Genomic DNA, 121,896 nt, shown 5'->3' on the forward strand with positions numbered 1-121,896 from the left:
GTCAATAGACAGAAAAAGCATCGACAGTGATCTTTTTTCCTTTTTTATCCTTACTTGAACTTAATTTCCCCATTAAACTCATCCTGGTTTGGATCTCAGTTTCATGGTTGAACATCACTTGAGGCAAGTCATATGTAATTTATTGAAAGCAGGAATTGAAAGATAAGAAGTAACAGCAAGCTAGACTTCTATTTGTAAATATTCTTTTTTTGTTTTCCCAGAAGTTACCAACATTCTACTAATTCTGTTCGTGCTGAAGTCAACAGCACTTTGGAACTAACTACAGCACTAGCAGAATTAGTGAAAGTGCTGAATGTGCTTCAGAAGCCTACACTACCATTTCAATGAAAGCATGAACACTGAGTGAATTCTTTGCCCTTTTTTTCCCCCCTAAAAATTTCAAACTTGCCATCCAGCACACATAATTAATCTGAAACAAATTAATTAGGCAACAGAAAATACTTTCAGGGTATTTAAAGATCTGAATCAAAGACATTTAAAGGATGACTTACAGCTTTAGGATTGCTTAGAGCTCTGGCATACCCAAGTTCATCAAAGTTGTTTGGCATATTAGAACAATGCATCTTTAACTATGAAGACTCCTCTGGGAGATATTCCATGATTGTAGAACAAACTCCCATATGAAATAAAAATGCGCCACAACTTTTTCATCTTATGTTCAAAGATAGTTTTGACCTTGCCTCCAATAATATAGAGACATGACACAGAAAAACAGGTATTTCAGACTAACAATAGAAAAAAAACCCCAAACAACAGTGCACTAACCACACTAACTAACCACACTGTTTCCTTTCTTCTAAAGAAGATGCAGGAGATAAAGAAGAAATGCAATGAGATGTGTTTGTCATGGAGATAAATACACCACTGGAAAATTTTCAGATTCTTGAAGTGATGTAAATAACAGGTTCCCAGTCTTCTGGGAAAAGCAAATGAGCTCCAGAAAATTGCTTTGACAATTATTTTAGGTTTTGCAGTGCATCATGGTCTAACTTCCATAGGACATATGGTAACAGTGTCCATGATTCTCGTAATAATGTTATTGAGCCTGTTAAAAAAAAATTAATAAAAAATGGACCTGGTTCTGCACTGATGCTAGAAGTCTGAGTGGAAACTACCAGACAGGATTCTCTCTTGCACAACTAAAATCAATTAACAAAATATACTGTTACTGGGTGTCATGTTCTTGTGCAGAGCAATTTCCCATGCAGAAAAAAAAAAAAAAAGTATCACAATCATCAAACCACTTTCTGTGTCAAGCAAAAGGTAAATAGCACCAGCAAACGATGAGCCACAATACAGCTATTAATCAACAAGAAAGTATGAATGGTAATACTGATTTGTGAAGAAGTCTCTTCCCTTCTCCTCCTTGTTAGCAGAAGAGTTAGTTTAGGAACTTGCCATCCTCCAAAAGAAACCACTAGTGTGCTTAGTTGGAAGCTTTTTATTAGTACAAAACGTTACAAAATTTTCTTTCCAATTAAGTTAGAGGAACTACTAGTGAAGATAAGAAAATAGGAAATTTCAACAAAAAAGAGGTGTATATGGATAAAATTACCTGACAATTTATTACAGTGCTTAGATCCTCAAGACTGCTTGGTGTGGGCCTGCCCACCTGCACAAAAGATAGCTGAACATGATAATCATCCACTTCTCCATATGTGGTTGTACCTATTCCAGACTGTAGCCTGTACACAAACGTTCATCATCTCCTTCCTGAGGGACTACACTTGCTCCCACTTCTCAGTGTGATGCTTTCTTCCTCTTGAAATCATTCCTCTTAGTATGAACAGCAAAATATTACTTGGAGCAGAGATTCTGCCTGACTTTCTCTCATCTGAGTGCCTGGCCTTGACCAATAAAAAATGCCATTGACTTATTCATCTTTAGTAATTCCCCTGAAGAGTATTTGTACATGGCAAGTTACTATACTTTATCTGAAATATTGTTCTGTGTAGTCGAAATTAATGAGAACTGCACACTCCTTGGAAATCAACAGCCCTAGAAATGCCATGGTCTCTACATACTTTTTATTCGAGTAAAATTGTTTGTTGAATCTGATGTCTTTAATGGGAAAGTGGTAATTTTGGTGAGAATTTTACCAGAAACTAGCTCTCTTTAATGTATCCTAAGCCTGTTCTCATATAACTCAGGAGGCTGTTGCACAGCCCAGAAAAACCAGAGCTTGTGTGTTAAAGGTAACTCGGTCTTTATTTGGTGTAGGACAGAGGAGGATTAGAATTTTTTTCCCTTTACATTTGTAAATACCTATTTTTAGCTGTGTATTTTGAAACTGCACTTACACTATCAGTGGAGGAAACAATTAAAAATTTATTAAGAAATTAATTCACTATGATTGCTACTGTCTTAAGACATAAAGTATTAAAATATTTCCAACACGTTATTTAAAATACAGATGAAAGAATAATAATACTCTGTCTAGTTGATTATTTTTAAAACAGTAACATAGTAATCATATTAAGAAAAGGTGTGTTAAAAATAAATGGCCTGAAATTTGGCAAACTGTCATTGGTTGCAAACAAGGAAGACGGGCTGTTCTATATACAAATCAGTGTCAAAGGAGGATGACTTTGCTTCTAGCTAATTGTCCAACTAATGATCTGTTTAAGACAGCAAGGTACATTGTATGTAAGTTATCATTTGCTCTTGAAAACTGAATATTTTGTTACACAATCACTTTTTCTCAGTCATCAGAAAACTTTCAAAATTATGGAATATATTTAATTTCAGCTAGCAGACAATGGACAATCTGCCTGGCTAGCACTGTGTAATTGAAGGATATTAGAATGTTATACAGTTACTAGAAATTACTTTGAACATCAAGTGAGTCTATGTAGAATCTTGTAAATTTTTTTAAAGGAAGGATGAGTATGAAGGATGGAGACTTTCTGTTTCTGAAAGCCAGTATTTTTTAATGCAGTAATCTTAAAATTAGGACAATATGATCTTGTTCAGTATGAAATTTAGGACATTAAAATGGCAAATTACCGCTCAGAAATTAAAAGACATTCTTTGGTCATAAATATATTGCCTTAAAACAAATTGTGACAAACTGGAAAAAAATTAAAATATATTTCTTTCATTGGTATGTAATAGTTCTCAGATACCTGACTTAATCTCTTGAGTTAATAAAATAAAATTACTTTTATCAAATTCAGCCACAACCTTTGACAAAAAAATCAACTTTTAAAGATATTTTCAATATTGAATCTAGACCAAGGGCTGAATATGAATTGTTCTTAAGTATTACACACTGAGTTCTATTAAAATGTCAGTGCATACTTGAAGAACTTTATATTAGTGGCATAATACTGATTTTAACATGGTTTTCTTAAATTACTTAAAACATCTGGAATATATTATGTCCAATACTACTTCAAATGCAGTATCAGAATATTTTGTTTAAACAGTGGTAGACAGTTTTCTAAATATTGATTCTGCTAAAGCCAAGCTTCAGATGAAGATTGTTTTCTTTTATATTGTATGTGTGTTTACTTTTTTAAAAATGAGGATATTACAACTAATCATAAATATTGCATTTCATAACTGAATTCAGCATTTAAAGGCAAATCTATACTTCATAGAAAACTAAATTATATGCTAAGCACTTATCTAAACGTGATTCAGAGAGAACACATTGCAAATTCTTTTCTTGCTGCTTTCCCTTTATCCAGCAGCCAAAAAAAAAAAAAAAAAGCCATTTATTTCTCAAAGAAATATTACTGGCCTTAAATTTCAGAGTTGAAAATGGGAAAATGGCATTGGTGTCAAAATGGAAGACTTTTGGGAATGAACAGATAAATTTTTAGATATCAAAGTAAAACCTGTGGAGGTAAAAGGTACGGAAAGGCACATCTAGCATTTGGTGGCAGGTGCCTGAGGTTTCACGATTGTAACTTTGTGTGAACATACAAAGATTAAATCTAAGTTCTGTATTAAGCACCTAATATCTGTGGATGTAACTACTGCAATAAGCATAACTACAGGCTCCTGCCTGGCAAGAAGAATCTTTGTTTGTTTCAGAAAAGGACTCTTACCTTACAGATTAAAAAAAAATAGAAAAGAAAAAAGAAACCCTTTTTTTCCACTACAGAACTCTGAATGATATGTTCATTAATTCAATTAAAGTTAAATAGGTTCATGGTATCCTGGGGTAAGGTCACAAAGAATTCACATGAAATTAAATGTCTTAGCAATCGTATCACATCAAACACACTAAGGAAAATAATCCAAAAACATTATGACTCCAAAGGAACTGCAGATTCTCTCAGGATTACAGAAATTCAGAGGAAGATCCTCTAACCAATTTAACAGGAAAACAGAAGTCTGGATGAACAGTATGAGCCTAATTCTAATGTTAGTTGCCTAAATCTTCCTCTAATTTAATTCCATGAAAAGCAATTCTTGCTTGCCTCAGTCTGAACAAGATCAGAATCAAATTCTCCAAGTTCAGGAAGACCCTGATTGCATCAAGTAAATGAAAGTTTGGAGGGAAATAGGGATAAGAATGTACAGACACAGAAAACACTTTCCTGTGTTATTGCATTTGCTGATCCAGAGCTTACCAAACGCCATGCTCCCTCCATCTTTACCCACTCTGCCTTTCCCAAGCTGGAAGAAGAAAAGAATTAGATGAATAAAAGAGTGGCAAAGAAAGAAGGAGATAGAAGGAAGGAGGCATGTTTGAAACCAGCTTCTTCAGTAGTCTGCAGATAGCAAAAACTGTGCCTTTCCTTTGCTGGAACCTTCCTAGATCACTATAATAAACTAACTAATCTCACATCAGTAAGCAAAAGCTTCTAACCGACTTGGAGCCTGGTAATAATAAGTTGCTGATTGCACTTGTCACAGATTTTCCCCATCTGAAAGGTTCTTCCATCTCCTCAATTGCACCTGAGAGTATTATTATCTATTAGTAGGGATTGATGGGAATTTGGCATTACTCATTGCAGGGTCTTTCTTTTCCTAGATGAGAAACTCAAGAAGAACTCCTTGTGAGGAACGGTAAATGTGTGGAGACAGGGAGCAAAACCTGCTGCAGATCCTGGTGGAGGAAGCATTTATGTCTAGCCTACTGGGGAGTGAAAGGAAACAAAAAAAGAATAGTGGGAGACACTGGAAGAAGGAAGGTGATGAGAGAGCTGTGGAAAGAGAAAATTAAGAAGTCAGGATAAATTAGTTCAGTGAGAAAGAGAAGCAGCCTTTGAAGCTCATGAAGAGGACAGCCTGGGTACAGAGAGAAGGCAAAGCACAGGGCCTGCCTCCTTTAATCTGGTTTTACCAGAAAGCAAGCGTAATTAGTACTAGTTTACTAATGGAAAGTAGGGACTCTTATCTTTAGATCTTTAGGTATAAAATAAATTGGACTAGCAGGATGGAAGAGCACTTGTATTTGACAGGGGTGGGATGGCTCTTACCAAGCTAGTGGCATCATTACCTTAGCACCTACGAGAGCTTTTGCTGCCAGGATCAACCAAGAGGTGAAAGAGAGAGAGGAAGAAAGGCATGGCTCAGACCATTACGTCAGTGGTGGGAGAGGAAAGCCTGAGAAGTCCTGAAAGCACAAAATCTTCAAAACAATTCTTTTTCCTGCTGTGAACACTTCATGTTCTTTACAAATTAAGCTTATCGTTCAGTGTACCAACTAAAATGTTAGTGCTACACAGCACTGTGAAAGCACATCAGGTGATTAGGAAAGGTGTACCTGACAGCTGTTGAGAAATATTCCTTAAAAGTGAGGCAGAAAAGCACAACCCAAAGGTTCTCTACAGGGATAAATACCATGTTTGAAGTACATTCAGCACTTCACTGAATTAACTGAACGACTATTATATATAAACCGTGCAGGTAAAACAAAAGGTGGTAGCACTGTAAGTAGTGGTAGGGACAGTACAAAAGACAGGGCTATATTTCTATCGTGATAAATAGTGGTCAATCACACCGAATGCAGGTTTTTTTCAACCACAGACAAAACTAGACATATGCAATATGAGGGCCTGAATATGTACTGAAGAAAATGTCAAAAGCACATTTAAAAAACATTTTTAGATGCTTTTGAAAGAAAAAAATATGACTGGGATTACAGAGTAACAACAGGGAAGTGATTTTCACTTCTCCTTATGGCATGATAAGACCAACATAAGCATAATGAGTAGCAATGGGGTTTCATGCTACACAAAAACATTACTGAGAAATCACAAAGGGTACAGAAAAGTATTCAAAGGCTAGAGAAAATGCCTTCCTGTGGGAGATATAAAGAATTCAATCACTACAGTTTATGCAAAAGAAAGTTAATGACAGTGGCTTCACACTGTCCTAGAGAAAAAAAAATAAATCTGTTATTAAGGCACTTAATAGCTGTAAAAGAAAAGAAAGGCAAAACCCAATGTCTGGAAGTTAAAACCAGACAAATCCAATATGAAAATGCACACAGTTTTAATGCTGATTAATGAGTGGCGAAACAATTATCAGAGGAAATGATAGATTTTCTTTCTCTCTTGATTTCTTTCCATTAAGACTGGCTCTCTAGAAGTTAAACTGTAGCCAAACTAGTTAATGGGCATAGGAAAGGGATAGCTGGGGATCAGCTGCATAACTGCTTACTGATCCTTCTAGACTGAGGCATTCTAAATCCCTGAATGCATCTCAAATTTGGAAGATTAGCAGAGCACTCTTAAAGGGCATTCACTAGCCCTTGCTTCACTGGTCTTTGGGGGAAGGTGATGGGAGGGGGGATTAATTTGTCCCAACAATGGGTAAGGAACTTTTGTTGGTGAACATTGCTGATCATTTGTATTTCAAATGGCAGCAAGTTGTAATGTTATTGTGCTTTACAAGAAGATAAGATCCACTTTGAAAATGACAGTTTGGAGAAAGTTATTCTACTTAGGCAGGTGACCACTGCCTTAGATTGCAGAGGTCACCACGTGACTTGAAGTGGAGAGAGAAGCCCATTTCTTATTGGCCTGTACCTGACATCACTGCAACAGAAGCAAAAGTTGTTCCTACGTATCTTTCTTCTAGAGTTAGCCCAGACTGGAATGTCCTTTTGGTTATACAAAGGTATACACATGAATTGTAGAAAGTATGTATTGAGTAATGTGCCCATTAAACATGACCCATCTGCATTGTTGCTGTCCCTTGGGAAAACTAGTGCACAGGCAGCTAGAGGATAATTAAGGACAATAGTTCCTTTATTTATGAATGCCTTTGTTTTTTTTCCTTAGAAAAGCAGCTTTAATATGCTGTTAACTGTTTGTTAAGAAGTGTCCCTCAGTGTCAACTGTCCACAAGATACTTGTTCTTGCAGCCTCTTATCCCATAGCTGTAGCTTTTTCATACAGAATGTAGATAACAAGTTTTGTCTCTCTTGTTCTATATATGGTTTACTAAAGTGATAATTGTCATCCAGCTTGGGCTTACTTGGGATATACGACATACTGGGCCTGTTTCTCAGCATAAGCTTATTTTGAGAAGAAGAGAGATGTGAATGGTGGTTTTGCCACCATTTTCCTTTGTATTATATGTAAATGTAGCTGCAGCTATTTATGCTGTCATAAGGAGCAGAATACATAAAGGTTTCGAAAAAAGGTTTACTAATTGTGCTACTGATTGTGCACTATAGAATTGTATGGATGGACATATTTAAAGGAGGAAAAAAGAAACTTTCATTGCAGAATTAGTTATAGAAGGCATCTGCTCTTGTAATGGACTTAACTGGTTTGAAATGTTGATTTTTAACAATGTACTTAACCCAAAATGGTAAAAATAAAGCATTTCGACAGCTGCTGCATATTTTATAGCTGATTTAATTGACTATGCCATTTGAGACATGAATGACATTTTAGCTGACAAAGTTCACGATAAATTCAGCTGCTGGCAGTGTAATTATCCCTAGTCATTTATTTATCTGTCTGTTTCCAAGTGGCAAGGTTTCTGGTTTTGCATATGTGATAGTTAACTGTGTCTCTTTCTTACAGGATGATACCTGTGTTTCATTTCATCTGTTTATTTGTCTTATTTCAGTCAAAATAATGATTGAACTGTCTATAGTAGAAGAGTATACTCTTCCCAGAATAAGAGATACAGTACTGACAAGTGGAAACTGGAACTACCTTTTACAAATAATTCAGTGATATCCAAGAAGTAAAGGAGAAAGTTGAGTATTATCTGTCAGAGTTTCTCAACAAAATAAAGTATGAAATCTCTGGCATAATCAGTGAAAAACAGGTCAATTGATTTCATCAGGTGGTTTTAAATATGAATTTGCATTTTTGGATGAGAATAAAGCATAGGCTTGTAAATGCTTGTCTGCATGGAATTGTGCAGCACAATTACACCATAGTGATTTCCTCATGCTAACTCCAAGACTAGAAAAACCTTGTTCTGTGCTGAGGGATCCTGTGCCGAGTCCCGCTCTAGATAGTTACCTCCTGTTTGTAAGTGTGAAGAGGCCTCAGGAAATTAACCTTACTAGGCTAAAGCCAACCTTTGTGAGTTTAATCTGCAAGTGTTTGTGTGCTCTGATGTAGTAGCTTCCCAGGAAGAAAGTGGTGTCATAAATTATTTCCCTCATTTGTTGTGGATTAACTGGTCTGTAAAGATAAACTGTAGAGTCACCGGGGTATCTCTGAAATTTAAACTCACATTTTTAGCTTCACAGAACAACTACTTTCTTGTCACACTCAGACACAACAGTCAAAGTCTTGACCTTGATCTGAGTCTAAGAAGCAGGAGTTACTCAAAATCAATCTTTAGAAATACTCAAAGGCAGAAAATCTGATTTTTGGAGCAGTTTTCTTTCTAAGAATTCCCTGTAGGTTCCTTGCTGATTTCTGGTGCTAGTTACAGAGGCAGTAATTACAAAAAGACACACAGTAGTTCATGGCACATATTTACAATGCTAGAAAATACTGCGTTTTGTAAGGCATTTTTACTGGTCAACTAAATTTAATGTGAATTAAGACAGCAGAGATCCTGGGTTTAAATACATATTTTTCCTGTTCTGATGCATATGAGCAGAGGACTTTCTGAGAATAGGGAAAGCAGGCATCTAATTCACACCTGAAGCAGCTGATGTTGATTTCCAATACATCCTTCAACCAGAAAAAAATAAAGTAATGCTATTGTTTTGTAAATTTTTGGTTTGTGCTGTTCCCCTATATAGCTAAATAGCAGTACTGCCAGCTGAAGATGTGACCTTCAATTTTTTTTCTCTGAAAGTGTACAGAATGGTTGACAAATTCCATCAGAACTCTTTAAACAGTTTGTGCAATGAGTTTTGCTTCTTAGCCTAGAGATCTATGTATCCTACTTGAATTGTTACTTATATTTACAACTATTTATTAGCAAGAAATTATAGTGCAATCAGATGGGTTAGCAAAATTATAACTTCCAACATTTAATTTTTAACACTGTTTTAACATTGATTTCCAGGCTAAGGAAATTGAATGTAATTCTAATACATTATATATAAGGCTTCTGTTCTAAACACAGAATATTCTTTGAGGAGGGCAGGGATACTTTGCATTGTACAGCTGATTCGTTATGTGATGGAATTGAGTGTACTAGCCTTATAAAAACTTTCCATGAAATCTGTAAAGGGATGAAGGAGAAAGAAAGCAGAAGAAAATAATCTGTCACACTCTTCATGGTTATTATGTGGCAGGTGGTTTGATTCTGTCAGTCTTTTAGTTCCAAGTCTGACGTTTAGAAAACTTCACAAACCTAGAGATATCCCTGCTGCCTTCTGAAATAGCATGTATAAGACGAAAGCAAATGCAATTCTCAAACCATTACCATAGCAACATTATTAATGTTGTGTTAGGATTGCAGCAATGTTTCTATTTAAAAGAACCACAACAGTGCTTCCTCCTCTTTAGTAGTTCATCTAAAATGAACTGCTACAGAAATATTTACTTCATTCCTGCCTCACAATGAGAGATTATCATCTCAAGTAATGTTCAATTATATAAAATCTTTGGTGACTGATGTATTGTATTAAAATATTAACATCATAAAATAATGGATTTAAATATTTTAGTTACAACTGATCCACAAGCAATACTGAAAATGCCAATAAATCTTCTCATTTAGAGTGTAAAGCCAATTTACTTTCCACCCATTTCAGCGTCTGCTACATAAGAATATCTTTAGGTACATATGCACACTGAATTTGCTAGGCAAAATTTGCAGTATTATTTGCTACAAATTACTTCAGCTCATAATTTAGAGACCTCAACATTTGCTGCCTCCACAGCAACAGGATTCACAGGACAGCATCTCTAGTTATTGTTCACAGTTACTCAAAAGTAACGAATGTGATCCTATTTCTGTATACACTATATGTACCAATACACAACAGTTATATTTTCTTTTTATTCCAGATTATCAGAACTTTTTCCAGGAGATTGTTGCAGGAAAACAAGATTTATATGGCCTCTGAATTATCATCCTTTCAATATTACATCAACATTTTAATGGGTGAAAAATTAATTTACATTAGAATAATATGCTAAAGGGTAGTTAGGCAGCTACTTGGGAGTAGAAATGCAGACAAAACTCACAGTGAACTACAAACACAGGTCTCCTCGATGCTCTCATTTGCACAGTGCTTCGATAACTTTCCTTTGCATTTCCATATACCTGTAATGGAAACTGCTGGGGGAGAAGCAAGTTTCCATAAAGCTGCTGTGTCAGCCAGAATGATTGGCACATTGTGCACTCTGTTTTTCTCCTTGTATGTACCTGGTTCATCCTGGAAGGCATTCTGGGCTGCAAGAGGCTGGGAAACAAGGCATTACTTGTAACCAGCCAAGAATCCTTGGGAAAAAAAAAAGAACAGTGAGTTTTTTGCATTCATCCAGTTTAAATTTTTGTTGTTGTTGTTGTTTCTTTTGCTACTGTGTGTCTTCAGGAAGGGACAAGCATTTTTTCAGACCTCACACAAAAATACAAAGTACTTTCTATTCCCAAAAGTAATAAATGCCCATTCTGAACCAATTTATTGTAGTCAGCCTGAAATTAATAGCTTCCTCTTAGTGCCAAAATCTTCATTTCTGAAATCAACACCACCTTCTCAAGAAGAGATCTTTTTGCTGTAGTGAGATATTGATCTGCACGCTTTCATTTGAAATGACATTGCTTCTAATTCTAAATGTGTCCAAATTTTCAGAATTTTGAAAAAAAATCCAGAAGTGAATTTTTCACTCGTTGCTTTGAGATAACTAGATGTGAAACTGATAGAAAGGTGCTAATCCAGAATAATTGGGTTTCTATAAGTGCAAGGTATCATCTAGGATGAATTGTAGCAGGAAGAGTAAAACTCCTAATTAGATAGCAAGGGACTGTCTAATTGAAATTTGGAAAGTGAAAAATAAATCTTGCTTTATATCCCAGAATGCTGTGAAGCTTTCAAAGGAAAGCCACCCCACTTCTTTCAGTGTTTTATCCAGGCTGCTATGTGACCTAGCAGGCCATCTCTGAGTCAGAGAGCATTCAGTACGCACCGACCTTCTGAAAAGGAAATTTGTCTTTTAGACTCTCAGTGACTGCATGTGGAAGAGGAGGGAAAAAAGTACTAGGTTGTTACATGAAATGGAAGTTCTGTTTTTTCAACAATAATGAAAACACAACTTCCTTCACCAATGCTTTTTTCCAGTGATGTTCCTAAACTGATATATCACAGAAAGCAATGCTATATTTTGAGCCTTATACATTTGATTTAAACATGCTCCTCATTACTAATAAGTGACAAGAATTGTGGGACACTGCTTCAGTTCACACTCTTATAATTTAACTGAAGTACTAAATTATTAATAATTGCTCCTCAATTGTAATTAGGAGCTTATGAGAGCGTTGGATTAGCATTTCTAGTCTGATGGCCTATTTTCTCCTTCCTTTCAGAGGTGTAATTGTCTCTATAGGTAGGTAATGAAGCATATAGTATCTTGGCAACCTTATAGGGATACTGAGGCAATGTTCCTGGGGCTTATGGTATCCTATTATTTTTTATGGTTTTCTTATCCAAAAAAAAAGCCTTGCAACAGGATTAACCTCTTTACATAGGAATGACTGTCCTGGGTCCAAAGGTCCCTCTGCTTAACATGTGGTATTGGGTCTGGCTGAGCCCCACAGCAGCACTCACAGTGTTGTGCTTGTATAGCTGGAAAGGTGCTGACAACACACCAGTGGTTTGGCTACTACTGACAATGTTCACACAGCATCGGGGCTGCATCTCCAACCCCCCTTCACACACCTCTCTCACCAGTAGGCCCAGGGTGGGCAAGATCCTTGGAGGGGACATAGCCAGCACCACTGATCCAAAGTGCCCAAAGGGATATTCCATACTTATGACACCTGCTCAGATATAAAAGCTAAGAGAACGGAGAAGGAAAGGTGGGGGCATTTGTTATTTACATTTGTCTTTCAGAGCAACCGCTACACGTACTGAAGCCCTGCTTCCTGGGAAGTGGCCAAACATCTTCTGCTGGTGGAAAGTAGACAATAACGTCTTCTGTCTTCCTCCACTTCTGCATGCACAACTTTTGCTATTGCTTCATTAAACTGCCTTTATCTTGACGCACAAGGTTTTGTTTTTCCATCTTATTTTGTCCCCTCCTGTTCGGCTGAGGAGAGGATTGACAGAGCAGCTTGGTGGGCACCCAGTGTCCAGCCAAGGCCAACCCACCACACATGTCTTATCCCCAGTGGTGGTCAGGAGCAGATGTTGAGGGAAGAATACAAGAACAGAGCAATCAGGCAGCAATGCTTTCCCTGAACACAGTCCCAGCCTCCAATATTTTACAGCTCAAGGACTTACTCTGTGAAAAGGGATATGTTTGTATTAATAGTCCTTGTGAATTCCACTGATTTGCCTAATGGCTTTTTGAACTTGTGTAAGCTTTAAAAAAATCACAGCATGTCATGCCATGGAGCTCCATAGCTCTGCTATCATGGGCAGATACACTTCCTTTAGTTTCTTTTGCACAAACGTATAGATACTTTCATCTGGCCCCCTGCTTTTGTACTGGAAAAAAATAGTGAAATGCATCTTTCCCAAGATCTTTATGTTTTTATAGATTATTATCATGTTTTTTCCAATTTCTTTTCTAAGCAAGGAGTCCAATTTTTCCCACCTATTCCTTGTAGAAAATTACTCCATATCTTTGATCACCCCTGTTACATCTCTTTGAACTTCTTCTGGGTTTATCATAGTCTTTTTGAGAAGGGAGGAGTGTGGGAAAGGCAGATGTTCAGAACAATGTACATCATCCAGGATATATGAGTACCTCAGATTTGCACAGTAGGATAAAATATTTTAATTAAAAGCCCAAGATTTCACTTCAGAGTACTAGTAGCCAGCTTATAGCCTAGTAGGTTTTAAATTTCCAGCTAATTCCCTTGCCAGCAATGAAATCTAAATTCTGTTTGCTTACTCCACTAGAGTGCTATGCTTCTGGAGACATGTGTGGAGAGTATACAATTAATACTGCTTGGTGTCCTTACTAATACCTGCCTGAGGTCTGTGCTATGCACTGCTCAGTCAAGAAGAAGGAATAATTGTTCCAGATGTTCACAAATCAAAGTTATCAGTAGTGTAACTGCACTGAAACTAACAGCGACCTGGTAAGTTGTGTTTGAAGTAAACGCTGGCTTCTCATAGGGAAAATAAAGCTTCTGCTCAGAAGTGAAAGGTTTTCAGATACTTTCAGCTTTATTTCATTTTGTAAAGTGTACATGGCCCCTGATTATCAGCAGCATTTTCTGCTTAATTTAACTTGTTTTTATCACACTATACTATTGGTTTAAAAATTCCAAGTTCTGAACTGGCATGCTCCTAACAATGAATTGTTTGCTTACATTTATTTTATGTAAAAAATAAAAACAAAAGAGTAATGATGATAAATTATGTTTTCTGGGAGGTGTTACATTTCTGCCTCAAATCTTAACTGGCCAAAAGCGGGAGCTTACACACTGAGTCACTGTCATTCCTAATGATATTCCATATCTACAAATTATGTCCCTTGGGTCAGCCAGCAGTCACACATGAGCTCAATGAGAGCTGCCAAGCTCAACAAAATAACCTTTCCTTTCTCTCCAGAATATGTTCAAAATCAAGCTGGATGAGACTGTAGCCCGAAACTACTTCTAGTTTTAAGCACGGAAATGGGGCAGAGCTGTTCCAGCATCCTATTGACCTGACTGCTTGCAATTGTTCCCCACGGTGGCCAGTGATAGTCTCCACCACCTGTCCTGTTTAGATGAGGACAGCTCCAGGTGGTTTTGGGGTGTTTGGGGGTGAGGTGTGGGGTGTTGATTTGTTTTTTAATGTGAATGCAACAAAGTTCAGAATGGCTTTCAAAATTAAATTCTGCTGTTCCATTTTCATTATATCACAATGTTTTCTAGCTCAGTTTCCCCAGTTGCAATGTAATAATAATTTCCCCTGACTGGAAGCCCGATAAACACATGCGAGGGTATGTGGGTCACTGCACAGCCATGTACTTGAAAACCCACTCATGGTAGCACTGAGTGGGACAAGCGGCAACCCTTTTAACTGCCTTGATACCTTTCAGGAACCCAGTCTTTATGATGATTTATCCCTGTATTAAATATAATTCGTTAGGTTTGAATATTAATGTTATTTATAATAGTGTGTCACACTGAAGGAAGACATTTGAATAAAAATACCTCTTCTCTTAGTTTGAATTCTCATTTAAAATGCCATTGTAGAGAACCTTAAAGCTAAACAGTGGTACCTTCCCGCATAATTTATGTCTTTCAGCCAAAGATTTGTGTTGTGGACAGAAACAATTAAAAATCTATGGAAGAAAAGGTGTTTTAAGAAGAAATAATGTAACTCAGGGCAATAAGTTTCCATTAGGCTCAGTAAGTAAAAGAATCCTCTTTTCACCTTGCAGACTATTATAAGTCATTGTTACTCAAGCCTGAGGCAGAGTCTGCTGTATAATTGAAAAAGAGAAGTCACTGGCCCAAAGCATTTCCATGGGGAGAGCTGTTGTGTGTTTTTCAACCAAAATATTTTTTTCAAACAAAAGATAATTCTATTCAATAAATTTGAGTGGCAGTAGGAAAATTCTATTTTACATGACTTCTAATGCAATATAGATCTTATGTTTTTGTTAAAATTGAAAAAACAGAAAGTTATGTTATTACAGTTCTTGTCTAAAAATAATCTGATTTGTTCATTACCCAATGTATAAATACCACCAAAAGCTCAGCTAAACTAATGTGCAATTTACCAACTTTAGTTTGCACAAATAAAAGATTCAGACCTTTATTACTCAAATTTTGAAGTGAAATTGTAGATGACACAGGTCTGGATATTTCTCACCAGGATGCACAAATTAATTGGAATAATTTCATTCTTCAAAGCCTATGAAGAGTGTGCTCGGCGCATAAGCAATTCTGACACCACCACCTGGGAACAGCCCTCTGTTCAAAATGGCACTCTTCTGACACCCCAAAGTTTTGTTTCAGGGTAGTTATTGACACTAACATTTTAGCTGATGGTATCTGCTAAAAGCATCACAATGCCACATATTTCTATGCGACATTGCTTTCCGGTATGCTAATCCCTAGTCATGCCTTGGTGCTATTGGGTAGGAAGTCCTGAAATCCTAAAGGGTATTTCACCAACATTCTTCCTTCCCCAGGAAACACTGTCCAGTTTTGCATAGGAGCCCCAACACTTAATCTAGTAATAACAATCTCAATGACAATCTCCATTCCAGGTTTCTTCTACAGTTTTGCCTTACCAAATGTAAAACCACCTCTGAGGTCTGTTTCACACTGAATGCTCACAAAGAGCAATCGATTCTTGGGGCAAGATAATCACAACCCTGAGGTATTGGTTTTGGCTGGGACAGAATTAATTTTCATCGTAGTAGCTGGTATAGTGATATGTTTCAGATCTGTGATCAAAACAGCGTTGATATCCCAGTGATGGTTTAGGTGTTGCTGAGCAGGGCTTGCACAGCATCAAAGCTTTTCTGTTCCTTATGCTGCCCCACCACATGGGCAGGCTGGAGCGCGCAAGTCAGGAGGCACCACAGCCAGAACAGCTGAGCCCAACTGAACAACGGGCTATCCCATACTGTATGACGTTGTGCTCGGCAATAAAACCTAGGGAAAAGAAGGAGGAAGAAGGGAAGGTCAAGGGCACACACAGCTTTTGCTGTATGTATTAAACTGCCTTTCTCTCACCCCACAGTTTTTCTTGCTGTTACCCTTCTCATTCTCTTCTTCATTGCAGTTGGCAGGGGTGGGAGGGAGGGAGCAAGTGACTGTGTGGGACTGAGCTGCCCACTGGGGCTAACCCCCATCATTGACTGTGGAGAATGATCACCTCTTTTCCTCAAGAATATAAACCTCTCTGAACAGCCAGTTTTCCTATCCAACTCTGACTTCATGTGGAGTTGCAGTCACCAATGTCTCAACTCAAAGTCTCAAGTCACTTTGAAACTGAGTTTCAAAGTCACCAATGAAGTCTTACATAGTCTACTTGGAAGAAGACCTTTCTGGCAATCATCTCCCTATTCACAAACAGGTGAAAGAAGGCAGCTTTTGCAGTATTTTCCCCCGGGTCCCTACAGCTCTCTTTGGAGCATAAGCCCCAAAGATTATCATTGCTATAAACTTTTGGAATTGTAGACAGGTAGTTAAATGTGACCTATCCTTAAAATCACTATTAGAGAAAAGAGACTGTAGGAGACAAAAGAGCTCAAGTGTTTTAAATTATCTCTATAGTTTTTAAATGACAGCAGAATACAGCATCTGCTTTTTCCTAAATGTGAACTTTAAAATTGAGACATTTTTGTTCAGTTCTTTCAGATAACACATTAAGCTCAAGTTTAGTTAAGATCTATCAGGAAAAGAAAGTGAAAGACAGAAAGGTAACTTGGGTAGAAGAACAGTAGATCTACCACATCACCCCAGAATAAAGCAAACAGAGGATAAGTGATAAACGCACCTCATTTGGTCCAGAAGAGCCATGATGGGAGAGGAGACTGGCTGGCTGAACATTTCAGAGATGTGCATGCTGATAGTTTACACCTCCTACCTTTTCACCCTTTCAGATTCAGAGAAAGATGTAGAGAAATGGAATAATGATCATGAGTAGGACAAAGAAAATCAGCAGTGTTAATGCACTATAAAAGTGTTCATTAGCACCTTTAATATCCATTAAAGATTTACTAATGCCAGAGATTACACAATAAGATTATCATCTTTCTCAACTCATTCGATGGGCAACACATTAATAAATGAACATTCAGGTCTAATGATTTTCCCATCAAAGAGTAATATTATGCAATATTTCATGAATTGTACAAAAATACAGATGCATTATGAGAAAAAGCCTATTAAGTGACCTTCCTAAAATGCTTTAGCTGCCCAAATGATTACTGCGTAACTTGCTGCAAGTTACATTTGCTGGGTCATCCTTCAGCTGTCTAATAGAAGAGATAACACACTGCACCAGGGGTTAATCTGGCTAACATCATCTTTCTGTGGCATCTTTAAGCCTTGAGAAGAAATTATGAAGGTCAAAGTTTAAACAGTTATCTGTTAAAAGATTTTTTCCCTAAGAAAGCAAACTAAAAAAAAAAAAACTAAATTGAAAAAAGTAAAGAATAAAATAATTAAAAGATTAGAATATTGATAATACAGATTTAAAATAAAAACCACCTTTGTACATTCTTTGAGAATTAGACAAAATATTCATCAGCAAAAGATAACCAGAAAATCTTCTGTTACAGTGTGAGATACAAACCTTGTAGCTGAACCAGAGCTGGCAAGTCCTAATAGCTCTAATAGTGGCTTTATCCTGATGAATCTTGCCGTTTAGGCTGGAAATAATCTTACTCGTCCCTTTAGTGCTGCATGTATTGTCAGTGTCCTGGCAAAGTACCAGCTGTCAAGCCAGAGGGCAGTGAGGAAGGGACACTGGGGAAAGGGGGTATTTTTTGCATTGTATATGACTGAGGCATGTTAAAGCTAAGGCTTATTCCGTGACATCAGCAAAAATTTTAAGCCTTATATTCTGCAAACTAGCAAAGCTGAAAACCTGCCTGAAAACTATTTGATTCTAATTAAATAGTGGATAGGATTAGGAATCTCTTTCTGTGGATCAGATATAGTAAATGAGGTTAAATTTGGACGTGCCAGTTACAAGAAGATGGTAAAAGAATAGCCATACTTTTGCTGTTTTACCACAGGTTAGTTATTATTCAATGCTTGCTCTTTCTTTTACTAGAGTGTTGGACTTAGACATTATTAATTAGTCCTCTGTTATTAAAAGTATCAGATCCCATCTAGATTTCAATTATTCTTTCAGTAACTAACTTTCCCCCCCTAAATTAACCTCCTCAATCTTTTAATCTGTCATAACAACAAAAACGATCACTGAGATAGTCAGGAAAAGGTGTAAGTTTCATAAAATTATTAAAATGACCCACATCAAGATCTTTTCAGATTTTTATGAAAGGTTTTTTATGATATACATTATGAGTTCATCTCTACATGTATTGAATGAATGAGAAGGAAACCAAAATAGAGCCTGAAGTCACTGACAGAAACTTTGGCAGTTATTCTGCAAGAGCAAAGTAGGCTGCCCTAAGAAAGGAAGTAATCTTTGCTCTTGAAAGAAGAAAAGTCATTAAGAACTAGCCTTCATTTTCCTTGGAGCCATTTCCAAGTGTTGTTAACCATCAAATACAATTTTTTTTTTTTTTTTTTAAATACTGGGTAGCTGTACAATTATTGGAGTAAAAGTAATTTACTATTTTTTTTTAAGATCTTATTATATTATACATAGAGAGTGAACAGTGCAGTGGCTATCCCCGTACATCACATCCTGATGAATGAGCAAGATATTTAGCTGCCAGTGATTAATTTTCTGCTGCAGCATTCAGTATCAGTCAGGACCAAACAAGGTTAGTATGTCAGACAGCACACTGGAGGAGACTGTATCACCTCTTCCTTATCTTTCAGTGGAACAGAAGTTTAATCATTCATTGCTAGCACTGATAACCACTCCCAGCTCTCCACATCTCCACCCACCTCTGCCCAACAATTATGGAGTCATCATAGGATTCAGTTCTTCACATAGAAAGATGCAAGAAGCCGTTATGCCTGTTGTATGCTTCTGACAGACATATGTTGCACTGAAGTCTATTCACAGCTGAGGAAGTTTCAAAACAGACATTTTTGCATATCTAAGTAAAGGTATCTTATGAAAAAAATAATAATAAAAAAAAGCAAAACAACCAAACAACCAAAGAACCTACGATAATAATGATTAAAAAACCCTAAAAAAAATTATGAGCTTTTGCAGAATGCTGAGTGCGTAATTGTCATGACACTAATAATGGGGCTGCAGTAGATTGGAAAGATGGATAGGAACAATGCTGTGTATGTGCAGAAATTGCTTTTATCTGGTGAATGTGAGTGTGGGAAAAGAAACTTTGAAAGCAAAGAAATGCAAATCTTTTAAGATCTTTACCATTGGTAGCAAGGGAACACCTAAAGCAGGTAAGGTCATGGGCAGAGATTGGGAGAAGGAGGTATCACTCCACAGATGTTCAGCAACAAGTTTTAATTATTTAGTTGTTCCCCCTGCTCCTTTTCAAATACAAAAGTCAAGTTCCATGTGCGGAGAAATCACAGAACGCACTAAGCCTGTTAAAAGAGACCTAAAACTGAAGTGCAAATAGAAGGAAAAGAAAGCAACAGCTCCCACAGATTAGATGATGCATGAAGCAAGTACCGGGCACCCTGTGATAGTGATGCTTGTAACAGGGAGAGTGGAGCTGTCTGCACAGGCACCAGACAGGGCTTCTTTCTTCCATGTATATTTGTGATAGTACCATAAAGATTTCTGACATGGAAATATGCTAGAAACACTTCAGTTCAATGCTATGTTTTAGCGCAATTCAACATGTAACAGTTTAGGATGTTGTAAGAAAAAACTATATTCTCAAAACAACAATGCCTTAGAGTGAACAGTTAGCTATGCACCATTTCAACATCAGGATCAGATTTCAGACATAGCTCTCTACATTGTTGTGGCCACTACAGAGCAATGGCAGTAACACATTTCCCACTGCTGGAAAAGTAGGACCATTAAATACTTTATCTTCCTTGACAGTTTCTGGCAAAAGGGAGGAATTGTAAAAAGAGGAAATGTAAAAGGAGAAATCTAACTTTAATGAGATACCAAGACACTTGGCAGGAATCTAGGAGTTGCTGGAAGAGACGTGAATGACTATGAGTGAGGAGGTTAGCGTGGGCAGGGGGAAGGCATGCAAAGCAGTCTTTCTCCAGCTACAGAAGTCTCAACAGATCTAGCATAAATGTGAAACACCACAGTGTGAGCTTCCTCGTTTAATTTCTCCCTGGCAGTGAGAAATAAAAAAATTTGCTTTATACTGATCTTCAACAGTATATGTTTAAAGTTTTGCATACATGGTCTTCATTGAGTACCAAAATGTTTATGGAGGAGAAAATTCATCTTAACATTATCGAATGTTTTAAAATTAAAGGGAAGCAAATGTGAATATAATTGCAGAATAGTATCTATTCTACACTAATTTATTTATCAGGAACTTAAATAACCTAGCAATCAACCTGAACTACCACATTCCCAAGCATTACAGAAAGAAAAAAAAAACAAAAACAAACAAACAAACAAAAAAAACCTGGAATAGCATCTTTCCCAGAAATGTGAGAAGACCTTTAGTGTTAAAATGAGATTTTTAATCAAGAATCCTTTTGTTTGTCTGGCATGCATTTTTCTTTTCACAAGAGTTGGAATTTGAGAGCTCATACAAGTCTTTTAAATGATGCATATGATTCAATGATGCTTAAAGGGCCAAAGAAAACAGAGCAATTAAAAAAAAAAACCACAGATTTTTTTTTAGATACATTGAAAGGTAATCTTTTAACATTTTGACAGGTCCTGGTAATAGAATGGAAGCAATATCAAACATCGTTTTGCTCCAAATCACAGAGCATTCATAGCTCCACTGGACCTCTATCTGCCACAAAAAAAAATGTAGTCCTGCTACAGTGAGGAAAACCTACAGATAACAAGCTTCTCTTACAGGAGTTCTTCATTACTTCTTAAGGGAAATATACATTCTCTTGGCAAGATGCTTATGGTGAAAAACCTGATGAAGGAACTCTCCAAAGAAGAAACTTGTATTTCTTTAAAAAACAGATGTTCAATTTTATCAGCAAGCCATACTGTACATATCATGTAAGAACTGAGAACTGCCGATGCACATGTTAAATGTACAGCAAGTTCAAGAGCTCGGACAGCAGCAAAGCTCCCAGCTGGTATTTCTGAATTTTCATGTGCAATGTTGTTCACACAATGCTAACTCTACTGCGCTGAATATATGCCAGACTGCAGTCCTTGGCCATATTTCTGTGCAACAGGAGCATCTTCTTTATTGCCTGGAACTGATTGCTTTCTCAACTCCAGACTGTGTATGTGCAGCCCTGGATTCTGAAGAGGGAATTACTCAAAAGATATTTAACAGCTAAAATCCCAGCCATGAAGAAGAGGAACACTGAAGTCTCACTTCACATCAGACTCCCTGCACTGAAAGGCTTCCTCCTCCTCATGAACGTCTTGAGTTAATAGGAGGCACTCTGCATTATCAAAAGCCCCCTTAAAGTTACACAAATAGCAAAGTGTCATTTCGCAGACTGTAGACTACTCTTGAAATTCCCAAGGTACTATCAGAGTATTTCTAAATTGGAATTGGTTAGACTATAAAACCACTACATCAAACACTCCACAGTGCTCTGAGCTTCACTGTGGAGCCTTATTTTTTTCATTGGATTCAAAGAAAGAAAATGGATTTTTTTGCAGGAAAAGTCTTACTTTGACAGAGGCAATGAAGTGTGAATTATTCAAACTTACCTGGAAAAAATTCAGCTGCATGTATCTGAGGGAATTACTGACTCCTCCACACAAGTCTAGGTGAAAGCAAAACCTCTAATGTAGACACAAATTTCCTGTTATCTGTCTCTATTTCACCACAAACACTGAGTTTAGTAGGTTTCTCTATTCCAATTTCATTCTGCACACAACTAGAATGAAAATTGTAACAGAAGCCCCAATATATGAACTTCAAGAATAATATCTATGTTTATTTTTTACCCAGACATTTAGAATTTCAAATTAACACTTAGTCTCTTAACAAGGGATTTGAATGGCAATTTCATATAGGTAAGCTGAAAAGCAGGACCACGAGAATTTTGTATTTCTTCTGTGGCTTTATTTCAAGCCTTTATCTATTTGTGCTTATAAATATATTGTAACACAGCTTCAGACAATATGGACAAATGCATCTTCACTGAAGTTAGTGGACTGTGTCCATTTACCACCAGCTGCAGATCTAGCCCATAATTCATTGTTTTGCTGAAATGTTCTAAATAATGAAGTGAGTAAATAAAATTTATACCCTTGTGCTTTGGACAAGCTTTGGACAACCAGCAAGAATAGAACTCATGCCAAACCATCTGCAAATCACAGGAATGCAGTTCAGCCCTGAACATCCCAAAATATAAACTGGAATATTTTCCACTTTGTCTCTTAAGTTTCTCCATAGCTAATATAGGACACAGAAGAAGAAAGCTTGCCTCAGACACAGAAGTAACATACCCAGTAGATAGTAACAGGTGCATGCTATCGTAATGTTAGAACAATAAATCGAAGCATAAAAATAATTGTCAGCTTTTCCCCCAAGACACCTGTTACTTGCTTTTCTCCATTTTGACAGGTGGCAGTGGGAAAATTTGTCCAGGCATCAATTAGTAGAAGGAGACTTAAATGTGTTAATAGTAAAAAAAAATCTTTTTTTTATCATTTCTAGTTTTTCTAGTTCTCAAAAGAAAAAGTAAAAATAGAAGCATTTATTTCCCCATAGCTTCCTCTGCACTGCAGTTAAAACACAGCTTGGTTGGCATTTACACCAGCAATGGGAGCATATTACTTTTAAACATAAAGACATTAGAAAAACACAAGCACCTGATATGAGTGTTACATACAATGAACTTTTAAAGCAGTGAGAAACACACCAGTAAGCTCAGTCCCTGTGTCCTGCTTAGATGACCATGAATAGCTGGTTCTTTGCACTGAATGTTGTAGAAGGGCAAGTTTCCAAGATGGCAACAGAGTAGGCTTACTCTTCCTGGCTTAGGTAGGTTTCTGCCTTCTCCTTGGTCTTTCTGTTCTCACTTATGTCAGTGGAATCCATCCACATTATCTGCCTTCTGGGAAACACCAGAAAACGTCTCTAGGAGGATCCATCCAACACAGCTCGGTTGCAAGCTCTGGAGAGTTGGTTCATTTTGGTTAGTGTATTTCATTAAGATGCAGCTGTCATTCAGCTCTTCACAACTCAAAACATAACTCTGATCATCTAAACTGATGTCCACCAGGGCACTATCCCTGATTTGAGTTTAGCATTAGCATGCCACGCATTGTTGCCATGATCCACTTTCAGTGAGATGCCAGTCAAGTTCTGTTTTTTTTTCTGAGACATCTTTGGGTACGTCATAAGTGAAAACAAATGGAAATAAGTTAATGAAGTCTAAAGTCTTAATAAAGAGCAGGTTGGTCTCAGTATTCTGATATTCATGAATAAGGAGAAGAGCATTTACTTGTACTAATGAAATGCAACATTAATTCTGAAAACATAGTCATGTTTCCAGTTCTAATCAAAAGGAAGTACTAGCATCCATTCCTATAGGGGTGGACAACTGCCTGATAACTACTGGTAACAGTAGTTATATTCCCCACCAAAATCAATTTCACCTGAAAGATGTCAGATTGATCACTACATACTGTAATTAATACTGTGCCATCACTTCAAAATCCATTCCACAACTGGATTTCTTCATATTTGGTTTTGCACATACAAAAAGCATAAAGACCAGAAAGACCTCTTGCAGGCTCTGCCGTTCTCAGCTTACTATTTAGATAGTGTGTACCAGGTAAACAAACAGAACAACTTCATGACCTATTCCCACTTCTATTTTGCCAAGTTATTTTCCTCTTCTTTATCTGCACAGCTCTGTGCCAGAAAAGCAACACATAAAAGTCAGATTACTTTGCAAACTTGCCACCTACAGTTGCAGATTTATATTATCCTGTTCATTTTCATAATGTACTCAGCAGTTTTAAATGGACCAGAAACAGTATTTCTATTATTTAAGGGACTTACATTAGCACTAATGGTTCTAAGAGTTAAAAGATTCAACTTCATCGTTGCCTTTTACAATGCCTTGTTATTATAGGAAACATAAGTATCTACAAATGATAACTATTCACAGTTTACATACTGCAGGACTTTGAGGTAAAAGTTTTGTTTTGTGCATGGAGTGCAACTACCATCTCTGGAACCCAGAATCAGATAGTGGCTTCTTGCGATGAGCGATGTTCTATGTTAGTACATCTTAAATCAATAGATAGATGCTATAAAGAAAATTAAATACAAATACAAATGTGCAGTTATATTAAATAAACAGAAGCTGTTTTTGCAGGTTTCCCAATATATAGCCTATTACTTTCTCCTTCTGGTAAGTGAGAATTAGGTTTATTGACTGTAACGTTGGTTGTAATACTAGCTAGCTTTGTAACAAATATTTTCTGCTTGGATTTCCTCATTCTATTTGTTATGAGTTAAATGCTCTGGCATCATTGAATCAAAAACAGTCTGTCATGTCCTTCTCTAGTACTCAACGTTACTAAGGCTTTAAATAACTATTAGATCCCATTGGACAGGCTAATTTGTTTCATATTATAAATACGATGAAGAAACTGTACAACATTTTTGAAATTTTCTGGAACTCTCCCAAGATTAGTTTTTCCCCTGATACTGAGTTTCAGTAGCCAAAGTACACTGCTGAGAGAGAATAAACCTAGAAGCAATAAGTGTTCTGCATATGTATCTATGTATGTGCATATATGTGTGTGTGTTTGTACATATTTACAGATGTACATTCTTTTCCTGATCTGGAACTCTAAGCAAGGAGGAACCAGATCAAAAGATGATATAAAATGACCTATGAAGCCAGACAGATGAAGTCCAACTAACTTTATATGACAAAGAGATGCAGACCTCATTTTAATTTTTCAATAAATGTAATACACTTGTTTCTAACAGTTGTACCGCTGACAATAGAAATTTGGACAAAAAAATGTTGACAATACAAACATCACCAAACATTTTTTTTTTTTCACCCAGAAACTATTAACATACAGAGAACAACTGAAAAAATGAAATAAAATTAAGCAAAATGCACCACACTTATGGAAGGATGATTAGAAGGAGCAGATAAACACGTGTTTTGTAAAAACTAAAAAAAAGAAAAAAAAGAGGTAAATTTTAGAGCTGAGTTGAACAGAATAGATTAACCTGTTATCTCAAAACACCTGTTCTGTGATGTATGTATACACATGATATACATGTTTATGTATATGTACATATACACATAAAACAATATAACATGAGATTAGCATAGAGTATTTTTATCCATTATAAATGTTTTACCTTTAAATAAACAAACTGACTCTACCTTGTCAGGCTTGCCTCCATATTCAGAGACACAGAAATACCCGCTTTAAATCAAAATTTCACCGTTCTGATTAAATTCCGCAATGCAAAGGCAAGCTCTAAACTTCTCCTGATTGCTATAGGACTAAGTAGCAGCTCACAGACAAAACAATATTGTCTTGTTTTCAAAATTATTTCCTTTCTGAATGTCACCAAAGGTAGAAATACTGATAGGGAAATAATAATTTCTATAAATGTATGCAGAATTTTCCAGTCAACACCGTATCAAATGCCTGCAGGATACCTCAGACCTCCTATTTCGTTTAGAGTCATAAAATTTCCAAAAATATTTTACACCACTAACATAAAAAAGAGCAAAAACCCCAAAACAACAAAAAGCAACAAAAAAGGACTTGTAAGTGGAAGCAATTCATGTTGCCCTTATGTTTATTCTTTTTTTACCATCCTCTGACACAGGCTCAAAAAACATAAAACATCTTTTACATAACTTAGAACTAACTAATGTCCTTCAAGATGTATATCTGAAATCTTCCAATTCCCTTTCTTCTCAGAGCTGGTGAACTATTGCAAAGGCTTGATCTATAATGAATATATTGCATTTTTAAGTACTTCTAGAACTCAGCTCATAATTGTTACAAACAACTTACATTAAGTAATATTCTTAATTTCCATTGCTTCAGTAGAGCTAACCCTTTTTCTGACCAAACAAGATAAATTGAAAAAAAGTTAAATCTCACTTTTAATTGACTATGGAACCACAACAACAAAACAAAAATTGATAAAGATGATAATAACAACAACAATAATAATATTCTGGTACCCACCACACTGTAATCAGGAGCAATCTCCTTGACCAACTTGGCTAGTAAACCTGCTTTATCAAGTTCAATGTCTATTTCAGCTGCATTTTGTTTGGTGATTACATTATAGATGTAATATTCAGTCACCATCCCTGCTTTACTGAACTTGGTGACTGTCTTCGTTTTACCAGGAGTAAGTCTGATGCTGAAAAGCAGGATGCAGAACACAACAATGAAGCTAAAAATTAGGATCATTCCAACCAACATGGCAAACAGAAAAGATAGGAGAGTATTTAGTATCCTGCTGACCTGTCATTAAGCCGCAGGCAGCAGCTTCTGCCTGAGTTCTACCACATACAATTGGTTACACAGGAGCAGCGCAGTTCCCAGTTCTTACATGTCATGACTTTCCAGTCTTTGTACAGCCGTACCATTACATACTGGCTGACTTCTTCAGAAAATTTGAGTGGCTCCCAGCAATAATCAGGGGAAGTATCAAATTTACCTAAACTGTACACCATTTCTAGAGCAGGTTCCTATCAATCATATACATAATAATGCACCAGAGATCAAAGATCACAGAATCATAGGATGGCTGAGGTGAGCAGAGACCTCTGGAGATCTAGTCTAATCTCCTGTGCAAATGGGATCACTTACAGCAGGTTGTCCAAGGCGATGACCAGTCATGTTTTGACGGATGGACCTTTCTGGGCAACTTGTTTGCCTGTTTGATCACCTTCACAGTATAAACAGGTTTTCTTCTGTTCAGCTGTGTTTGAGCTTCTGCTCATTGCCTCTTGTCCTTTCACTGTGAGTACCACTGAGAAGAGTCTGGCTTCCTCCTCTTTACACCCTCCCATGAGGCATTTATCCACATAGATAACAACTCCCCAGTCCTTCTGCAGGCTAAACAGTTCTCCAGCTCTCTCAATCTCTCCTGGTAGGAGAGATGCTCCAGTCCATAATGTTATCAGCCATACCCCAAAGACAACACAAAGCTTACAATTTCCACATCACGCAAAGCAACTGAGCCAGATTAGCTAGCTTGCTGGAATTCAGTGCAAGTAGGAAATACACCAAATTTAGCTTTCTTTTGAAGAAACGTTTAGTTCATCAAAACAACATTAAGTCTTACTTTTAATATATAGTATATATTACTAAATAGTAGTCTTGGTTTTAATACAGTCAATGGAAAGCAATACAGAGGGTAGGTACTAATATTACTATTTAAATTGCGGTACTGTACCAAGTTTCCACGTAAATATTTATGAAGCTCTGATTTGCTATTTGTTGATAATATTTTACCGACTTACAAGTTAGCAACAAGAAAAACATACCAGTTTTGTAGATACACCACCATACATTTGCATACTTGTGCTTGAAAACATTAATATAGTTCATTAACATACCTTTTACTAAGTCTACTTGCCAAGACAGCATATGTGAAAATATGAAATTTATAACAGTTTTCAGTTACAGATTTGAGTTTATATATAACCATTTTCATACTCTGAGTATGAAATGCATAGTTTTGGTTTGGGCTGTTTTGTTTGATCATCTCTAATTGCCAGCTGATCTTCCTGGGTATAGACAAGGCCTCTGGAGGCATCACAGTAAATGGGACTGGCACTGACTCAAGGATGCCGAGCCCAAAGTTTTTATTTAATTTGGAAAGACCTAGCTCTTTGCAAAAAATCAGAAGACTTTCATTTGTAGAACTTTTTTTTTTTTCATAATCCCACATCTAAAAATCAACTTTTGGCATTTGCCTAAGGCTTTAGAAAGGCATGTCACTTTGCCTAGAGCAAAGCAGAAAATTCAAGACTGAAATTTTTTTGTGTTTTCTAGTAGTAGGAGAAAAGAGACAAAATCAGTCTTAGATATGTGTGTGTGTCTTACCTGTAGAATACCTTTAACAGATCTATAATATCCTGAGAGTCCAGAGGCCAAGCATACCTATGATTACATTTTTTCTAAATTCAAAGCCAATGTGTGTCTGCTGTATATTTTTACTTAAAATCCACATCTACATATAGTAAAAATGCTCTGAGGTTTGATCAAGACCTTGTTCTGTCTACCCTGCAGGAGAATATCTTTATGCACTGTTGGCTGGGGCACATACAGGTGACAGTACCATATAGAATCTTTCAGTGTCCATATTAAACATGCTAGTGAGTAAAGAGAAACAATGGAATATGAACCACGATACAGTCATACCTGCAGGACCTATTGATTTTCTTTTGCTGTAGATACAGAGAATGAAAACTTGATCCCACAGATTTCATGAGGTCCAGGCAAGATGTTGAAATGTCATCCAGAAAATCTGCTGAAAGAAGGTAAATTCTCAAATAGAGTCTTGTGTGTTGAACAGCCATAGCATCTGCTTTGAAAGAAATTGGTATCACTCACAGTGTGAGACTTTCATATCCTTCTGTCTGGACCCATAGATCCTATTTAGATCCACATGTATAGGCAAAGACCAGAATGACTGCATATTGAAATTAAATATGTAAACTAAAGATAATCACAATTCAAGATATTATTTTTTTTTATAGCAGAGTTAATTTCTTCAGTTTATTTTATGTTCTTGGCAGTTACTCCATAAAGTCACCTTCTCTAGAGAAAAATTGAACTTTTAATTTTATTGGGTTTTCTTTGTCTTCCCATAAAATTATAAAAGGATTAGCAGCTTCTTCTGGTAAATTAATACCCACATGTCCCAGTTTCACAGAGCATCAATAACCAGATCTAGCCAGCACATTCCAAAAACTGAAAAAGACAGTGCATCTGTACTAGCATTTCAGAGGAGCTGAGGACTGCACTTTGGAAGTAAATCTTGTGCTTACCACCACCTGCTGCACTTCAGTTGGCATTGTGGAAGGGCCTGAAGTGCCCTCATCACAATCCTTTTGTATAAAACTACACTGGGAAATAGAATCCAGGAGCATATCAGACTAGAACTATTTCATATCACCTCTAAGATGGTTATAACATGGCTGACAGGTCCTCAGGGCCAACTGTTCTCTGTACAGACCACTTCCATTAAGCTACACTACTTGCTAATAGAGACATACCCTTAAAGAACCTGTCTTTTCCCCTGTATACATTTTTTTATCCCAGGGAGAGATCTCTCACTCTCCCTTGAACTGAACTGTCACCTGTTCTGTCTGATATTTAGAACTACAGATGCTATTGAAGCACTTCTCAGAGCCAAGTAAAAGTGTTTCTGATACTATGGTAGCTTGTAAAAATCTGCAGACAAAAATCTCACTGGCATGGGTGCTTGGCTAGCTGGTGGCTTTTTCAGATCTCACAATAGGAAGACAATGAATGTCTGTCTCCGTGTGTTGATTTCAGATCCTTAATTCCTTCAGCACTCTTCATGTTTAATCTTTGCTTTTTCCTGTTGTTTCAAAATGTTATTCACAACATTATAAAAATTGCAGTAATGTTTGCACATAATGGAGACAGGTGTGCTTTTCCATCAGGGTGGAGTGAAGGGTAAAAAAGGCCAAAGTTCCTCTCATTTCAGCTTCTCAATAGTAAGAAGGATAGAAAAGGATCTTCTCCAAACCTGCAGCTCCCCAGAAATGACCGCAATCTGCTCACTGCTGCATATTCTACTTATCTTAATGAGATGCCACCTTATTCCTCCCAAAGGCCATGAAAAAGGATGTTGAAATGTCATCCCTCATAAGCTCCAGGGACTGAAACTGAAATGGAATAGGAGTTTTAGGAAAGACACTTTTGCTGACTATTATTAGATCTATCTCCAATTAAATGACTTCTGTGTTGGAAAATTATTATTACTAAGCTAAATGTGTCATGTTCTTTCCACTAACCACACAATATAGTTTGATCTAATGAAATAGTTTAAATCTACCTAGTTTAATTGCCCCTGCTTGTATTGCATAACTGTTGGTGTGTAATCAATGGGATATGCTCACTTATAAATAAAGGCAAATTATTTCACCTGAGGTTCTTCTGGCTTTATCAGGCTGAACTACACCTCTAGATAGCACTATAAGCTATATTTAAAAGTGTAATATTTATTACAATCATATTAATTACAAACCACAAGCACTTTTAAAAAATGGCTCTTTATCCTTAATAAAATATAGAAAAATAAAAATTTGTTTCAACTCATCACTTACAGTAGCCTTAATGAAATGTTTAAACTCAAGAGAAAAGACCTGTTGGTTTGGGTGTGATGGGTGTGATGTGCACTGGTGCTGGTTTCTCACAAATATTTAGTGAGATCAGTATCACCTCACAGGTACTTACAGGATCACAGATCAAACGGGTAAAATCAAGTACCTTACATGCGCAGATGACTTCTGTTATTGAATGTATCCAAGCACCCAAAAGCACCTGAACCAGAGCTCTAAGTACTCATACCAACACGACTGGAATGGGGATGGAAGGCAGAAGATAGACAAAAGGATTTATCTGAAAATCTATATAGGAAATCAATAGCAAAGCAGATAATTTGAAAGGAAACATCACATTTTCAGCTTTTGTCCTATCTAGTGGACTATTCTTACCTTATACACTCAGAAATACAATACACAGTTTAAAAGGTACATATTCTCAATTAATTTAAGATTGTGATGAACAGACAGGATGTAACTTACAGTGTAGTCCTTGCACTTGAAAGGGCCTGTTTCCTAGAGAGGTGAAGAAATTATCTCCACTGTACAATCTGGATTAGCCAACCTTCACAAATGCGGTCTAATTCTAGAGTGCATTACAACAGAGATTTAGGTTCATTTGCACAAGGTCACTCTGACCTTTTCATAGGTGTGAGACTAACCATATTTACACTTACATTAATCATAACTGTTATTGTAATTGAATGCAACTTGCCAGGAGCTTTTCTATCAGCCAAGTCATAATATTAAGAATAAAACACAGAATTCTTGAATTCTAAGGAAAACCAGGAGAACTAGAAACAAACTCCAAGAAAGCCAGAGATTATGCTGCACTCCCTACAAGTACTTTAAAATTCTGTGACAACATATGAGGGATTTTAGACCGACCTTTTCTCTTTGAATTCATGGCATACAGAATGGCTTAATGCAAACTGAGTCAGAGAGAAATACGTTTCAATACCATCCTGGGACTTAACATAGAGCTTGGCATGACTCTGACTATGTGGCCACCAGCAAGATGACTTTAATCAGGCTATTATTTATAAAGGAAATTTTAATTAGACATTTCATGCAATGGGCAGTATGTAATTGGCATGGATATACCTTCTGCAGAGCAGCCTGATTAGTCATAAATAAGCATTGCAGTACCGCTGAGGGTAATAGGTGAATACGGTGTTTTGGTGGTATCAAAGCTTAGTGACTTGAATGGATCATGATGATAACATTGTTTTAATGAACTGGACCTGCCAAGGCAAAACAGAGGACAGTTTGTGTCATAAAGCTGTAGCCTCAACATTTTGGATAATGAGCACAGACTATTTTAAGATGATACAAAATACCCTGATTGCAACAATTCATTTTCAATTGGGCAAACAGAAATATATATACAGCTGTGTAGGTGTAATTGGAGTTTGATAGTTAATTTTTTTTGCAGAATAATTACAATTAAATATACATGCAGACCCAATTTGCCACCATGTCCCACAGGAAGACTATTACAGTTATTTCCAAACTTACTATATGTTTATAATGACATCTGACAGACAGAAACTGGAAGTCAAATGCTCTTTCTTACTCCACAGGGCTACATTTGCTCCATATGAAGAACCACATGAAATAGAATTTGGGTTTAATAAGTAATTTTGTTGTGAAGGGTTAAAGACATGAATTGTTTTATAATTATATATACATACATATGCACACAGGTGTTTATGAAGCTATATATATATACTTATTTATAATAATGTAATTTCAGATGTGCATGTATGTACCATACATGCATACATTTCCATATTCTTAAAAACAGAAGTTTTTAATTCTTGAGAGCTTGTGAGCCTTGGGCTAAGGATTTTACATAATAAAAGCAACAAAACCTCAGTAGAATTCCAGGTGAAATCCTCTCTACCTCACTATAACGCAATGGTTTGCTCTAACAAAGGCTATAGGGGAACTAGTGTGGAAAATGTGGAATTCTAGATAAGAAAATACTACAAGTTAAGATACTATGAAAATTTTAATGAAAATGACACCCAAAATTCAACAAGTCTATACCGGTTCCAACAGTAAAAACATTTGGGCATATCAATCAATTATAGACACTTTAATGTGGTTGGCTGCCAGGAATCTATCACTATTAACAATAAATACATTTAAAATCTATTTGTTAGTGGAGTTCAATCCTATTTTCCTAAAGATGAAACAAGACAAAAATAACCAAGAAGTGAGAGGAAAGAACAGTAGAGGCAAAAAACACAGTGTCTCTTTCTGGTGTACAGTCTTGTTAATAACATCTCTGCTGGATAATGAGATATTGGATACTTTGGATGTTCTTATGCCTTTCAGAAGACTTAATGAAAAGCATTATTTTCATTAATCTTTAACTGTAGACAAAATTTTTTATACTGTTTTTCTTTCTAGCTTCTAAGAAAGTAGTTTCTATGATTTGCTTTTGGTGGCTTGTTAATTTTTCTAAACTTCAAATAATTATTTCTGATTTTAGAAGGTTCCACATTTCATTTCAGTGACTTTTCACTTGTAGTAGTTGTAAAGTTTAGTAAAGTTGTAAAGATTATTCAGAGAAAAATTGTGATTTTTAATTAATCTTAACCGACCTACAAACCAAATGAGATTTGCCTATTTTCAACTTTCTTCTGATCACAAAATTCAGCCTACATCTAAAATTATGTATGGACTCTGCAGCTGCCTATTCCTTCCCCTCACCCCTCCAAGGGGCCTTCCTCCTTTACCATTTTCTTTCTGGTCCACCACTTCTGAGAAGAGTCCATCTTCTTGCAAGTAGACTAGATTTGATATCTGCTTTTTTGCCTAAGAAAATGTTTTGTCAATAGATGAGAAACACAGAAAGTAGCGTGGAAAAATAATCTAGGTCTTTTGTTTCTGAGAATATTCATTTCAGTGCTCTGTGCAATAATTTTGTAAGCACACAGGGCTTCAGGCGTACCTTATTGCTACAGTACAACCAGCAGCAGTCAAAGGTATAAACAGCTGAGCATTGCTTTCCTACTAAGAACAAAGAGAACTGAGCATTACTTTAGTATTTACTGAGGGAAGGCTTAATACAGATGAAGAATCCAAGTAGAAAACAAAAGTAGGGCATGAATTCATAACAGATCCAAGTTCATCTGGGTTCAGCTTTTAGCCAGCTGTTGCTCATCCATGAGCTGACCTTTTATGTGCTCTAGGCCATTTTGCTAGCAAGTGTGGAGTCACACGTGATGCAGGCTAAGAATGATCGTGCACCACCCAGCTTGCACAGTCTGCCTGTCCAGCTAGTGGCTGTATGTGAATTCTGAAAAAAACAAATCCTCTCCATCGATTCCACAACTGAGAGGCTGTGCAGTTCCTGGTCACTGTTCATCACATGCAGAACCTGAACAATATACCTTTTTCCCCCCTCCACCCCAGTCCATGGTACTTTCTGCAAGCAATACATCAGTAATTTCATGGGCAATAGAACTCTGGAATGACACTGATGATTAAAATAAAGTTGATATAAGCATTGATGCAGAAGTAAGCAATCAAAAGGAAAAGAACTGATTGTGTAGGAAGCAAGTTAAACTGTGTGACTTGAATTTTAAAAACCTTTCCTTTTAGTTATTTGACTTTTCTCACCACTATCTCGAAACATGAATGTGTGTCCTGTAAAAGAACATCATGCAGTGGTCACCATTATTTTCAAAAGAACATAACATTTTCTTCTTGAACATCCCTGTTGAATTCCAGCTGATGCCTGCTGATGGAGATTACCTTTGCTCTGTCGTGCTGATGAGCCTGTCCTGCAGATTCATCAGGGTAACCTCTCTTTTTAGTTCCCAACATTTTCTTACTTACACCTACCACGACACTTTGCCAGTGCAACTGAGGAGCTTCTTTCATCCAAAGTCCACTTTATAAAATACCATAATATCCAAGGACAGCTTTCATTTTCACTGGTCTTGCAGTAGAATGGATGCAGCTTTAAAGGCATCCTACCTAGTGGTATTTCTGAAGACACTGGTTTTACTCTACTGCTCACTCAGCTGACCACTGACCACTGTTTATGGAACAAGCATAAAGTGACAGGTATTAACCTGTGCTACTCTGTTTCTCCTGATCATCTTGCTAAGCATCTGAATTCAAGTAAGATTATGCAGGAGAATAAGAGCTGATTTAATTTCATAGTGCAAATGCTTGCCACATACCAAATGCATTTTGGTCATTCTTTTATTATTATTATTTTGACCTATTTCTTCAGGAGAATGTTATAAAAATACTGAAAAGTTGTAGGTTTGTTGTTTTTTTTTTTTTTTTTTTTACTGGATTTCTTAGTGTCAAGGTGATAAATCATGTAATTTCAACTATGATGAGTTATTAGAGCTTATTACTAAGCCTAACACTTGGTCTTTGCAAATATAGGGGGGGGGAAAATTAAGTTACTGGACATAGATTGCAAGCAAAGCATGTATGTGCCTGATGAAAAAGCAAAAACTCTATTCTTGTTTTACAGTAAAGTTAGAAGACACATTTGTGTACCAACTAGTAGATAGTAAAAGTCACAAATTCATCTTACAGTTTTATTTCTTTATTCTACAACTACCAATGAAGCATACACAATTCTACAGGACTTTTTTTTCTTTTTTTTTTTTTTTTCTTATTTTTCATTGCCACTTTGTTACTCCGTTCTAAATAGGTAGCAATATAAAAGCACTTATTAGAATAAAATCAAAGCTATAGTTAGAAAGACTCATACCTCTTTGTTGAAGACATTCCAAATAGAAGTGCTGACAGTCACATGGAGCACTGACAAATCGCATTATTCACTACAGGCACTACAGGACAGAGTCAGCTGGCCAAATCCCTGCTCAGCCTTGAACACAGCCTGGTCCCCCATCATCAGATTCAGTGAAGAGGCAACATTTACTGCCAAGTTCCTGATTTTAACACCATCAAGAGACAACATGAAAGTGTTGACTAAGGTCTGAAATGCTGGCTGTACTGGTGAAAAATAATCTTTTCCTTATGACAGACAATTTACATAAAGAATGAGTCTCTTTACAGGAAACACAAGTTTATTAAAAAAAAAAAAAACAACCACATTAATCTGTTTCCTTATAATCTGAACTTTCATACGGGATTTACATCTTTACTACTTTTCCAAATCTTTTAATTAATAGGGTGTTTTAAAAGTTTTCATTAGCACTTTACCATTGTCTGTTCCTAGAATGAGCTGCTGGCAATAGTTTGCCAGATAATTTGAAATCAAGGTCCAAGTTTTGACTGCAGTCTCTTCTTTAATGATAATTCTTTTCTACTGTCATTTGCCAAATAAACATCCTTTTTCCTCTTTCAGACAGGTTTTAGTTTGAACTAGCAGTGTCTAAGAAGGCATGTTTTTTACTTGTATCATGCTGTTAAACATTCCTCTTTTCCATTTTTTTCATGGTACCTAATTGCATGTCAGTTACTTTATTATTACCATATTATTACAAAAATAGGAACTTTTCAGCCACAAGATCGCTGGAAGTATTATTTGCCCACACCACTGTCATTCTAGCAGTTATCATCTTCTAATCATTATTTTCAATAATTGAAAACAAACAGGCACACAGAAATATGCCTTTAAATTGTGTCTGTTCTCTTTTTTCTATCAGTTGTCTTTATCCGTATGTGGGTACATAGACACTTCTAAATGAGCCTGTGTGGAAGCAATTGGTCTTTGACTGATGCTCAGATGCAGCAAAGATGTTCCTGTATAATCAGAGAGAGAAAGAATAGTTTTGCCCTCCTAAACTTGCAACAGGCAAAAGGAATTCACAGCTGAGGGGAGCTAAACACAGCTCTTCTTATTTCAGTCAGAAACACCCTCTTCTAAACTGACTGAGCTTCACATACCAGTAAGTTTCAGGTAACTATATCCCTGTTATGAAAATAAAATTTCATTTATTGCAGCTGCAGTTTGAAGACTTGCTTTGCAGTCCAAAGTCAGCAACAGAGTGGGCACTATGGGGAGTGCCAGAGATAGCTGAAAAGCAAAAAAAATCAAGAACAAACCGACCAGGTTTCAAGCCCAGTAGGCTGACCTGGGTCAAGGCATTTAAAATCGGCTGAAAAGAACACATTCATCACAACATTTTTCACAGTCCTTCCTCTTTTCTTGATCTCTTTAATCCCTAAGACTCTCACATCAGTATAAATTAAACCTCCTGAAAAGGAAATGTAGTTTTAGGAGTCTGCAATATCATCAAGCCTCCCCTAACACTTCTTTCTTAAATAGGAGTGGCCAGTATCACCTGATGGCATTTCATAAACATGCTGAAGCAACAGAAACAGAGGTGAAAAACAGAAAAGGCACCTTTCTGCTTGCTGAAATACGGTGGTCCTCTGACATTCTGGTTTTTGAAAATATACCTGGGAACAAGATTTGTGGAGCTGAACACATATATCATCTGTCTAAGAATTGATTTTGTACTAGCAGAAATTAAGTCTTGCTGATTTCAGACAGCTTCAGGATTAAGGAGATACACTTTGAGGTCCCTATTTTGGATTTCAGCGCCAAATGTCTGCATGAATCCTGCTTCAGGAATCTTAATCCTTTACAATGTCTGGCCCCTGATCCTATTAGCCTTGCCAAGACCTGGCAAACTTGTGCCAGTGTAAGGATATTTGAGACAGTTCTTTTTGCCACCTTGCTAATCGGAGGAGTACAGCATTTTTGTTAAAGAAAGTCTTAGTCTGCCAGCCAAATAGTCAGCAGAATGCAAATGGAGACACAGGTAGAAAATAAATATGGCTGGAGAAGGAAAAGGAGACACAAGAGAAGAAGAAAAGAAGGAATACATATTGCACATTTAATTCTGTTGTTCAACTGTGGAAATACCTCCCTTTGACTTATTTTGGTCAGGACATCTTTCAGAATGAGGCTGATCTACTGGTGTTGTGATGATCAGAGATGGTGAAAGTAGCATCTAGAAAGGCAAAATTCACTGTCTTCGGTTCATGCATCCCTGTATCATCATCATCAAATGAAGGTATATAAGAGATAGAAAGCCTATTATTTTGTTCCTCAGTTTGTCACTAGGGTTTTGATACATGTATGTATAGTTCTTCTTGCTCATCTGACATAATCCTCTGAATGGGCAGATTTAGTCCATCAACTGTTGCTGAATATTAACATTTGCCAATTGAGCTAAGCTGGATTTTTGTTTCCTAGGACAACTCACCAAACTTCCCTGTATTTCTGAACATATAAATGTATTTCTACCATTCATTAAAATGAACTGCTACACAGCACTACATTGGAGTCACCATAGCTCACATGCCAGAGCCTCTTAAATATCTTTCCAAGAGTAAACAAAGGGGCAAATTAAAAAAGGAGACCTGTCCATTGTAAAACCAGCTGGAAGATATTAAGCTTCCCTAGAAAGAAAAGAACAAGACACTGGAGGAAAAAAAATGGATAGGTTGTTGAGACCAATGAAAATCAGAATATAGAAGTCTGGTTAGAGGTCAGCTGGGAGCTTAGTGCGTAGTATTTTTGGTTTAGATCAGTCTCATAGCTGAGAAAATGCCAAAGCGAACTACAAAAAAAGGGTGCTGGTTCATATGAGACCTTTTTTAAAACCTGCAGTTACAAGAGGCTTTAGGAAATAACTCTTTTGCATGCATGCAAAAAGCTCTCAGCCAGGTTTAATCAACTTAGGCACCTCAGGAAGAAGCTCTGGGCCCTGGTTAAGCTGATGAGATCACTTATCCTTCTGAAATGGTGTATTTCAGTCTTCATAGACCAAATTCCATTCGACCCCCTGCAGCAGCTGTGCTAAACCTCAAAGGCCTTTTCTTAGCCACGTCTTTCATTTGGAGCTCCTGTTTTAAATTGTCTAGTCTACCTATATAGCTTAGTACTCCTCCAAATCATAACATTGCTTAATGTAATGTGATGAGATGTAAATGTCGGCTTGAATCACTGTTAAAAACAAACGACACTTTTTGGGACAGCCTAGAAATTAGAAATGGTAAATAAATACTCTGCTGTCAGTGTGTCTCTGGATCAGGCTGATCAACAGTCTGGCCTTTCCCTGCTGGTGTACTCTGAACAGCAGCAATTTTGCTTTTGCATTTTAATAATACTAGCAAACATCATCGAGGGGGGCTCGGACTTTGTTAAATGGTAAATATTCAGTCCCATGAAAGATGTTATCCTTGAATAAAACAGGTTGAGTACCATGCATCTACAGGGACAAATCAAAACAATGTGGTCTGAAAAACTATTTAGGTGATATAAATAGTATTCCTCCTGACAAAGGAAAATGTAGTTAGTCACTGGACTGCATTGCAATGTTTTGTCAGCAGTAGCTTTACTTGTAACTTGTCCATTCTTAACATCATCCAAGCAGTTAAAGTAAGTTAATAGTATGGAAAACACACATAAATTGACCAAAGGAATGTCGCTTCCTGGCTGTCAGAAGTTACCTCTAAACATTGAGGTTTACTTGCAGAATTTGTAAATTCATCACTGATCTAAATCAATGGTAGTACACTGAGACTCAGTGAAGATGAGCTATATGGTGATCAACAACTACGTTTTCAGACTGCAACTCTCATTCATAAAGATGACTGACTGAATTTTAACTTCCTGTAGTAAGGAACGTATGGCTTCTACAACCCTCCTTGGGTTCTGGAGGACTTCAAGAGGGAGAGTAGGTGTCAGCACAGTCATGCCATATTGTATTTCTCTCATGACTGTTTCATAGTACAAAATAAAATGTTTTAAGTTTCTGAACACTTTCACGAAGTTTACTTCTTAAAGTTAATTTCAGGCATAGCTAGGAATTCGTGCAAGATTGTCCATTGGGAAGAGACCAGGGTCTGACAGACCCACCACTGGGCACAGCTGAGCCCATCAGACAAGCTGGTGGTATCTCTGTGAAAATGAATTTTTAAAAGGGCAGAACACACCACACAGGTAGTGGAGGAGGGAACAAAGGAATGAGAAACAGCATTGGGAACACCAAGGCCAGGTGTGGAGAAGGTGTGGAGAAGTGGTCTTGGCGGAGCAGATACCCTCGAAACTGCAGCCCTTGGAGAGCCCAAGCTGGAGCAGAGGGAAAATGTGAGGATGTAGGAGTGGCAGAGAGAAAGCACTGTTTCCTCATGGTAACCACGGGCTCCCTACCCTCCTGCACCACATGGTGGAGGAGTAAGAGTTTGGAGTCAACAAGTGAGTTTGAGCCTAGGAAAGTAGGGAGGAAAGGTGATGGTTTAATGTTTGAGGGTTTTTTTCTGCCTATGCAAATCAATAATTAAATTTTTATTTTCATTTGCAATAAATTAATTTTCCACAGGTCTAGTCTGTTTTGCCTGTGATGGTAATTAGCAAGGGATGTCCTTGCCTTTATCTTGGCCCATGAGCTTTCTCATCCCTTTTCTTCCCAACTTCTCCTCCCTCAGCTGGCTGAGCAGCTGTGGGGGAGTTCAGCTGCTGGCCAGGGTGAACCCACCACAGACACAAGCATTTTTTCAGAGCCACTACAAACAGAGGGGGGCATTTCACCTGTCACCAAAGAAAAACCTGATACTTCACCACAACAAAACAACGTTTGAAAGGGGCTTACTAGCATTTCCACAATGCAGGTACCAAAAATATAAAAGGAAGGCTGTTCATCAGGTCAATAACAATGGCTGGCCATGCTGCAATGACAAGACCCAGTGTTTTCCAAAGCTATATCCTCACAGCTTGATTCCCTTGTGTAAATGTCACTAGGCCTAAATTTCTGTGTTTTGTTTTGTTTGCTTGCTTCAGTCTTACAAAAACTCCTGACAGAGATACGGGAACAATCTGCTAATGGCAGATGTCTCCATAATAGAATTGCAGCAATTCTCTAAAGTTCCGGTTTCCAGATGTACAGAATGTTCTTTGTACCTCATAAGGAGCAAGATTGTTATTACAGCATAGCCCAAAGAAAGGATAGTACACATACCAAATCCCCTCTGGATGGCACTCTGGCTTAGAAACATGTCTTGCTGACCAGAGGGTAATTCAGTAAAAGTATGACTCAGCCATCCTGTCTATGAAGTAGCAGCAGCCCCAAGCAGCTTTAATCTGCTTTGTCTCTGACAAAGAGATCTTTTACTATTGGAATTAAAAAAGTATTTGTTAATAAGGAGTTTCAGTAGAATTTCTTAAACTATCTTGCCCAAGAGAAGCCTCAACAGCACTTGAGATTCTTTCCTCTCAGGTGTGTCTTTCATAAACTTCTTTACTTTCCCAAAGGTTTACACTATCAAATCAGAAAAAAAAATCTATAATGTGATCAAGCCTAAGCTTAAACCACTTGGTAATATCCAGCAGGACTGTACACAAGATTATCCAAACCCCACAGTTTCAATTGCAAAGGAAAATGTACTTAATATTTCTATTATATTTCCTATTTTCATTTCTGTGTTTACTCCGTGAACTGCAGAATCTTTTTTAAAAAAAATCATCTAGAGCCTACGAAGAGACTGTGATTCAATTTAAGTTCAAAGCAAACTCTATAAGAACCTAAACAGTTCTCCCTGGCTCCATTATTTATCACCTTCTGTTCAAGCCAAAGGTCTAACCCAGCTGAGCTTTCATTCAGGACCTGCAAAATGGATTGTGGCTTTCTAATTAGTTCTACAGATAGATGTTCCTGCACCAGGGTCAGGGTAAATTAGTGCCTAGAAGTGCAGCTCCAAACAAGAGCTGGTAATTTTGGATGAGCTTAGCTCTCCACAGAGGCACAAGGCATTTCTGAACAGCCAACAGGATTACGTCCTCCAAGGCTCTGCTGTTTAGAGGTGAGATGTGGAGGAGAATAAATTGTCATTTTAAAGCTGATTCAACTAAAAATCACTTCCAACTTATCCCTGTTGTAACTTCTACAACCATGACCCATGCAGACAGAACCCTGGGCTCCCAAGTTTTGAAAATATTTGTGAACATCTCTGTGAGAAACATTTCACGTAGAAATGTCACTGAAAGATGTTAATACAACTGATAACAGCTATCTACACAGCAGGAGGAGTTGTCAGGCTTCAATAACTTCCTACTAAGGAGAAATCTAATAAATCTGTGATTTGTCCATTTGACATCCCCCAGCCCTAGAAGGGGTACACATACAGAGCAATGCAGGAAGAGTCATATTTCAGAGCCAAACGTCGTAACTTACCTCCAGCCAGCAGGTCTGCCTGAAGACCAGATTATTTGCAAAGACAAATCACTGGAAATTTTGTGCAGCTACTCATGACAGAAGCTCCTAAAAACTGAAACAAATAATGTGGAATGCCATGTCAAAGATATATCACATGTTGAGAAGAGCATTTTGCACTATGGGCAGAATGATCTGATAACCTCTTCCACAGAGTATTGTATGTTTATAAGTTCAAAGTCAACATATATTTTACTTGTATATTATACAAGTCATCAAAAATTGAAATGTGTTCAGCCCATTTTAAATGGCCAATTTCCCATTCATAGCAAGGAAGAATTGATCACTAGCATGCAAAATCAAAAGTAAGACACTGAAATAATGGTTCAGAGCAAGAAAGTTGTTCCTACAGAACAGTGTGGAAAATGGTTCAAAGAAAGACAGCTGTAAGAGACACAAAATAGTAAGTGGAAACTCCAGGTAGCATCCTGCCATTTTTTCTCTTATTTATTACAACAGCATTAAAACCTAAAATTTAAAAAGCATATGCTTAATGGTTGATGTGCTACTAACAAGCTTTGGACATTCTGCAAGGAACCCGACTAGACTCAAAGTATTATCTTTCTTCCTTGAGGTCAGCCACAGACATGGATATGGTATTCCATTCACAATAAAACATATGCCACAATACTTCCACTGGATTTTAAGAACAGGAAAATAAAAAATAAAATTTAAAAAACACAATGGAAGCAACAATGAAAACTGCATTGCTTGTGTATGTTAGTATATAAAGTTAGTAGCTTTCATATATTTTTCACTTATATTTTACTCTACTTCGGTGTATTTAAGTAATTTTGAGCTTCCTGGATCTGGAATTTTTTCCATTCATCATTAATCACTCTCCTTTCTGCATGGTACTAAGCAATCACTTGATTAATTTCAGAAGCCTTTATTAACACATGATGAAGTGGTGAAGAACACTATATAGAAACAACCTTTGCATAGTATTTTTAAAATTATCTGTTCCGTTTTTGTTCTGTTCTGCTATATAAGTCTGCTTCCTAATCTTTGTCCAGTGTCTAAGCGCTGTCTCCTTCTATACATTTGCAAATCCTCTTCCTCAATGACAGTTTCACTGTGTCAATGGAATACAGCTGCTCTGGAAAGAAACACCTTTAGAAGGAAGCATATGTAGATCTCAGACTCTGAGAACAGCATCCAGTATTGGAGAGAATACCAGAAAATTAACACTGGCATCAAGATTATATATATTGCTTACAGTATTTGTCATGCAAAAATAATTGAAACTTCAAATTCTTCTAGACATATGCTGCATTTTCATTGTTGCAGTTGTTAATAAAACTTGTTAATAAAACAAGAAAACTTTGTTGATGCATTAAGTCCAACCTGTGCTATATTTCTCAGATTATAATCAAAATGGTCAATACAGCATATGAGACAAGTGAAACACAGAATGTAAAATAGTCTGTACTCATGGGAAAACTACAGCCTGCAGTTGGACTTACAAGAATACCTCATGGATACGAATGATCTGTTCACTGTTTTGAGGATGTGCTTTTCCATCATAGGCATGTTGCAGCATGTGCAGTTAATAAACAGTCTTAGACAGACTTTTTGACAGACTGTCCAGATGAGGGGTTTCTTCCTTACCCACCTCTAAATTCTGGTAAGAGCTTCTCTCAAATCTAAGTCTGAACATGTAAGTATAACATGAACAGGAGTTTTAGATGTATTGGGAAGCAATTCAGAAGGAAAGAATTGGTCCCATGTGAATATACAAGGTTAATTCAAATACTGAAACTAGAGGTTTCCTCTCAACTAGACCACTGATTAAACTAATAAGAGAATATTATGCTCATCCTCAGCACTGAAGAACTCTCAGGGAACACAAAGAGTTCCAACTACAATTCAAAGCCCAAAGAAAGATGCCTCTGAAAAAAAGAGCTTTTTTTTTTTTATTTTATCATAAAGAGGCTTACATTATATTATGCAGTAAAATGTCAAGTTCCCTTCTAGGTAGAATGTATTTGCTATGCACAGGTTCATTAGTTCTCTAGACACAAACATTACAAATATACTGACCAGTACTTTAAACCACAACATTCACAGAGAAAACAAGTAACAATGAAGAAAACAGTGAGAAAACCTGACCTTTCTTCTACAGTAGCAAGTTAAACAGTAGCTTTTCCATTTTCTGAGTTTTATGTAAGTTATGAACAGACACTCCTTTGAAAGCCAGATGCAGTCAGGTTCATGTGTTTTTTTGGATTCTGTATTCCTATATGAAATGCCATTTTATGATATATAGTAGGTCATACAAGATAATCTCCTGGAATCTCCTCAATATTCCCAGACAGCAATGAGAGCAACATCTGTCTGTTCTGGAAAGCAGTATCTAAGAGAACATAAACCTTTTGACAATAGCTGTTATTTCAGTCTCAAATGAAAGACAGTCCTCACCAGTTGTTTACCCATGTTATCCACTGACTATGGATTTTTTTCTCCTTAAAGCATCTTTCTTAAGCAACTCCCTTCTTCATTAAACTAACAGTGATTTGTCCAGCTGTCCTAGACACAGTGAGTATACTTTTAAGGCATTGCCACCATGAAAAAGAAAAAAAATGTTCTTTGTAAGGAAAAAATAAATAGAAGATACAGACTTGCTGGAAAAATAATACATATCATGGTTTTGCTACAAAGAAAGTTAAGGACTCCATCTTACATACACATAATTAATCTTCTGAACTGTATAACCTTCTTTCCTATACCTCAAATATCTCTGCTTCACGTCAGGCCAGAACTTAGTTTCCTCAAGCCTCTTCACAGCTTTGAAGTAGAAGATACTGGATACGGCTTCCACCTTCTGAGTCTGGAGTTTATGGTTAGGCAGCCATTTAACTCCATCACTTTCAGAAGAAGCCTCCTCAGAACCTTGTTGATAAACACAACTTTGTATGCACTATAAATAAAGGAAAACATTTTTAAACAGTGAGACCTAGTAAGTTTTTTAACGGAGTTTTTTTTTACAGAATTGATCTTCTATTTTATTCTCTGCTTATTAAGAAAATTGGTATAAATTATAGGCTTGGAACACATTAATGAAGGGCTGATTCCTCATGCCATTGACAGAAAAACCTTCCTAGTAGCAAAAACTATTGCTACTGGTGTTTTCAAGTCCAGCTCTTGGCTTTGTGCCAGTTTCTTCAGATAAGCCTTTCCATAGGTGTCTGTGTGCCCTCACAGTACACAGGACTGTGGGAGCAGAGATCCCTCAGATGACTGTGTGAAAGGGTACCAGCTCTCTGAGCAAGGTGGACAGCCGCTCTCCCAGGAGCATCACAGTCACATTGCCAAAGTGCTACAGTCTAATTAGCTTTAATGTAGAGCAACCATTCTACTTCTAGTTCTGGTGTTTGCTGTGTCCGCAGCAATTTTAGAGTCTGTGTGCTGTGTAAACCTACTAGTACCATCTATAACTGAAATTAGTGAGATTCTAATCAAGAGATCAAAACAGAAAAATAATAAAAAGTCATATTTAACAGTGGTTTTTTACTTCATATGATGTTTCTAAACCAGAGAGATGTGTATTCCAAGTAACTTAAATTCCTCAACAATGAAATTTTTGAGACTAGGGATTTTTTAATGAAGTAGCTCTGAAGATATTTTTACTTCATTCCTTTCTTCCATCCTCTTTTTCTTCCTTTTATCCCTTTCCTTCCCTTCCTTCCCCAGCAGCTGAAAACAAACATTTGAAACATTTCCCAAGAAATTTCTCTGCAAAATCCTTCACCTCCCCCCAGAGAGGACCTGAACAGTTCAGCTGTCAAGTTTAGTTTATATCCTTTATCCAACCATTTAAAGCAACTACTCACAGTTCCTTAAGGAATAGGAAACATCTTCCATAATTTCCAACCTTTGGATCCTGGATACTTGTTCTCTCGTTCTACAACCAATTCTTACCCCATGTCTCTTTTAGCATAGCTTTCCCTGTTCCTCCTTGGCATAGTCCCGGAAAAATTTCCTACTCTATTGTAAACTTTCACAGGCTGCTTCATATAACCTTCCTGGTTACATTGCTGTAGCTTTTTCTCAAGTCCATGCAGAGAGACACAAAACTCATTTCTGCTTCTACTCTTCCTGTTGAGAAACTCATACCTGAGAAGGAGAAGGCAAAGACACCAGTCTCTACCTTTTCCAGTCACTCTTCAGGCACTTTAAACAGAAAGAGCAGGAAAATGTCTCATTCCTCTTTCCTTCATTTTCTGTAATGGAACCATTCACATCTCATACAGCTCTTATGCTTTCCCAGCTTTCATGATGAGAACTACTACACCAAACACACTTCTGTGAGTAGTCTCTTACACTAAGACTGTGCTGGCTATACAGATCACAAAGGGATCAACAAAAATAATCTGAGTAAAATGTTCAGAATACAGTTTTCTGGTAACAACGGTTCCACATTAGAGAGACAGCAGTATTTCAGATTATTTGGGTTTCATGCTAAATCAGGAAAAGAAAAAAAAGTTGTAGACTGTAATTCTTTTTCCCCTTTTATTTAAAACTGTTGAGATGAAATTTACCTCAGGCAGTTTATCTTCAATCAGTATTTCCCTCATTCTAATATTCTTTGGCATTAGTCCCTGTAGATAGGTTCAGCAGCTAACTATATTGTCCTCAAACTTTCATACCTTGAAGACTAAAACATTTGGTGATGCATTGAAAGGTATAGTATCTTCCACTGACATTTAAAGTTTTGCTTGGATCTTTCTGCTTTCTGTTGCTTCTTCTTTCTAGGGAAATGCCCCTTGTAGCAGAAAACTGTGAAAAGACTATTCTTGGAAAGTTTTATCTGCACAGCAAGAAAGAGCAAGGAAGCATCCTCACTTTCCATTTCCCAGTGAAAGTGTCTCCAGTTAAAATGTTGACTTCATATGGCCTTTCCCAAGGGAATAATGACTACCAGAATGTGGCTTTGGTTTACTGTACAGAAGACTACCATTTCTCTGCTGGACTATGAACCACACACTGGTGGTTTATTTCCAGTTTAAATTATCAACTAATTATTATTTCTCAGGCAAGTAATAATCCCTTTCACGAGGGAAAGCCTTCAAAGAGAATATTTTCAATCAAGAAACAAAGAGCTTAGAAATACAAAGCAAAGAAAGGTTAATCTGAGCTTGGTGCAAGCTTTCTCCCTTCTCTAAGCAGTCCGGAGCCTCAAGGGGTTGGAAAGGCCTAGAATATAGAGATTTTCATTTACCCCTCTGCTATAATCCATTTAAAATGTACAGTTGTGAGCCTGACTGATTGATATTTTAAGGGCAGCAGTCTGAAAGTAAAATGGTGACAGGCAAGATAAAACAGAAAGATGGAGAAACAGTAATGGTGGTAACACGGAGGAAGCTCATGAGGAAAAACAGCTTGTCCAGGAGAACAGTAAAATACAGGATTTGGGGCTAGCTGAAAGCACTGGCCAGGAGATATTCCACAGACTTGATTCTACAAATTAAGTTACTCTGGTATTTTTCACCAAGCAAGGAGAATATCGATATTCTCTCAGTTATCCATTTTGGATTTCATTCTGAAGTACGGCACCAACCAGCCCTGAGGAAATGCTAACGCAGACTGTGCGGGGTTGCGTGCGGGGAGGAAGGTAGTAGCTTCCTTCCTCCCTGTGAGCCATTAGTCTGTGAGCAGAGGCACCACTGCATTTTTCCCAGAAGGCAGGAGACTGCAGTGATGCCAGAAAGTCTGCCTGTCATGTTTTAAAGCTTCCTGCTTCCCTACTGCTTTTAGCAGAGGTGCTGGAAAGGTAAAGTAGAGCTAAAGTAGAGCAGCTGATTGCTAAGGCTGTGTGTGCCACGCAGGGCAGGTGTGCCACCACCAGCCTCAGGCTGCCCAGAGCCTGCTGATGGTCCACCCGCACCTCCTGCCCACAGAAATCACCAGACAAGCAGCTGGGCTTATTTAGGTCCTAACACAGTCTCCATTGCCTGTCTTACCCCAGCACTGAGTCAGGGTGTAACTGCACCCTGCTCTGGGAAAGAAAAAGCGCTAGCATAGTTCTACTGAGGATCAAGGCACTCGGGAAAGCACATCTCAGTGGAGCATGGCATAGCATTCTTCATAACATCAAGAGGTCCTCAGGAACCCACATCAGTTCCTCTTACCTCTGCAATTTGTTTTTTTAAACTCAACCTTTTTGTCCTTCATTGTTATGCGTTCCCGAGCTAAATTATGCAGCTGCCTTTTTAGTCTGTTACAAATCAAGAATTCCAGGATTTTAATTTTATATTAGTGGTAGGTCATAACTCCTCAGTCCATTCCAGCCTGTTTCTTTATGTTTGAACTCCATTTGGACCCCTAAAATGTTGAGCTGCTCATCTGCCTGCCTGATAGCTCAAAATACCATGCAAGCATCACTCTATAGTTTGATTTTGTTTGGAGCATTAGTTCAGCTGATGCAGCTGAATTTCCCCAAGGGGGAAGTGGTTGTGGGGAGGGGCAGAGGAGACAGGAAAGAACAAAATCACAAAAATCTCTAATGCAAGTGAGAGGTGGGAAGCAATGGTATCACCAGATGCTAGACCTTGCTGCAATAAGGGACCAAAGGGATTGTTAAGAGGTGATAAAAACATTTACAAAGTCAAAATACAAACTATTGGAGAAGAAAAGTGAAAAAAAAAAAAAAGTTAAAACATTACAAGATGTTACTCTTTTTTAACTAAGGATGAGAAATTAAATTGTAGCAGGTGCCCCTTCTCTCTCAGGTGTGCTTTAGCCATACAGGCTATTCTGCAATAGTGGCAATTTTGATTTACTTGCATCTCTTTTAAACTCATTAATTATTGTATGGCTTCTAGTTGTGTACCTGGCATTGAAACTTGTTTAGAAAAGGGGAACTGCTTCAGTGAGCAAAGACTACCCATGCTAGTTCGACACAGTGGTATAAAATACCATTGTCTAAAACAGGTTTGTAACAAAATAAACATGCCTTCAGTGCAGCATTCACGGGCAAATATGCATTCAGCATTAGCAAACTGGTCTTAAAATCTAAAGGACATAGCTAAGGATACTTCTGTTTTGTGTCCCCTCCACTGCAGTTAAATCAACAATTCTTTTTCTTGGTGGAAATTAGTGATGCTCTTGATCAAGTTCTGAGAATAATGTGTGGCAAAGTGGCTCCTGTCCTCTTTCCTAAGGCACCAATAAGGTGGTACTTGCTCCATGCTAACAGAAATATTAAGAGGTTAGCTTCAGGACACAAAGGCTGCAGTGTGTACAGAAAGCTGATAGACCTTAAAGGTAATCATATACCAAAGAATTCATAATTCCCACTGACTGAATCATATGCTACATAGTCCACATAGTCAAATACCATTCATTTTCTACGTATCTTCACAACATCCAAGTTTTTCCAAGCTCATGACTGCTGCCTTTATCACAGGACACTCTGGCTGATAGCAAGTGCACCATTAATGGTTGCCTGCATGCTTCTGACTCTGCTGCCCAGTAATCCCCAGTAGTCTGGAAGACAAGTCAGTTTTGATGTATAACTTCCCTTAATGGGTTTTTTGGAATACTGTGATCATAACACAAGCACATTTATCTTTGTTGGTGGTGCTGAGAAATTTGAAGGTTGTCTACAACAAGATTTTCCCATTTAGTTAAATAATTATATGAGGATTTTAAGCACCCTGTGTTATCAGAAAGCAGCAACAAATCTCTAACCTAACAAATGGTACATGGATGAAGATATTTTAGCAAATAGTATTTCAAAGCCCTTCCACACATTGCTGTAGAGTTCCAAATAGAGGGACTCAAACCCAGTTCTCAGTAGAGATGACTCTGCTGTTAAGGCACAAACGTATGTACTCAAGGCAACTGACTTCAATTAAGTAGCAGCTACTGATGAGTACAGTGCTGAACAGTCATTGACAGTCTGAGCAATGATGGTGTGTTCTCAGTACAAGTTTACTATGTGCTGAGAAGGCTGTAATTCCAAAACCAATACTTCTTTGATGCAAAACACTGGTAATACTTCTCATCCATGTCAGAACATACAGCTCTTAGTGATAAAATAATTTTGGTCATGCAGTTGCAGCTGTAAATCAGTATAATTCCATTGATTTCAGAACAGCAATACTGCCTGACACTGAGGCTCTGGTCCTGTCAACTTTTAAATAAAATTAGATCAGCAGTCTCACTACACAGACTAAACTTTGCTATTAACTTTATTTATTCTCTGACAGATTATTTTTTTTCCCTTGTTCAGACCTTAGGCAGTGTTGAGCTGCACTTGTGACTACAACTTAATTTACTGCAACTATGAAGGTCTTAGCATCTTCCAATACTGCCTGTAGGACAAACTACAAATAAAACCAGTATTAAGATAGCATGTTTTGTTATCAGCAACAGACTCAAAACAGGCAACAGATAAGCAGGAAAAAATTGCTTTTGTGTATTATCATTAATAACAACAGAGTGATATCACTGTACTTCGTTTCACATCTCTTTCCAGAGAGTTTTTCTATTCAGAGGATACTGGCCAGGTAGCTCTGCTCCTGGTTACTTCCAGGAAGTTCCAGGCACACACCTGTCGCCTTAATCACTATAGTTCCCACTAAAGAGATGCATACATTTTCCTTTTCAGAATCGAAGGTCAGTAACATCATTTGTTCTTGTTCTCTGGCAGGCCCTTCTTTACAGGAAAAGCTGAGTACTTTGCATTCATTAATTCAGTGTTAGTTTTAACAGCTCCACGTGTAGCATTATCGACATCTTATGGATAGAAACTGAGGCAACAGACAATACAGAAAATATTTGGGTCACACAGATTCAGTGGTAGCATAGGAAAAGAAGAACCTTAAAAGTCCAAGTCATAAACCTTAGGAGAAGGTTTAAGCAGAACCTTAAAAGTCCAAGCCTCATATCTAACCTTTGATTAATGTTCTGAGCATAGCTCCCAGCACCAATCTTTAGCTAGGGCTTTGCATAGTGCTCTCTATGGTAAATAACAGGAGCAGGGAAATAAGGTCAGTATTGAGGTATCAGTGTGCCTATGGTCCATGGCTGTTAGGAAGCTTAGTAAAGTATATGAACTTTTGAGTTTATCCATCCTAACATGTCATAGGGAAAATGCATTCAACCACACAACCAGCTTTGAAGACACTGCTGCTGACAGCTCACTGACCTCAACAGCAAGGCCACGTAATTATATCCCAGACAAAAATCATTCTCAAGGACACTTTGTCCTTTTTGTCTTTTGACATCCTTAAGAGAGTGTTAGGAAAGACTGCTGCTTATTTACCGTTTCTTGTCAGATGACTTCACACCAGACAGCCATCTCCAAGGTGTTCTTCAGACAGCAGGAGGCTGATACACTGCATCACCAGACTGCTGGTTGTGTGTGGGGAGGAAAGGTCTCACTTCTTATATCAGCATCGCTTTCACAACAATCATCTCTCACTTTCCACAGTTCTCATCTGTGAATGTGTGAATTAACCCAGGAGTAACGAGAAAATGAGAAAATGAAGGTGCAGAAACAGGTAAAAAGATGGACGGTACACTGGAAGTTTAGAAGACACAGTGATTTCTAACGGAAGGAAAAGAACCAGGCATCAGATTTGCTGAGGAAAGTTATGAGAAGATGGTAGCTAATAGCTCTAAAATAGGAGAAGGAGTGGGAAAACCTGAGGTGGTGTTTCACACATGAGGGAATAGATGAGCAAACAGGAAAGTAGCAGCTAACCTGGCACAATCCATCAGAGGCTGGTAACTGATTATGAAAATTTTCAGTTACCAATATGTTCCCAACGTTATCTAGTTGGGTCTGAAAGCTGTTACCATACACTAGCTGCTTACTAGCTGGTGTGGAATTGTAGAGGAAGGCAGGCAGATTAATTAACATCGATAGTATACAGCTGTGGGCTGGCTTCAGGGGCGGTGGGTTGGCTGACGTGGGTAAGGTGCAGCTGTGGCTGGTTCCTGCTAAGTAGTTAAATGGCTCTAAGGGGGATGGAAGAGGAGCTCTGGATGAAGAGAGATCTGGAAGAAGCAGAGGGAGGAGATGTGTGCCTCAGATGTAGGAGAGACAAGGAGAGGCCCTGGGAGAAGCAGGGGGCATGGGTGAGGTGAGTCTGGCTGGAAGAGGAGCCCAGAAAAGAAAGATTCTGGACACAGCAGAGGCAAGAAGCAGGGTGGACTGGTCTGAAGAGGATGAAGAAACAGCAGATGAGCTGTTGAAAACTTGTGGGGGATTGGTGGCTGTGCCAGGGCAAGGTGTGGGAACTACTTACTGAAGCTAACCTGGTATGTGATGGTAAAAGCCCTGTTGCAGCTGGCTAGTTTTGAGAGTCCTGCAACATGGAATAACTTCAGTGTTCATGGTCCCCCTCTCAGACAGGTGAGAGCATCACAGACATCACACAGGCTGGGTTACTCCCTCACAACAAGCCCCAGTGCAGGACCTTAGGGCACGAGGGAGAGTGCAGAGACAGCTTTACCTACTACTTTGAAAAGCAGCAGTTGCTTTTTCTTGACTAGGATTTTTAAATATCCACAGGTTTCATTTGAATGCTTCAAGCTTCTAATCCACATCTTAAGAGCTCTTCAATTTCTACTGCAGATATTATTAGCAAATAATAATATTGGATATTTATTTACTATTGATTTTGTTTATTAATTATTATGAAGTAAAATCTACTATTAGATATTCCTAAAATAATGTAGTTGGGAACTCTTAAAATTTAGTGCCTTATTCTGGTTCTGCACTCACAATCAGTAACTTCAGTCAGCAAGGCGTGTGCCCACCCCAAGACTTAGCAGTCTCAGTTTTGTAGACGATAACACCCTTTGGCCTGTCAATGAGAAATCAATTAATTTTAGCTCCTTCCAGGCATGTATTGCTGAAAGTCACCCTATTGACAGTAATAATGAAAAATGCTTACCTTAAAAATATAGATGACAGATTTTACTTTGAAGTCTGTACATAACGGCTTTGCTTAATTCCCTCATTCATCAGCTACTTCAATACTGTGGAAGCTAGAGTTTTGATTCTTTTGAGCTAAAAAGCCATTAAAAACATTTAAACGTCAGAGGTTTGGTGTTATGAAATACCACAGTTCATTGTACAGCTCATACAATGGAGAGGACATCAACAATCTGAACGAAAAAGATAAATAGATTCTATTATACCTTAAGTAACCTTAATAATTTAAGTAACAGCTGGCAAGACATAATACTAGAGGTAGCTGCCAGGGAAAAAAGAACATATGATGCTAAAGGGAATGTAGGTATTGCTGGGACTCCTGACTTTAATTTGAAAAGGATGTATAAGAGGCTGCAGAAATCTCTGGCATTTTCCAGAACTCTGAGATGCTTAAAGCATCTTTGACTCCTTTCCCAGAGTTTTTATGTTGACTGCATCCCTCTTCCATCACCTTTCCGCACACTGTTTAGAATGAATTAAAAACATTTTCCAGGATGGACCCCACAAGGAAGCTGACACTTAGAGGCAGATTCTGCAGTGGGTCAGCAAAGCCAGAGAACAAAACATACTTGAGGAAAATAATGAGTGATTTTTCCCCTGAATATGTGCTTTCAGTGTGAGCTCTGCTCCTTGCCCCATGGCACAGGTAATAGAGAGTTAAAACCTTTTCTAAAATGACAAACAAGACAAAGATGAGGGAGCCATATATCATGGCTGTGAGAGATACTGGAAGGGGAAGGTGAGTGGGATTAGCCAGGCACCAGCAGCGGCAGAAGTGAAGGGTCTGTGGGGGGAGAGCAGGACCACTCCACAGTAAGAAGCAGGATATCTCTCAGTAGCTATAAAACTGGTCCCAACCAAAATAGCTGATAAAGTGGAATTTTAGCTCCAGAGCTTTAATTCCATGAGATAACTGATGTTCCATTTTCATTATTATTTACGGAAGGAAAGAGGAGAGGGGAAAGGAAAAATTTAAAAGTAAGGGCATTGCCCTCAGTCAGAGCAGCGTATGAGACTATTTTCACCAAAATTACTATTTATCATCCTGGTCCTAAAGAGAAAAGAATGCATGGCATGTGGAAAATAAGTAACATCAGAAAGTAAGTAGCCAGGCACTATTTATTTTTTCACAGTGTAACCAATCAACTTCACAGCAGATACAGTAAAAACAATGCATTACAACTGCTTTACAAAGTTCAGTGTTGAAACTCTTGATGCTTTTCAGTTTAAGAGACATCAGAGCACAAACTTCTAATCTGTTCATTTTGCACAGAACACATGGTATTCAATGGAGGTTTTTTACTCATTTTTATTTTTTAAGACTATGGCTTTCAGAGTTTTATGTTTAGAAGATTACAGGCTACATCTCAGAAACATCTGTACGAGCCATGCACCAGGGTGCAAGCACACTTCCATTCAATGCACAAGGACTAGTGCAACATTTATATGACAATTTAATAGACATTAACATTCACAGTACAGCCACGAGCTATAGAACCTATCCTTCAAATTGTCTTCTCCTGTCAAGAGGTTTCTGAGATATTTTTTTTTCCTAGAAGTCGTTATAACCCAGCTTTCTCCCGTAATCTTCACAAATTCTGTTTTCAAAGCCTTGAGCAGCCAAGCCCCTTCTGATAATGAGGGCCACAAGCACCTCCTTTCTGAGCCTGTTAATATTACTCATCATCAATTTCAAAGTCTCATCAGTCCTCAAATAAAAACAGCTTTTAGCAGCTGATGTACTATGCCGCATGAGGTATATTGTTGCCAAAAAAACCACACCACCCAAAAACATAGGGTTAAATCTCTCAATTTGCTTTCATGTTTCCCCCAACTTCAAGAAATTATAAATACATACATACATACATAATCCCACAGGCAAGAGAGAATAAAAGGCTAGAAAATCCTAGCTTCGTATCATTTTTTAATTTTCTGCAGTATTCTATAGCAAGCTAAAATTTACATTTATTTAAAACACTATCAGTGATGCCTAGTTACTCACTTTTGCAGTGCATGAAAATGAAAGCTTAAGGGATGATTTTTAGGGAGGGCTAAACATTCACAATCTGAAAAGTGGGTCTTTTTTATATGTTTTAAACTGCACGTCAGAAAATGAGGCATCAAAAAACTAAGGGTATACTAAAAAGTGTGAAACTCCGAGTTGATCTTTTACCATGGTTACAATAGAGTTCTCAAAATACAGTGCAGAATCCATTGACTCCGCAAGTGCAATCACAGCAACTTCCTCCTCAGCACTGAAATTTCCTCCTACCTATATCTATAAATCAACTTTTCACCAAAGAGGGAATTTTCATGTTTACCTTCAGTGATATCAATGCCTCTCTTCAACAAGAACATTTCTGCCCTCTCTTTCTTCTTTGGTAAAAAGGAGTTAAATTAAAAAAGAATCCGTAAGACTCATCAAATGGAGCCATAAGTATTTTAAGCTTCTGAACCATTTCTACATTCTAACTGTGCATATCTAAATGGGGTTTTTAGGACCTTTTTGGTCTCATGTAGAAGTTTTTTGGTTGTTTTTTTTTTGAGGGGGGGTGGGGAGCTTGTCAAAAGGACAATAAGGACTTGATGTATATTTTCATATCTTGCTTTCTAGTCTACATATGGATATACATGCATATGTCTTTGCCATTACCAATATCTACCACACTCACAAACTCTCAGCTGTACGGGATTTAGCCAAGTGCATCATCAGTTTATCATCTCTGAAGTCTTTTGGTGCAGCCATGCTCATTAATTATGTTGTCACATATTAAAATGACAGTATTAATGTTTCCCTCTAACCTGGCAGACAGACTTTGTCAAAATGGAGAAGCAAATAACAGCCAATTTAATACCTGCAAATGTTTTAGTTTTGGCATCGCAGAGAAAAGATTATGGTATTTTAAGAGAGGCTGAAGAAGTTGTAGCTTAATCACATTAAAAGCCTGTGAGGATACCTTGATGTTTCCAGGTAATTAAATATAATAATGGATAAGTGCATACCAAGGCTATTGGAAAAATACCAAATAACTGAGTAGAACTGTAAATATCAGCATACTTATAATAATAATATTACCCCAACTGAGGAGGTTTCTGGAAGGAAAATTGAAACAGAAGAATAAATTTACATCAATATCATGTATTTTATATATAATCCTTAGGAGTAGCACTAAAGGTTACAAAAGTTATCTTAATGTTCCATGGGTTTTTTTCAGTAAGTTATCCACAAGGGCTTTAATAGATAATTTTAGAAGGAACATTGATGCATGATACTGCAACATTGTCCACTGGTGCCAAAATGATCAAATTAAATGCCTGGTATGAATGCTCACTTAGGTAGTTAAAAATATCATATTTTTTTCAAAACAGAATGAAAAAAAAAGGATGCACATGTAAGGGGCAAACTGTGAATCACTGAAATGCTAAGTGAACTCTAGGTGCTGAGACAGAGACTTGCATTAAGAGTATATTTGAATAATGAAACCTCAATATGATAAATATTGAGACATGTAATAAATCAAGTGTTATTTTTGAAGGATATTTCTGTAAATTTAGCATTGTAATTGTTCATAAAACTTCAATGAAGGGGAATACAAATTATAGCAACAGCAGTTAAGAACAAATATTAGATTTTTTAAGATAAGAATGACCATGAGATCACCATATTCTGATCCCTCAGTTTCATTTAAGGAAGTATTTCTATTCTATAGCAATTTAAACTGTATGTAAAGGTATCACAACACAACCTTTCATGTTGACACAAAGAGTCTAAGCAGTCACAGTGGACAACAGTGAGAAATACAAAAGATACTGCAAAGATGCACAAACCAGCAACATTTTTTTTCAGTGACTAAAGTGTGAATACAGATTGTGTACTTATTCTGGGCCTACGAATATGCAAATATCCATATTTACTTATCTGGGAAATGTGAGCCATAGTGCAAGTGCCTACATTATTCCTGCTCACATGCTGTCAGTGCACAGAGGGGCAAACATGACTTTACCTGTTTAAAATGGCCATGACCTCTTTTCAGCAGTCTTCACAAGCCAGAAGATTCCTATCTACTGTCTTCCTAAAGAGGAAAAAACAATTCAAGGGGAAATAGACATCCGTAGTGAAATAATAGTATGTTCTCACTTCCCACCCACACAGTAATTCATTTTGGGTTTTGTTTTTAAATAACAAATTGGCAAAAGTAATATATCCTCTGCAGGGGTAGTACTTGTCATTGCTGTTAACAGACTTCAACCTTTTCAAGTCTAAATGACAAAACAATCTTAATGCTGCCCTACAGAGCCCGTCTGCCTCCTCAGCTGGATCAACCGAAAATCACTTTCCCAATGTTTAGTGGCAAGGCATCTCCTACCTGTAATGCCTGGACAGGGAAACTTCAAGAGGAAACTTTCTCTTTTGAATTCAGCAAGACTCAAACCCTGATGATAAAGATCATTCCATGAAGCCAGAAACACTCAAAAGAATTGCTTCCAGCCTGAAAAACGTTTGAGTCTCGGGTAGGCATGCAGAGATGTGTGGAAATGCAGCTACTACCAAGAATTACAAAACAGAAGCCTTATTACTGCGACCAGATGCCTGCCTTTCTTGATCCTGTCAGCTAGCCCGACTCAGGCCCTGCTGTCAGTAGCAAAATCTTCCTCATTTACACATGCCAGACTCCTACCCTTCGGAAACTCTTTTCTTGACTTAAGAAAAGGAACTGAGGGGAAGAACAAGGTAGATCAGTTTACAGGTTGTCTGTCTTACATCCCCTGTGGCTCTCCCCACACGGCTCAAGTAATTTTGATCTACCATAAGCAAAACTTGCAGGCAAAGTAAGATTTGTCACTGGGAAGGGGAAGGAGATAGCCCAGGAATTTTACAGATTAATTTTATTTTCCTTAAAATATCACGTGGCTTTTAAAGTTTTTTAAGGAACAATCTATTGCTAGCAAGTCAAAATCACCTACGGAAAAACGGGTTAGATATTTAGTTGGCTACAGTTTTAGCTAACCGCCTATCTCCATGAGCTGTCTGAGAAATCCTCTAAAGCCTTCATTAACGCTCTAGCTTTCTCAGTGAGTTTTACTAGTAAGTAAAGTCAAAATTTTAGTATTCACTACCTTTTCATTAGCATCATAATATATCCAAAAAGACAACAAAACCCACGATACTGAGCCCTGTGACAAGATTTAGACACCTTGCCCTGGAGCGCGATCAAAACTCTCCCCCTACACCACACAGGGAATCCCTCAGTGCCCCATAACAAGACAATCAGCTCAATGAAATCACGCCTGTGCAAAGATAAACATTAAGTGCAGGGGTGCACTTTTTTTCCCCCATCGTTCTGAAAGCCACATCACATATCTGTCTTCTGAAGGGAAGCATGTACCCTGTTTCAAATTACAGTCTTGCAGACCGAACTCACCCTTCCTTTTAACTAAAAACTGTTACCAATCTCCCTGGAGCACCCCGGATATCCTAGTTCATGCCATCAAAATCCACCTTTCCCACTCCCTGAAGGAGAGAGGGACTTGACTGAATGCAGTATAAGTCAGGTTTCCGTTCCCAAATGTTTTAGCCCTCAAAGGGACTGACAGTGGTGTAGACACCTAGACACTAACTCTTTCCCAGTGTCTGCTGTACAAGTTAATACTCAATAGTTTTAATAATACCTTTATCATTAATAATAAAAGGAGAGAAAAAGATAAGCTTTTTTTCTGATTGAACCTGATTTCTGGATTTCTGTCTGGTATTTCACCAGAATGATCACTCAAGATAACCGTTTATTGCTCATTCAGTCTGTAATTAATGTACAGGAAAAGCACAGTATTTTTTCTTTTCACATATATATATAAAAGATCTAATTATGTTGCAGGGAAATGAAAAGCGTTCTCACAAATGCCAGTGAGAAATCCAACAAATACATAAAAGTCACTCAGATCCATCCAACTGGATTCTGGAATCTCCCTGGTGACCTGCCCCCCATCTTTCCCTTTTCTCCACACCAGCTTTCAGTGCAAACTCTCAGCAGAACAAAATATGCCCATCACAAGAAGTCGTCCTTCTGCGTCCCACTCCATCAACTCCCATCACCTGTCTTGGACCAGAACTTGGTCATAGTCTTGCATGTTCAGTCAGATGGTCTCACCCATCTGGTTGAAACATTACCTTACAAAAAAGTAAAATGAATTTTCAGGTTTTGATTCATGTGGCAACATGGCTTTACAACTGCTGTTGCTGGAACAAGTGAAGCAGAAAAGGCAACCGAAAGAGGAAGGACAGATCTATTCCTTTCATTGACTTAAACCACTTGGTTAGCAAGCCCCTGGCATGAACCAGTGCAGAGGCTTTTTCTACAGCCTGGAGAATATTCTGCCCCTCCCCATGAGTCAGTCTCCCCCACAGCACACTCATTGGGGTATGCAGACATTCACAGAGTTTTTCAGGAATGGAAGCACAGTAATTCTTTCTAATTTCTGCCCTTGTATTCTTTAGCTGAGGAATTCTACATTATTTTCTACTTTCCATAGCTATTTAATTATTAAAAAATACAGTATTATTTCACAAACATAAAAGATCACATTTAATGTATAACTGAAAGTACAGTGAATTAATATATATTAAAAAATATTTTAAAATTTAAATTAGATGTATTTGCACTAATTTTCAGGTATTTGGAAGCAGTTAACTGAAATGATGACTGATGCAATTAAACAAAACATATCTTAGTTTAGGCAGATAAATATTTAAATTGAGAACCCTCCTGTTAGGCTTTCAATTGAAAGGTCAAAGGTGTTCACAGATTACAAAGCACGGTTCATATATAATTTCTAAAATCTTTTACTGCCATAGCAAATAAGCAACAAAAAATGACAAATTCCATGTTGCAGGTGCTTCTCCTTCAAAGTCTTACACAAACCTATGTCTGAATGTCAGAAAACCGGGTGAGGTTAAAGCCTTTGAAGCACACCAACACGTGAATATAAAATACATTACCCAGAGCTCATGCTTTGGTTGCACTGCCACTACATAAAACAGATTCATTCAGACACGGAAGACATGCACTTGAAGATCAGTGAGGTACAATCATAGACAAAACCTTACCAAAAATAACACGCTGAGCTGTACTCACTACTAAAATAGACAAGTTGTAAACACTAACACAGAAATATCAAGCAAAAGTCTCTTTTTTTGAAAAATACATTTCAGGAGATGCCTAAGATTGGTGCAGTATAAAACAGTTTCCTCGGACTTTTTCACTCCTTTGCCTTTATGGGCATTTCTCCTCTTAGGTCCCTCTCTTTCAATGAGAAAACTTCTTACTGAAGAGGCCCTGGCTCACACCCTTAATGTTCAATCATTTGAGCTACTGAACACTCATTATTGAAATTAGTGCAAATTAAGCATGTGTTAATGGCATCAATTCAGGACAGCATCCCTCTTTATGGCAGTACATAAGCACACACTTTTCTGAATCCTGGTCTAATTACAGTATTGATTAGAAATAGGTTTAAGCATGTGCTTAAGCAGTGATGGTCAGAATAATATGACTCCAAATACTGTGATTCCAGCTATCAGTAAACAAACTTTTATCCAAGTAGGTTTGAAAAATGATTGCAGCATGTAAGTCCAAGTAATTATATTCTCTGTTTCTTGCCATTTTTTTTGAGTATCACTTAGATTTCTGGGAATCAAATGTTTACATGCAGATTAGAAAGAAAACACATAGGACTAAAACAACACATTTATTACATGCCATGTTACAGTTCACTGTACTCCCATTTCTATTTGCACTCACAGCACTACGGGAGACCAAAATTATTTCATCAGAAATAAATGAAGTACACAGAAAAGTTTGTCAACAGACAGAAGCAAGTGTACCCATAAGCCAAACAGCCATAACGTTCAATAGGTTTAATACTCCGTTACATTGTTTCATAGAAATTAGAGATGAAAGACTTCTTATCCATCCCTTGCCAATTCTGGATATTTTCTGTTCTCCAATTCAGTCACTGGAGGCTGATTGGCAACTGACAACCACATGAACAGAAAAAGCTAACTAGATGTGCCAGAGGAGAGCAGGCTGTGAAATTTGTATTTCCTCTTGTGAAGTGCCAAGTTCTTTCAAGTTCCTTTTGTTTAAAGGTGAGTTAATGAAACTCAGGAGCTCACAAAATCTGGGCCTTGTATTGTATAGCAAGTAGACTGCTTTTCAAGTACACATCCAACATATTGCTGCTGAAGCCACCGCCATCCCTCCCACAGAGGAATGTGTTTAGTGTGCTGTCAAAAAAACATCAAACTGCACTATGGAATTAAAATTGACACGTTTCCATTGTAGCGAACATTTTCTGAAAATGAGACTCTAAAGAAACAATAAATTATACTAGACCAGTGTTGTTAATGATGCCACAGTTCTACGCTCAATCTAACAGTCAGAAGAAGTTGGTGCTCAGAAAGGTTACACAACCAACAATGTCCGCCTACCTCTACAGCAGGCTTTCCAATTCTCTCACTGACTTTCATACTTCATCAGCAAAATACTGAAATAAAAGTTTGCATTAACATGGGATCTTCTCTATCACACTTCCAGAATCACTGCACCCAGTCTTGCATTCCCTGTTAAAACTCTGGGGCTAAACACTGCAGTAATGTTGTATTGTGTATCATGTATTACTATGTCTGGTACCAACTAGAATATAAAAATACATTAATCTTTTCTGAGAAATTCAGAGGAGGAAGCACATTCAACAGAAATATTGGGGGGAGGGGTGGTCCTTCATGTATAATTTTCTATTATTAGCCAATAATCATGTCTTTATCTCCAGTACTGAACATTCTTACCTACAGCCAAATGCTAATTCCATTAATCCTCTTTAAAGATCTGTAAGGTCTTCTGTGTAATTCTGACTTTTCCTTAATGCATATCTTAATTTTACAGTGACTTTTGCAAGCTCACTTGAGACCAATTTCTTTTTGAGAGACTGCACTTCCCCATAATGAAGACAATGGATTTAAAAATAGAAATGAGATACTAAATACTGCCAGTCAGCAATTGTCAACACAGAGAAGTCAGTCCAGAAAGGCTACTACTGAAGAACTGCTACCAAAGTTAACAGAAACACTGACCACAAAAAGGTTGGAGAACTGATCCTGTGATTTTGGGGGGAATACATACCATTTTGTAGAAGGATCTGCAATGCATAAGGATTATTTTAACACGCTGCCCCACCCCCACCCCCAATAACAGGGCTCTTCCATTAGAAACAAACAAATATCAAGGAGGTAATTACACAGCAACCCATAACACAGGTTCAGTAAATTCATATCATCTGGCTTTGGCTCAGTGACTAGCATATGCAGTAACAACCAGAATCTACAAAACCATACTCTATGCCAAGGGGAGCAGGGCACACGCCACACTCCTAGGGCTGCAGATCTGACATAGCGGCTTTGAACACAATGACTATAGCACTGTTACAGGTTTTCCAAACTCTGATGATGATACAAATTCTATCAAATGCAGAGTTATGACAAAGGAGAGGAATGGAGAGGATGTGAAGAGCATTACGCTTAATGGCCAGAATCTCAGCCAACATCAGTGTGGTTTCTATGAAATGAGCAAGCAACAGCAGCTGGGTAGGAATTTTTGAAAGTTGTAGCCTTCTTGGAGAACTTCGGGGAACTCACAACGGTGAAGTAATGCAGATGGAACACAAACGTAAAGGTAATCTAAGGCTGAAAGCCAAAAGCCTATATCAATGGTCAGGATAAGACAAGCTCAGAATTACCCTTGGGACTTTTGTGATATATCCATTTCTCGCTGCTCTAATCTCTGCATTCTGTATAAATCTGAATGTGATTAATTATGACTTAATCACTCTTTTTAACATACAGCAGAGAACAAACGGCTGGTTGAAAAATAGTAATGTTCCATTTCAACTTTTTTAAAATCAGGGATTCATAAAATCATCATCTTATGGATGAAATGGATGAGAATAATCCCATTTTATTAAGGCTTTCTTTGTAAAGGTGTAAGAGATGCTACAAAATTCATCTGCATTATCATTTAGGATTAAAACTGAAAGCTTATGCAGAACTGTCCAGTTAAATAACATAGCCTCTTGACTCTGCGTTTTTTGTTAGAGATGGACAAAAATATGTATGTGTTTGGGCAAGTTAAATCTTAGGGAGATTTATTTTTAAACTTTCTCTTCAAAATACCAGTATCAGTTCTATAGTTGATCACAAGAGGGAGACTACATCACCAGATTTCCTCTCGTTGTTTCAAATTTTTAAAGCATCCAAACAATTTGAGTCATTTTGGACCAGCTGTAATCTTTGATGGCTCACTGAAAAGTGTTAATGACTGTTCAATTACCATTTTTTTTTCTGAGTTTGTCAAACCTCTGAAATTTATAGATAAAGATAGCCAATCCAGTAAACAAGATTGAACAGTGCAAAGGCAGTTGGAAAGAAGATTCGAGAATAGGAGTCAATTTTTGCAATACGGATGTGTATTCTTCCTTCTCTCCAAGATCCTGTGCGGCAGTCTTCAAAACAACAGAAGAAGCTAGCACAGTCTTTCCCTTCTAGGCACTCATATCCATAATCATCGTCACGTTCAGGGAGATGATTAATGTTATTAATTGGAATTAGTGTTGATCCAGGTCGAACAGCAATTGCAGGTGGTTTCTTAAGAAAAAAAAAAAAAAAAAAAAAAGCGGTTTGGTGGTTTTTTTTATTCTAACATTAAGTAATTCCACAGGCTTTCCATAGCAAAGACTAATATAAGCACCTTCAGTACAATACATAGAAATTCTAATATTAAAGAAAACAGTTCTAGGAGCTTTGTGAATTATGAACTGCTGTATATAATTAGCTCATGCAGGCAAAAGATCATGAATGATTTTCACCTGTCACAGTGAAAACTGGGTTGTGCTGAGATTTGGGAATAGTGGATAATTAGTTACACGGACAGGGTTAGCTGATCCCATCTACAGAACACAAACGAACATTTTGAAGTCAGTCACAGCTTGACAACTGGGTCACAAGCAAGTCCACAAGCAGGCTATAAAGCATCACTACCAAGGGAATGATGATTCTCCCATTATTTGGAGTCTTTAGAATGAGACTGGATGTGTTTCTGGAAGCTACATTTTCACCAAAAACAAGCTAATGAGGTCAGTACAGTATTTTGGTGAAGTTTGAGAGACTGAAATACATAAGGCCAGGCTACATCATCTAGCTCTCCGATGTTAAATCCCTAAACAATGTGCCTCATCTTTAGAAACCCAAGACATAAGACTCCCTAGAATGCCATTCAAGTCACTGAAACCGATCAGTTCAGCTCTTAATTCTTACTTTTAGTTTCTGTTGGCATAACTGAACACTCCTGCAAACTGTTAAAAAACTCATTGTAATAGCTGTTAAGATTCATAAATAATTTTCATAGAAAAAATCTGGGTGCGTTATTGCTTAGTACCTAAACTGTTTACTACTCCCTTTCTTGCAGCTTTTGCCTTTTCACTTTCCTTTTACTTGCACTACCACAGCGCATCTTTTGTCCCTCATTATTTTGTTTCCATGCAGTTCTTCATTCTTCATCCTAGTTTTCCTGAATATTTCAAAAAGCATTCTCTTTCTCTGTCTGTCCTTTCTTCTCTTTATAAATCTCACAGACTTTTTAAACTACTCGATAATCCTCTTTCTTTCAACTCCCCCCACCTTTGACATCTCTTCTCCAATCTTCAGACTGAAGACAGGTGTTACATCAACACTACTCTTACATTGTTTTCTCTCTTTTCTACCATCTCCATATTTTGTCATGTAAGGAATAAACACAGCAGGAAAGGATGCAGTCAGAAGAACTAACTTGGTATTGAAGTGTAGAGAAGAATCTCTCTTCAACAATTATATCTCATAGAAAATGAAAAAATACGGGAAAAAAAAAGATGAAAAGCAGGAAGACACATCATTTAGATTCTTGTTATGTTTTAGAGTGCTGTTGTCCCAATTTCCAGGGAATTAGTTTGGCCAGTACACAGATCTCAATACATTATCAAGAAGGCACTCTGTTGCTGCAGGGACATTTTACGCAACGTCCCAATGGGTGATGCTAAAGCAGTGCAGTATCCACCACACTTTCAAATAGCTTTATTTAATAAGTGTCTTTACCAGAGGAAGTTTCACACAGACTGCTGTTTCAACACTTTTTTAGACGTGATGACCTGGGGAGCTAATTAGCATCCTAAAGGACCTCATTATTCTTTTCAGTTATGATAAAATACTGACAATACAAAAAAACAGCAATCACATACATCTACCCTAATATGAGGCATTACAAACAGGGCTGACTTTTATAAAATATGAGAAGTTCATTTTTTAAAAACAATTTTAACTAACAATTTTTATTTTTTTTTAAGATATATAGGGAAAGATGCTTATTTCTGACTTATGCTTACTCTGGCTTTACAACAATTTTATGACTGTTGGCTCTGGCATGACTTGTTTCTACTAGTGGGGGTAAAACAGGAATCCCCAACTCAGACACACCACGGAAAGAGGAAAAAGTAACTACTGCTTTTCACTGCTCATGTCACCAGCACGGACTGAGGCTGGCTACTGAATTATGGGTTTGAAGAGATGGCCTGAGAGAGGCAGAAAGACAGTGCCATATCATTGGTCTGACTACCTACAGGGAATACATAAAATGTGTGTAAGACAGAGACAACGTGACAGAAGATGGGAAAAAAAACCAACATCTCACAAGAAAATGACCTTATATCAATTGTCAGAGAAACATTAAAAAAAATAACACACAGATACAGTAGTACATGCTGATTATTCATGTACATGCCTTCTGATATTGTAGATAAAACTCCATGTACAGCAAGAAGCACTTATAATACACTCTGATAGGACCAAAACCAAATTATTCTACATCAACACTAATACATGTACAAAAGAAAGCTATCATCTGTGGAGATCATAGCACAGGTGATGCATTCACTTCAGGTAAAATGTTGATCAGAACAAGATCCACAGCTAATTAAGTTTAATCTTTCTTGTCCAAACTCATTATCTTTACTAATGTAGATTTACATAAGCCAATTCATACTGCCTTTCTTGAATAATGCCAGCACATACTTTGCAAGATAAAACTGTAATCATTTGTAAAATCTCACCACTTTTTCACAAGATCATTTATTTGTACCTTATTGGCATCGGTACCTGGAATAATAAGCTTTTATTGCTTTTTGCAATAGAAATAGAGGACCTATGCAAGGCAAGTTTTCCATTGTAAATGAGAACTTATCAGAAGGAATTAAACTGACTATTTTAATTAAATTGGGGGTTTGAGTTACATATCCATAACTACAAGAGAAAAAGAATTAATAGAAGTCTTTGTCAAAGATAAGGGGAGGGGGGCGGAGAAAAAATATGGATTTGTAATTGTATGACTTCCCATTAATCAGATGGCTTTTTTTAATTGTTTGATTTGGAACAATAAATTTTATAGGTTTTTTATAAAACATCACCAAAAAAAACCCTATTTACTGAATTAGAAACCTTGCATCTAAGTATATTAAATTAAATCTCCCCTTTTTTTAGAGTAATCTCTTATCTAATACGGTCTTACAGCCATAAAGTGCTGAAAGATTTCTGTGAAAATTCTATGTGAAAAGATGGTTGGTTTTCAACTACTTCGAAATAAAAAGCATCCTTTAAAAACACAGTAAATCACAACTGAACAGTGTTTTGAGTATTATGTTGGTAATTTTAATGTTAGACCGAACCCCAGCTATTTATCCAAAAGGTGTCATAGTTTCTATCCCACCATTATTCTACATTTTCAATTGCCATATGCACTGAAAATCTCAAAGCATTTGGCAGATTACTGCACAAATGGCTGATGTGCGAACAGATTCTGGAAAGTCTTGTTACTCCCTTCAATAGAATATTCTTGCAAACTACTTCAATGGCTTCTGATCTGGCAGTGGCTGATCTTTAATATCTCCCTGGTTTGAATAACCACTATTTCCTCCTCTCTTCCTCTTCTGCTCGTCGTGCATGCTGAGAGCAGGCCTATTTCAGCTCCCTGTTCCCTAAGTGTTGTTGAGACCTCATTGCAACAACAGCCTGAAAATGAACCTGCTATGCTAACACCGGGAAGTCCCCCAGATTCTGCAGCCTCTGTTACCATTCATCCTCACTGCTCAGCCGTGGCCCCTGCCAAAGCCTGGTTTCCATCCCTTCCATTATGCCCATGCTTGCTTCTACTGCAAAGAGAAAGGAGGTCTGAGGTTTACATTTTCCAGTGTTCTTGGCTGTGCTGGATTCCTTGAGGATCACAGTGATGTGCAAACAAGGCAGCACAGGGCCCTTCACCACTAGCCTTATCCCAAATGCACAGTTGATCCACTCAGAGCAGCTGACTGTATGAAATGTAAGGGCTCTTGTTTCCCGGCATTAAGCTACAGCAGCCCCACAGTGCCCCAGGAAGCCAGCCTCCTACAGCAGCGCTGCTCAAAATGGGCACCCCAGTGCTTTCCTACTCCAGCCACAGGATGGATATGGTTCATAACAGGATTGCTGCATTTCCATGTCCGGGATTCTGTAATTTCAATTTCTGTTTGAACTTACACAGGTGATATTCAACCTTCACCCAGAAAAGACAACTGGTATTGTGATTCAGCTATACTCCAGCTTCATTTGATGAAATGACATGGAAGGGGGCTTTATAACACTGTCCTTCCTCTTATTCTCTCCAAAAAATGACTACAATCAAGCCATGAGTGTTCAAACGAATAAGCTATTTAATGTCTTTACTTTAATGTTTTATTAGTTTAAAGATTAGCTTTAAATATGTGTACTGGCTTCCAGCTATAGATTCTTTGGAAGTTTCAGTATTCTTACTACACGAACAGAAAGCCTCTTAAGATGGAGTTAATACTTGTTCCTGGGATATGTGGAGGTTCACACCATACAAACATCAGCTTGTAAAAGCAGAAGGTTCATTTTACCAGAAAGAAACATGGAAGTAAATGAAACAAGAAGACCTAAGGTAGAATTTCTGAAGTGAAAGGAAGTCAGAATACTGACCAATAATAAGCACATCTTCCTTTGCAAAGCTAGTGAGGTAAGACCTAAGTTAGGTGGTGCAGATCCAAACAAATCCTCATACCTTCAGACCATTTACATTATCGCTACTGCTACAGTCTTATCTATGGTTCGCTGCCAGGTGCTGTTTTCAGAAACACCATGCCAAGATAGACCTGTCTCCATGGGCACATACTCCATGGGCAGCTCTAGAAGCACAAAGAGTTTGGGCGTGGGACAGAAGCATGGAATATTGTATCAAACCACTCTCTAGCTTATTCTCATGTGTCTCTTTCTTTCACATGAGTGGACTAATCTAAAACTTTTGTTCATTAGTAGTATTTACAGGAAAATAGTACAAGCCCCCAGCTGTAAAAGAAAAAAACAAAACAAAACAAACCCCAACAAAACCAGACAAAATAAATATTAGTGTCTGAACATTAGCCTTTCTACTTAAGAACGAGTCTTCCAAAATTAATGCTATAATAAAGAGCATTCTGCTTTGCTTCTGCTTTTTTTTTTTTCCCTTGTTTAGCTAAACTTACTGATGGCTTAGATCTTGCCTTCTTTTCTTTTCCTTTGTCCCCTTTTCTGTTGCTGGTAAAATAATGCAAGGTGCCATATTCCATCAAGGCAGCAAACACAAATATGAAGCAAACTGAAACAAAAAGGTCCATTGCTGTCACATAGGAAACCTTTGGGAGTGACTTCCTAGCAATTGTACTCAATGTTGTCATGGTCAGCACCGTTGTAATGCCTGTTTGAGAAAGAACATAAAAAAGACAGGAAAAGAGAAGTGTATAAGGAATCCAATCATAGTCACAAAAAGTCCTCAAATTAGCCCCTAATTCATTCACAAGGCATACAAGAACTGAGCCACAGCAGGGTTCACCACTGATCACACCCACAGACATCAGTGCTATTGCAAAAATCTATCCCTATGGATCCAGCAGCCATCATACAGAAGGCAGCACATTTCACCTTCAGTTTACATCTCTCCCATTTTGAACACGCGCTGAATAAACAATGACACTAAGAAAATCTGTGTAATTCAATAGACAAACAGGTACAAATAAGCACGCACATTTTATAAACACAAAAAAAGTCCTTTGGCTCTTGGATTATTAAATGTACAAAAGGGCACATTCAGAACAAAAGGTGTGCTATTTATCAATTATTTCAAACTTCCAGAAAATATGAGAAAAAGGAATACTGTTTTCAATTATTTGTTTCTGACATGTAGCATATCAAACTAGATGACCTTCATGGCCTTTCTTACGTCATTCTCTTAGTTACTAAATATTTTTTCAATACTGTGTCTTAAGTAATAGAAAATGCTTCCCTTAATTCACTTACAAACAAGTTAATTAAAAGAACAAGCTGGCCTTAAGAATGATGTATTCAGAATCTCAACTATACCACTCTTCATTGGTTTAATATTTAGGAGGTATTAACATTTTCTTCTTATATTTGATGCCTCAGGGAGATGCAAAGCCTTTTTCATAGTAGTCCAAAATTAAGATGTGACCTATCCTTTGGAAAGTAATACTTGAACACAAAAATAATTTGTTATTTACATGCACAGGCTGATTGCAAAAAATGCATTACACCAGTCTATGGCTGTCTATGGCTTTTAAGTCAAAGCATGGAATCAGGGCTCACTGTGGACTGACTGATCCTGCAGCAGGAAAGCGGTGTTGATTTTGCAACAGACTTCCCAATGAAATTACATGCCTAAAAGGGCAAACAGCTCACCACAGAGTTTTCCAAAAGAGCTTCACTTCCACTAGATGCTTTTGAAAATCAGTGAGGCATTTCTCTGCATAGTGAAATGTCCAAACACCTTCGATCATCGAAAACCTTTTGCTTTGGGAAACCACAATCTGTCAGGATCTTTCAACATATATGGAAGAAAAAGGTCCAAGACTTTTCAGTGTACCAGACCCCAGCACAGCCTCCAGGTGGGAGGTCACACCCACCATTCCCCTTACTGACTTCTGTTCAGAGAGGGCAAAGGGAGACATGGACATTTCCAGTCCTCTCCACTATGCAAAAGGCATACAGGGGTCTGTCACAGGGAGTAAACCTTCCACATCACGCCTGCCTGCCATGATGGACTTTGCTTAGTTTTGGCTTTCTTGTCTAAATTTCTCAGACCTTCTATAAAATTGTCTCTATTTGAATGGTATTCTATTTCTTCTTCACCAGAACATCTGCATGTAAGAAAAGTCATCCTACAATCTGTCAAATGATGGCTTCTGAATGTTCTTACAAAAGGAGCTCAGAGTTAACTGCAGGGAGCTGTAAATATGACATTGCAAATGTTTGTAGTACATCTCAAGTTGATAAAGGTTAGTACTGCTGAGGTGGGAGCATGAGAACTCTAGCTTAACCATAAGATCAAAGGCAAATTTGCTAGGTTCATGACAGAGAAAAACTACTTTGTAAAAACAACAAACTGGATACAGAACTAGCAGGTTACCAATACAACAGTTCCTGTTACAGCTAGCATCTTTCCAGATGGTACCCACAATGATGTTCAACGATTAGTCAGTCAAAGAAATCTCATAAATTTCTAAATCAAGATTTGAAACTACAAAGAGACAGTTTCACTTATTTATTCAAGATTTTAGGCTCACTTCACTAAACTTTGCAGTACTTTTGAATAGCATAAAGATACAAGACTCAGATTTTCTTCCCTTACCTTTTCATTAGCCTACTGAGCCATGCTCATTTTTGCTTGCTTGCTTTCTTGGCTTGACTGCAGGTGGTTCAGTTTCAGTGGGAAAGGCAGGGAGTTAAAGCTTGGACTCACCCTTCTAGTAGGGAACACTCCTATAATGTGGGAATGGGGTCTTCACAATCCTATAAGCTGATGAGGAAAATAAACTCACTTCTCTCACTTCCTAAGATGCACTCCCAGCTCTTGAACTTTCCCCCCGGAATCGGTCATCACCAGTTTCACTAAAAGCATCTGTCACTGCTAAGCTCGAAGCTGCTAGTGTGTATCCTCTGCACACACAGCTATCATTCTTTCTGTGGGGACTATAACTCTTCTCCAAGGCAGCATATGAATCCTAACCAAACACAGGAGACTGACACCATGCTAAACCAGCCAGCCAAGATGACACTAACACAGAATTATCTCTGTAGCAGAACTTGCAACATACTTCAGCACTGTCAGTAGTAAAAGCAGGACAGTGAGTAAGTTTTTGTGAGGTATATGCTTAACTGCTTGCAGTGCAACTTTGGTTGCAAATTTCCTATCCTATCCTTGGCTTAAAAGAAAAACTTGTATTATTTAAAAAACCCAACAACAACAAAAACCAACCAACCAACCAAAGATCTTCACAGTTTTCGCCTGTATAGTAATGACAAAACCATTTCACATTATTCCACATACATTCAGGGAAGAGTCGAGTCACCACGCCTGAAGGTATTTAAAAGATGTGTAGATGTGGTGCTCAGGGACATGATTTAGTGACAGATTGGCAGTGTTGGGTTAACAGTTGTACTGGATGGTCTTAAAGGTCTTTTCCAACCTAAATGATTCTGTAAGTCTATGATGCTAAGTGAAGTTTAATCATACTTGTCAGACTAATGACTGCCATATTGCCACCCCTGCAGCTGACAAAAAGAACATAAAAGAGAAAAATTGTATCATGTGAACAACAGCAGATCCACAAGGCTTGAATCAGGATTTGCAGATTTCCATTCTCAATACTCCCTCCTTAAGCCCTGCTGTGCACCCACAGCAGGATCCTCCTACTCTTAATCTTACAGTTCAAGAGAAAGGTGACCAATGGTCACAATCTGAAGGGGAATAAACTGTGGTTGATTTACTGTCTGGTGCAGATTTGTATTCCTGGGGAGTACCAGACCCTTCAAGGTTGATAAAAGACATTCTTACCCAGAGAAGTCCTTGCAGGAACTGCATCCTTATTGATCCAAAATGACACCCATGAAAGAACAACTGTGAGTATACAAGGAATGTATGTCTGAATAGTAAAATATCCCATACGTCTGCTGAGATCAAAGAAGATTGTCATAATAATATAATCACCTATAATTTAAAAAAGGAAAAAATACTTTAAAATAGTTTTCAGTTGTATCTTCATCTGTTAGTTTTGTTCTACAAAGACATTACATGAAATAAAACTTAACATTTTGCCTTACCAGACAAGGTATGAGAAATTTCAGTTGTATTTCGTAACCCTACAAATGCAAACTGATACAATCTCCAGTATTTTGGATCTGCCACTTCAACAGAGGTTTTCTTCCATTTGTATTCAATTTCATTTCTGGGATATCCATCTAGAAAAAAACAGAGCAAATCAAGCGTTCAGCCACAGTATATACCAAAGCATGTTTTGTGATCCCTTAAGTTGTTTATAAACTAAACCAGGGCTATACATAAAGTTGATCAGAGAGAAAGCCAATCTATAATCCACCTGATACACTCTAAAAATTAACCACAAAATATCTAGCCTCAGTTTTAGGCCTAGTTAAGTGTATGATTGATCAAAAACAATGTAAATGTTTAGGAAATATCTACACAATATTATGGAACTCAGATATGAAAAACTGCTGCAGAATCATGACTATGAATTAATACACAAATGTACTATACATTATCATTAAATAACAAAAAAATGCTTAAAAGGACAGACACTTTTTAGTACATATCTTTATAAAATTCCTGTTGATGTGTATTGAAAATTTCTTTATATATCATTCCCAGAATGGATCTTTGTGGACTGATTCACTGTCTAGTACTTCAGCTTTAAGGAAACGCAACCTTCTTGATTTTCATGTGTCTCACATGTTGCCCCACATTATCTTGCAGAAAAGGCAGAAATGAAATAAAGCAAGACTCACTGGTGTGGCACTACTATTTAATCAATGGAGCTACCAAAGCTCACTTAGCTGCAAGCACTCAAGAAGGAAGTATTCAATGAAAACATTAATTTAAAAAGCACCACTAATGTTTGATTTCATTGCCTATTAGGCTTAATATTTAGGAATGACTTATTTAGCTGTGTTCAGGTGGGTTTGGTTTCTTTTGCCAGTAATAGTACAATTCCCTTAGAAACTGTTGTGTTTTTTTTAAATAATATATACTTGATATTAAAGAAATGAAGCCTGAAAGTTGTGTTTCTTGCTCACATAAATAAGTCCCACTGAAAGGAGGAGGACTTAAGACTGATCAAGCATTTCCAGGAACAGGTTGAAGAAGACTGATCTTATTTTTCCTTTTAAGTATACCAGATGGAACTAATTCAAAGCTGGCAAGTCTGGCAGGCATAAAAAATAAAGTTCTTCCAAGGCAATAGATTTCCATTAACTGGAATGGGCATTGTATCAGATCCTAAGCAAACAGATTATTTTTAAAGTTGCACCTAAATGAAATGCATGTAATTCAACTCAGTTGTTACTGCATTTAATAATGCATCAAATAATGCAATAAATCTAACCAAAGCATAAACAGGTCAGTTGTTTCCTTCACTACAACACTTTAAAAAGTAAACACTTGCTCTCTTGCTGCCAGAATTTAAGGAAATTTAAAGCCTGAATGAAAGTAAAGATTAAAAAAAAAAACAAAACCAGTATTTTACCACCTACAGCTTGAAAACTCCAGTGGACAGGAGTGTTCATCCATAGGAAAGTTATGAAGCTGAAGATAACATTCAGCATTAATTGTCAGCCTAATTAGAAAAGGAAGGGAAAAAAAAAGAAAAAAGATTATATTCAAGCATCCAGACACTTCAGACTAGATAGTAAAGAACAAGTACGGATATCAATTTTGCCAATTAATGGATGTTACACATAGCCAACTGTGTATCTGCAAGAAACATGCAGCATCACCACCAAAGAACAAAAACTATCATCATATGCAACCTGACAACCTGCATCGTTTTGACTGGCATTTCAAACCACTTCAAAAATTTCAATTGATTTGGGGGGATCTCTCCACTCTTTACCAGAACTAGGGGATAAAAAGAAGGGACTGAAGGCAGGGCAAGGAGGGGAGTTTATGATAGCAAACAATGGAAGTTTCTGAAGAACACATTTGTCAAATCAAATTGCATTTGGCATAACTCTATGTGGTGGCTATATACACGAGAGAGAAAGGGGGCACAGGGGGGACATGGGCTTGCTCTGTACTCATGGAAGCAGTTCTGGTGAAGACAATAGAGTGTCTAGGAAAGAGCAGACTTGGTATTTCTGCTCATTTAATGTCTAAGGCATTCAAGTAATCAGACAACTCACACACATTTTAGAAGTGGTTTAGGACTTGTAAGGGTATCAGCTGAATCACTTACTGCTTTTGTAAATACTAATCACAGATTTCCAAAGAGCTTCCAAGCAACCAATACAAAACCCAGTTCTGCTAACTTTCACTAGGAAGCTGGAGTAAGGGGTTAGACTCCAAACTGCCTACTTTGCATTTAAAATTCCTGTTCCTTTGCTGGTAAGACTGTGAAGAAAGTCAGCATATCTTTTAAAATCAACTTGAAAATAAACATAACACTTGCATACTTGACTGTATGCAGTACTTACATACTAGACACAAAGGGATGGGAAAAGGAAGATTCTGCCACATGCTGCCAGAAAGCTCTCTAAGTCTGTGAACAAAGTAGTTATTCTACACAAAGTGTCACTAGGATCTTTCTAGAAATTTGTCCTGGGCAAAAGAGAAGTTTATAAGGGAAAGTGTATTTCTTGCCATATACTGGGGCGAAAAAGAAGAAACACCCCACCACCACCATATTTCTAAATAAAACACTTGCATCTCTCTGAAGATGCTTTTCAAATTTGCCAGCTATGGTATATGCCTTTATTGCCTTTGCTTTCCATTTTCAACCTTTGGATAGTCAAACGCTTAAAGAAAAATAAAACAAAACCAGACTTTTACTAAAACCAGCACAACTAGACCTGGAATCACTGGTAAGTGCAATGGATGGACAAGGACTAGCCTTAAAGGAGACTTAGTAAGCCTAACTAACAGAATCACCACGTCTGCTCCCTGAATTACCAGCAGGGAAAGAGTGGTGGCACAGGGCAGCCCATGAACCTGGAGCACTGTCAGATCCTATTATTGTTCCTTCAATAACCAACATATGAACCTCTCGATGTTATTCTACCTTAGGCCAAATTCAGGCCATATCCTCACCTATACAGATGTTTGCACACTGCAGTGCTGGGTGAATATCTGTGCTGCTGTTTTATTACTAGCTCATTGCACTTCAAATCTCATACTCTAGCACAGTAATTCTAACGTACTGCGCTGGGAGAGCTCACATGCTTTTTTTTGTTGCATCTGTTTGTTTCTTTGTGTTACTTAGACCCTGTTTAAAAAAAATTGTATATCGAAACTGAATGGATAAAAAAAGGGTAAAGTCCAAGTATGACTTTAGAATTGTTAGCTACAAAAAGAAAAAAAATAAATATTAGTATGTCAACAGAAGAGGCTGTCTAGAGATTTTTATAAACACCAGCATAATTAACTGTTTAAAAAGTGCTCTGCAGAGACAGTTGTATGCTCTCAAATGAAACATACTAAGAAAAAATACTTTAAAAAAGAGTATCTTTTTAAAACATTCTAAATTTTCTTACTTCTGATACAGAAGACTTTTATAAATTTTTCATACAACACAACTAGCCTGCATATGAAAAAGCATAAATGAATGAAAAGAAAGCAGTTAAAAGGTGAGTCATTAAGAGAATATTCACATTTATGGCATCCTCTGCATGGACTGCTTCTTGATCAGCTTCTAATTCGTTGCAAGATTTTTTAGGCATACTTAATACAGCTGAGAGATGACCCTAAAATGCTTTCTGTAGACTACAGCCTTTCAAGAACTGTTTGAAAAGTGGCTCAAAACTTAGTATCAGCCCAAGCATCCCCCATTTGCCAAGAAGAATTATCACCAACATGTTTGCTTATGCTTAATTTGGATGAACAGATTTGTTGATTTTAACAGCTTGGGAGGGTAAACATGTTAAGAAGTATATGCAGGACTGGGGCCTTAGCTTTAATCAAACTTCTTACGATTTTTATTATCTGAAGCATTTTGTATCTAACTTATAGAATATCATTTGGTGAAAATTAAATACTGAACTATTTAGAATAGAAAGTCTGCAAAACAATTTATGACTAGATCTGCAGTATCTTCGTGACAGACCACCATGGTGCTACATACTATATAACATCTATTTTTAATCTTGCTTGTACCTAAATGAAATTAAAATTTGCTAACCCGTTCGATCGTCTTTACCCCATTATCTAGGCAATATATTTCAATACTACTATTTTCATGCTTTTCATGATCAAATAATCTTTTTTTTTTTCCCTTTATTAAACTCCTTGCAAATTCCTGTGGTCCACAACAAAAGAGCTGCCAAGTATTTGATTCATATTCATTATTTTCATATTCCTGGTCATAACAGTTTTATTTTTTTCTACTGACTTAATAAAAACCCACCTTAGAGTGTATAATACTCTTCCATCACTCCAGATTCGAAGCAAACGATTTGGAGTTGTAATCCAGTGAGCATCAGATTTCCTTGAGTTCCGGAAGAAAGTGTCTGGAATCCAAATCTTTCCAACCATATTGCTATTAAGCATAAGCACTTTCATTGAGCTGTTAAATTTTAGACGACTGTCATACCAAGTCTGGGCAAAAATTATATCTATAGTGTATTCCTAAAAACAGAGAAACAACCATATCTATGTATAGGTTTACCAAAGTCTGCAAGCCAACAATTTTTAATTCATATATAAATCTGAGGCCACTTTTTCTATTATTTTTTGTATCACCATTTGCAGAGTACACAGCAGCCTGTTACCCCAAACTGTGACATTACAGGCTGATGAGTGATGCATACAGCATTCTGCCCCTACCTCCTCTGACACATTGATTAGTTACAGAAGAGGAGACATGATGGGAGCTTGGTGTAACTTGGAGGTCCCCACACAGTGCATTCATCTCTGGGGCCTTAGCCAGAAATTTAAGAGCAACCTTAACACCTCAGGGCTAGACAATTTTTTTAAGACATATTCTACATATCTTAAGAAGCAAGCTGAACAAACTTTCTAGATCTTCCACCAAACTTTACACCATGAAATTTAAGATCCTTCAAGAAATTTCAGATTTTGAAAAAATAATGAGTATGCGGGAAGTAAACACCACAGTTTGCAGAACTATCTGTTACCATCTGCCTCATACATCTACCTACATACACACAAAAGTACACACAATCATAACCAAGAAGGAAATTTCTCTAAAGCAATTCCACGTTACATATTAAAGCCTCAAGAAAGCTTCTTTGGTGATGGAAAGTCAAACTCCTCAGTAGCCTTATGGCCAGAAAAGAAAGCTGAAAAACAAAATAAAACAAACAAACAAATAAAAGGAAAACCCACAGCCTTTTAATGAGGCAATTCTTGACACAGTAAAACTTGAGGGAGATAAACATTACAGAGGCAATGAGATAACAGTTTTTTAAAGAATCCAGCCAGTGGTTCCTGCACTCCAAAGGAGCAAAGCAGCAGCCTTTTCTGAAACTCTTGTATTTGTCACAGGTCCAGACCACACAACTCTGACCTTAAGGGTAACAACAGCCTCTCTACTTGATGGAAGATTTGATCCTTCTTGCATGGCTGCCCCATGAGGGCTCCAATGGGCAACTTGGCAGCTCTTCTGAAGGATGAAGAGCTGGAGAGCAGACGTAGACACTTGCTGTTGGTTGTTCGCCTCTCAGATTTGGGATGAATGGGAAGGGGGAAGAGAGGAGACAGCGTTTCAAACTCTTGCTTGAGGCAAAGGGCTCACCACCAGTTTACTTAGTCAATAAAAATGCACAGTACAGACAGCCAATTCTTGTTTTAAATAAATTAAAAGTGGAAGGCTTTGCTGGTTGGGGTTGCGGGGTGCGTGTGTTCATTTTACTTTTAAATAATCACAGCAGCCAACTGGACAAGTTACAGGCTTCTCACTCATTTCCGCAACTGATACCATCCATCCTCCAGGAAAGTTTGTGAAATTTGGTGCTTCACCCTTGAGAAGTGTCAAGGCAGATACTACAGCACTACCTAAATCTCTCTCAATTTTCCCACTTCTCCAGGAGGGAGAAGAACAGGTTCCAGAAATACATAACCAAGAGGGAGGGTTGCCCTTGCTTTGTGATGTGTGGCAGATGAATTACCACCTGGACTGTGGTAACTCAGTGGCTCTCAAAGGTTATGAGTAACTAGTGTGTGAGGCAAACAGTGGGGTGACAGAAGGAACAAAAGGAGTAATCAAAATTGCATTTTAGAGATGACTTTGCTCTAAAACTCTGCTTATTCCTTGAAAAGCACTGTCATCAGGGGAAGATTCTGCAGGCCAAAACAAGTCCCTGATTATTTTATTTCTGTAAGCAATGTTCAAGACACCTGTGAAAACCCAGGGCCTATTTAACCTTAAACCTCAAATTTTTGTGCTCATCTATAGTGGTTACAACTGGAAAGGAAACTTGCCTTGCTGTAGTGTAAATAAGAGCCCAAGGCAGTGCAGAGGAGAAGCGTTTTAGTGGGCTTAAATGGAACAGAATGAACAAAGATTTACATGTTGCCTTTAGAGTACAAATAGGAGAAAAAAAGAAGCCAGTGAGTGAAATCCACAGACATGACCAAATGTATGAAAAGAGTAGAATGTGAGTTTGAATGTGCTACTCTAAGCAGCCACTTCACAGTAGCACTGTATTGTCTAAGAAAAAGAAATTTATCAAAGTGTGATCACAGTCAAATGCACCCAGAGCAAGAAAACTCAGGTTGTCATAGAATACCAACCACCCTAACAAATTAAGATAAAAAAGGAAGAGGAGCTCACAGATTATTCTGAACACACAAAGCAAAGGAACAGCCTCAGTGGACCCAGATGCTTGTATTCTCTTACCTTTCAGTATTAAATGTGCAAGTTTTTATCATACCCATGTATTACAGGAGTTGTTTAAAGAACTTTTTGGGGAAAAAAAAAAAAAAAGAAACTTTGTTAAAATCCTTTATGATATGTTTATAACTGTTCAAAAATAATTTAACATATAATAGTTTAACATCATAAAATTAGTAACTACTTGTTTCCATGTAGCTTGCTGAATGTAAAACAAGAGATCCAAACTGCTAGCCCCTTGTCACACATACCTGCAGAGGATTTTCCTCCATTTGTGAGCTGATACCACCCTCTCCTTTCAGGAGTCAGCCAAAGGCATCCCACCATCTACTACTACTCATCCCACCTGAAAGATGTGGACTGCAGCCTCATGGTGGGTGGCAGCAGCAGTTCACCCCTCTCTTCAGCAGGGAACCCAGAATCAGTGCCCTCTGACTTCTCCCAAGAACATTTATTCCACTTATAACATCTGCTTTGGTGGACATTACTGCCTACTTCTTCAGCATATCTATTTGTCCTGTGTCTCCCTGAGACCCCTCTGCCTTTGAGTCTCCATAATACAACCTGAGGCTGCATATATTCTTCACACAATGCATCTCACATAGGACCACATTTTCAACACATTTTATCTATACAATCTTTCATTCAAGTGAACTTTAGCATAATGTCCAAGCATATATATGTACTCACATTGTGGCGGTGCAAGGCATGTGAAAATCGGACTCAAATATATATTGGCCTCCTTTCTGAACACAAGTTTCCCTGCAGAAAAGGCCAGGTGGCATAGGTTCAAATAGATCCCAAGCAGTCACCAAGCACAGGCAAGCATACAGGATGATCAGACAACTAAAGAGTCTGGCAGCATGCAGCTGTGACAGTATAGATGCTTGGGAGCATCTATAAAAGGGAATGCATCTATGAAAAGGAAACTATGCTAGGCACATATCAAAACAGTTGGATTTTTTTCTGAAAATGTAGTTTTGAAATGGGCCTGAAATTTTCAAATTTTATATATTCGTACACTGAATTCCCTTGAATTTGCACCTCCTAAAATATTTCATATTCCCTTTTAAGAAAAAAAAATCTGGGTCCCTAAAATGTATTGAAAATGAGGTAGAAAAATTACTATACTGTCTCTTCTGGGAGTACTTTGTTTCCAAAACTGAATGAATAAAAGCCCTATCTTTGTTTAGGTATCTCATATGAGCAAGCACAACAGCAGCCAGATTTATATAATATTCTTTCAGTGCAACAAGTCTTTCTGAGCAACTATTTTGTTTTCCCTCTTTTCTCACAAAAAGGTAAAATTAACACTCTTATCACTACTTTTATTAGTCTTTCATAAAACTCACCATTCAATGCCACTCCGTAACCATAGAAATTGGTTTACTACTCTCTCTTTCAAAAGAAACTAATGATAAAATAGCCATGCAGAATAAAATGGCATCAATCTATGGCTGCGTTAGTCACAGCTATAGCAAAATGCATGCTTATTCGTATTTAGCCTCGCAGGGTTCAATAACCATGGTACACGTTAGCTCATATTTGGCATTTGATTAGATCAATGAACTCTTTTTTGCACAGCTGGCATAGAGAGCCCACCTGCCTAATTATTTACAGATAAATGCAATCCTCCTCCCTCTCTTTCCTCTCTAAAAGATCGTAACAAACTCCAAAGGCTGGGAACAGGGTGACTAATCAGAGATTACCATTAAAGGGCCAGGCAATGAACAAACTGAATATTGACAAGCAGGTGTATAGTCTGAAAGAAAATCATTTAATAAAAAGAAAAACATTTACTTCAAATAAAGTAGGAACAGCTAGTGTATGGGAATAGATTGAATCCTCAACATCAGTTTTGTTGTCATGCATAGTTCAATTACAGTCAGACATGAAAACGGGCCCGCAGATTGAGGGTTTTATTGGAAAACTGTAAAAGAAAGGGAGGCAGATACCATCCTACGCAATTGTTTCTCAGTGCAAATCACATCCCACGAATTCCAACTTAGTATCAATAAGAATGGGGAAAATCTCACAAAGCAGGAAAAACATTTTTCTTGGATATTTTGTCTGGCAGCATCACAATTGATTTGATACTCCACAGTAAAAAATGTGGAGAAGTCAAGCAATGAGTAGCTAAATTGTTGGCTGGATTATGTTAAATGCAACACATTTTGTTTGAGAACAGGAAAAAAATGGCCTCATTTTCCAGGGCCAAACATAAAAGCAATAAAAAGCCCCAAAACCGAACTCAGAACTGAAAACTGTTAGCAAACTACAAGCCTGCAGTACAGTTCATTACCAGTGAATGTCAGAGAAAAATGAATAAAAGCATACTCTTGTCATGTAGTATTTGCTCAGAAACCCACCCCACTTCTCTCCCAGATTCAAAATTTCACCTGAAGGGCACCTGGAGTTTTCTGGAGTGCAACAAGCTAATTCAGAAATCTGTTTCATAGGGAGCCCCTGAACTCAGTTCAATTACCAAGTGTGACATGACTTCACCTTATTCAGTTATCTCAGCTTCAAGATATTTTTCCTTACGTTTCTTCATTCTATCCAGCTTTCTGATTCCTTAAACTGGAACTCAACATGAGGCAGTCAGGGAACTTTTCAGAAAACAAAAAGAATGGGAAACTAAAGAAAGCATTCTACCAACCTGTATGCTTTGACATTAAGAGACGTGATTTAATATCAAAGACTCAGTTTAGTATGCTGATTAAGAGGTTTAAACAACAAAAAAGTCATAGACAAAACTGGTGACCACATGCTTTCCTAAGAGGTAAACACCAAATAAAGCATCAAGCATTAGCCAATTTATCTTCGTCTTGCCAGTGTGCTGCCAATAAATACTTGTAACCTTTACCTTTTCCCTCACCCAAATATGTCTGCACATCAATAAGAGGCTATTAAGCAATTTATTATAATACTTAACCTATCCTTGATGTATAACTACACTTAACAAAATGTCTAAAATGTGGTTGCTTTCCCTCGTGGATTACTTTAAAAGCCTTTTAAAAAGGCTTTTGAGCTGCCTCAGGGCCAGCAATGGTTTCAGAGCTTGATCCCCACGGCTAGGACTGAAGCAAAAGTAAAATTTCTTGTTTTGGGAAATCATTTTAGTTTACTCACTAGAGCAATCCAAACCAAGTAACCTTAGGGTGAGATCTAAAAGAACCAACAAATCACAATGGTTCTGACAGGTACCTGTAATATTACACTAATGGTACTGCAGCTGTGGAAGAGGTGGGAGCTGCAGGAAATATATGGAACAGAAGTGCACAGCATCTGCTCCCAGAGCCTTTTACCCAGTCAGATTGTTATAATTGTACAGATAATCACACTGGAGGATGCTATGAAAACATATGCACAGGGTAAGTGGAAATATGGCAAATTGTATCTACAGAAGGTGAGGGAGTACAGTGAGACCTACATAGTCACAATACAGAAAAAAATCTATCACTCTTCACATCATAATTTGGCATCTGTGCCTATGCAGTCCTTATTTTGAACATGCAAAGTGACAGATGCAAACAACAATATGAATAAAAGGCAAGATTTATTTCAATGCTTTGTAGATTAGAAACTATAATTAAAATCTTGCCAATAGTGAAAAGATTAGCTAGAGAAGTAACTAAAGCACTTCAGCAAAATCTCTTCTTTTATTTGATCAGCTTGTATTTTGGCCATTTGAAGAGAGCATAAGGAGAGGAAGTAGAGGATATACATATCAGCTATATACATCCACACACTGAAAATTATACAAAAGGTTTTATTTTGCTTTTGAATTGCAACTTGAACATTTCAGCTGCTGCCAGTCATAAACAAACACTGAACTACAGAAAAAACAGAGAAGACAACTCAGGAAAAAAAAAATTAAATCAGACATAAATATATATCTATATATTAAAAACCCAGGAGTGAATACTGGTATGGATTAAGGGTTCAGCTTTGAGGTTGTCAATAGTGATTTATCAACTCCGCCAACTGTACTTTCTAAATTCAGCAGCTACAACTACCTTCATGTAACTAGAGAGGCTCAAGCAGTCAAAATTGGTCCCACAAACAACCTGAGTGGCAAAGCTGCACATTACTCAAGCATACACAGTTTTCTACAGTTCCCTTTTATAAACAAGCTATGAAGTCTGGAACACAATACTTCACCATTCAGTAAGGTGTGACTGTTTTTAAAGCAAGATTAATTGCACGGTTACTGTTTGCTCTTTCATTTCCATACTTTTCCTGCAATGCTTCAAAATCCCAACACTGATGGCAAGGAGACTTATCTGGGTTTGGTTTCTACCCTGCAGCTCCTGTAAGATACATGATCCTACATGAAATACAGACCTTCTTTCAGTTTAGCTTTCTGGTTGATGAGGCAGTCATGCAATTCCAAATATCAATCATCTGCTGCACTGAAGAAATAAGAGCATGGACAACTGTTAAGAACTTCCTAAAAGAGTTTCTGTTTACTTACTGCCCCCAAGGACATAACCCTCTGTGGGGGTAACCTTCTAAAATAGAGACACTACTGTTATTCAAAAAGGTGAAATCTTATGCAGCACTTACTGTATGCCAGTGAATGACAAACTCCAAAACAGTCCAACAAAAAGTGGTTTAGACTGAAATACCATCCAGAATATATGAGACTTGACAAAATTTAAAATCACGCAACAGAATAAAAATAATGAAGGCCAAGATCATCAGGCAGGGAAGTTACATTCACTTGCTAGCAAAAGCACACTGCATTTCTTAATAGCTATTTTGTCAGCGCTGTCACCTCTACTAATAAGGAATAGGGCAACACTTCCCAGGAGCAGGTCCACTTCCCTGGTAAACAGCCTGGAGGTACTACTGCAGGAAATGCAGGTCTGCTACTCCAGACCGTTCCCCTGCCTTGTAAAGTGAACTTCCCACAGCATGCACTGTGAGCAGAAAAATCCTGTTCCTGTAGCTGCCCAGCTTTTAACAGAGGATGAGGTTTTGCAGTGTCAGCACAGGTCCTGCCACCAGCCATCGTAGGGGCCAGTAAATGACAGCAGCTTTCCTCGGGAGCACAGCAGTGAAGGAGGCAATGCAAACCTGCAATGTAGGAGCCATTGCCAAGGCCAGTTTCTACTGCAACAAGCTGTTACAAACTGTTGTAACAATCAAAGCACAACCCCTGCCTTTTTGCCTGAAACCCAGTTCAAATCTGGGCCAGCAGAATTATTCCCACAACTGGAAGGCAGCATCACAAATTTCCACATTGACAGGCAGATTAGGAATTTATAAGAAAGAACAGGTGTGTAATGTTCTTCGAAATATTTATCAGCTATTTGACACAAAGATGAGAGGTACAAGCCAAAGAACTAAACATAGCTTGTCTCATCGGCAAACACAAGGGAGACAACCGCAGCAGAAGTGGACAGAAGGTGTTTGGGGAGAATATTAAGGCATTGGAAGTAACAGTAAGCTGTATGACAGAGCTGTCAAGCAGTCTGTACAGTTTTTTGAGGGAAAAGCAGGAGTTAACTGTTTGGGTTAGCTTTAGCACTAGTGAATAGTGCAGTACTATGTAGTACTTATATTAACATTATCCTTGGCTTAGATCATCTCAGATCACAACCGAATTGTGCAGGCACTCAATACTGCGTATATGGGATACACATCCTCTGCAAGGAGCTCATGATTTTAATTTAACATAAAAGACAAGATTTGGAAAGATAACAGGGGCACAAGCAACACAAAACAAAGTACCCAAAAGCAGTCAGAATTACATGTACTGATTTTTGCACAACAAAACTGTAATTGTTTGTGATATTTTGTAACCTCCACAGAAAGAAAAGAAAGAAAAAATGTTTATATAGGAGCACGATGAGAAGCAATGAAGCAGCTTTGCAGACATTTATGGCAAGTTTCTTTCAAGCATAAAGAGCAGCTTGGGAGAAAGTATTATGAAAAGTTGAAAGGACAGGAGCAGAAACTAGTGAGATCTGAGATAGGAAGTGGCCTCCTGGGGAAAAAAAACAACTATAAATGGCTGGGGATAGGCTTTGAAGTGCCTTGAAAGTGAAAGGAAACTGGTTTTGTGTGAGGTCCGATGAAAGAGAACACAGAGGAAGAACCTGAGCAAGAAATGACTCAGTAGAAATAGTGGAAAATTCTCTCTGTCGCACATCTCTAGATGGTATGATTGGAGCAAGGCTGCAAGTGGAAAGGTTACAAAAATATGTTACCGTAACAATGGCAGTCTGGACAAGAGATGGATGGATTAAAAAACAAAAAAAAAAAACCCAAACCCTTTTTCACTCAGAATTTGCAAGAACACAACTGAGACCTTACTCCTGGTCCTAAGACCCATCGTGTCATAGAAAAATGGATTTCAGGCCTCAGTGATGTACAGAGTAGTGATTATCCACAGCAACTGAGAGTGCAGAAGGGATGAAAAGTGTGAAGATTTAAAGCTATGATTTAGACACATTGATCTAACTAAACCCCTGTGAAGAGATATGAGGGACACAAGGCAGTATTTTAGATTGGGCAAAAGGAGACACAGGGAATATCAGACAACTGGCACAGAAAGGTTGCTGAATTTGTGTACGAAACTGCCAAGAAGTAGTTTAGAGCAGAAGAAGACAAGGTGACCATGGAAGACATCATGTACAGAGGTACTAAAGGAAGAGCTTTAAGAAGTACATTTACATCCACTTAAATGAAGTACTGGGAACACAAAAAATTAAGGGACTTTCTCACAACAACACACTGGCAGAGTGACAACAGATAAAAAGGAAGACACTTTTCAGAATTGCCTTCTACCCCAACCATGTCCACAGCTCAGCACTTCTGCTATTTCTTTAACAAATTTGCCTTATGCAAATACAGAGCATTAACACCTGAAATCACAGATACTTCAAAGGCAGTTTGGTTATTTCTCTGGCTGTGGATGCTACGAATTTGAGATGATACAAACTGGATTTCCAACCAGTATGCTGGCACACTCTACTGAAGTCAGGGGAGTGAAGTCAAAGTAGATTTTTAATATTATTAATAATGAAACCATGCCAACTGTGGCTTAAGTGATACCACAGTCCTATACAAAACCAGCATCTTTTAAAGCATGAACTAGTCTTCAGATGATTGGGAGATTGGAGAATCTCCCTGATGAGGAAAGGCTGAGAGAGCTGGGCCTGCTTAGCCTGGAGAAGACTGAGAGGGGATCTTATTGATGCATACAAATATCTTCAGGGTGAGTACCAAGAGGTTTGCATAAAATGCTCTTTTCAGTGGTGCCCAGTAACAGGACAAGGGGCAATGGGCACAAACTGCAACACAAGAAGTTCCATCTGAATATGAGGAAAAATGTCTTTACTTTGCAGGTGACAGAGCACTGGCGCAGGCTGCCCAGAGAGATTGTGCAATCTCCTTCTCTGGAGGCATTCAAAACCCGACTGGACATGGTCCTGTGCAACCTGCTGTAGGCAAACCTGTTTTAGCAGAGGTTTGGACTAGATGATCTCCAGAGGTCCCTTCCACCCTGATCATTCTGTGATTTATGAATACACCGCAGCATAAAAAGACTGCAGCCTTAGATTACAGCATTGCTAAACGGCACACAGAAATCAGGCCATATTTTACAGCACAGAGCACAGATTTTTCTGGAGTCTTGTGTAGAACCTTAAATGCCTGTCTTGACTTCATATCTACTAAGGGGCAATCAGTAAACTGCAGCTGAAAATGGGACAAGTATTGAATGCTGTCTAAAGTGGGGGCTGGTTTGGTTTCAGAAAGCTACTGCAACATTTGTCTGTCATACAATGGCTGCCTTTTTCCCCTCACCCTTCACCATTCCCTTCAGAATGATCACAGAGACTGGGATCGACAAAGGAACTGCTGTGCTGAGCCTGTATGAGCAGAATATTGCCTGTACTTGGCCAATTCTTCTGAAACCAAACAGTGCAAATTTAGAGCTATCTTGCAATAGCAGTAGGCAAACTAGCTGTCTGCAAGAGCCAGACTAATCAATTTAAGCTATTTTTTTTCCAGAAAACAACAGACCATTCATGGACTTGTGCTTGTGAAGTATTACTCAAGTTCCTAGAGCTGGTGAAATAAGAAATACCAACATGCATATGGGTTTTGACACTTAAATATATTTCATAACAAAGAAAAAAAAATGCTTCAGCCTACTAAAGGAATATTTACACAGCTGCTGTAAATAAACACTCATCTAAGTAACAGTCAATTAACTGATCACTTGCAGTGCTGACAGGCACCAAAATGATGGGAATCTGTCTTTCCTAACCAAAATAAAAAGAGTAAGTTGGGAAGAAATTTGTTATTCTAGCTTACTCCAAAGAAGTTGCCATACAATAAGAATCAGGTAATATTCAAAGACAACTTGGTACTTCTGTCCTGATTTATGAACAAATATTCCTGCTATTTGAAAGAGAATGGAACCATTTTGCATAAAATGCACACGCTTGACTCTCCAAAAATTTCCAGTGCTTGGATGCTGAAAGCACACAACCTTAGGAAACCTCATAAATTCCAAATATGGGCAGAAGTGCATCCCTCATGCTCTTCTTTTCAGTCTGTCATCATAAAGCTCATAGAGACAATGGTCCTCCTCAAAATGGTGTTCTTCAAACATGAAAGCAATTCCAACCTCCAGGAAGAGCTTCAAATGGAGTTCACAAACCACGACAAGCCTTTTCAAGCAGTGTTCACCCAGTCTTGTAATACTACTATACACTGCAGAATTTGGATAGCACTGTGATTTATTGTGTTTATGCTTCTTGTATGGAAATACATTCACTTAGACACACAGCTCTCTGTAACACACAGACAGGGAGGCAAAGAGAGAGAGTTCATATCTTTCCTTTTATACACTTCTTACTTTGGATTTTTTCCTATTGTATTTGTTAAATCCTTAAGTCAACATGACATGGTTCACCCATGTAAACTAAAGTACATGCCTAGGTATCACAAGGATGAGGGGCTTCCTAATTCCAGTATCTTCTTCTGCCTCTTTCTAAGCCTCATCTTTCCTTTATGCTAGTTACTATTTGTTCAGTAACAAAACATTTAGTATCACTCAAAAACGGAGTTAAAAATACATTGATTTACAGCATAATGCACACAAAGGGTGTGCATCTTTGAGTACTGGATTTCAAGATAGCTTGAGATAACATGTCTTTGGGTCGTGATTACTTACATTCTAATGTGCTTAATGTAAATTACCTGTCACTGTAAAGTATAAGTACAAAACCTTCAAGCCTTCAATACAAATGTAGTGACTAGTAGAGTAAGTACAGTGACACAGCTGACCATGAAGCATCCTCCAAAATTACAATGAAACTGAGCAATCTGCATTAGGATACTGATCACACTGAATACCTTAAAAAAAAAGAAATAAATCTGCTGCTATTTACTTCAACTTGAGAATGCAGTGGAATTTAGAAGTCAAAGGATACTTAAAATTCACCATCAGCACACTCTACAAAATGTCACAAATCGTACAATATGACAGGTAATATTGTATCCTAACAGTCTCCAGACCATGCAGTCTGTGTACCACAGCATCACATTGCATATTCTGTGAGTTATCTGATCTGTTCAGTGATTTAGTTCTCTTGTTAAAAATAAGAGTGCTAGGCTTCAAAGTATGGCTTTCAGCTTGTGGTCGCAGTAGTCATCAATGGATAACTAGAAAAGATCATGCAACAAAGCTAAATCGTCCACAGAAGAGACAGAAATATTGGAAAATAACAAGGAAACTGAACTGCTTCAGTGAAGTGCAGTTCTAGAAATTTATCCTGGAATTTTCAGTCTGGAGCTTCTAATACTGAGTTCCATTAATAAATACAAAATCTGAATAGAGAGCATCATATGCATCCACAGCAAGGGAAGAAAAAAATCTGTAGCCCTCAAACACACTAAAATAGCAATATCATAATATTTCAAGATGTCAAATCATGACTTAGAAACACCTGAAAAATCAAAGGAAATTCAAAATGTAATTTAGTTTCTGTAAACTTACATATTTATACATGTACACACTTATACACAGACAGCTATAGACTGACAAGTAGAGCATTTTCTTTTGGCTAGTTTTTAATCTATCAGTAATGACATCTATGCATCTCTACAAAAATTATCTGCCTTTTTCTAACCCTTTCCCCATTTTTGTTACTTAAGCATTGCTCCACTATTTACTATATGAAACTTGATTCAATAGGCATTAAGGACAGGGAAAGTATAAACTTCTCTAATCGCTCTTCATTTTTTATGCAATAATGCAATACTGCTGCTCACTTAAGGAACTGCTCCTGTATTACTTCTCCAAAAATTGCTCTCATTTGATGTAGCAGTCTTTTATTGTCATGAGAGTTTTGATCAAACAGAAATTACAAGATCGGGTATTCTCTTATATAATGGAAGCTAAAAATGTCTTGGAGGGCTGCCATGCCCTTCCCAACCCATTGAATTGCACACTCACACAATCTTCTTAAACCACAAAATCTGTGGCACTGGTGTGGTTCTCCCCTTGGGGCACTAGTAACCAAACCTTATGTATATATGAGCACACAGGATTTGGGGGCTGAATAGAGGGCAGAGAAAGCTAATGAGCCCCAAAGGCAACATGGATCAACATGCATTTCTACACAGGGACTGTATATCGCACTCTGCTACTTGTACCACCAGAGTGGCATTTTTTCATCTTGGCCCTAGTCTGAAAGGAAAGAAAAAGGCAGTAAAAGCCTAGTGTATCCACATTAAGCGCTCAACTGAATGAGCTTCCACATAGAGAAAAACCAGGCTCTAAATATTCATCACGTGTCTAAATTCTGCTAAGAAACCCCTAGACCACTGCAGAGCTATTGAGGATCAAGTCTTTGCCCATAAAAATGCACTTAGCTGCATTTCACATGATTGTTGCACAATGCATAGCACAGGTTAGCTCTAAAAGACAGATTCAAAAATCTTTAGACTTAATGAGTATTAGAAGCCTAAACACTCCACTGATCCAGATGCTTGTTAAAAATGTTTGCTCAGGTTGCAGTTGCTTAAAGAGATCACACGCTGTAGAAAAACATCTCTTAAGCATGGCATGTCTATACCGTCCAGAATTGTGTGTAGATCTTTGTTAGTGAAAGCCAAAACACAACAGCCTTCAAAAACAAATTCTAATGAATGTCATACATACACTTAAAGCATTCCCTTTATGAAAGTGAAAGTCTGTCAGATAGCAAGAGGAAAATAGACTGAACCATAAAAATAAATCCATTTCCTCTCATAATAGATGTTCTCTGAATCTTTCAGACAAACATACTCCCTTGATACGTTGCTTCAGCATCACTGTTAGAAAAAATGCCCTCTAAATCATGCCATATTGTATTCAAACTAAACAGTTAAAGGACATCACTTGCCAGAGTGAAGGAACGTATCTGGCAAATGAGTAATGCAATGGGGAAATCACAGGTATGTGTTCTCACATTAAGCGATCAAATGAACAGCTAAGGACAGCCCTTGAAATGGAGGCAAGTTTTGGGTTATTAGTTAAAAAATCTCAAACAATACTGACTCCAGGGAAAGAGCCTTCCTAATGAAACCAACAGCTCACATAAAGAGATCTTACAGGGTCAAACCTGTAAATAATTTTTTTTCTATTTTTTTTTTTTTTCCCCAGATTAAGGACCTCTGTTTTGGAAACCTTAACCAAACGATTTGCATATTTGGGTGTGTGTGTGTGTGTGTGTGTGTATTTTCACAAACATTTGATCTTTGTAGTGATGCTAGATGCTCACATGATCTAGGTTCCTGCAGTCCAAGCCCAGTGAAAGCAAATGCTGTTTTATGGCCGTAGTGCCTTTAGACTACAATATGAATTTCTAAGTAGTTCTCTGTTTATTTTTAAAAAACATAGAATCGTTCTTAAAGTTGTATGTCTTAATGACATTTACCTTATTACCCTTTGATGGTATGCTTCATTGTTCTCTTTCTTTTTTTAAAAACAGAAAACAGAAGGTTAGAGGCATAAACATTCAGTTGATACAGGTTATAACTATCAGGATCCTGCTCTCTGATGAAGTAATATGCCTTTCCAGCATGGTACTATCCTTACCATGGACTACGAGCCAGTCTGACTGGCTTTTTTTAGTGCCATGACAAGAGCATCAGCACCCAGCTCTAGGACAGCACTAGCAGATGTGGGGAGTAACATGAGTAACATGAAATAGCCCGATGGTACACAGCAGAGGGGAGATTTCCCAGGGGTTGCACAGACAAGAACAGGGCATGGGAAATGGGGCAGGGCTACCCTGCAAAGCCAGCCACATGCTGGTTCTTTAAAACTGGAAAACTGAAGCTGTAAGCATTTCTCATTTTCAGTTCCAGCGTATGCAATACCTACTGGCCACAGGCTAAAGGATTTACATTAGTTACTGGAAAAGGAAGCCTCTACCATTTGCTATATCCTCCTTACACGTAGCTGCCTGTCCACACATTTTGCTCCCACAGTAAGTTCCCTCAGAAAAGGATAGGATGCTGAGAAGCAAAAGAGAAAGGCTGCAGTAGAAAGACAGACAAAACCAAAGACACCACTTATGCTGGACACGGAAACTGATAAGCTTGCCCCACCCCATCACTCTTCTGCTCTTGCATGCATTTCCTCACACACAGCCCTGGCCTGAGACGTGGACTTCCCTGCCACAGCCCCAGGTAATGGCAACTCTAAGCTTGTTAGACCATTATCCTGGAATGAATTTCTTTTGCCACAGATCTGCATCATTTACTTTTGGCATCTTTATCCATAGTATTTAAGTAACACTGCTTTTCCTGCTTGGTTTTCCACCTCTGAAAGTCAGTATTCCACACCCAAGCATGATGACATGCACGTAAACCGCAAGATCCTTAATAATAATAATAATAATCTAGAATTGCTGTATTTTCATCAAATGCTCAGAAGCCCCCTGCACTGGCACACTCCAGCCTCAGACTGAACGCTTCTCTGACATGCAAATTCAATACTGTCGTCAGTTCTGTAGGGGGGAGGAAAAGGAAAAAGGCAGGAGGGTGCTGAACACAAACCTGCCCAAGGACCAGTCCTAGTCTTAGTCCTGGGCAGTGGTCCCCAGGAGGAATCATGCAACAAGGCCTTTCTAACACCTCCAACATCAACATTTCATACAATGTACATCATGACAGAAAATCTAAGGAGTTTAAGAAAAGGCCACAGACTCAACTTCCTTGTAAGCGCTGTTACTTCAGTGTCAGTAGCATACAGATAGGCCAGATCTCAACAGGTCTACCAGAAACTAGATGAGATGCATTGCTTAACTTCTGAAGAAACCAGCTATGCGTCCACACATACACACACACACATTGAAGAAGACCTGTAAGACTAAGTAAGACATCGAAAAAGGAGGTCAAAAGGGTTACTTTCAAATTTTTCTATGAATTTGAATAACAACAATAAATCATTGCACTGAACTGCTAGGTCAATTGTTATTATTCTTAACCTCCGAAGAGTAGCTCCAGGAAATTATACTGGGCCAGAGATAAACCAGTTATAAACAAATATAGTGAAAATGTTCAACACTAACGAAATGAGGACCTGATATGACATCCTCTGTGTAGCCTCATCTTTTTTTTAAAGAAGAAATGTATCGTAAAACTTACAATTCCGAATAGTCTAAACATTCCTGCAATAACCACAATCATATCTAATAGCATAAGAATACACAGTAAGAAAAAAGAAACTTATTTCAATGAGATTAGAATTATTTCATAATATTACACCATAGCATCATTCAGATGTTTTCTGTCAGTAATCAGAACTTACCATATTGATTGGGTCAACTGGGCCAATGCTGTTAACATAGACATCTGTTTCAATTACCGTAGTTCTCACTAAACAAAACAGTAACCATAATAATTACACATTTAATTAACTCTGTACATTGTTAATGTAATTTAACCTATTTACTAAAACAACAACAAATCTGATATTCTTTTATTAGATTCAGAGTAATTAAATCCCTGGTTTGTTCATTCATATATAATTTGGCTCCCTTATTCCATAAGAATTGTTAGAACTATCAACATAATTTTTTTACATTGTATTGCAGTCCTCATCTGTGATTTGTTAACAGATTTAAGATAGATATAAAAGGTGGAAAACGTAATGGAAGGAAAAAAAACACCAAACCAAACCAAACCCAAAACTGTCTTCCTACATAAAACTTAATCATAAAAAGAAAAAAAAAGTTTGAAAAAATTGCTCATACAAACATGAGGTCTGAGAGATGTATTTATCAGCTATAAGGAATCAACATGTAGTGCTGTCAATTCCTACCAAAAATGTGTAACAAAAGTAAAGTAACTTTTCACCACCTATTTCTTCAATTCATGCAACTATAGCACACCTAAGGATTGCTAATGTCCATTCATCAGCTTGATTAACACACCACTTCAAACACCAAATTGAAATCTCATTTAAAAGTTAAACATTTCCAAACTTACTCTTTTTTAAAAACACAGGGAAACAAATCTCACTAGGCAGTCAAAAAAACTAGTTGTTTTTCTCCCACAGAATGTACTTTCTTACTTTGTGCACTTACAGGATGGCACAAAATCTAAGTGACTTCCCATGAGAGTCACATCTGAAGTACAAGGGGCACTGATAATTCAGGTTTTTTTCCTTCTATCTGGTTTATAGGGGGAAAAGGTACAAACAGAAGAGGCCGGGATACATTTTAGTTTCATCAGTTTACCAAGTATTTTCTTCTAGCCTGTACTGGACAGCCAGAATAGGGACACAAGGGGACATATGTCTTAGTCCCCAGTCCCCAGTGAAATTAAGAAGGTTAATAATAAAGCTGTGCTGGTCGGTCTTTCATGTTCTGGCACATTAAAATGAAACATGTCTGTCCATCTGCAGATGGAAAAGGAGGAAGGTACAAACAAAAAGACACTTTGATTTCGTAAGAGAGGGACCCTAGGTCATCAGATTTTATTTCTTTATACTGCAGATCAGAGATTGTCCAAGTGCTCTGTAACAAACCTAAAATCTTAAGAGGATTTTTTCAAATCTCAAAAACCTAGAACTCCAACAGACACACTAAAAGAAACATGATATCATTAACATCCTTGCCAGCTACAATGACAGGCAAGATACATTGCCTAAATATCCTAAGATACTTTTTCCCTGCCAATCTTGCCTGGGAGGAAATTCTCCCAGATTCCAAATCTTGTTACTTGTCTGACCCTGACCCTGGCAGCAAGACACGCCAGTGAGGCTGCACAAAGGATTTTCTGTATAACCACAGAGCACAGCCACTTGATCACCATCCTGTCCCCAGCATGCTTCACAGAAAGTTTAAACAGACTCTGGAAACCAATTTATTTCCTGAAGAAAAAATGTACTTCCTGAGCTGCAGATGTTTTCAGTATCTGCAGAACTCATAAAGGAAGGGGGCTGGGGATAAAAACTCATATCCACAGAAAAAAAGAAAAATAATACATATGTGTATTTACACATCTCTATAATATATTTTACATATGCCACATCTCGCAGACAGATATCCTTTAATTTTACAACCCTATTTGTCTATGTAACAGCAACCCCACTGCTAGATTAGAACACAAGAAGGTGGATCAAAGTGCATCTTGCCTCATCAGTCAAGCAATGCCGAACCCAATACTTTTTACCCATATTAGCAGGAAATGTTTAATTCTTCTTAGTGTTAGGAAACCTTGTTTTGTTCTAAGGCTCAAGTATTTGACCAGCTTCCGGTACTGCCTAGCCATATATCAAACCTTTTCTTCAGACACAAGCACCTACATGCAGTGATTAAGGTCACCTCTGAAACTTGCCTTCAGTATGCTGAACGGCTCATACCACATACTGTAAATGCAACCTACAGATAATCTGTTCAGATTTAATCCATAAACTTGCTCCGTTGTTTCCAGATCCATCTTGAAATGTGGACACCAGAACTGGAAATTTTTGTAAGTGTTGTCAGTGCTGCCTGAACATTTCCAGATTTTGTGTTGATTTTCAAAAAGGAACTTCTTTCAGGACAGTGCTCAGGGGTTGCATAGATAAGATCTTATACTACACAAAATATCTACATTGTCCCCTAAATCACTGCTTTACTATGCAGAATCTCTCTCCTTGAAATATGACCCACAGGCTTCCTCCCCGCTACTTCCTTTTCTTTTGTATCTCCGGTTCTACTGAAGGAGCTGATTACTCTGCAGATACAGCCTCTCCCTTTCCAACAGTCTTTGTGTCATCTGCCAACTTTACTACAAAAATTAATTGCTGAAATAATTCAAAGTATCATTATTCTTGATCAAGACTTTCCTATGAGACTCCACTATAGACAGCCCAGCCACTGATATTTCCTTATTAACAACTAAATTTCGAAATCTGTCAGCAAGCCAGTTTTTAATGGGGGCTGTGTCAATTTTATGAAATTCCAGCTTGCAGTGAGCAATACTTGATCTGCCACAAGGGCTCTCCTGTAATGTGCCACGGAGTTCAATTTGCCTTTTCCATACTGCTCTGAGTAAGATTATTAGACCTATTAAGAGCCCGTGAAGAGTGTGAAAATCTGCCTCTGTCGAAATTATTTTAATTGACCCAAATGATCCAGAGAAAGAGATCCAATTCAAAAAGATTGGAAAAGGCTGTTTTGTTACCTTAATTCTTCTGTATGGCACAGAGCGAAGTACTTCTGTGAATTAGGGAAAGAATTCATTCTTCTTGTGTTCTTGAACTAGAAGTGATACGAGTCCATGAAAATTACAAACACTGGAGGAAAATACATTCTTGATACTGATTTGACATCCATATAATTTACTCCACAAAGAGCTAACAGCAGAAGATGGCTTGTGAAGATTTTTCTACTGTGAATGCTTCTCATTTTACTTCAAAAATTTGGTATCAGCCTTGAAAACACTACAAGTAGGAAGAAGGCTATTTAACACATCCTGTGTGAAGTGCAAAACAGCACTGTAAACTTACACAATCTTCTATGGATGGGGAGAAAGGGCTTGCACACCTTAAGAATTTACACTGAAAGACAATATGAGCCAGGCTAGAGTAAAAAAGAAAAAGAGAGGACACTAGTTTGCATACTCAACAGAGAGAGAGAGAAGAGCACCAAGGGCCAGCTGCCCCCAGGGACTAGTTCATCAGCTCCTAAGGAAACTGAAGCACACAGGGAACCTGTTTGCTTAGCTGATTCAGAGGAATCTATTCACACTTTCTGATTTCCTGCTTTGACACTTTTTCTTCATCAGACTAAACTTTTCTTCTGGTTCAAAAGGTTTGACTGGTACTGAGCATCATAACACAAGCACATAGCTAAGGACCAGCTTGTCCCAGAAATAAATATAGCGAATTACTCTTGTGCCTGGAATTCAAGAGCAAGAATGAACTTCACAACAAAGAGCAAGACCTGGAAAGACAACTCTCAGCAGGCATGGACCACTGCTAGAAGTAAGGGATGCTGCTGCATAACCCCCAGGCTGTGGTGGGTTGACCTTGACTGGATGCCAGGTGCCCACCAAAGCTGCTCAGTCACTCCCCTCCTCAGCTGGACAGAAAATACCATGAAGGGCTCATGGGCTGAGATAAGGGCAAGGAGATCACTTGGCAATTACTGTCATGGGCAAAACAGGCTCAACTTGGGGAAAATCAATTTATTGCCAATCAAATCAGAGTAGGGTAATCAGAAAATGAAGCCAAATCTTAAAAACACCTTCTCCTCACCCCTCCCTTCTTCCCGGGCTTAACTTCACTCTGATTTTCTCTACCTTCTCCCCCCCCAGCGGCACAGAGGGACAGGGAACAGGGGCTGTGGTCAGTCCCTCACACGCTGTCTCTGCTGCCCCTTCCTCCTCATGGGGAGGCTCCTCACACTCTGCCCCAGCTCCAGCATGGGGTCCCTCCCACAGCAGACAGTTCTCCGTGAACTTTTCCCACAGGAGTCCTTCCCACAGGCTGCAGTTCTTCACAAACTGCTGCAGTGCGGGTAGTCCCTCCCACGGGGTACAGTCCTTCAGGAACAGGCAGCTCCAGCGTGGGTCCCCCACAGGTCACAAGCCCTGCCAGCAACCCTGCTCCAGCCTGGGCTCCTCTCTCCATGGATGACAGGCCCTGCCAGGCCCCTGCTCCAGCACAGGCTTCCCACGGGGTCACAGCCTCCTTCAGGCACCCACCTGCTCTGGTGTGGGTCCCTCCCCGGGCTGCAGGTGGGTATCTGCCCCACCGTCAGCCTCCATGGGCCGAGGGGCACAGCCTGCCCCACCGTGGGCTTCAGCATGGGCTGGGGGGGAACCCCTGCTCTGGCGCCTGGAGCCCCCCTGCCCCTCCTGCCCTGACCCGGGGGCTGCAGGGCTGTTGCTCTCACACAGCCTCCTCCCCACTTTGGCTGCAGTTGCTGTTGTGCAGCAGCTTTCCCCCATCTCTACATACGCTGTCCCAGAGGCGCTACCACCATCACCGATGGGCTCGGGCTCGGCCAGCGGCGGGTCCGTCCCGGAGCACTGGCACTGGCTCCATCGGGCACAGGGGCAGCTGCTGGCAGCGTCTCACAGAAGCCACCATTGTAGCCCCCCGGCTACCAAACCCTGCCACCCAGACTCAACACACAGGTATATTCTGAACCCCAGATTGAGCAAAATCTGTATTTTGAAAAATGTTTACTCTTGATCAGAAAAATCATAGTGATAAAAATCTACCTCAGTCATTGAAAAACTACTTTAGTAATTGCTCTCGCTATCAGAAGTGCCTCTTTTGGGGCCTGTATTTATCCAGGCCTAATTTTCATATTTTGATATTTGAAATATCTCTGCCTGCTACACTGAAAAGCTCTCCTTATCAGTTATTCTCAGTTTGTAAACCCCCCTCTCCTGACAGAAATTATTATCATTATTGTAAAAGTGCAGAACATTGCACTTTTTATTGCTTAATATTGCTCCATTTTCATTACTACAATTCTCAGCATTACCCAATAGCGTGTTAGTCCATCTAAATTCACTAACCACCTCCTGTAGTTTACCAGAATTCACCACTTTGGAATGAAGGTCTACGATATATCACCTTTTTTTTATTACTACTTATCATGCTATTTAATTTAAACTAAGACCACTCTTGATAATTTCATCCAGGCTTATTTTCTTTGAGCATGTTTTTTATAACACCTCATTAATTGCCTAAAGAAGCATCTCTTCTTGGAGTTATTCAGCAAGTAAATTAGACAACTACCACATTCAGAAATAAAAGAAGCCTTCAATTTGTAATAGTTTTTAATGAAATAATACATTTCCAACAATCAGTTATCTAAGAGCATTACCTATACAGCTACCTATATTGAAAATTCGGCCTCAAGTGTCTACAGCAGGCTTCCAGCTCCATCTCTGAAGAATTTTTTCAAAGTGATTTTGATGAAAGCACAGCCCTGTTCTCCATGCTTCTTTTTACCTTCTTATTTAAAAGAAACCCTTCTTTAGCAAATACTCCTACCATACCACTTTTATTATTTCCATCATTTTCTATGCGGTGCACGCATCCAGTACCTGTAACATTCACTGCATATGCTCTTCTGCATCTTGCTCTTGTATTTCAATTTCTTCAATTCTTATAAAATATTCTTCAGCTCAGAATACATACCTTTCTACCTTTACTTGCTATTTTCCTGCTTATTCAGGCTTATTCCTTTCCTGTCTATATCAACTTTTCATCAGTGTTACACTAAGAGTACCTGTTTGATAAAATATCATCCTAATATCCTTATCTTTTTGGAATAAGTGCTTCTATTAGTCTCTTGAAAGTCCACTTTTTATTCATGTATCTTTTATATCCCTGAGTACGTGACTTTTCACATTAGTGCGTGAAGATGCAATTATTGACACGTGCCCTGCTTATAGGGCAATTACAACTATCCAAATTTCTCTAGGTATTCAGTTCTCTACCTCCATGAGCAATCATCCTCACTATTCTTAAAAACTCTATCAGTAATGACTTTCCTCAAACCGTTGATTGAAAACACTTCATTGGAATTATAGATATGTGATGATTATTCTCTATTTTTAATTAGACTTTCAGACTGATCAGTTGTTTCAGCCATATAATACATGACACTGGGCATAAGACAGCTGGAAAAAAATATGCTATACTTTGATAAGCTAATATTAATATATCAGCATCTCTAACATGTAAGAGTGTGCCACCAGAATTCTTTCCTTTAAAAACAGGAAGTTGAAAAACAACAGCTAGATTGATGCAAGACTGAAGCTAAAACAGTGTGGTTATAAAATCAGGTAGCCAAACAGTAACAGTACCAAGCAGTGAGAGTACTGCTTGATTAATAGATGAATATTCCAAGATTGTAATTAATGGTATTTATACTACAGATAAGAGACTTCATCTGGTAACTGCTATTACTTCATACTGAGCAGAAGTTACCTTAATACTAGTTTCTTTACGCTCCAAACACCTCAAAGTATACTACATAAATTGAATTAAAGACTAGTAAGGGTAGCAGTTAAGAAATCACTACAACCTGTGGATATTTGAATGAGACAAACAGAAAATGAGTGTGGTTTTCTCCTATTAAATTTCAGTATTGCCTCTGGTGTTTCAATTTTCATTTGGCTCTCCTTCATCATCTCCCTCGACTAACTCCATGTTTAACAATGAAACCCCTTATCTCACTCTGAGGTGCTGAAATTCTGTGCCGACATCGGGAAGAAAAGAAAATTCTGCTCTGGTATTCAAACCCAAAAAGTCCAGGTTCTAAACAAAAGAACGTTGCTATTATAACTGAGATTTGTAATTCAATAGTAAAAATGTTCTGTGAGACATTATTGCTTTGAAAGATAATTAGAATTTCAGTTCAACAACCTTTTTGTAAAAGTACTGACGTATACTCTGAAGATGTGGAATCTGACACCAGATTTTATCCATGTAATTGAAGCAGACTAAAGTGAATGAACTACAGCCCAGTTCTGTTTTTCTCTCTGTTGAATATCTGCTGCAGTTCCCAAGCAACTGGACAGCATATGATGTCTTCACCTGAAGCTGGAAATTTCACCTTGTGTTGTCCAAAATCTCTGCCTTGTGGCAGAAGCCTGCACCTTCCCCTCCATACAGAAGAGAGTCAGTCTTAACGTTTGTTCTTCTGGCAACAAAATGAATACTTCCAAATCTTTCCTGTTCTCATCACTCTGGGTGATTATTCATGAACCTTATGTTTTAATATATTGGATGGAGGCAGATCCCAGACAGTAAAGGTCAATTGGTACAGAAGTATTGCATCAAGAGAACAAAGAATAAAAAGAAAGGGGGCATTTATGTGAAAGAAACTTGAACCAAGTTCCTTCTTTCAGGAACTAATATTTGGATTCCAAAAAGCTGTACATTGAGTTAACTCACAGACAGAGTTCTTGCCCTACCAAGACTCAGCACATAACCAGAAATGTGAAAGTAGGAATTACACCAAAATTCTTCCATGCTCATCTAAATCCATCTGATGTGTCAGCATGAACTCATCTTCCTCTATTTTTCTCACCATTTATTTCTAAGTTTTACGGGGAGAGAAGAGAAACAAAATTCTCTCTTCTTTCACCCCCACCCACCAGCTAATCATTAGAAGAAATCCTAGTGGAGACAGTTTATTCTCTAATAATTACTTTGCTGTTTTTGTATCAAGCAGTCAGAGGGACAAAAAAAGTAATGCTATACATCTCTTATACACTGAGAATTTAGGGAAAAATATGCTGGAAGATCTTTCTTTTTGTCTAAATGTTTGCAGTAATTCAATTTAATGAACATGAAGGCAAAGACTTACAAAAAACTTCATGAAATTCACATGTGATTATGACAGTGAAAGAGAAATTGCTTTTCAACACCTTCAGGGTAACAGTCAACAATAAAATAAACTAAGAAATTTGGGGAAGAAAACAATTTGTCAGAAGCTTTCAAAAGAACGTACTTAGTTTGAGATTGCATCTCTGTTCTACATAAATGAAACAAGTCTAGATTATTGTATTCTTTATTGTATAAGCAGCTCACAGACTTTCAGTGGCATTCCTTTGATAGGGAATGCCAAGTATTTAACAAATAGTTATGTCCTCCACCTCTCCCTTCACAGGTCAAGAAACAAACTCAGAGAATATGAAGTATTTTTCCTAGTTTGATCCAGCATGCACGTGGTAGACAAAAGCTGGCAAGGTTTCATGTATTCCATGTTTTCAACACAAGATTCTTCCAAATATTTACACTTAATATTTATACAAATTGATGCTTTGACTATTGAAAGAAAAAATTGCCTTCCTACTAGCTGCGAAGTTGAATCTACAATAATGCAGTCTTCCTTCCTATATTCCTCTAGAAAAGGTATAGTCCTAAATTCCATTTTTAGATTCTTATCATTTTTTTTCAAAATCTGAGCTAAGGAAAGACGAGAACCAGACTGAGTTCAGTTTGCTCAAAATACACACTTACAATCCATTTTCTACAGTAAGAGTAAAAATATCTAGGAATAATTCTCTAATAAACTCCTACAGACTCAAGATCAGACTTCTAAATAACCATGGCTGGTTTATATCTACAATTCTTTCTGTCAGAAGATCTTAGTTAAACAAAGCAAACTATATAATTGCTTTTAAATTATTTATTCTAGATTGCCCACTGTCCCCAAAAAGCAATACTTTACATAAGAAAAATAGATTGTATATAAAACATTAAAAGATCTACTCTGCCATATACCATTCTTTTCACCAGCTCCAGAACACTGTTGCATTTTATTGCTGTTATAATTTGCTTGCAGATTTTTACCATCTTTAACTAAATGCACACCATCTCTGGTTGACATTTTCTATTTACTGAATTATTTTATGGGCTTACCTCCAATATCTGGCCGAAGCTTATTGTCATATCCTTGAAGTAAGGAGTCCAGTATGTGAGTTACATCCCCACCATGAATCTTTGGTGCAAGAACCCATGTTTTATTCACCATTAGATCTTCATCATCCTCATCATCTGCTTTATCAGCTCTGTGGTGAGTGAATAAAACAAACAAGGTTAGGGGAAAAAAAACAAAACGAACAGTGAAACTGAATACACAAGAGGTGAAAAAGAAACTGATAAAATATTAAATACTATTTAAAGTACCTTATAAAAATCCAGATGCATTCTAGTGCCAACAGAAAGAGGCAGGCCCTTATTTAAAACACCAACTTTTTTTTTTTTTTTTATGGCAGTAGAAAGAGTAAGCTAATAAACCTGTCAAGAGAGGCATTAACACATCACCCATACAGCAAAACTGAAGCCATGAGTCAAACCCATAAAGCAGCAGTAGGCATCCTCTCACTGTCAGCCTTTTCCTGTTTTAAAACAAAAAATGTAATTCCTAAGCTTTGCCCTACATGTATTTTATTTTCAAATCATGGTACTAATATTTCTGAGATGCTTAATCATGGTAATAGATACATCTTGGCGTTAAGAACATTAACAGTGTCTCCTTCCCAATAGCCTCCATTCTAGCTATGATACAAAGAAAATAAGACTTGTATACTCATTCAGCTCTATTCCGATTTTAAGAAAGCAAACAAACGTATCCATGTGCTACGACTAAACATTCACAGAAGCTGCAGTCATGTGTCAATTATGTATCTGCATGTATACGTGGTACAGTTAAAATGCTGTACCATTCCTTTCAGTTAAGAAGATCATTTGTTAACAACCTATTTTATCAAGATGAAACAAATGTACAAGGAAAACACACATTCATTTATTGCCTATCTTTTAATTAGATAAGCAGCAATATACAGTCAATCACTAAGTAATTACAAAAAACTCGTAATACCTTGGTTGCATCTGCAGATTCACTCAGATATCACCAAAAGGTCAAGGAATGCCTGGAAGTAGTTTTCTTCTCATTTGAATCAAATGAGTGTGGACCTAAGTATTCCTCCAGTGCTTAAGTCTGCAATCTACATTACTCATCCAGCTTATTTCAGGGAACTGCTATGGGCTTCAAGTCAAGCAAAGTGCATCAGACTGATAGCAGTAACTCTAACAGTCACACAACGTTATCTTCACAAATGGACACTGGCTAGCAATTATTACAGAACATATGCAATCCATATAAATCAGCTCCAATGTTAACAGAAGCACAGATATTCCAGTAAAAGAAAGGAATTAAATTATTGTCCTTATAAAATTTGTATTGTACACCAAAACAATTGGCTATATTAAACTAATGGTGGATTTTTTCAGTAAATTTCCTACAGGAATGAAGACCACCAGCCTTCAGGAGGAAAGAAAAGAAAAAGTCAGGAAAGGACAGAGATGGAATAGGCACTTCTTGCTTTTATTGCACTCCTTTGTGGGAATGCACCAAAACAGTCTGTATGCATAAGACCTTGCATCACCTCTCAGATAACACTAGCAAGTCTTAATGAAAATCAAGACTATCACGGCTGTGGAAACTGCTCAGTAGTTTCGGCATGCCTGCTTAATTTGGGAAGTGCAACAGGGAGCTTGCCACAGCTCAGCAGGTTCCCAGAGCATGAACAAGAGGCACTGCTTGGATATTGGGACTTTCATACCTAGCTTGCTGCAAACACGTTGCAAGAGTCTATTATAGCTGAAAATAATATTCAATCTAAATACAAGGTTCGCAGACAGCTTCCCCTGTAACGGTCTAAAAGTGCTTTCATTCTTTTAAATCGAAATGCACTGTAAAATATTTAATCTTTACTGCACTACACAGGCATTATAGAAATGTCAGATATTAAATATTTATCATTTCCCATTAGCAGGATGCCACTAATGGGAACACTAAAAGAAGTAGGAAGCTAAGTTTTGTAAATGTACACTCTTTTTCCCTCAAAGCTACCTATTGCCATCTCTTTCATGTTTCATCACCATGCGGCTTTTATTTATGTATTTATTTATTTATTTATTTATTGGTCTGCTTGCACTTTATGCCATCTAGTTACCACATAAATTTGCTTACGGTTCTTAAGAATGCAGAGCCAATCCCAGCTTTTCCCCAGAGGCATTAAGATGATGAGGAGTAAAACTTAATTTATAAGCAGCTCTCCAAGGAAAGAGACATGTCCACCACAAAACTGACCTTTTCTTCTTTCTCTGTCCTCCATCCCACAAACAGCAGAAAGTACAGAGCTCTGTATAGACCCAAAGCAACTAACTCTCAGGGTCAGCCCAATTATTTGCAGAGAATTTTAAGTGATGAAGACACAGTTTTGCCCTGCTTTAATATCCTTTCCACATAGTTATTAAGAACAGCATAGATTTAGTCAAAGTACCAGAGGTCATACCATTCCCTCCTAAACACCAGAGGAGTTACAACCCTGATACCTCCACTCACAGTCACCTGAATATTTTGACATTTTGAAGAGTTCTTAATTTTTTGTATAGATTCACAGGGCAACTCAGGTGGGAAAGGATGATGGGAGGTCTCCAGTCCAGCCTCCTGCTCAAGGCACGGCCAGCTCTGAGGTCCCAGCAGGCTTCTCAGGGCCTGATCAGGTTGGGTCTTGCAGACCCCCAAGGATGTAAACTGCATAACCTCTCTGAGCAACCTGGTCTCCATTTCTCTCTTTTCTGCTGTTTACTATATGTAAATAAACTTGAAATTAACAAGAAAAAAAAATACAAATACATTTCACATTTTCACTTTCTATCTTGCTTGACTGGAGGACCTCTGGTGTTCCCCCAGCTTCAAAACTCTGAACTGCAAATAGGTATACAGATGAGGACACTGGTAGCTTATAGAAAGCTGTTAATGAAATTCCAGGGGGAGAAGGAAAAATTGCTTCCCAACATCTGAGAGCTTTTCCAGCCACTCTTATGCAAATCCATTTAAGGAGGCACTTTTATTAGAGACAATATTTCTTTACTTAGCATCTGACAAGAGTCTCTGTTTAAAACACACACTTCCTACTACTTACAAGGAACTATCTGGCTTTACCTAGAAAGTATTGTAGACTGAAAAAAGTACCAGCTGCTAGAAAAGAAATAAACTAGACTCCCATACCAGTACACTAAATTAAGAAGAGCTTGTGGCTCACTAATCCATTAGCTAAACCAGCAAAGGAACTAACACAGATCAGAAATTAATATAACTAAATGTGGAGGAACTGGGCTAACTGGACTATCACTGTTATACACAGTGGAAGGAGGTATTCTTAACTCTCTCTATTCCTGTCTTACCGGCCTTTTCAGAGGTGATTGACTGTGATTAAGCCATCTCTCTTCCAGAATACCATCTCTTTAGCTCTTCTGTGCCCAAGGCCACTAAGCATGCAACAAAGACTATAATGTCTCTGCAGTGCTGATGGCACCCAGTTCTACACTTTTGATTCCTAAGCTGTAGCCACTGATGCACAGCCACAGGACTGAAGTAAGAAAATGATGATGCTGGTTGTAAAAAGGAAGTGACCAGAATATATAGAAAGTCTTCTGTATGCTCTCTAGTGAAGCAGAACACACAACACTTGCCAACTTGAATTCTCAGTCCAGATGTTTTTGGGGGAGTTGCACAAAGCTCTCCTAAAACAGCACCTAGATACACAAAGGCAACAGGACAAACACTGTGTACATACTCATTTCTAGGAATCTGAATCACTAACCTTTGTCATACCAAATAGGTTTGAACTATTTTGTTTCAAAGGTAGAAATCCCTTCAGATTTACACAGCAGGATCAGTTGAACTCTGTTATCAGGTTCTAACTGAGGTTATTAGATCATTTTCTTTAAACAAACATTCACTTTGGAAAACAAGATGGTTCAAAACTGTTGACCCCAGTTTCTGTGTGTCTGTCTCACACTGCAAAGTCCAGCTTTTTCTCCAGGGTTTGGAATGGGGTAGAAGGAAACACAGAAGACAAAAAACTTCATTCCAAACCAGAAAATAAAACATTAAATTCAGGTATGCTGTTCAAATATTTAGCAAGAGTTAACTTGGGCCAAGCACCTTTTTACTTCTTTGCAGTTAAAATAAATCTAAGAAACCCATGAAGATTAATGTCAATTAACGCCACCCTCACTTTAACAGGAGCACTTTCCCCTCTATCTCACAACCCCAGGAAGAAAGGCAAACTTAATTAAAGAGGAATTCTTTTCCTTTCCAAGTTCATCTAAAGGTTATTTCACTATACACAGAACATACTACTTGATCGTTTCTCTATTTACTGTAAAATATATTGTCTTCCACAAAGTTCACTTAGTAGGTCTTTTCCACAATGTCTAGAGAGGTGTTTTAGGACACAAATATGACATCAAACATCAAAACATCACTATTCCATGGCACGACACTATTTCCCGTCTATTACTGCAGGTGTTAATCCTGATTTTATAAACAAGAAAGAAACCCCACTCCTTAACACACTTGTTGCTGTAACACTTCAGCCAGCCTCATAAACTCAACAGTAAACTGCACATATACAGTTAACAGTAATTAAGCAAAAAGTGCCCTCATTACACTCTCTGTCCTTCAACTAATTGGAGACACTACCATGAGTAATAAATCCCTGAGCACAAGTGACTAATGACTAAGTATTTCCAACATCAGGCAACTTGCTCATCCTCAGACATTAGTATCATAGGTCTTTGTTCTTTACATATGAGAAAAACCAACCGCATGCACTTTAAGTTCCAATCAATATGTGTCAGGTTATGTAATAGACTGGAAAAAAATTGGATATAGTGAGAACGGTCCTACTGCTATTTGCATCATGTGTATCAAAGTATTACACACAGAAGTACACACACAGCATCGGAGGGAGTATTTAAACACAGCTAAGGATAAATTTAGTTGTCCATTCCCAGGCTCTTATTCCTACCCAACACACCCAAGGGTAGCCAGTCCTTGAAATGCAGATGATTTTTGAGGAGAATCTGGAGAAACATATGGAGAAACAGTAGACACTGGGTAGGGAACTTTAGTTATCTCCACCAACACTTCATGTCTGTGCACAAGCAACTCAATCAAGCCCTCAGTGGCCATGAGGTTTAAACAACCCTGCACAGTGGCTTTGTCTATTTGGAGATAAAGTGATCCTTTCATACAAGGAATACTCTGATGATAATTTAATAAATAAAAAAGAAGGAACATCAGTGTTCCAGATAATTTATATGCCAAAAGAGCTGAAAAAGACATACAATTTTCCTTTTTGCCTTACGCATGCGAATGAAAACAGGAAGACCGGTTGTATTGTTGCATTTGGTTGAAGATCTCCAACAGCAGACAAAAGCAGTTGCTTTGGGAGTTTTACTGGTACAGGGGTAGGGCACAGTGACACTTACCTGAATCACAACACATGCATTAAAGACAGTTGTTACTATTCCCAGCTCAACATATTTATGCCTTTTGCCTAAGTATAATACAATTTAACCTTTATTTTCCAGTACTAAAAAAAAAAAAATAATAGTTACTGTTTCTCTCAACTTTCAAACCCAATGGTAATGCTTCCCAAATTGTAAGCACGGGAGATTACTTTGTTAGGAACAATACAGCTTCAGAGGTTTGTCAAAATAGTGCTTTTAACCAGACAATGCTTCATAAGAAGTCAATTGAGACAGATAAGGTTTCCAGGGAAGGTTTCCAACTCATCAGACATCTAACCAAATACTAGCTTACTCCAGAACACCAAACATAATATGCTTATATGTCGCAAAGAAGTGTATTTCATGGCCCCATTGATGAGGGTACAGAGGTCGTCTGACCTAGCCAAATTCCACACATGAAAAAAGACCTAAAGCATTGCTGAAACACAAAATATGGTCACTGACAACCCAAAATCCAGAGTCAGATGTTTTTACAGAGGCTGGTGATTATTCTAATAAAGAATCTAAAAAAGCAAGTACTTAGGCATGTGTCACATGAATCACCAAGGCATAGGACCAGGTCCAGATCATAATCTGATCTCTAGGAGGATGGTAAGTTTAAGCAGTGCCTAAAACAGAAGAAACTTCCTTACAGAGAGAGCAAAATGCAACTTCAACATGGTAGGAATTAGTAGTTACTCTTATGTCAGCAATTTAAAATACATGTTTACATATTTCCTTGAATCTTTCGAAACCAAGGGCATCAGGCAGACTGTAGTATCTTTACACACAAATATTACTTATTTTCAGCAGCTGCAACAGCAGCAGGATGACATAGTCATGACTGCTAGAATAGGAAACAATTACATTTTTCTTCAAAAGATTTTCTTGAAAGCTTACTTCCACTGCCAGCTGTCAGTAGTGGATGGTTTAAACATCTCTCAAGATTTATCTTCCAGTCTTGATGGCTGACTTCATACTCATCCATTCTATTACATTTCTGCAGAAACTAACTCTCTTTTACATTTCATCATCAGCTTCTTCACTGATATGCTTTATTCATTGCAAAACCATTCAGGAAAATAAGCGTAACTGCAAACAAAGAAATGCAGGTGCTGAAAATACTCTCTCCAGAAAGCATTAATTGCTCTTCTTAATCCTGTGGAATACAGAGTTACTGATGTCATATTCCTTCATCTCTGTCCTTCCTAAATTGGTTTAGACACTCTATGGACAAAAATCTCTGTTCTTGTTCCCTCACCCATTCCATCTTAGATGCTTTCATCAATCTATTTCCCCCTCCATCTGCCTTGCCAGACTTTGGCATATTCTTTTCTTGTCAAAATGTATTTCTCCCACTGAAGTATGTGTTACTTATTCCCTACATCTTTTTTCCAGTATGCTGACCACATACTGTTAGGTGGGTTATTCTTTTTGATACACACATTGTCTTGTGCTCTTCACCTTCTCTAACGTCCTATTTGTCTGGCTATTTATAATTTCCTGACATGTTTCTTGTTCCTCTTCTCCTTCCTGAGTTTTTACTGAAGGGATGAATCTGGACCTTAAGTCAGCAGTAAAATTATCAAGGAAAAGTGTGGAAAAAATATAAGAAATTCTTACATAGATAAAACTTTTTTTTTTTAGGATAAGCTGCATAAGTTCACTTAGTATTAAGTAAGGAAAACTTTGTTTAAAATAAAATGAACGATCATTTATAACACTAACAGAGTAAAAGCAGGTACCCCTGCTGTTCATTCCCTGTAATGAAAAGTGTTGCCTACATATATGAGTGTTTAGGCTATCAAACTTGTGATATCTTAATACACATCATAAGCATCAGGCGATCAAGCTCTTTTGAGTCATGACAGCTCTGAAGTACTTCTCTGAAAGATATGAAACATTTTCTCCCCCACACAGTAAGTTCAGTACAATTAATTTTAGTCCCAGCAAGCCTTTCACTTAAAGGCATTATCACATTTCTTATAAAATGATTTTCAACATCTCTGTTACACTAATATAACAAAAACTAATCTGAAGAGAAATTACTGAACAACACAAGCAGACTTAACTCTGAACACTTCATAAAGGCACAACCTGACTGCAAAGAACATTTATAGATATGTGAATTTTAACATTAAAACCAACAGGTATTATTACAGATGTGTTCTTAAAGAGAAGATTGTTCTGAGATTCACACATATTGCTGTCCTCCAAGTCAACTATCAGATAATCCTACATATTATTTGAAATTACACTGGTCAAACTTGTTATTAATTCAAATGGCTTTTAAAGATCTCAAAAAAATGTATCACCTGAACAAAAAGCATCACAGATATTCTTTATCCATCAGTCTTCTCATACAACACAGAGTTAATCTCTCCTTGAAAGTTCATCCAAATATTGATATGTTCAGACCAGTATAATTGCCGTCTCTACTCTCACCAAGTTGCAGTCCAGAAGTCAACTGAAACTTTTCCTCATAACTATCTGCACAAGTACAGGTAATTCTCTGTGCCAGTTCAGCGCTGCTGGATTCTCAAACATATTCAGCTTGATTATTATAGTGATCTTACTCTGACCATCCTAGTAAAAATAGCTCTTTAACTCCATATGTGGTCACAAAAAGATTTGTATCTCAATGGAGACAGCTACCTGGTTTTGCAGCCCTCTCTTTTATGCTATACAATAGAGAGCAAGAACCTTGCACAAGTAAGATAGCAAATCATACTTTTAAAAAACAAACAAACAAAAAAAATCAAATCAAAACAAACAACAAACCAAACAAAAAAACAAAACAAACAAAAAACCAAAACCAACAAACAAGCCGATTCCTGCTGTTTTCCACAGAATCATGCAATTTACAAGGGAAATTCAACTTCTACTCAAAGGAGGGCCAATACTGAACTCAGACCAGGATGTTTAGAACAGTCCACTCGGGTCTTAGAAAATTCCATGGACAGAGACCCCACAATCCCACTGAACAACTTGTTTCACTGTTTAATTAAACTCACAGTGATCTTTTTATTTACACATAGTTGGTATTTCCCCTGTTGCAGTTCACCACCGTTGTTCCTCATCCTCTTACAATGCACCACTGTGAAGAGCTTACCTTTGTCTCTTTGATCAACTCCCCATGAGTGCTGGGGGCTGCTGTTGGGTCCCCCAAAGTCACCTCTTCTCCAAGGTGAACTGCCCTCTCCTCACAGGGCAAGAACTGCTTGACCAGCTTGGTAGCCCTCTGCTGAGCTCCCTCTAGTTTAAACCCAAAGCAGATACAGTCTCACAAGTGCTGAGCAGAGGGACATGATCACTTCCCTCAGCCTCCCGAGTGTGCACTTGTCCACACAGACCAAGGCTCTTTGCTGCCAAGGTGCCATGCTGTCCACCAGGAACTCCAGGTCCTTTCTGGCACAGCTGCTCCCCAGCCAGCTAGTCCCCAGCCCATCCTGCTGAGAAGGGCTTTCCCACCCAGGTGCAGGACTTGGCACTCATCCTTTGTGAATTTTCTAACACTTCTGTCAACCCACTCCCCCAGCCTCTCCAGCTCCCTCTGAACAGCAGCCCTGCCCACAAACATATGAACTTGGAAAAAACAGTGTTTCAACATAAAAGAAAAAAACAAATTGTCTCCAGGAAAGGCTATGCAAATGTTATTCCTGCTGCTCTCAGCAGTTCTTGTTTCACCACAGACAAGCAAGGAAATAGGACACACTTCTCACTTCTGTTTTCTCACATCAATTCTTCCACATTCTGATTACAGACTTGCAGAATGTGTTGTGTGTTTTGTTTTGGCTTAGAAAAAACGGGTAACTTATTGAGTGTAGCATGCACACTTGCAGTGTAAGTACACCTCATCCTCTGTTCTGAGAAAACCATTACTACAATACCTTAATGCAGCTCTTTACCTAAGACCTTCAGTGAGTAGGTCCTTTCTTTTTTCTAGCACAAACTTCCCTAATGCTAGCTGAAAAATTAGTAGGGGCCCTCATGCCAACTATAATTTAATCTTTGAGATGAAGAGCATGTTTTCATTGTAAAATTTTTAGACAAATCTATATTCATCTTCCTCTACAAGATGTCTTCTAAGGAAAGCCTTCCAGTTTGTGCATGCAACAACAACAACAAAAAAAATATCAGGAAGATAAAGCAGGTCTTAGCATAAACTGTATGGACTTGTCTGAAACTGAATTTGAAACCTACTAAAATTCTTAGCGTGATTTATTTTAAATAGATTTGAATGAAACCTAGAAATGTAAATTGCTAAGTCTTATCTTCTCAGCTGGTAAGTTTTGCCTTCATTGTGGGTTTTGGCCAGACCATGCAATCAAATAATTGAAATGTAAACAGCCATATTCCACTGATCATCCAGACCAAACAGCAGCGAATAAATGAAGACTCGGAGAACAGGAGATAAAAGGATAACGATAGCAAATTATAGAGCCTAAACAGATATAACTGAAAAGGGACAAATGGTATTAAATAAAGGACAAAATAACCTCAAACTACCAAGGAAGGACACGATGATGAAAAAGCATCACCTTTCTGGATACCTGAAACGTACTAACCATGGCACTATCAGGTCTCCTGGGAGTTTCAGACTAGGATCATCACATGCAGACACACATAAATCTGTGTGCCAAATGTCAGTACCCCATACAAGAGACCACAGACGTCTATCTACACTTGACTGATGAAAGGTTAATTGTCATCAAGTTCAGAATGAACTGATATATTGTTGATGGGTCAAGTGCCTTGATCCAAGAAACACTTCCCATAGTGGAACTAGACTTAAACCTAACATAAATGAATGCTGAGAACTATAAGCTCAAAAAAAAGCAGTTACTCCAATTAAATGCCATCCCACAGTCATTATAACATTAATCAAATTGCAAAGTCAACTTTGTAAGATTTCTACTCTAAAATGTCACAAGCATCTCAAGAAATACTTAAGATGCACTCTTCTTTATAAGACATTTTCAGTCACTTAAGCTCTGGTATTCATGTGAACATTTGTTCTAACACAATTTGTTGCATATTTCCTGCAAAATCTTCATGTAACTACCAATCTACTACAGCATTTCACAAAAACAAGCTTGCTAGAAATACTTTCAAGTTCTAGTACACATGTAAGCAGGTATCAACCTACTCCTACAGGAGGCAAAGAAATATTTATAGACTGAACTAGCCACAGAACTAGAGACTTGCACTGAATTGTGTACCATATTCATGGCATACAGATGAATCTGGCTTGAAATCATAGAAAAAGCCATACAACTACAATAACTAGGCAATGATAACATGTCCCCAGGAGAAATATGGCAAATGTGTTCCACTGAAATTTCAATGTAACTGCCATTAGGCAATTATGGACTAACCCAAAGGTCAATTAAATTAATGAATAATTGTACAAAGAGGTGAATATACTCGATAAGGGCTAATGTAAATACCTAAACCATCTAATAAAAAGCTTGTGCTCTCGCTCTCTCTCTGCAAGCAAAATTATGTCTTCTCCACTGTAATTTATTGCGTATTAAATATAGCACTTATCTTTTACAACAGGAGTATTGCACCTCTTGTCAGATGGTGACTAAAAGTTATGGCTGTCAGGGTCATCCTCTGCTGGATGCAAGCTGCAGGTCATCAGCTGGAAGGTCCTCGTTGGCAGAGCAAGAACCTAAGGTACAGGTCCACAGCTCACCTGCAGCAGGTCTGATACAATCCAGCACACATTCAATGGCTCTATACTGGAGAGATCAAGTACTTTTCTCCCCTAGGGAAAACACTGAGGTACTTTATTTTAAAAAACATCTACAAAATTTATTCTGCAATGTAAATATGGCATCGGAAAATGAAGTAAAAAAAAATTTGTTCTGACTTACAGTGACAGAGTTTTCCACCTAAATTAGTACTTAATACTACAGCTTTTTGCTGATACAAATTCCATCCAGATGAACTTTGTTTTGAAAGATAAATTGGATCATAGTATTACATTAATAATAATAAGACTTAATCCCGCATGGAACACTGCCGTAAATAAGAAGGAAACCATATTAAATGAAAGGACTAATGATCTATTTAAGACCTCAATAATATAATCCAAAGGGGATGTATCTCATGTTACGTCAGATGTTTCCTATTCACTGTGTCTGTCTGTCTTCCTGAAAATAAGAAAAATAACTGCATATAAATTTAGAAACACAGAATTAGCCATTCATACCTCATCAGACGTAAATGCAGTGACATGGAAAAGGAACTGAGGATCAAGGCAGAAAGCAAAGAGAACATGAGGTACACTGGAACAGTACTGGAGCTAATTCTGGGATAGAGTATCTCTTAACTATGAAGTAGCAGTAGGGAAGTAATATTCTCTGTGTGTTTGCCATTAATGAGGCTAATATTTAGATGATCTACCCATTTTTGAGGTCTGCTACTCAAAGAAAAAATTGAAAGAGTTTACAAAATGGTTAAATAATTCAGTATTTTCTGAAGAAATGTAAGCAGCTCAGTTTATTTACCTGAGAGGAAAATGTAAGCTGCTATCAAGTTGCCTCTTAAACTACATATACCAGGGAAATACTTCTAACAGTAGTTAGCATGACTGTAGCACGGGTAAATCCAATTCAATGGAAATTTCCGCTCTGTGTAGAGTATCTCCAATTGTGATACATTTGTATAAAACTTTCATTTTGGACTAGACCATTCATCCTGCAACAACTGCCAGGCATACTACTGCAGTGCAGCTCCTCGTCTCCAAGAGATGAGAAGGTTTCTATGAGCACATGATCTACAACATATCATGAAACACTAGGCTGGAAAAAGCAAGGCGGCAGGAAGTTTTCTGACCAAAATGCTGATTCCTTTAAGAATTTTCAGGATTCATTTGAGGTGCCTTAAGTTCTTATCAAGGCAAAACTTGGCAGAGGCACACAGGGCAATGAAGACCTTTGATGACTGTTTTCCCTGTGGAAGAGCAGAGAGCTGCAGACCGCACTCCATTCCTGAGAAGCAGCTGCAGCCATGGGTCTGCACCCTGAGGTTGCCCTGCAGAACCAGAGGTATGGCCTAGATTTCCCCACAAAGAGCTGCACGTAGGATCCAGTGGCTAAGCCAGCTGCAGCAGGTAGCACTGGGGAAAAATCAGGCTTTTTCAGCTAGTAGAAGGCAGAAGATCCACTGGCTGGAAGCCAGAGAAACCTCAAACTGGAAATACTGTACAATACTTCATCAGATTTCTTCTCGTCAAATCTTTATGCAGAAATTTAGAACTGTTCTACTGAAGCAACAAACCTGATGCAAAAGACAGAGTAAATTCTCCAGTTTTGTTTATTCTGGTATCAGACTGAATTATCACAACAGATACTACTGGCTTGAATACCCACCAATGAAAGCCTATTTTAGAAACTACTTCTTTCCACCTTTGCTGTATCACCGAGACTTTGCTCTTCCTTGAAGTAAGTTCTGGTCTGGTCAGCTCCTGATGACCTTTCTAGTCGCTCAAGTTACCTCTGCTAGTTCAGTGCTGTTGCATGATTTACCATTTTAAGCTTACATATGTAGAATCAAGTTTTTACACAGGTTGGTAGGCCACTAAACACACCACACTATTTTCAACTTTATTAAAAACATATGTGAAAAATGCAAAATTGGGACTTCTGTGTCATCTCCAATTTAATTCAGTTGCACCTGAATTACTCTTTACAAATTATTACCATTCAGAGAAATTGTTAAAAATATAGAATTCAGTGTCACAGTCATCCTCTACCCTTTGACAGGTTCCTGTCAGTCTGCTATATTCTGTCATTTATAATTACCGTTTCTCTCTACTGCTCTTTACCAAATAAGTTATGATACCGCTATTTCACCTAAATATGCACTCAGTTTAGTACGCAGTGCAAGAAAGGGCTATGCATGTAATTAAAAAAGCCCTAGTACTCTTCTTTCATAAATGGTACTATAAAAAAGGCTCTTTGCCCATCTTGGGAGATGCTCACCTTTGTTTTCCTGTGAGTTCAACCATTACTTTTTTAGTATATACACCTGATAGCACAAACCAAGGCAACTCACTTTCAAACAGTGCATATGCCAAGTCCACTTAAGTAGTCCTACCTACTGGCCATAGAAACTAGGTATTGTATTTAACCTAGATTATTACAATTCCTCTACAGCTTCAAAGAAAAAAACACAGAACCCTCAACCCCCTTGTAATTTACTCTGTAGCCAAACTCATGTATCCAGAAAAAAGGTGACCAAAGCCGACAAGTGCTCACCTGTTACCTTTTCTATCCAGCTCAGAAAGGCTTGAGTTGGTAGCAAGGGTGCTCTTATTTAACATCAGGCATATTTACAAACAGCAAGTTAAAGTTGTTCAATTTGCTATGAGTGCCTTTTTTTTTTTAATGGATTGCCATAGTTTGAAGGTTTTCTTTGAATCCACTGTAAGAAAATTATGTGCAAAAAATATTTCTCAATATTTATATCTCATTAAACTTTATACTAACAAAAAATATTAATACACTTTTAATAAAATAAACCATATTTTAAACCACTGGGACTGCTAAATAACCAGTTCTTCACTGTCACATCATGAACAAAGCAAGTAAGAGTGAGGATAATAATGAATAAACATCACAGATGTTCAAATGAAACAGTAAAACACTATTATCAAGCATTAAGAAACCCATGTTGTTATGACAGGCTTAACTCTGATCCAGGAATTTATATGAGAAGAAACCGTAGGCCGTATTATATAAGAGTAATGGAAAAGAAAATATTAGTTGACATTTGCACCTGCTGACAGGTACATTGCAATGGAGCATACAGAATTGCTTTTTAGAACACTGGGTTACAAAACTGAAGGGAAGATATGGTCAAAATTAAGTTAAGTTTGCAATATAGTTAGGGATGTTGAGCAGCACATACCATTTAATGCATTATAAACTAGAAAAAAAAGTTAGTTAGGCTGCACCTGTATGGTTAGCACTACAGAAATAATATTAATTATACTGTCAGCTCTTATGCTTTCCCTATGAATTATCTATTTATTTTATTTCAAGAAGAATAATGGGTTTGCCGAGCATTTAGAGCTACAGTGACTGCTGGGTAACTACTCTTTGCCTGCACATACCTTATAGAAAGGCTCACAGCCCAGTTTCTGCTACAGAAGAGGTGTCAGCTATTGACAAAAGCAGTCCTTCAAAATACTGTCACATGAAGTTACAGCAAGTGCATTGGCCGTTCTGGTCTGTTTGTGCTGCACATGCAGAACTGGGGGGAAACAACTGTTTTATGGGACAGCATTCAACTGCAATGCATCCCTTTGGCGAAGGAAGTTCAGTCTACTGGCATACTACAGCTTTGGAGCAGTTCATTAAAAGGATAAACTCTTTTTAAAAAAGGTGGACTCAACTTCCCATGTCTTTGCTTAGGCTTTAGCTCCATTTCTTACACCTGAAGTAACTTTATTCACTCAGCACAAATAATTACTTGGTGCATAAATGCATACTAAACGTGACGCAATTTGCAACCTTTTAAAAGTGTATGTTGAAAAGGTGTGTTGGCTCCTGCAAGATATTTTGAGAAAAACAGCCAGAATTGGTGCAACCTGATCTGTTCTTGAGAACAGCATGCCTTCTCTGTTTTAGCTTGAACTTCAAGGAGAAGCTTGGGCTGAAACTACAGAAAGACATCCAGAGAGGCAGAAATAGTATTTCCACCCTACTTTGTGGCAGGCTGCTAAAGGGCGCCACAGCTCCTGAGCTCCCTGCAACCCCCCCCCACCCCCCGAGTTGTCATGCACTACATTTCAGAGAATCAGGATCTGAAAACATGTCTATTGGTGGTCAAAAAATAAAAGGCAAAAAGAAAAAACTCTCAACCACCATTTTCCCATGTAGCCTCTAAATGAAAGGCAAGCCTGGAAATAGTTGATTCAGATACATGGATATTTATACAAAGGTTCCATTTTATCTGAGATGTTCTGGAACACAAAATAAAATAATGCATATAAGTTACCTCTTTTTTTCACGGAAGACTTCTTATCAACTTATTTATAAATGTTACTGTTAATGAGATGTGTACATAATAATCTACATCTAGTCCTGCAATCACAACCACATTTTGACAAACAAAAAAAATTTAAATTTTTTTTTAGGTAGTCCTCCTTCTTTGTAACTAAGTCTTTGAACTGCAAAATTAGCATGCATATTTTCTCTCAAACCACTTGATAATTTCTTCCATACCTGAAGTACAATATTCATCGTTCATTAGGAAACATTCTGAAGATGCACAACTGCACTGGGATGATTTCTATCAATGCTTTTGAAAAACATTATCATAATAAATCAAGGTTTGAAAAGACACAGATTAAGAAAAGTATGATCAGTGGTGTTTCTGACCAGGGTAACACAGCAGCCTTCTGAAGATGAGAGATGAGATATGAAATGAGATCAACACACTTCTCACAGGCTAATAAATCGTCATTCAGTATGGGGAAGGGGTCTGGAGTCTGACGCACTTAAAAACTGTTTAACAGACCTATTAATTATTTTTTTTGCTAGCCTTTCTACTACACATTTGTACATCCTCTTAGAATAATAATTTGGTCTGTCATTAAAAAGAAGGACACGCTGGGCAACAGTCAAATACCCCTTCAGTACAGCTCTGTGATTTTTACGAGAGCATAACCTGTGGAATGGTTCGGTTAGCTCTGACTTATTAATGGAGTTGAACGATCAGACTGCTCGTCGTTAAGTTGTTACGGGTACCGATAACACATGCACGCAGCAGCACCACACCGCTGCTTCCTCGGAGCCCTTCCGATGTAACTCTCCCTTCAAACGCCCGTTTCCAACTTCTGGGGCTGGCGCAGAGCCCCGGCCCAGGCAGGCGCGGCCCGCCCCACGCCGAGGCCCGCAGCGGCACGGCCGGCGCGGCGAGGGCGCCCGGACCGCGGGCAGCGCAGCGAGGGGCCGCCGCGACCAGGTGGCCCCCGCGCCTCCGCCAGCTGCCGGACCGGGCTCTCCCGAAGCAGCCGCCAGCAGCGCAGCCGCTCGCCGCCGACATCCAGCTCCTCTCCCAGCGGCAACCGGCGGGCGCGGCGGCGAGGAGGTGCCGGCGCTGCGGGCAGCTGGTTGTGCCGGGCGGCAGCCCCCGCCGCTCCTCCTCGGGGCGCAGGGCACCCCCGCCAGCCGGCTGCCCCGGGCCGCCCCCTGCGGCCGGGGGGGACACGCGCTTTTTCCGGCACCGAGCTGAGCCCGGACTCGCCAACTCGCTCAGCGAACAAGTGGGATGCGGCTGAAGTTTTACTTCGCCGGTGCCGGCTCCCCCCCGCCGCCGCCCGCGGGAGCCGCCGCCGGAGCATCGGCACCTTTGGGGCTTTCAAGTTTGGCGGCGCGTAGCCCGCCCCCTTCCCCTTCCCCGAGCCCGCCCGGCTACCCCCGAGCTCAGCCCGGGGCGCGGCGCGTAGGTCAGCCGAGACCCGCCGGGCGGGTGCGGGCGGCCGGGGCCGGGGCCGGTGCGGGGGTCCCCGCCGTACTCACCCGCTCCCCAACCGCACGGTCAGCAGCAGCAGCAGCAGCCGGGCCCCGCGGCGGCGGCTCCAGCGGGGCGCCGGGCCCCCCCCACGCATCCATGAGCGCGAAGGCGCTCTCCCTTCCCCGAGTTTTCTCCGGAGAGGCTGGGGAATAGCGACCCTGTCAATCCCACCGTCCCCCCCCCCCCCCGGCACACGGCAGGCAGAAGGAGGGGAGGGGGAGGGGAGGGGAAGTGGGGGGGGAATAAATAAAACACCCAAACAGGTAGGAACCCACTCTGCGAGGACCGAGCAACTCGCCCAATAGGCTCATCAGGTTGCTCCATAAATTATCCTAAAAACTGCTGGGCGAATCCGTCCCTAGCAGAGGTGGAGCCTCCCTTACTAGAAGGAAAACATGCTTAGGAGAAAGGGTGGCATTGATTTGCTATTTTCTCCGAAGAGGGAAATAAAACATATCTTATATATACACATAAATATACATAATATATGAAATGGTAAATATATGTTTAAAGCCACACATCTATATTTTTTTTCTTCCTTTCAAAGCTGCTCAGAGGGCGGCTTGCAAGCAGAGCAGCAGCCTCTCGGCCCTGCAGCGGAGACCCGCAGCCGGGAGGAGAAGCGCTGGGCGACGTGCGCGGACACCCGCGGGGACTGCGCGGCCCCGCGTCCGGCACCACCGCGGTTCGGGGAGGGCGGCGCCAGCCGCGGGGAAGGGGGCACCCTGCGGCCCCCCGTCCGTCCCCAGAAGGCGCCCCCCCCTGCAGCCGCGGTCCCTAAAGCCATACTGAGGCAGGCGGGGTGCTCGGCGCGCAAGTGCAGCCGCGGGAATTCCGCGCACCCAAGAAACGGGAGCCGCGCAAGCCCCGAGGCTGCAGGCGGCTCTGCGCGGCCGCGGAGCGCCCCCGGGGGGGGGGAAGGGGGAAGAAAGCGGACGGTGCGTGGTGCTGCGCTGCAAAATGCGGCTTTGCTACAACATGCAAAACGCTTTTTCTCCCCCCTACCCACCCCCACCCCAAGGAGACCCTTCTTGTCTCCCCTCTGCTGCTCCCTCTTCCTGCCTCTCTCGGGAGACCTGCAGGGGAGCCTAAGCGCCCCCCCCCTCCCACCCCCCACCCCACCCCACCCCACCCCACACCATCCCGGGGCAGGAGAAGCAGCTGCGGTGGCGGAGCCCCACCGGCGGTTGCGCCCCTGGAGCCCTCTCCGCCGGCGGCGGGGCCAGGCGGTTGCGTCCCAGAGGGACCAGCGCTCGAATACTGCGTATTTCTTTGCACGGCTTCAGGGTCGGGTGGCCTCTGAACCTCTTCCCAACCCAATTCCCTGGCCCCGGAGATGTCCCTGCTTGCAGCTTTCAGTGGGGCACTCTTGGAGTAACCTGCGCTGCGTGATACTCAGCATAAGGAGCAAACCGTTTCATCGTCGTCGTCATCACCATCCTTTTGAGTGAAAATGTAACTGCACAGATACGCAAATAATCCCCCATTCAGTGGTTATTCCGATGAAAGGCAGTGTTTTGTTTCGGGTTCTCCTGCTTCTTTACACATCATCATCTGGTTTCACGTATACAGTTTACAGTTGCTTTAATGGTTAAAGAAACTCACCACGCTTCAGAAAGCTGCAGTACATTAAGTGAAAATTCAACGACTTGAAAATTAATAGCCAGTCCTGGGGGTACTGGCAGAAGGTAAAAGCACATACTATTGTGTGACCTGAGGTCTCTTTATTGGTGGATTAACACAGCGGGCAGCGTCCTAGCATGACGGCAGAGGGATGAGCTCAGAGGAGAAAACATGCATTTGTTATGGAGTAAGTGCCGAAACAGCTTCCCTGCTGCAGCTGGTGGCACTGGCTCCAAGGAGCAGGATTGCTGTCCCCATCAGCAAGAAAATAAGCACAGCCGGTCCCCAAGTCCCTTTCTCTCTGGGAGGTCCTTTTGCCCTGAAAATAGCCACGGTCCTTAGGTTTATTATGGATTGATCTGTCAAATGGACCGCATTTTGCAAAATATGCGATGAACTCTTCTTATGACTTTGCGTTCTGATGTTTATGGAGCCATTAAAACTCTTTACTAGTCTATAAAATTTCATCCTGCCGTTAAAATATATTATGTAATTAACGTGACTACTGAGAAAGTTTGATGTAGGAAGTTTAAGGGTACTTACAGGATTACAAGACGTTTTTCTACTTGAGCAGTTTGGAGCACCTATTAAAAAACACTTTGTCTCACCCCTGTGTAGGTCCAGCAGCTTGCTAGCACTGAGAGAGGTGGAGGATTAGAGCTAAAATAACATGCACATGAATAGTGAGAAAATTAATTTTTTGCACTTGATTTCTGGGTTTAGAATGTTAAGGCATATAAAAGTGCCATTAATTTAAAATAAAATCAGTGCCAATGAGATTTCTCAAATGACACAGGACTAAGGATGGCATCAGGACAAGCTGGTTTCAGGTAGTCCCAAATCTGAATTTTCTTTGTGCTTTAATGTTGGCAATAGAAATCCATCCCTCCCAAAACTAGAGAAGAAATTATTCCATGAGTAAGTACTAGAAGAAAAATGGGAATAAACATTCTGAAAAGCAAACAGGAAACAAAAATAATAAAAATTCTTTGACTACTAGAAGAAAATTTGAAGGAAGAGAAAGCATCTCAGATTGTCCGTATTCCTAAGGAACAAATGAAGCAATAAAGGAAAATTGTGAAATGGAAAAAAGGATATTGAAGAAAATCTAGGGAAATTACCTAGATGAGTGTCAAAAGAAGGAGATGCTGATGCAGGGTAATAAACTAAAAGACAGTGGGTTACCAAGGCCTGCTGATATTCATCAGCCACTTGGTACTGGAGCAGCTAACCTAACAACAATGTTTAAATTCTCAGTTAAAATCAACTCCTGCTGAGAGTAGGAGGGCCATCTTTAAAAGAAGAGGAGAGGTGAAGAAATGGAACAACAGTGGCATTTCAGACCTGCTAGGTATCACTTCAGAAACATCAAACTGAACAATGTTAATATACAAGCAAAACTGTAGGATTTAAGTCACTATTATTTCTAAAAAGGCACAATCCAGAATGGCTTCTGCGAAGGAAAACCACTGTCTCTAACTTTTTCAGTCGTATTTAATGAGTCTGTGAATAGAGGAACAGGGCTACATAATTCACTGTCTTTCAAAACCTTTTGAAATCCATCAGTT

The 121,896-nt window shown here is 38.4% G+C and overlaps 1 protein-coding gene across 4 annotated transcripts; it reads right to left on the reverse strand.

Annotated features, from left to right (window-relative positions):
- Positions 1–60,408: 60,408 nt before the first annotated feature.
- Positions 60,409–119,005, reverse strand: GABRG1 (gamma-aminobutyric acid type A receptor subunit gamma1). 4 transcript variants are annotated; one of them, XM_055796678.1, is made up of 9 exons: positions 118,711–119,005; positions 101,720–101,868; positions 92,642–92,709; positions 76,369–76,589; positions 73,505–73,587; positions 72,059–72,196; positions 71,793–71,945; positions 68,428–68,639; positions 60,409–63,475 (listed from the first exon to the last, which is right to left on the reverse strand). In XM_055796678.1, exons 1-9 carry the CDS (start codon positions 118,797–118,799, stop codon positions 63,197–63,199), a joined length of 1,392 nt encoding a protein of 463 aa, XP_055652653.1. In that variant the 5' UTR covers positions 118,800–119,005; the 3' UTR covers positions 60,409–63,196. The 4 variants fall into 4 exon arrangements, with proteins under 4 accessions (XP_055652653.1, XP_055652656.1, XP_055652655.1 ...); XM_055796681.1 differs by lacking the exon at positions 118,711–119,005 and adding an exon at positions 78,823–78,884 and having other exon boundaries at positions 101,720–101,743; XM_055796680.1 differs by lacking the exons at positions 92,642–92,709; positions 101,720–101,868; positions 118,711–119,005 and adding exons at positions 78,823–78,884; positions 79,507–79,583.
- Positions 119,006–121,896: the final 2,891 nt, after the last annotated feature.

The sequence above is a fragment of the Falco peregrinus genome, chromosome 2 (assembly GCF_023634155.1).
Source record: "Falco peregrinus isolate bFalPer1 chromosome 2, bFalPer1.pri, whole genome shotgun sequence".
Classification (NCBI taxonomy): domain Eukaryota; kingdom Metazoa; phylum Chordata; class Aves; order Falconiformes; family Falconidae; genus Falco; species Falco peregrinus.

What these genes read in the sequence shown, in the direction of transcription:
- GABRG1 (XM_055796678.1), bottom strand. Translation starts at nt 118,799, where the DNA reads ATGCGTGGGGGGGGCCCGGCGCCCCGCTGGAGCCGCCGCCGCGGGGCC. An exon ending in GCTTCGGCCAGATATTGGAG is followed by an intron (nt 92,710 to 101,719) that starts GTAAGCCCATAA and finishes TGTTTTGTTTAG; the next exon opens with TGAGAACTACGGTAATTGAA. An exon ending in CAGTTGACCCAATCAATATG is followed by an intron (nt 76,590 to 92,641) that starts GTAAGTTCTGAT and finishes CTCTGTTTTTAG; the next exon opens with GAATACACTATAGATATAAT.